The sequence below is a fragment of the Ranitomeya variabilis genome, chromosome 2 (assembly GCF_051348905.1).
Source record: "Ranitomeya variabilis isolate aRanVar5 chromosome 2, aRanVar5.hap1, whole genome shotgun sequence".
NCBI lineage: Eukaryota > Metazoa > Chordata > Amphibia > Anura > Dendrobatidae > Ranitomeya > Ranitomeya variabilis.
This window is the reverse complement of record NC_135233.1, coordinates 699,062,214-699,199,753: the sequence shown is the minus strand read 5'-3', so window position 1 is coordinate 699,199,753 and position 137,540 is coordinate 699,062,214. Positions and strand designations below refer to the sequence as shown.

Genomic DNA, 137,540 nt, shown 5'->3' with positions numbered 1-137,540 from the left:
TGGGACAGATATTCATTTGTAGACATTTCTGCAACAAAATATGCAGTATATGAATTCACCCTTTGGCTTTATTCACACATCAGTAACACAGACTTGAATCACATGCCAATATCACTAGAACTAAATTCACAAGGCAGGAATCGGTGACTGGTTAGCCACTATTTGGACATCCACTTCCTAAATGAAACAGGAACCCAGTGATTGTTAAAATAGCTTATGCTTGCCTGCCGGACCACCACCGTTCCAGTGATGTCAGAGCCATATCTCCAGACACGTGACATAAACTGCGGGTGCTAGTGGGCTGCAGTGCTCATATCTTACCCATACGTCTAAGTTTGGTAGGAGCGAAGCAGCCCATTAGCGGCCAATGATTGGCTGCAGCGTAGACTTTGCCAGACCGGCGCCTGTTCAGTAGACGAGTATAAGCTGGTTTTATTTTCAGTGGAGCCCCGTTTAATTTAAGATGTTTTCCAAGTAGTGGACAACCCCTTTGAAACCCAAATGATAGCTATTCAGCCTCCCTACGGTGACATGATTTTGGTTGAGTTTACTTGCGGTGATTTTTGAGTGATAGTTGATGCAGTTGTAATATAGACTAAGCCAAATTTACCTATCCACATTATACAAAGAGAATTGTGACCCACAAATGAACATTGGCCATGTAATAGCAAATTGGATGTTGGCGCAGTAGTAAGCTTGGTTTTTACCAGCAGATATAGTGGATTTTTTTCTGTTTTTGCAAGAAGTACAGCCCTATTGGTTGTTAATTTTGAATCTTTCTGAGAACCCGATGGCAGCTGTCACGTTGTCAGAAAGTCGTATCAATCACAAAGTGACATCGTTACCAGCAGTCTGAGAAGTTTATTCGGAAGTGACAACCACTACGGCCAACTGTATATTTTCCATTATCGCCCCTCTAAAGTAAACTGCATTTTTATTTATTCCACGTATAATCTAGTTAAGTAAAGAGCGCCTCACTTATTTTGAAGCCTCTCATTTGGTTTCTCAAAAAGTGATTAGTGTGTGTTTATTTTATATTTTTTATCTTTTTTGTTGTTTATTGTCTAATTTTGTTTTATGCTTAATAAAATCTTAGTGATTTTACTCTAATTGACAGTAGTTTTTGTAAAATACTGATGGTAGTTACAGCCCATTTATCCTTTTTATTGTGTAGGACGTTTCCATATCATTGTTAGCTCTGAAGCCGAAAAGCAAGATGTTTGCATAGTATATTAATTTTGTTCCTACAGGTTTTTCATGTCTGTTTCTGTATTTTAGCATTATGGGGTAAATGGGTTACTTTGTACTGTAATTTAATGATATTTATGTTTGGCATTACACGCACCATCGTTTTATTGTAACTTATTTAATGATAATGTACAAGCTGCACTTTAAGAAATAAGTTTTAATTGCACATAACTTAAACATGGCTTCTAGGTGGAGCAAACATTGGTTCCATAGGCTTCCATTTGGTGCTGTGTCAGAGTATGGATGTGTGTATATATACTGCTAGTATATGCATATACACAATGGTTGCATACTTGTTTCAATATACTTTAGTGCCTTATTTCTTGAATCAATTGTTTTCCTGTTATGTATGGCAGTGCCCAGAATGTTCCAGTTTTTCTGTTTGATATAGCAGTTTGATTAGACATTAGTGATGAGCGAATGTGCTGGGATAAGGTGTTATCAGAGCATGCTCGGGTGCTAACAGGGTATCTTCGGCGTGCTCTAAAAATATGTTCGAATCCCCGCGGCTACATGCCTCGTGGCTGTTCGGCAGCTGCAACACATGCAGGGATTGTCTAACAAACAGGCGGCCCCTGCACATGTGCATCTGCCTAACAAATAGGCGGCCCCTGCACGTGTGCATCTGTCTAACAAACAGGCGGCCCCTGCATGTGTGCATCTGCCTAACAAATAGGCGGCCCCTGCACGTGTGCATCTGTCTAACAAACAGGCGGCCCCTGCACGTGTGCATCTGCCTAACAAATAGGCGGCCCCTGCACGTGTGCATCTGTCTAACAAACAGGCGGCCCCTGCACGTGTGCATCTGCCTAACAAATAGGCGGCCCCTGCACGTGTGCAGCTGTCTAACAAACAGGCGGCCCCTGCACGTGTGCAGCTGTCTAACAAACAGGCGGCCCCTGCACGTGTGCAGCTGTCTAACAAACAGGCGGCCCCTGCACGTGTGCATCTGCCTAACAAATAGGCGGCCCCTGCACGTGTGCATCTGCCTAACAAATAGGCGGCCCCTGCACGTGTGCATCTGTCTAACAAACAGGCGGCCCCTGCACGTGTGCAGCTGTCTAACAAACAGGCGGCCCCTGCACGTGTGCAGCTGTCTAACAAACAGGCGGCCCCTGCACGTGTGCAGCTGTCTAACAAACAGGCGGCCCCTGCACGTGTGCAGCTGTCTAACAAACAGGCGGCCCCTGCACGTGTGCATCTGCCTAACAAATAGGCGGCCCCTGCACGTGTGCATCTGCCTAACAAACAGGCGGCCCCTGCACGTGTGCATCTGTCTAACAAACAGGCGGCCCCTGCATGTGTGCATCTGCCTAACAAATAGGCGGCCCCTGCACGTGTGCATCTGTCTAACAAACAGGCGGCCCCTGCACGTGTGCATCTGCCTAACAAATAGGCGGCCCCTGCACGTGTGCATCTGTCTAACAAACAGGCGGCCCCTGCACGTGTGCATCTGCCTAACAAATAGGCGGCCCCTGCACGTGTGCAGCTGTCTAACAAACAGGCGGCCCCTGCACGTGTGCAGCTGTCTAACAAACAGGCGGCCCCTGCACGTGTGCAGCTGTCTAACAAACAGGCGGCCCCTGCACGTGTGCATCTGCCTAACAAATAGGCGGCCCCTGCACGTGTGCATCTGCCTAACAAACAGGCGGCCCCTGCACGTGTGCAGCTGTCAAACAGGCGGCCCCTGCAGCTGTCGAAAGGCCATGAGACATGCAGTCGCAGGGACTCAAACATATTTTTCGAGCATGCCGAAGACACTCCACACACGAGCATAACACCTTAACCGAACACGTTCGCTCATCACTATTAGACATGATACAAATGTGCGGTAGGTGAAAATTAACATGCCATCTTGTTAATCGTTTTAAATGCTAAATGTACAGATAAGTGACTTGTCATTGGAATAAACAGATGGGCTGGGTAATGTTTCAGAAATAAAGATTTTTTTTATACTCTATTCTGTATGGTTTGTTCTGATTTTAATGCTTTTATTATGCCAGAAGTCAATCATTGCAATGTATGTACAGAAATTTTTATGCATAAATTCAGCCAATTACATTTTATTAACCCATATTCCTTGGCGGCTGATTGCTAATTTTACTATTAGTGCATCGCCCGCTGTAGCCAGTGCATGTCTGTATTTTTGAGAGCTATCACACGAGGTTTTGCATTGAGCAACAATTTCTCACACAAGTAGTTAGCATAGACAAGCGCATGAAGAAATGGTGAGTCCCTTGTTGCCCCTATTATTACTACAATACCTAGAAAAATCCCTCCGTTTGATATTGTGCAGTTTAAATGAACAGAACTGGCCACCAACAAGGTGAGTAGACCGTGTCTCCTCCTGAAGCACCTATGCGCTCTGAACGTACAGCTCCATAGGCCAACAGAACCAATACCAATGGGGGAACGCGTAGTCACATCTAGGAAGAATAATTCACAGGGAATCTGTCACCAGGATTGTGCTATGTAATCTGAAAGCAGCATAATGTAGGGACAGAGACCCTGAGTCCAGTGGCGTCACTCACTGGGCTGCATGTTGTAGTTTTCATAAAATCTTTGTTTTATCAGTTGGAGATTATCACTAGAGGCCTAGTAAGAATACCAAAGAAAAGGGGTTTACATACAAAACACAACTATGAACAACAAAAAATGCCTCGCACAGCTCCATTGATGGAAAAATAAAAAAATGCAAGTTTCAGAACGCGGTGACCCAAGCAAAAAAAAAATTGTCCATTTTTTGTAATATATTGTAGTAGTAGAAAAAAAAATTGTAAAGTTTGGCATTACCGTAATCTAAATTGCCTGAAGAATCATGTTGCAATGGCATTTTTCGGGTTAATGAACTCTGCAAAGTAAAACCTCCCCAAAAAACTAAATTGCTGTTTTTTCACAGTTTGAACCCACTTGGAATTTTTTCCCCATTTTTCAGTGAATGATACAGTAAGATGAATGGTGTTAGGGCTAGTTCTGCCAAAAACAAACCCTCACACGGCTATGTCGGCGGCGAAGTAAAAAAGTTATGGTTCTTGGGGCGGGGGGGGGGGGGGGTGTTTGGGGGAGCGAATAAATGAAAGCTGAAAACTGAATGAATCCTTTTCCTAATGGCTTCCTGTTCTATCGTCTAGAGAATCTCTGTGATGATGCATGGTGAAATGCAATTATCTAATCCAAGGTTAACAGGCGCGCTGGAGCGTTCTGATAACATGTGGGTTTAGAGAATTTCACATTTGTCAGCAGATTATAGGTGGCTAACTGTGCAAAACTCTAAAAAGGCCCAACATCCTCTAATCACAATGTTCTCCTGATGACTGGAAGTAAATAAGATCTTAGAGAATTGCTATTTCTTAAAGGTTTATTAAAATGGCTAGAAGGTGAACCTTTCCTTTAATTATGGGTCACTAGCTGAGAAGAGAGAAGCAGGTAAATAAGAAATTAAAGGTTAGCTCTAAGATGAGGTGATCTCATGGGTTCAGCTTGTCACGGACCAGAAGAACGTGATATTACCGGTATCTGATCGTATGTGGACAAGTGGCATCTATCATAGCAGAGTTACAATTAATGATATCTGTGACGAAATGTCCGTGCAGATAAGTGAGCGATGCGAGAGGACTACTAGGTCTGACTCATACTAAGGAACCATGGTTAAGTTTCTAGTTCATAACTCAATAGTACACATGAACACGTGTAATAGATCTCAGAGAAATCTGCTCCTTCTGGTAGGATTTTTCATTCTTAATTCAAGGGTTAAATCTGTCTTCAGTGAATTCAGCTTTTCCCATTAGGTGACAGTTGGTGCTGATAACATTCTATGGAAAGTGTAACTTGTCCACTACTTTTTTCATTGATGACCTATCCTCATAATAGGTCTTCAATGTCTGATCCGTCGGGGTCCGACACCCAGCACCCCCCGCCGATCAGCTGTTACTGGTGTTGGCAGCTGTCAGCCAGAAATAATCACTAGCGGAGCTGCTCAGTCTACTGATAGTGGCCGTGGCAGGGTTCTGCCCCTCCGCCTCCTATTCCAATCGATAGTCTGCGGTAGGGTTCTGCCCCTCCGCCTCCTATTCCAATCGATAGTCTGCGGTAGGGTTCTGCCCCTCCGCCTCCTATTCCAATCGATAGTCTGCGGCAGGGTTCTGCCCCTCCGCCTCCTATTCCAATAAATAGTCGGCCGCAGGGTACTGCCCCTCCGCCTCCTATTCCAATAAATAGTCGGCCGCAGGGTACTGCACCTCCGCCTCCTATTCCAATAAATAGTCTGCCGCAGGGTACTGCACCTCCGCCTCCTACTCCAAGCAATAGTCTGCCGCAGGGTACTGCACCTCCGCCTCCTATTACAATAAATAGTCTGCGGCAGGGTACTGCACCTCCGCCTCCTATTCCAATCGATAGTCTGCGGCAGGGTACTGCACCTCCGCCTCCTATTCCAATAAATAGTCTGCCGTGGGGTACTGCCCCTCCACCTCCTATTCCAATCGATAGTCTGCCACAGGGTACTGCACCTCCTCCCATTCCAAGCAATAGTCTGCCGCGGGGTACTGCACTTCCGCCTCCTATTCCAATAAATAGTCTGCCGCGGGGTTCTGTACCTCCGCCTCCTATTCCAATCGATAGTCTGCGGCGGGGTACTGCACCTCCGCCTCCTATTCCAGTCTGCGGCAGGGTACACTACCAGAAGACTGAGCAGCGCCACTAGTATTTTCCCTTCCCCATGACAGCACCAGTACGAGAGATGGTCCCGCCCCCAAGAACAGGAAACCTGCAGAGGAGATAAAAGATGGGGGCGGCACCTCTCTCCTCAGTTTGGTTTCCTGTTCTTGCGGGGAACCTGCGGTGCTGCATGGGGAGAGGTCTCCCTTGCTAGGCCGGTCACTGACCGAGGTCCGCGGTGGGAGCAGCGGCGGCGGCGTGCGCGCCTCGCCTCCATACCTGGCTGCATGTGCGTCCTTCCCCACTGCGGACTCCCCGGCATCCGCTCCTGGCCGGAGGCTGGGCCGGGGAGAAAGCGAAGGCGTGCCCATCACGACGCTGGCACCAAGTGAATGGGAGAACTTCCGGATTGTAACCGGAAGTGACGCTACACGCTGAAGGAGCGGTGTGCTGACACTCCCCGGGGGGGAGGAAGTTCAGGGACGCACACATCACTTCCTGCCCGCCCATACTTAAACTACAAGGCGGCAAGCAGGCGCTGGTAACTGCCTCCTGCAACATGGCAGATCCGGTGGAATCAGCGATCCCAGCAGAGAACCCACAGCCTGTCGTGGTATTGAGGGTCCGGTGGGTGAGTGCCTTTGTAAGGCAAAAAACATGTCAGTAACACTGTGTTTTCTGTATGTATATGCAGGGAAAGAAAGTTACCTCTAAGCAAAAGCATAAAGTGTGTGCACTCTGTGATAAAAGCCTTCCCAAGACATATGAGAAGCGTATATGCCGCTCATGTATAGAAAAGACTGTAACTGAAGAGTCATCATCATTGCTTCAGAATATAAAGGCTATTGTTAGAGACGAAGTGCAAAGCACAGTAAAGGAGCAATTAAGACATCATGGGTTGCAGAGCTCCGTAAACCCGCCTTCTACGTCTGCCCAAACATCTGATATAGAATCTGAGGGTGAACCGGGGGAGCTTCCGCCCGAGGAAGTTTCGGACCTGGACTCTTCAGATGAAGAAAGAGTGTGGCCGGCCATATGTGTTATCAGAAGATGTGGGGAAGTTGCTAAAACTGGTCAGGTCCACCCTGGGGGTTGAGACACTAAAAGAAAAACAAACGATTCAGGACTCCATGTTCAGCAATTTAGAAGAGAAGAAACGGAAAGTTTTTCCATTTCACGATAATATATTAAATCTTATTAAAAAGGAATGGAAAAAAACGAATAAAAGGATTTCAGTTCCCCAGGCCCTAAAACGTAAATATCCCTTTGATGAGGAAATTTGCGAAAAGTGGGAAAAGGCGCCTAAGTTGGACGCGGCTATCGCAAGTACCTTCAGGGGCATAGTGCTTCCTTTCGAGGATATGGGTGCCCTAAAGGACCCCCTAGATAAAAAGGCAGATGCCTTTCTAAAATCGGCCTGGGAAGCCTCAACTTGGGTGTTCAAACCTGGAGTAGCGGCTACATGCACTGCCCGTGCCATGGTTAAATGGCTAGATGAACTAAGCGACCAAATAAAAAAACAAGTGTCCAAGAGACAGACTTCTAGAAGTCATCCCTTCACTACAAAATGCAGCGGGGTTCCTGGCGGACGCTGCCATTGATTCTGTATGGTTTGCTGCCCGGGCAAGTGCCCTCTCTAATTCGGGCAGAAGAGCGTTATGGTTAAAAAACTGGAATGCTGATTTTCAGTCAAAAGTGAAGCTCTGTGCTGTACCCTGTGAGGGGCAATATTTATTTGGGAGAGCATTAGATGAAATTTTAGAAAAAGCGGCGGATAAGAAGAAACACTTCCCTCCACCTCCCTTCTTTAAACGACGTTGGTATGACAATCGTCGGTCCTTTCGAGGATCGGGTAGAGCAGTGCCAGGGCCGTCCAACGGATAGGGCCACGCGGGGAAAAACCTGGGGCGAAAGAAGAGAGAGAGGTTTCCTTTTCAGTAAACCTCCAAAACCAGATCCTAAACAATGACGCCATGTTCCAGGTGGGAGGAAGGTTACGTTTTTTTGTCCATCAGTGGGTAAGCTTACAGCCGTCTCAATGGATAATCAACCTGTTATCCGACGGCCTACGATTAAACTTTATCTCCCTGCCTCCTCACCGAATAAAAGTTACTCGTGTGGCCAAAAAGAACCAAATAGTACTCGAAAAAGAAGTTCTTCTTCTAGACAAAAAAGTCCTGGTAAGAGTACCTCCACAAGAAATAGGGAAGGGTTTTTACAGCACCCTATTCCTCACACCAAAACCGGATGGGTCATTAAGAACAATTTTCAACCTAAAAGAGTTAAACAAATTCATCCGAGTGGAAAAATTCTAAATGGAGTCTCTGAGAACGGCGGTAAAACTGCTGTATCCGGGATGTTACATGGCAGTGATAGACCTTACAGATGCCTACTATCATGTACCAATCAGCATGGAGCATCAACAATTTCTAAGGTTAGTAGTGCAGCTGGGACAGGTCTACACCCATCTACAATACCAATGTCTCCTCGTATCTTTACAAAAATAATTTCGGAAGTAGCATCCTTCGTGAGGAGAGAAAATATTCTACTAGTGCCCTATTTAGACGATTTCCTCCTTATAGCAGACAATCAAGAAGATTGCACAAAAGCAGTTACGAAAGTACGAGAGCTACTAACCAGGCTGGGGTGGATAATAAACTTAAAAAAATCAAGAATGATTCCGGTCCAGATACAGGAGTTCCTGGGAATTCAGTTAAATTCAATCAGACAAGACTGTGTCCTTCCAGACAGAAAGATCGAGGCCATAAAACAGCGAGTAAGACAAATACAGGCGGCCCAATCCGTCTCGGTGAGGGAAGCCATGTCCCTCCTAGGTATGCTAACTGCAACAATTCCGGCGGTCCAATGGGCACAACTGCATTCAAGGGACCTACAGTGGCAGATTCTGTCAGAACAAACAAAAATACCCTACAACTTAAATCGAAAAATCGTATTGTCACAACATGTACGGGACTCTCTAAGCTGGTGGCTAGATTCCGAAAATCTAAAAAAAGGGGTCCCATGGTCAATCCAGAATCCGGTGGTACTGACCACGGATGCGAGCCCGTTAGGTTGGGGGGCACACCTATCAGATCGGATCCTACAGGGTCTATGGGATCCACAGATGCAATTAGCCTCCTCAAACCTGAAGGAATTAACAGCGGTAAGGCAAGCGATTCTTCAAACGGAAGAGGACGTCAAAGGAAGACATCTAGTAGTGTTGTCCGACAACAGCACAACGGTATCGTATATAAATCGACAGGGAGGAACGAGATCAAGTCCCCTAATGGAAGAAGCAAGAAGGCTATTTCGTTGGGCCGAAAACCATCTCTTATCACTTACAAGTACACACTTAAAGGGGTCGGACAACCTTGTCGCAGACTTACTGAGTCGTCACGTCCTGCACCAGGGCGAGTGGTCGCTAAATCAAAATTTTTTTGGCGAAATCTGTGCCATCTGGGGGCTTCCTCAAGTGGATCTTTTCTCCACAAGGCAGAATCGAAAGGTAGAAAGATTCTACTCCCTGAACCCGAAAGAGAACCCGGAAGGAGTAGATGCGTTGCTGCACCAATGGAGATTCCAACTAGCCTACGCGTTTCCCCCAATCCCATTAATCCCTACAGTCCTGAAGAAGATCCGAGAAGAGAAATCGCGCATAATCTTAATCGCACCCTTCTGGCCAAAGAGAGTTTGGTTCACTTGGCTCAGACGTATGTCCATCTCGGACCCATGGATCCTTCCAGATGTTCCAAATCTTCTGCACCAGGGTCCAGTGACACATCCTCAAGTACACAGTCTACACCTCACTGCTTGGAACTTGAGAGGGGACTTCTGCTAGCGAAGGGATTCTCAGATCCGTTAGTTACTACTCTGCTGTCCAGTAGAAAGAAGATCACAGCTGATAAATATCAAAGAGTATGGGGAAAATTTTTAGAATTTTCAGGCCGAGGGATAACCGATACCGTTCAGAAAGTCCCTATATCAGAAATCTTAGAATTTCTCCAAAAGGGTCTGGAGAAAGGATTATCTACCAGCACCCTAAAAGTGCAAGTCTCGGCGCTTAGCGCCCTGTTTGACCAAAAATTGGCTGATCACCCCTGGGTGTGTAGGTTCATTCGGGCCTCCTTTACAGCCAGACCATTCATTCGTCCAAAGGTCGCTCCCTGGGATTTAAATTTAGTTTTAAATGCTTTAACCACCTCTCCCTTTGAGCCTCTTTCCTCCATATCGGTGAAAGCGCTAACTTTAAAAACGGTTCTCCTGATTGCCCTTACCTCAGCCAGACGCATTAGTGAGCTCCAGGCTATATCTATAGACCCTCCTTACACTACATTTCTAGAGGACAGGGTAATTATAAAATCTGATCCGGCCTTCTTACCAAAGGTCAACTCAAAATTCCACAGGGACCAGGAGATAGTCTTGCCCTCATTTTGTGCCAATCCAAAATCCCAAGGAGAAGAAACCTTCCATTGCTTGGACGTCAGACGTTGCCTACTTCAATATATAGAAGTGACAAATCCATGGCGACAGTCTTCAGCCCTTTTTGTCTCCTTTCAGGGGGCAAACGGGAAAAAAAGGCCACAAAATCAACCATTGCACGGTGGCTCCGTATGGCTATATCACTTTCTTATTCCTCTGCTGGGCAGGTCCCTCCACCTGGTGTTACGGCCCACTCTACTAGGGCTATTTCCACATCTTGGGCAGAGAGGGCAAATGCGTCTATAGAGCAAATCTGTAATGCAGCAGTATGGTCTTCACCCTCTACTTTCTTCCGCCATTATAGATTAAATCTGAGGCTATCAGATCTCGCCTTTGGGAGAAAAGTGCTATCTGCCGTTATCCCACCCTAGAGGTTCTTTCTATTTCTTCCTCTCATGTACCGGTGCTGTCATGGGGAAGGGAAAAAATGATAATTACTTACGGGTAATTTGATTTTCCAGATCCATGACCGCACCGCTCTAATTCCCGCCCTACCTTGGTGATGGTTGTGTGATTCCAAAAAAAAATAATAAAAAATATATATATATATATATATATATATATATATATATATATATATATATATATATATATATATATATATATATATATATATATATAAAAAAAACAGATACATACATAAGATGGGGCAATAACCACTTAATATAACTATAGATAAATAGTCTTTAGAGCTTAAAGGGCCACTGTCACCCCCCTCCAGCCGTTATAAACTAAAAGAGCCACCTTGTGCAGCAGTAATGCTGCAGTCTAACAAGGTGGCTCTTTTAGTTTTTGATTCATTTATTAGCTCAATAAAGCGTTTTATAAATTGGCCACACATACCAGATATTATACCTGGAGGCGGTCCGAAGCGTCCTGTATGAATCCCCCAACTGCCGTCACTCTTCTCTTCAGGGCCGATGGTACCCGCCCCCTTCGCGTTGTTGCTTCTTAAATCCGGCGCCTGCGCTGTGCGTGCCTGCCTGGGGCCTGCGCAGTCTTCATTATCAGTAGCAGCTCAGATGCAGGGTGCCTGACTGCGCAGGTGCGGGCAGTGCGGCCGCCCTGTTACTGAATCCCCGCCCCGCACTGTGTTATTCATTATGCACAGTGCGGGGCTGGCATTCCTGGGCATGCGCACTGCGCTTGTCAGACGCTCCCCCGGTCCCCCGCCTTCCAGCATTGCCCGAATATACAGGTTTCATTGCCGACGTTTGGAACAGCCACAAAGAACAACGCTGGAAGGCTGGGGACCGGGGGAGCGTCTGACAAGCGCAGTGCGCATGCCCAGGAATGCCAGCCCCGTACTGTGCATAATGAATAACACAGTGCGGGGCGGGGATTCAGGAACAGGGTGGCCGCACTTCCCGCACCTGCGCAGTCAGGCACCCTGCATCTGAGCGGCTACTGATAATGAAGACTGCGCAGGCCCCAGGCAGGCACGCACAGCGCAGGCGCCGGATTTAAGAAGCAACAACGCGAAGGGGGCGGGTACCATCGGCCCTGAAGAGAAGAGTGACGGCAGTTGGGGGATTCATACAGGACGCTTCGGACCGCCTCCTGGTACAATATCTGGTATTTGTGGCCAATTTATAAAACGCTTTATTGAGGTAATAAATGAATCAAAAACTAAAAGAGCCACCTTGTTAGACTGCAGCATTACTGCTGCACAAGGTGGCTCTTTTAGTTTATAACGGCTGGAGGGGGGTGACAGTGGCCCTTTAATATAATGTATATATGTCTAAGACTGACAAAGCGGTTACCTTACATTCTCTGTAAACAAACTGAGGAGAGAGGTGCCGCCCCCATCTTTTATCTCCTCTGCAGGTTTCCTGTTCTTGGGGGCGGGACCATCTCTCATGTACCGGTGCTGTCATGGATCTGGAAAATCAAATTACCCGTAAGTAATTATCATTTTTCTGGCTGACACAGAGAACAGCTGATTGTTGGGTATGTCGGGTGGCGGACCCTGTCCAATCGGACATCATGACCTATCCTGCAGATAGGCCAACCTTGAAAAAGTAGTGGACCTTTTTAAGAGTTGTCAGTCATTTTTACCTAGAAGCAGAGTCATCCATATTGGTTATTGACTTTGGTTCCCAGAAACTGATGGTAACGCTGTAATTTATGGGTACACTGCCCCTTTCCCTAACACAGGCATTTTCTGGTTGACCAATAATGGTAATCACTCTTAGAATACCTTTGTCTTTTTTGGGCATAAAAGTATTTACACCCTAAGGCTGGTTTCACACGTCAGTGGCTCCGGTACAGGTGGTGACCGTTTCCTCATGTACTGGAGACACTGACACACGTAGACACATTAAAATGAATGTGTCTCTGCAGATGTCAGCGTGTTTTCACGGACCGTGTGCAAAACACGGAGACATGTCAGTATTCGTGGGAGCGCACGGATCACACGGGCCCATTAAAGTCAATGGGTGCGTGTAAACATGTACCGCACACGGATGCCGTCCGTGTGCTTTTTTTAAAGTCATAGGGTTAAAATTGAAACAAATTGTTTCAAAACACTGACACGGACAGCATACGGATGACCTACGTGCACACCCGGACACAGATAGCTCCTGGACCGTTTCTTCATGTACTGGAAAAATCTGGACGTGTGAGACTGGACTTAAACAAAGGGGTAGGCGTGCTCGGGCCTTGTTCTCCTCGGATGGACTTGATTAGGTGAAAATGGGCTCATAGACTTTCTAGGCTTTGGCCCCTTCATTTAAGCAATTGGGGAGGATATGCCACTAATGGCTGAGGAACAGAGGCGTAGCTAGGGTTTTGGTCCAGGGAGAGCGAAGCTTCTGAGTGGGCCCCTAACCAGGTAACCTTGATTACAACTGAGTGACGCGCCCTAATAGTGGAGGAGAATCTCAGCAGATGACCGTGATGCTACTGAAGATAATCTCTATATAAAGACCAACATGGATATTACCGTCATATGGTCAGTGGTAGATACCACCCCTACGGAACATATAAGAAATCACAACACGGTTACAGATAGGCTATGTGCACACGATGCGGATTTGCTGCGGATCCGCAGCGGATTTTTCCGCGCAGAAACACTGCAGACCCGCACTGTGATGTACAGTACAATGTTCTTCAATGGGAAAAAAAAAAGCTGTGCGGAATTGCGGATTTCAAAGAAGTGCATGTCACTTCTTTTGTGCGGATCTGCAGCATTTCTGCACTCCTCCATGTTAAAAATCCACAGTGGCAAAATCTGCATAAATTCCGCATAAAAACCGTGGCAAATCTGCGGCTACGGATTTTGTGCAGAAAATTTTGCACCCTTTTCCTACGTGTGCATACCCATAATTTGCCACGGAATTGGTGCAGATTTTATGCAGTTTTTGCCACTGCGGATTTCTATCATGGAGGGGTGCAGAAACGCTGCAGATCCGCACAAAAGAAGCGACATGCACTTCTTTTAAATCCACAGCAATTCCGCACTGATTTTTCTGCACAACTTTTTTTTTTTACATTGAACTGTAGATCACAGTGCGCATCTGCAGTGTTTCTGCGTGGAAAAATCCGCTACGTATCCGCAGCAAATCCACATCGTGTGCACATTTATCGCTGACGTCTTTTCTGATGGGGAAAAATGAATGATTCCATCTCTTCCATCTGGCCCAGACCAACATGACAACTTCTTCCAACCAGGACTCGGCTGCAGAGAATACAACAAAGACACATTTCACTTCTCATATTCCAGCCCCATCATCATCTATTCCCAACCTGCACAAACTCCTGATCCTGCTGATACCCCAATACTGAGCCGCTGCTGCCATATATGTCCCTATTACTGCACCTGATATCCCAATACTGAGCCGCCGCTGCTGCTGTATGTGTCCCTATTACTGCACCTGATACCCCAATACTGAGCCGCTGCTGCCGTATGTGTACCTATTACTGCACCTGATACCCCAATACTGAGCCGCTGCTGCCATATGTCCCTATTACTGCACCTGATACCCCAATACTGAGCCGCTGCTGCCATATGTGTCCCTATTACTGCCCCTGATACCCCAATACTGAGCCACTGCTGCCGTATGTGTCCCTATTACTGCACCTGATACCCCAATACTGAGCCGCTGCTGCCATATGTCCCTATTACTGCACCTGATACCCCAATACTGAGCCGCTGCTGCCGTATGTGTCCCTATTACTGCCCCTGATACCCCAATACTGAGCCACTGCTGCCGTATGTGTCCCTATTACTGCCCCTGATACCCCAATACTGAGCCGCTGCTGCTGTATGTGTCCCTATTACTGCACCTGATATCCCAATACTGAGCCGCTGCTGCTGTATGTGTCCCTATTACTGCACCTGATACCTCAATAGTGAGCCGCGTGTCCCTATTACTACACCTGATACCCCAATACTGAGCCGCTGCTGCCATGTGTCCCTATTACTGCACCTGATACCCCAATACTGAGCCGCTGCTGCCGTATGTGTCCCTATTACTGCACCTGATACCCCAATACTGAGCCGCTGCTGCCGTATGTGTCCTTATTACTGCACCTGATACCCCAATACTGAGCCGCTGCTGCTGCGTGTCCCTATTATTGCACCTGATACCCCAATACTGAGCCGCTGCTGCCGCTTGTCCCTATTACTATACCTGATACCCCAATACTGAGCCGCTGCTGCCGTGTGTCCCTATTACTGCACCTGATACCCCAATACTGAGCCGCTGCTGCCCTGAGTCCCTATTACTGCACCTTATACCCCAATACTGAGCCGCTGCTGCCGTATGTGTCCCTATTACTGCACCTGATACCCCAATACTGAGCCGCCGCTGCTGCTGCGTGTCCCTATTACTGCACCTGATACCCCAATACTGAGCCGCTGCTGCCGCTTGTCCCTATTACTATACCTGATACCCCAATACTGAGCCGCTGCTGCCGTATGTGTCCCTATTACTGCACCTGATACCCCAATACTGAGCCGCTGCTGCCGTATGTGTCCCTATTACTGCACCTGATACCCCAATACTGAGCCGCTGCTGCCGTATGTGTCCCTATTACTGCACCTGATACCCCGATACTGAGCCGCTGCTGCCATATGTGTCCCTATTACTCCACCTGATACCCCGATACTGAGCCGCTGCTGCCGTATGTGTCCCTATTACTGCACCTGATACCCCAATACTGAGCCGCTGGCGCCGTATCTGTCCCTATTACTGCACCTGATACCCCAATACTGAGCTGCTGCTGCCGTTTGTGTACCTATTACTGCACCTGATACCCCAATACTGAGCCGCTGCTGCCGTATGTCCCTATTACTGCACCTGATACCCCAATACTGAGCCGCTGTTGCCGTATGTGTCCCTATTACTGCACCTGATACCCCAATACTGAGCCGCTGCTGCCGTATGTGTCCCTATTACTCCACCTGATACCCCGATACTGAGCCGCTGCTACCGTATGTGTCCCTATTACTGCACCTGATACCCAAATACTGAGCCGCTGCTGCCGTATGTGTCCCTATTCCTGCCCCTGATACACCAATACTGAGCCGCTGCTGCCGTATGTGTACCTATTACTGCACCTGATACACCAGTACTGAGCCGCTGCTGCCGTATGTGTCCCTATTACTGCCCCTGATACCCCAATACTGAGCCTCTGCTGCCGTATGTGTACCTATTACTGCCCCTGACACCCCAATACTGAGCCACTGCTGCCGTATGTGTCCCTATTCCTGCCCCTGATACACCAATACTGAGCCGCTGCTGCCGTATGTGTACCTATTACTGCACCTGATACCCCAATACTGAGCCGCTGCTGCCGTATGTGTCCCTATTACTGCACCTGATACCCCAATACTGAGCCGCTGCTGCCGTATGTGTCCCTATTACTGCACCTGATACCCCAATACTGAGCCACTGCTGCCGTATGTGTCCCTATTACTCCACCTGATACCCCGATACTGAGCCGCTGCTGCCGTATGTGTCCCTATTACTCCACCTGATACCCCGATACTGAGCCGCTGCTACCGTATGTGTCCCTATTACTGCACCTGATACCCAAATACTGAGCCGCTGCTGCCGTATGTGTCCCTATTCCTGCCCCTGATACACCAATACTGAGCCGCTGCTGCCGTATGTGTACCTATTACTGCACCTGATACACCAGTACTGAGCCGCTGCTGCCGTATGTGTCCCTATTCCTGCCCCTGATACACCAATACTGAGCCGCTGCTGCCGTATGTGTACCTATTACTGCACCTGATACACCAGTACTGAGCCGCTGCTGCCGTATGTGTCCCTATTCCTGCCCCTGATACACCAATACTGAGCCGCTGCTGCCGTATGTGTACCTATTACTGCACCTGATACCCCAATACTGAGCCGCTGCTGCCGTATGTGTCCCTATTACTGCACCTGATACCCTAATACTGAGCCGCTGCTGCCGTATGTGTCCCTATTACTGCACCTGATACCCCAATACTGAGCCACTGCTGCCGTATGTGTCCCTATTACTCCACCTGATACCCCGATACTGAGCCGCTGCTGCCGTATGTGTCCCTATTACTGCACCTGATACCCCAATACTGAGCCGCTGCTGCCGTATGTGTCCCTATTACTGCCCGATACCCCAATACTGAGCCGCTGCTGCCGTATGTGTCCCTATTACTGCACCTGATACCCCAATACTGAGCAGCTGCTGCCGTATGTGTCCCTATTACTGCACCTGTGTGCGCCGATACAGTTACAGTAGCGTAGCTCCGGGTGGGCCCCCTCAGAGAACCGGGACCGGGGTGATGGCCCCCTCTGCCCCCCGGTAGCTACGCTACTGCTGAGGACACGTGGCCCGCCTGCCCGACTTTGGCCATTCATTTCTCTTAAGGTTCTGAAGACAGCAGAGAAAAGTGCATGGAAAGAGCGGCAATGTGCGGCCATGTCTCTATGTACAGCATTAGTTGGGGTATGCCATTAGTTTGTGAGGGGGAGAACCCCTGCTCCAAGTCTGATTCGCTAAATAAAATGTCTCCCCATTCCCTAGGAGTACAGGGTGACAGGCGTGCACTGGGGACACTGTGTGACGTGACTGTCACAAAGGGAACAAACCCTGGAAGGTGGGGGATGAGGCATGGCACATGGCTGACAAAGCAGCGGCTCATTACAGGACACAACTGCAGTGTCTGAAGCATCCACAAGGGGGCGCTCACGGGACACATTTTTACCACGGACACAGAAGTCTATGGAGCGGGTAAGACTACATTATGCCTTATAACGTGACGAAGCGCTGTAGTGGGGCAGCGGCCGCGACCGGAGACTTAGCAGTGTGAGTCATGTATGGAAACGGAAGCCTGGGCCCAGAATGTCATGACGACAAGAAACTTGTGTAGTCTGCAGCCAGCTACCCTTCTCTGTCCGCCTCCATCACACCGGAAGTAGCTGCAGCCATGGCAACCGGCGCCGCGTCCTCCCTCATACAGGAAGTGTGAGTGACTGCACAGCGAGGAAAGGCCGCCGGGTTCTGGTAGTGTACACGTCTGCTAATACAGGGGGCAAACTGCTAGTTCCTAAAATGTCACCCCGACACTGCTGCTACGGAGAACAGGATGCACAGGCGCCTGGCAGTGTCAGCGGAGGTGGAATGCATTGTAGGGCACCTAGCCGCCACTAGATGGCAGTGCAGCAGTGTCAGCGGAGGTGGAATGCATTGTAGGGCACCTAGCCGCCACTAGATGGCAGTGCAGCAGTGTCAGCGGAGGTGGAATGCATTGTAGGGCACCTAGCCGCCACTAGATGGCAGTGCAGCAGTGTCAGCGGAGGTGGAATGCATTGTAGGGCACCTAGCCGCCACTAGATGGCAGTGCAGCAGTGTCAGCGGAGGTGGAATGCATTGTAGGGCACCTAGCCGCCACTAGATGGCAGTGCAGCAGTGTCAGCGGAGGTGGAATGCATTGTAGGGCACCTAGCCGCCACTAGACGGCAGTGCAGCAGTGTCAGCGGAGGTGGAATGCATGGTAGGGCACCTAGCCGCCACTAGATGGCAGTGCAGCAGTGTCAGCGGAGGTGGAATGCATTGTAGGGCACCTAGCCGCCACTAGATGGCAGTGCAGCAGTGTCAGCGGAGGTGGAATGCATTGTAGGGCACCTAGCCGCCACTAGACGGCAGTGCAAGCAGTGTCAGCGGAGGTGGAATGCATTGTAGGGCACCTAGCCGCCACTAGATGGCAGTGCAAGCAGTGTCAGCGGAGGTGGAATGCATTGTAGGGCACCTAGCCGCCACTAGACGGCAGTGCAGCAGTGTCAGCGGAGGTGGAATGCATTGTAGGGCACCTAGCCGCCATTAGATGGCAGTGCAAGCAGTGCTCCTAGTACTCTAGGCATGGGAATAAAGGAGATCTGCATATACATGGATGTGGCTGTAATTATAGATGATCTATATACATACATATAATAACCACGAATATAGTCTACCCATCCTCCGCTACAGGCCAGCACTATACAAGACGCAGGCTCCTAGTAATGTAATCACGAAGGTGATTGGGTGTTCTGATGATAAACATAACTATGTGCAATTAATGTGAAGCACCTATATACAGTGGGGAAAAAAGTATTTAATGAGCCACTAATTGTGCAAGTTCTCCCACTTAAAAAGATGAGAGAGGCCTGTAATTGACATCATAGGTAGACCACAACTGTGAGAGTCAAAATGAGAAAACCAAGCCACAAAACCCACTGTACAGTCATGGCTAAAAGTTTTGAGAATGACACCAAAATTATATTTTCACATGATCTGCTGCCCTCTGGTTTTTATTAGTGTTTTTCTGATGTTTATATCACATACAGAAATATAATTGCAATCATATTATGAGTACCAATAGGTTATATTGACAGTTAGAATGAGTTAATGCAGCAAGTCAATATTTGCAGTGTTGACCCTTCTTCTTCAAGACCTCTGCAATTCTCCCTGGCATGCTCTCAATCAACTTCTGGACCAAATCCTGACTGATAGCAGTCCATTCTTGCATAATCAATGCTTGCATTTTGCCAGAATTTGTTGGTTTGTTTGTCCACCCGTCTCTTGATGAATGACCACAAGTTCTCAATGGGATTAAGATCTGGGGAGTTTCCAGGCCATGGACCCAAATTCTCTATGTTTTGTTCCATGAGCCATTTAGTTATCACCTTTGCTTTATGGCAAGGTGCTCCATCATGCTGGAAAAGGCATTGTTGGGCGCCAAACTGCTCTTGGATGGTTGGGAGAAGTTGCTCTTGGAGGACATTCTGGTACCATTCTTTATTCATGGCTGTGTTTTTAGGCAAGACTGTGAGTGAGCCGATTCCCTTGGCTGAGAAGCAACCCCACACATGAATGGTTTCAGGATGCTTTACAGTTGGCATGAGACAAGACTGGTGGTAGCGCTCACCTCTTCTTCTCCGAATAAGCTGTTTTCCAGATGTCCCAAACTATCGAAAAGGGGATTCATCAGAGAAAGTGACTTTGCCCCAGTCCTCAGCAGTCCACTCCCTGTACCTTTTGCAGACTATCAGTCGGTCCCTGATGTTTTTTCTGGAGAGAAGTGGCTTCTTTGCTGCCCTCCTTGAAAGCAGGCCTTGCCCAAAGTGTCTCCGCCTCACAGTGCGTGCAGAAGCACTCACACCAGCCTGCTGCCATTCCTGAGCAAGCTCGGCACTGCTGGTAGTCCGATCCCGCAGCTGAAACAGTTTTAAGATACGGTCCTGGCGCTTGCTGGTCTTTCTTGGGCGCCCTGGAGCCTTATTGACAACAATGGAAGCTCTCTCCTTGAAGTTCTTGATGATGCGATAGATTGTTGACTGAGGTGCAATCTTTGTAGCTGCGATACTCTTCCCTGTTAGGCCATTTTTGTGCAGTGCAATGATGGCTGCACGTGTTTCTTTAGAGATAACCATGGTTAACTGAAGAGAAACAATGATACCAAGCACCAGCCTCCTTTTAAAGTGTCCAGTGATGTCATTCTTACTTAATCATGACTGATTGATCGCCAGCCCTGTCCTCATCAACACCCACACCTGTGTTACTGGATCAATCACCTAAAACAATGATGTTGAAATGTGTTTTGGGGGTTAAAGTTCATTTTCTTGGCAAATATTGACTTTGCAAGTACAGTAATTGCTGTTAAGCTGATCACTCTGACATTCAGGAGTATATGCAAATTGCCATTAGAAAAAATGAAGCAGTAGACTTTGGAAAAATTAATATTTGTCTCATTCTCAAAATTTTTGTCCATGACTGTATGTATATATAGAGAGAGAACAAGGGAAAAAAGCAGCACCAGTAACATCAAGTAGTGCAAATTATAGGAGTTTAGTGGCCCATGTGGTGCCATCTGGGCCTTTAAAGTCCTATGATTTGCACTATTTTGGGAGTGTCGCTTCCATTTTGTGTGTGTGTATATGTTTATCATTAGATTAAATATACACATATGTATCAAGATATGTATAGATGTATTCTGTGTGTGCATATATATATATATAATGTAAAATGTATATTTTTATATAAAAAAATAAAGCAACACTAGCCTAAAAATAGGTGAGAGGTGCCGCCCTACAGGCTGTGACCCAACAATGAAATTATAGAAAAATCAAAAACCGTAGGCAGCACTAAAAGGCATAAAGGGGAAAAAAAATGTAATTAACCCATGAGTACAGAGGCAGGCTGCTCCTGTGTGACACAAAGTGACAGCCCTTCTCTTATTGCAGAGCGAGTGCAGGTTGCCTAACAGACATAAGTGGGACCACATCTCACACACTAAGAAATCTGAGCTATGGTGGGGGCATGTTCTTCTTTCCTTTGAGTGTTGCTGCCTACTTCTGATTGGTCAGTATCATACAGGGGGAAGAAGTACACGCCCCCAGTGAAAGCTATCTGATGGCACCTACTTGGACTTAAAAAAAAGTTAGCTCCTTAAATGACAAATACTTTGTTTGCTAATATTTCTGCAACAGAGAGGCAAACTAGAAAAAATAGTTTTATTTCACTTTGCAGTCACTATTACATCTTGTGTGCAGTTCAACATGAAAAGTTTAGTGAAAGGTCGTCTTTAAAAAAGGCTGCCATACTATAGCTCAAGAATTGGAGTATGCACAATAAGGAACTAAGGTCTGTGAGCACCCTCTACTCTGTAACCAAATAAAGGAAAGTCAGTAGGGCAAAGCTAGAAAAGTGACGGACAAAGAAAAGAATTAGACCAAATTAACACATTTTGATGGAAAAATTACAGGTAAGTATATCAGTAACAGAGACTGAAAAAAACTTTTAGGCCACGTTCAATATTTTGTAAGTTTTTTACCTCGATATTTGTAAGCCAAAAAAAGGACAGGGTGATAAATGCAGAAGTGGTGCATATGTTTCTATTATGCTTTCCTCTGATTGTTCCACTCCTGGTTTTGCTTACAAATACTTACCTAATACTGAACATGTGAACATGGCCTTAGGGTTATAAATCCACAATGTGTCCTCAAGGGCCCTGCTCACAAGCTTACAACCTATGAATAAATAGGGGAGGCATGAAAGGTAAATGGTAAAAAGTGCTTGTATTGTATGGTCCAGCCATAATATACAATCATGGCTTCAAAGTTTTAGAACCCTTGAAATTGCTCCAGAAAATGAAGTATAGTGTCATGTAAAAGTTTGGGCTCCCTGGTCAAGATTGTTGATATTGTGAAAAGTTAATTTTTTACATTTTACAAATTATAAAAAGGAAATTGGGCCGATACAAAAGTTTGGACACTCTGAATGGTTAGTATCTAGTGGCACCCCCTTTTGCAAGTATCACAGCTTGCATGCACTACTCTTTTCAGGTCCATCCACAGATTTTCAAAGATGTTGCTATCAGGGGACTGTAAGGGCCATTGTAAATCTTCAGCTTGCGCATTTTTAGGTAGTCTATTGTGGATTTTGATGTACGCTCAGTCTTGATTTGTGGTGGCTTTGGAAACTCCAGCTCTATACTCCCAGATTGGTGACCTGACTACTCTATTTTTTCTCTTCTTAACGTATAATTGGGGTCATTGTCCTGCTGGAAGACCCATGACCTAGGATGCAAACACAGCTTTCTGACACTGGGTACCACATTGTGACCCAAATTGTGATACCACATTGTGATCTTTTGGTAATCTTCAAATTTCATGATGCCTTGCACACAGGCAAGGCGCCAGTGCCAGAGATGGCAAAACAACCCCAAAACATCTTTGAACGTCTAACATATTTGATAGTAGGTACTGTGTTATTTTCTGTGTAGGCCGTATTCTTTTTTTTTAATAAACAGTAGAATGATTTGCTTTACCAAAAAGGTCTGGCTGGATCTCCTCTGTCTGCAAAACTTAACCTTGAGATTTTTGATATTTTTCAACAATTGTGGACCTCAAGTCCTCAGACAGTTCTCTTCTCCTCTTTCTGTTCTCCATGCTTAGTGTAGCACACACAGACACGCAATGCAAAGATTGAATCAACTTCTCCCCTTTTTATCTGGTTTCAGATGTGAGTTTCATATTACACACACCTGTTACTTGCCACAGGTGAGTTTGAACATGCATCACATGCTTGAAACATAGTTGTTTACCCACATTTTTAGAAAGGTTCCAACAGTTTTATCCTGCCCATTTTGGGGGGTTTGTGTGAAATTATGTCCAATTTGCATTGTGTATCATTTTTTTGTGTTGTTCCAATACACACAAAGGAATTCAACATGTACATAACAAAGCATGGCTAATTGCAATAATTTTCTGGAATCCTTCGTTTTCTGGAACAGTTTCAAGGGTGCCAACACTTTCAGACATAACTGTAATAAATAGGGTATTCAAATAACCCTGCATGACCCGGTCACCAGCCAGTATCTGTACAGTACAGGTACAGAGTCCTATTAAGTGCATGGAGGGTGTGTAAATATGCTACTAGGGACAATATTTGGAAGAAGATTTTGGAAGGGCAAAACTGGAATAATTACATAAGTGAGGTAATCCAATTGAGTTGGATTAAAAATCGATACCACAAACCACTCATGATTTTTCATATGGAGATACAGAATAATACAGGGGCCAAAATAAGGGAGAAAAACATCACATAAAGATGGACACAGACGTATACCCCGTATACACAATGGACTTATTGGCTATAGTTACACAACCTGGACATGAATATATATATGGAACTGGGGTTAGATGGCTACAAATCATCAAATTGATGATGAGCTTTGGTGTTTCGGTATGCCAGAAATTTCACACCAGGAGTGTCTGACTCCGCCATGCCCCCTCATCAAGATCGTTATGAAAATTGCTGGTCTTGATGAATCGGGCCTTGAGTGCTCAATCTTTTGAATTGTGTGTCTGTGTGTGCCACACTAAGCATGGAAAACAGAAATTCTTGTGGACAGATAAGACCAAGATAGAGCTTTTTGGTAAAGAACATCATACTACCGTTTACTGACAACGGAATGAGGCCTACAAAGAAAAGAACAAAGTACCTACAGTCAAAAATGGTGGAGGTTCAAAGATGTTTGGGGATTGTTTTGCTACCCTTGGCACTGGTGCCTTGACTGTGCAAGGCATCACAAAATCTTTAGATTACCAAAGGATTTTGTTTCACAATGTAGTGCCCGAGGTTAGACAACTGGGTTTGCATCATGGGTCTTCCAACAGGACAATGACTCCAAACATACTACAAGAGGCAACCAGAAATGGATGGAAACAAAGTGTTGGAGAGTTAGGAAGTAAGTGGCCAGCAATGGGTCTAGATCTAAATCTCATTGAACAACTGTGGAGAAATCTTAAAATTACTGTTGGGAAAATACACCAATCAAATGCGAGAGACCTGGAGCAGTTTGCAAAAGAAGAGTGCTGCAAAATTCCAGTTGAGAGGTGTTAGAAGCTTGTTGATGATTATAGGAAGCGATTGATTGCAGTTATTTATGCCAAAGGATGTGCAACTATACATTTTATACAAACGCGTCAACACTGTACATATATGCTTATATACAACTTTTTAAGCACTTATTCATGCTTTTTTCTTGTTTTAGCTAGAAAATATGGAGTCTGTAAAATTTGAAGTGGAAGGAGAATATATCAGGAACCTGCAACAACAGATATACTTTCTTGAACTTGAGGCTAACTTCCTATATCCTTTACCAGTGGTGAATAATGGGAAGAGTGCATAGAGTACAGTAGCTTTCCCTGAGTGAAATAGTTGTGCAATACCTACAGATGTAATAAATTCAGTATTGCGTTATGTCATTTACTATATTACAATTTACATAAGACACTCAAATATTATAGATTTAATTTATTCGTTTATTTTAGACCTGGTTTTTGGAGGAATGAAAATAACATCTAGAATAAGGCATAACTGTCTGCTGGTTTTACAGTACAATGGACCTCATTTATATGATCATTACATAGATCCTTAATTGAAGATCCTCACTCGTGAGCAGACTAAAAAGGCTACAGACCTTCAGCCTCAGCTCACACTAGAAGCGGATCATCTGTACAGGAAGCTCCAGGTAAGAGACCAATTATCTCCCAATCTGACCAAATGCTAATTGGTGAATCTACAGACACCTAGGGTAACCTACCATGAATGTAGCCCATGGAACACACACCATATTCGAGGGTATACTTGCATTGTCCTCATGCTGCAGAATAACGTTTGATGATATTTAAAGGGAACCTGTCAGCAGGATTGTGCTCAGTAACCTAAAGAAAGTGTCAGGCCGGCGCCGTTATACTGATTAAAATGATACCTGGGGTGATGAAATCAGTCTTGTGGTTCTTGTCTAATCTTTATTTGTAGTTTTCAGTTAATGAGATTCTCGTACTTTGCGGTGGCAAAATAATAGCATTATTTTTCACAAAGGGCAGAAAATGCATCCTTATTGTCAGTATACAGACTAAGCCCAATATAATGTTTCTTTATTGTACCTTTTTTTTTATCTCTTTCTGCTCCTCGGTGCGTTCATCTTCTCATGTCATGGTGGGTGGCCCTATTCTTATAGCCTCATCTTGTTGTTTATCTCACCTCTTCGCTCCCTGTATACAGAGCCCCATCTTGCCGTACATCACTCCTCTCAGTATATCACATCTTTCAGCCCTGTGTACACAGCCTGTCCTGCAGTATATCACTCCTTTTCAGCCTTCAGTATACATCACATCCTGAGGTGCATCACTTCTTTTAGTTTCCAGTACACAGGTACATTGCTTCCTCTTGGTGTGAGCTGTAGAGATGGGCGGACCCCTTGATGTTCGAGTTTGGCCGAACAGTTAAAAAAAAATTCAGGTTTGGGTACCCGGACCTGAGCCCGGACCCCATTCACTTGAATGCGGGGCCCGAACATCCAGTGTTTGCTATGTTGTCATGCGCAGCATCAGTGACCAGAGGTGACATCAACAAGGTTACCGACGGTCACTGAGGCTGCGTATCTTGTGGGGCAAATGAACTGCAGTGACCTCATTGAGATCACCGCTAGCACAGTGAGAAAGTCTCACGGTGCAGCGCTGAGCTCAGAGAGTTCACTGCAATTCACTGTGCGAAATTTCTCACAGGGAACTGCAGTGAACTTTCTGAGCTCAGAGCTGCACCGTGAGACTTTAAATAAATAAATAATTGTAAGAAATGACGTGGGTTTTCCTGTTTTTTTTTTTTAAACCAGCCAGGCATAACTCACAACTGGGGGCTGTAACCCGTAGCTGTCAACATTAACAAGGCTTGTTATCAAGAATAGAGGGGTCCCCACAACGTTTTTAAATTATTTAAAAAAATTATTTAAAAAAACTACGTGGGGTCACCCCCACTTTTGCTAACCAGCCAAGCTAAAGTAGACAGCTGGGGGCTGGTATTCTCAGACTGGCAAGGAGCCATCAATATTGCCCCTCCCCCGCCTAAAAATAGCAGCCAGCAGCCACCAGAAAAGGCGCATCTATTAAACATGCCAATTCTGCCGCTTTTCCAGGCTCTTCCCTCTTGCCCTGCAGCGGGGGCAAGTGGTATTCATATTTGTGGGGTTGATGTTACCTTTGTATTGTCCGGTGATATCAAGCCCACGGCTTAGTAATGGAGAGGCGTCTATAAGACACCTATCCACTACTAATCCTATAGTTATGTTGTAAATAACCATACAGAATAAAGTATTTTATTTGAAAGAATCACACAGACTCCTTAAATTATTCTAAATTAAACCATACTCACGTTAACGCCCATTCCATTGAATCCTGCGTCTCTTGCAATAAAACAAAAATAAAAAGCAACAATATCCCTCACCTGTCCTTCATTGTCCCACACCGTAATCCATGTCTGGGGATAAACCGTTTTCAACCTGGACGGTTCCAAGATGCGACTGTCCAGGCTGAGAACCGCTGAGTAATAAGCTGCTGCGAGCGTAGCCTCAGTGATTAGCGGTGACCACATCGAGCTTACCGCCGGTCATTGAGGCTGTGTTCCCAACTGGGACCAAGAACTGCAGTCATCATCGCTAGTGCAATGAGAAAAAGACTCACGGTGTAGCGGTGATGAGGCTTTTTCACACTGTGCGAGTGGTGATCTCACCACAGTTCATTGGCCCAACTGGGAACGCAGCCTCAGTGACCTTCGGTAACCTCAATGCTGTCACCTCTGGTAACTGATGCTGCACTCGCAGCAGCTCATTCCCCAGTGGTTTTCAGCCTGGACGGTCACATCTTGGCACCTTCCAGATTAAAAGCTGTTTATCCCCAGACATGGATTACGTCGTGAGACAGAACGACAGACAGGTGAGGGATATGGTTGTTTTTTATTTTATTACATGAGACAAAGTAGTAAATAGAATTAGGCGTTAGGTGAGTATAACTGTTTGTTATTTTTAAATAAAATTTTATTTTTATTTTATTACATGAGACGAGGTAGTCACTGGAATTAGGCATTAGGTTTGTTATTTTTAAATAAAAAAGTAAAAGTGTGTTTCATTTTATTTCAAATAAAAGACTTTATACTAGCTGTGTGTTTATTTACCATATAACTATAGGATAAGTAATGGATAGGTGTCTTTATAGACGCTTCTCCATTAGTAATCCTTGGGCTTGATGTCACTGGACAATGCAAAGGTGACATCAACCCCACAAATATGAACACCACATGCCACCGCTACAAGGCAAGTGGGAAGAGCCGGGCAAAGCGCCAGAATTGGTGCATCTAATACATGCACATTTTCTGGGCGGCTGGGCTAGGGGGCCAATGTCCTTGGCCCCTTACAAGCCTGAGAATAACATCTCCTACCTGTCTGCTTTAGCTTGGTTCGTTGTCAAAAATGAAGGGACACCACTCAATTTTTTAAATTATTTGTTTAAACAATTCGGAGTGGGGATCCCTCTCTTCTTGGTAACCAACCTTGCTAATGCTGACAGCTGATGGTTGCAGCCACCAACTGTGAGTTTTGCGTGGCTGGTTAGGAAAAATACAGAGTAACCCATGCCGTGTTTTTTTTTAAATTATTTATTTACAGCTCAGGCGCTGGCTAATGAATACTCCCATCAGCCGCCGCCTGCTCGTGCTGTTATTAGCGCCAGCAAGCGTAGGCTGATGGGACCTGTAGTCCCACCTGCCGACTCCAGTGACCGTAGGTAAACTTTTTACCTCCGATCACAGCTGCAGGCTCCCACTGTCATTTGACTGCATGGAAACCGCAGCTGTGTGACTGGCGGTAATGATTTTACCGCCGATCAGAAGCAGTGTTTGCCACGATCTCATGCACATGACAGCGTGACAAACACCCAGTGTTCTGGGGGCCAAACCCAAATAGTAACACGGACTTCCTGATGAAGTCTGTGTTCGGTGTCCGTGCCCTAACAGTAGCTGTTCGGTACAGACATCGAACTTTACTGTTCGGGTTCGACCATCTCTAATGAGCTGTGATAAAGGAGGCTCTTCCCCTTTCAGATACATCATCTCACAGTGAAAGCTCCTTCTAGACACAGCATATTGGTCCAAATGAATAAATATGTGTGTGTATTATTATAAGACCATATTGTGATTTTAGGAATATCCCTTTACACCATGCTGAAAATGATAGCCCAGTTCAGTGGTGGTGAACCTATGGCACATGTGCTAGAGGGGGTATGCAGATCCCTCTCTGTGGGCACTCATGCCAGGCCCACTGACGCACGCACACATGCACACCTCTCCCTTCTTATGTTCAATTGTATTTGCAGCTTTTTTACACTAATACATTTAAACAGTGCTGCGCCGGGACAGTGTGTGTTCAGTTAAAACCAGAAGTTTACATACACTATATAAAAAGACACATCTGCAGGTTTTTCTCATTATCTGACATGAAATCAGAATGCACCTTTCCTGTTTTGGGTCGGTTAGGATTACCATAATTATTAATATTTGCCAAATGCCAGAATAGTGAGAGAGAATATTTTAAGGCATTTTTATTACTAACTTCATTTTCAAAAGTTCACATACATTTCATTAGTATTTGGTACCATTGCCCTTAATCTGAATGACTTGGGTCATACGTTTGGGAGTGTATGTACAGTACAGACCAAAAGTTTGGACACACCTTCTCATTCAAAGATTTTTCTGTATTTTCATGACTATGAAAATTGTACATTCACACTGAAGGCATCAAAACTATGAATTAACACATGTGGAATTATATACTTAACAAAAAAGTGTGAAACAACTGAAAATATGTCTTATATTCCAGGTTCTTCAAAGTAGCCACCTTTTGCTTTGATGACTGCTTTGCACACTCTTGGCATTCTCTTGTACTGTCTTGGGCATCTGTTAGGCACTTTTAGGGGTAGTTATAGTTTTGGGGACAACAGCTAAAGGATGGGAAATAGGTAAGAAAGCAAAAATCCAAAGATTCCTGGGCAGTAAACTCTGCAGATAAATTATGGCTTGGAAGAGTCATGATAAAGGTCAAGGGTGATTGAAGTAAAAAAGGTAAAGTGGATGACTGCAATCAGAGAAGATGTCATCTCAGAGGCTTTAGATGTTCCTGTACTGTAGTCTCTTATATGGACTGTAGAGCACCTGTGTAGTACTAGTCTAAACCACTATATAGCCAGTGTGTGGTGGTAATATTGGTCTTTCTATAGTGCACTTTATTCAGGACTAGTATGGTAATGTTATTGAGTCACTGATTGATGGAGGTACGATTTGGTAATAATAGTTTAATATTCAAACATTACATGGCAGTAGTATGTGGCCATTGAGTGGCAGTATTATTTGGTCCTTGTGTTACATGGTAAATGTAATACTGTTCTTTAACTTCTTTAACGTCTATATGGTACAACAGACGGCAATTCGCTGCAGGTGTTTGATGCAAGGTTCTGTTCTCCCAATAACTTATGGTCCTGTCTTCTGCTGCAGAAGGAAATAAGGGAATGGAGAAAGGAGTTTGCACAAAACATCGAGACCAGGAAAAACTTTTACAAATATATATATTTGAAAACGTCATGTATATACCTCCACCGACTAGTACGTGTTTTGTGTTCCTCAGGATCTACGCTCTGAATGTGAGGGTCTGAAGGTGGAAGGGAAGCGCAAAGATGCTCATATGCTCATGGTCCAGCGAGATCACGAATCTCTCAGAGGACAGATCAGAGAAGCTGAAGGTTTTAGCTACATAGAAATTCATCTTTACTCTTTATTTTTCCATTTTAAAGTGCCAACAATGAATGAAAACGAGTTAACAATAGAAGTATGTTCACATGTGTAAGTTTTGTTGCAGAAAGTTCTGCATCTGTTCCATTTTGTAGAAATACATGCGCTTGCAGCCAAAACAATAATTTTGAAATGAAAGGAGTGGATTATCAGACAGAAATTTCTGCCACAAGTTTAACGCTTGTGAATATACCCTCACAGAGACCCTAAAAGTTTTTCCTTTGGCTGTCTTTATACACCACAAACCATTGCATGGTTTTTTGCTATGAATTTCTAAATCTGAATGTTGGAAACTATCAAAAGCACACAGCAGTTTGCAACACATAATCCCCGTCTTGGGGACCATAATTCTGCACACTTTATTCATGGTACCTCCAAATTGACACTGTCTTTCCATTAAAATATCAAAGTGTAAGATGCAACTTATTTATGAGTGTATGACTTAAAGGGGATATCCTGGATTTTGTAAAAAAAAAGTGTCTGAATGCTAACAGACAGGTAGTTTCTACCTACCTGCCTGTTGTGCTGGCCGCCATTCTTCGCTGACAGAGAGATCAGACCGTTCCTGCTTGCGACTCTGCTGACGTCACGTCGACAGATGGCTTTTTTCCGCCATGCTCTGTTGACTGGATGTGACTGCCGACGTCATGCTGATTGACAGCTGGCTCCCCCTTGTTAGGCTGCAGGGATCCAGCTGTCAATAAAAATGAATCTCTGGCCGGAGCGGTCTGTGATCGCTCTGTGCCGGGGAGAACGGCGTCAAGCACAACAGGCAGGTAGGTAGCAATTACCTGCTTGTTAGTGTTAGGCTGAAAGACTTTTACTGTTAGGCTAAGAAGAGACTTAATAGCTGTCTACAGATATCTGAAGGGATGTCACAGTGTTGAGGGATCATAATTATTCTCACTGGCACATGGAAACATGAGAAGCAATGGAATGTCACTCAAAGGGAAAAGATACATATTAGATATTAGATAAAACATTTTGACAGTGATGGTGATCAATGGGTGGAACAGGCTGCCACGAGAGGTGGTGAGTTCTCCTTCACTGGAAGTCTTCAACAGAGGCTGGCCAGATTTAGGTTTAGTGAATCCTCTATTATTGAGCAGGGGGTTGGACCAGATGACCCAGGAGGTCCCCTTCAACTTTAACATTCTATGACTCTAGTGTTTAGGCACTTTTATTTACAAATTCTCAGATATCCCTTTTAAGTATGAAATACCTTTTCAGGTGTTCTGAGATCACAAATTTTAATAACTCAACCATGATGGTGCATTCTACACTGAAGTGACATGTTAGCGTTTCTGCAATGTTGCAGTGTTTTTTCTTGTTCCAAAAAAAGTCCTAAGTAACTTATTGACCTTATATATTTACTGTAGAGTCCCATTCCAAAGAAAAGCAACAACTAATTGAAGATATTGTTCGGCTGAAGAAAGGGAAGGAGCTCACTGACAGAAGGATGTCTCAGAAGGAGATGGAGATACTTCTAAGCAAGCAGGAGTTAGAGCGTGAGACGACCAATGTAACCAACAGTGGACAAAGAATATCTACTTTTCAGACACAGGTACAGTATCTAACAGATATAAAGGCCCAAGTGTGGAAGTCACCTCTCATCTCGTTTGCCACTCACTGTGTAGCATTGGCAACAGTATTACATCAGCAGAGGTGGAGTGTTATGGACCTGGTGGTTAGGAGCACCTGGAATGACCTGATAGTCAAAACTGCAAAATAGAGCGAGCTCTGGGAAGTGGGAGCTCTGCTGACCGCAGCCCTAATCCTATTATCACACACACTAGAATCAGCCGTGGATCGTGCCTGACTCTGCCTAGACGACTCTTCACAGCCTGGGAGGTAACTACCCCTAAAGAGAAATATAGCCTCACCTTGCCTCAGAGAAATTCCCCAAAGGAAAAGGGCAGCCCCCCACATATATTGACTGTGAGTTAAGAGGAAGGCACAAACACAGGAATGAGACAGGTTTCAGCAAAGGAGGCCAGACTTACTAAATAGACAGAAGATAGATAAAGGGATCTTTGCGGTCAGCACAAAAAACTACAAAAAGCCACGCAGAGTGAGCAAAAAAACCCCTGCACCGACTCACGGTGCGGTAGGTGCCACTCTGCAACCCAGAGCTTCCAGCTAGCGAGACAATATCATGATAGCCAGCTGGACAAAACTTAGCAGGTACACAGAAATATATTCAGCACACAAATGAACAACAAATGAGCTTAGCAGGGACTTAGCTTCTGCTGAAGTAGACAGGTCTTCAGGAGATCCAAGTGAGATCTGAACCAGTACTGATACATTGACAGCTGGCATCAAGTAACGATCTGAGCAGAGTTAAATAGAGGAACCAGCCCAGTCCTAAACGATGCAGCTGAGGAAGCCACTTCAAGACCAGCAGCTCCACTTTCAGCCACCAGAGGGAACCCACGGACAGAACTCACAGAAATACCATTCCTGACCACAGGAGGGAGTCCGAGAACAGAGTTCACAACAGTGGAGGCCTTTCCCCATCAAGTGGTCATAGTCTCTTGTTAGTTGGGTGACATGGTATGTGGGAGAATCGGCCATGACTGTAGGCTACTTTCTAGGGTTTTCTAATGAAGAATAGGCCTGATGTTACGTGACTCTGTGACATTGAGGCTCACACTTATTTCTCCAAAGGTTACAGCAGCGACATTGGTGACATAGAATTTGAGAACTGACACTATGCTGAGTGCTCTTCACTCATCCCCTTTCCATAGGTTATAATATGGCTCTACGAAGAGGGGAGCTCATCTTGTAGTTCCTTTTGCTTTGATCAGTAAGGATTTGGAGCTGACTACGTGATGAGTTCAGGAGGTGCGAACAGTAGAAAAAGTGGTGTATGAGCGAAGAAAGAAGCAATTTTTCCTTTGATAAGATATAATTCAATGTTTCTTTATTTGCTTGTAATAATGATTCATGGAAAGTTGGTTGGCAGTGACCATTTAACCTTCTTGTGCACAGAAGAGAAGCTGAATCAATGCTCTTTATCTGTACGTCCATAGCCATGCATGTTTTTCCATACAAAGTATAAGAGCAGCGTCATGAGTGCTGACATACCAGTACTTTGTCACTTGTGTATACGTTTCTCAAGTTTGTCATTTTTGCTATTTTGAACAGCTGAAGCAAAGAATGGAGCAACAAAAAGAGATGGAAAAACAATTGTCACAGAAGAGAATGGAGCTGCTGAAAGTGAATTCAGCCAGGCATGAAATGGAGGAAAAACTGATCAAACACACCACTGGGACCCAGAATGAGCTGACGCTTGATTTAAGGTGCCCAGATCTGTTTCCTCTGACAGCTCATTAGTACGTTGGAGTAAGGCTACGTTCACATTTGCGTTGTGCGCCGCAGCGTCGGCGCCGCAACGCATAACGCAAACAAAAACGCAGCAAAACGCACAACGCTGCGTTTTGCGCCGCATGCGTCCTTTTTTTCATTGATTTTGGACGCAGCAAAAATGCAACTTGCTGCGTCCTCTGCGCCCGGACGCGGGCGCCGCAGTGACGCATGCGGCGCAAAACGCAAGTGTGTCCATGTGCCCCCATGTTAAATATAGGGGCGCATGACGCATGCGGCGACGCTGCGGCGCCCGACGCTGCGGCGCTGACCGCAAATGTGAACGTAGCCTTAGAGCATTATCTGACTAAGGCCGGTTTCACACATCCAACATTTAAAGTCCAAGTGAAAACCGACCTCAGGTCTCCTGACATTGCGGTCGACAATCGGATTGCAACTGACAGGTTCGTGAAATGGGTCTAACTGCGTTCTAAAAGCCAGATGTAGCTAACATTCAGGACGCCTTATTGTGCTACAGTTCCTAGCCTCACCCCTCCAAATCCAGCTGTGATTGCAGTGTCAATATGGTGTCTTCTAAATGCTGAAAGCCCTAATGATCAATATCAATGACCTTCATCCATCCAAGGAAAACATGCTGCAGTGTTGCCACCTCCGTATATTCTTCATTGTAATGTCCACATAGTAGGATAAAAAAGCAATCTGCTAGCTAATTAATAAGATGAATAAAGAATAGATTATACCATTGTGTTCACCACATACTGAACTGTATGTCAAATTCTAGCCCAGATAAGGGGTGACTAAAATGTAATCACATAAAAGTAGTAGGCCTAAGGTCATGAATGTTCTTCCTGAACTTTTAAAGAAGACCTGGTTTGGCTTTTATCCTAATTTAGGAAGGGTTGATATTGATTATTAAGATTACTGTTTCCAGTAGGTGGCACTAGAGTGCAAGTCCTTTTCCTCTTTGAAGAGACAATTTGCATATTTTATTTCCCAGAAGAGCATGCATGGCCAAAAATCTCCTTACATTGGCATGTCGCTCTCTAGGAGCAGAGATGATACTCCTTACATCCCACCAAGACCTACTAGATGAGATATATAAAGGACCCTTAAAGGGGTTAACCCATGAACAAAGTTCATTTTAATCAACAGATCTTAGAAAAATAATAATTTCCACAATTGGATGTGTAAATTATGTGTACTGTGTAATGGTTGTTTCTGACCGTTCAGGAACATGATCTGTTCGTACCACAGCTTCTGGGCTGGGAGGGAAGCAAAAAAGTAAAACATTTTTTAAAAACAGGCAGTGATAGGTTTTATCTCACAAAAAGAATCCGCTGTGATCCCATGCTGTAATGTCTGTATACTCTTTTTCTTCCTCCCCTGCCCAGGAGCTGTGGTATGATCAGACCATGTCCCTGTACGGTCAGACACAGCCATTATACAGTACACAGCAGGGGCACATTAATAAGATTAACTCAGCAGAGGAACATTATATTTAAACACATCCAGTTGTGGAAATTATTATTATTCCAAGATGTATTGATTAAAATTGGTCTTTAATATTTACTTTATTTGTGGGAAAAACCCCTTTAACACCTTCATGACCTTCGGCGTATCCATACGTCCTGATCTGTAAGTACTTACCGACCTTGACGTATGGATACCTCCAGGAGATTTTTCGCACACAGAAGCTGTGGGTGCGTGATCACCGCCGAGTATTCAGTGATTCTGACAGCTGACACCCGGCACTAACTGCCAGGAGTAGTTCCCGCACCACTCCTGTTATGACCTGGTGGTTACGAAGAAGCACTGATATGACCTGGTGGGTAAAATGAATCATGGGACAAGCTCTGAGGAGTTGGTAGCTTTACTGACCACAGTTCCTAATCCTAACACCAACACTAAAGATGGAAACAGAAAACTATCTTGCCTCAGAGAAATTTCCAAAAGGAAAGATAGCCCCCCACAAATATTAACTGTGAGTAGAGAGGGAAATGACATACACAGAAATGAAAACAGATTTTAGCAAAGGAGGCCAATTCTAATCTAGATAGACAGAAATAGAAAAGGATACTGTGCGGTCAGTATTAAAAAACTAAAAATCCACGCAGAGTTTACAAAAATGATCTCCACACCGACTCACGGTGTGGAGGGGCAAATCTGCTTCCCCAGAGCTTCCAGCTAGCCTGAATATTTCATAATGACAAGCTGGACAAAAAGAAACATAAGTTAAACTGAGCAGTAAAGTCCAAAGCAAATGGACAACCAAAGAACTAGCAAGAACTTATCTTATGCTGAAATGGACAGGCCATCAGAGAAATCCAAGGAGAGATCTGAATTCAACCCAGAGAACATTGACAGCTGGCATGGACTACAGACCAGAGCCAAGTTAAATAGCAAGGCCAGGGGAGCCGATTAGTGAAAGCAGCTGCCCCGAAGAAAAACGAGGATGAAAACCGAAGTTACAAAAGAAAGGCGAAACCAAGGTAGCCGAACTAGCCCGATTATTAAGGGCAAAGTCGGCCAACGGCAAGAAGGTCACCCAATCATCCTGATCAGCAGAAACAAAGCATCTCAAATAGGTTTCCAAGGTCTGATTGGTTCGCTCCGTTTGGCCATTTGTCTGAGGATGAAATGCTGACGAAAAAGACAAATCAATGCCCATTCTAGCACAAAAGGACCGCCAAAACCTAGAAACAAACTGGGAACCTCTGTCAGACACAATATTCTCCGGAATGCCATGCAAACGAACCACATGCTGAAAGAATAATGGAACCAAATCAGAGGAGGAAGGCAACTTAGGCAAAGGTACCAAATGGACCATCTTAGAAAACCGGTCACAAACCACCCAGATGACAGACATCTTCTGAGAAACCGGAAGATCAGAAATAAAATCCATGGAAATATGCGTCCAGGGCCTCCCAGGGACCGGCAAAGGCAAAAGCAACCCACTAGCACCGGAACAGCAGGGCTTGGCCCGGGCACAGGTCCCACAGGACTGCACGAAAGAACGCACATCCCGCGACAAGGAAGGCCACCAAAAGGACCTGGCAACCAAATCTCTGGTACCGAAAATCCCAGGATGACCAGCCAATACAGAACAATGAATCTCAGAAATTACCTTATTAGTCCATCTATCAGGAACAAACAGTTTCCCCACTGGACAGCGGTCAGGTTTATCAGCCTGAAACTCCTGAAGCACCCGCCGCAAATCAGGGGAGATGGCAGAAAGAATCACCCCCTCCTTGAGAATACCAACCGGCTCAAGGACTCCCGGAGAATCAGGCAAAAAACTCCTAGAAAGGGCATCAGCCTTCACATTCTTAGATCCCGGAAGATACGAGACCACAAAATCAAAACGGGAGAAAAACAGAGACCATCGAGCTTGTCTAGGATTCAACCGCTTGGCAGACTCGAGGTAAATCAGATTGTTATGGTCGGTCAAGACCACAACGCGATGCTTAGCTCCCTCAAGCCAATGTCGCCACTCCTCAAATGCCCACTTCATAGCCAACAATTCCCGATTGCCGACATCATAATTACGCTCAGCAGGCGAAAACTTTCTGGAGAAGAAAGCACACTGTTTCATCAAAGAGCCATCAGAACTTCTCTGAGACAAAACGGCCCCCGCCCCAATCTCAGAAGCGTCATCCTCAACCTGAAAAGGGAGAGAAACATCTGGCTGACGCAGCACAGGGGCAGAAGTAAAGCGACGTTTAAGCTCCTGAAAGGCCTCCACAGCCGCAGAGGACCAATTCACCACATCAGCACCTTTCTTCGTCAAATCGGTCAGAGGTTTAACCACACTAGAAAAATTAGCAATGAAGCGGCGATAAAAATTAGCAAAGCCCAAAAATTTCTGAAGGCTCTTCACAGATGTGGGTTGAGTCCAATCATGAATGGCCTGGACCTTAACAGGGTCCATTTCAATAGCCGAGGGAGAACAAATGAAACCCAAAAAAGAAACCTGAACTCCAAAAAGGCACTTAGACCCCTTTACAAACAATGCATTAGCACGAAGGATCTGAAATACCATCCTGACCTGCTTCACATGAGACTCCCAATCATCGGAAAAAAACAAAATATCATCCAAATATACAATCATGAATTTATCCAGATAATCCCGGAAAATATCATGCATAAAGGACTGAAACACAGATGGAGCATTAGAGAGCCCGAAAGGCATCACAAGATATTCAAAATGGCCTTCGGGCCTTCAGAAAACTATCTTGCCTCAGAGAAATTTCCAAAAGGAAAGATAGCCCCCCACAAATATTAACTGTGAGTAGAGAGGGAAATGACATACACAGAAATGAAAACAGATTTTAGCAAAGGAGGCCAATTCTAATCTAGATAGACAGAAATAGAAAAGGATACTGTGCGGTCAGTATTAAAAAACTAAAAATCCACGCAGAGTTTACAAAAATGATCTCCACACCGACTCATGGTGTGGAGGGGCAAATCTGCTTCCCCAGAGCTTCCAGCTAGCCTGAATATTTCATAATGACAAGCTGGACAAAAAGAAACATAACTTAAACTGAGCAGTAAAGTCCAAAGCAAATGGACAACCAAAGAACTAGCAAGAACTTATCTTATGCTGAAATGGACAGGCCATCAGAGAAATCCAAGGAGAGATCTGAATTCAACCCAGAGAACATTGACAGCTGGCATGGACTACAGACCAGAGCCAAGTTAAATAGCAAGGCCAGGGGAGCCGATTAGTGAAAGCAGCTGCTGCGGCTAAACTCAAGGAGCAGCAGTTCCACTCGAAACCACCAGAGGGAGCCCAAGGGCAGAACTCACAAAAGTACCATTCATAACCACAGGAGGGAGCCCAAAAACGGAATTCACAACACACTCCCATCAGATTAACACCGTAAATGCTGCGATTAATATCATTCGCCGCTTTTACAAGGCAGAAGTAGGGAGCCTGCTCTGCCCTCCGATAGGGGCCATGCTCTTGCATTGTTATGCTTCATAACTGCGATCAGAGCGCTGAAAGTCAAAGTCTCATAGTAGGACTAAGTAAAAAAAAAGTTTAAAAAAACAACATATATATATATATACTGTATATGTATATGGTGGACCGATTCTAACGCATTGGGTATTCTAGAATATATATGCATGTATGTATATAGCAGCCACATAGTATATAGCACAGCCCACATAACACAGACAGCCACGTAGTATATAGCAGCCACATAGTATATAACACAGCCCACATAGTGTATATATCACAGCCACTTAGTATATAGCACAGCCACGTAGTATATAACACAGCCCACGTAGTATATTGCACAGCCACGTAGTATATAGCAGCCACATAGTATATAACACAGCCCACGTAATATATAGCAGCCACATAGTATATAACACAGCCATGTAGTATATAGGAGCCACATAGTATATAACACAGCCAACACAGTATATAGCACAGCCCACGAAGTATATAACACAGCCCACGTAACACAGACAGCCAGGTAGTATATAACACTGCCCACGTAGTTTATAGCAGCCATGCAGTATATAACACAGCTCAAGTACTATATAGCAGTGTGGGTACCATATCCCCATTAAAAAAAAATAGTTATATACTCACCCTCCGGTGGCCCCTGGATCCAGGCGAGGCGCTTAGCGATGCTCTTCGCGATGCTCCGGTCCCAAGAATGCACTGCGGTCTAATTGTCTAAGGGTCACTTCCGTCTTTCTGTCTGTCACGGACATCCCAAGTCGCTGATTGGTCGCGGCCAGCTCTCGCGAGACCGCTACGTCATCATCTCGCGAGAGCTGGCCGCGACCAATCAGATATATATATATAGAGTTGTGCTCAAAACTTTTTCTCCATTCATGGTTAGTGGTTGGGTGAAGCCATTTATTGTCAAACTACTGTGTTTTCTCTTTTTAAATCATAATGACAGCCTAAAACATCCAAATTACCCTGTTCAAAAGTTCACATACCCTGGTGATTCTAGCCCGATAACATGCAGAGAAGTTGACACAAATGGGTTTGAATGGCTACTAACGATAACATCCTCACCTGTGACCTGTTTGCTTGTAATCAGTGTGTGTGCATAAAAGCTGAGTGAGTTTCTAGGATCCAGACAGACTTTTTCATCTTTCATCCAGCCACTGACGTTTCTGGGTGGTGAGTCATGGGGAAAGCAAAAGAATTGTCAATGGATCTCCGGGAAAAGGTAGTTGAACTGTATAAAACAGGAAAGGGATACAAATAGATATCCAAGGAATTGATAATGCCAGTCAGCAGCGTTCAAACTGTGATTAACAAATGGAAAATCAGGGGCTCAGTAAAATTAAAACCAGGTAGACCAACAAAAATGTTGCCCACAACTGCCAGGAAAATTGTTTGTGATGCAAAGAAAAACCCACAAATAACATCAGCTGAAATACTGGACTCTCTGAAAACTAGCAGAGTGGCTGTTTCAAGATGCACAATAAGGAGGCACTGGAAGAAAAATGGGCTGCATGATCGCGTCGCCAGTAGAAAGTCATTACTGCGCAAATGCCACAAAGTATCTCGCTTACAATATGCAAAACAGCAGAGAGACAAGCCTCAAAACTTCTGGAACAAGGTAGTTCGGAGCGATGAAGCCAAAATTGAACTTATTGGCCACAACCATAAACGTTACATTTGGAGAGAGGTCAACAAGACCTGTGATGACAAGAACACCATTCCTACTGTAAAGCATGGAGGTGGATCACTGATGTTTTGTGGATGTGCGAGTTACAAAGGCACAGGAAACTTGGTCAAAGTTGAAGGAAATATTAATGCAGCATGTTATCAGCAAATACTGGAGGCAAATTTGCAATCCTCAGCCCGGAAGCTACGCATGGGACGTACTTGGACGTTCCAACATGGCAGCGATCCAAAACACAAGGCCAAGTCGACCTGTCATTGTCTACAACAGAACAAAGTGAAGGTTCTGGAGTGGCCATCTTTGTCTCCTGACCTCAATATCATTGAGCCACTCTTGGGAGATATCAAGTGCGCAGTTCATGCAAGACAGCCCAAGAATTTACAGGAACTGGAGGCTTTTTGCCATCTGAGAAAATAAAGAACCTCATCCACAACTACCACAAAAGACCTCAAGCTGTCATTGGTGTTAAAGGGGCAATACACAGTATTAAGAAATGGAGTATGTGAACTTTTGATCAGCGTCATTTGGATGTTTTGTCATTATGATTTAAAAAGAGAAAACACAGTAGTTTGACAATCAATGGCTTCACCCAACCATGAGTAGAGAAAACGTTTTGGTGTTATCATTCATATTTTCTGTAATAAGGCCAAGAAAGTAAAAATTCTGCCGGGGTACATAAACTTTTGAGCACAACTGTATATTGTAAAAATAAATAATTTTTTTTTTTTTTTTAATGAAAAAAAAAATTAAGAAGAAAAAAATGTACACATATTTGGTATCACAGAGTCCAGAATGACTCGCCCTGTAAAATTGTCACACTAGTTAACCCCTTCAGTGAACATCGTAAAAAAAATAAAAAACGAGGCAAAAATATGATGCTATATCATCATACCGCCGAGCAAAAAAGTTATACAGCTCCATCAGCGGAAAAATCAAAAACTTATAGCTCTCAGAATAAAATGATTAAAAAATATATATATATTCTATAAAATAGTTTTATTTGTGTAAAAAAAGCCAAATCATAAAAAAAAAAACAATAAAAATATGGTATCGCTGCAATCGTACTGACCCGAAGAATAAAGCTGTCATATCGCTTTTACCACACGCGGATCGACATTAAAGAACTCCCCCCAAAAAAAACAAATTCCTCAATTGCTGGTTTTTGCTCACTTTGTCTCTCAAAAATTGGAATAGAAAACGATCAAAAAATGTCATGAGACCAAAAATGGTACCAATAAAACGACAACTCATCCCGCAAAAACAAGCCCTTAAATGACTCTGCCAACAGAAATATTACAAAATCATAGCTATCAAAATTTGGTGATGCAAAAACTAGTTAAAAAATAGCAATTTTTTTGTGTGTAATAGCAGCCAAACATAACACCCAATATACAGTGCCTACAAGTAGTATTCAACCCCCTGCAGATTTAGCAGGTTTACACATTTGGAATTAACTTGGCATTGTGACATTTGGACTGTAGATCAGCCTGGAAGTGTGAAATGCACTGCAGCAAAAAAGAATGTTATTTCTTTGTTTATTTTTTAAAAAAAATTGTGAAAAGTTTTTTCAGAGGATCATTTATTATTCAACCCCTCAACCCACCAGAATTCTGTTTGGTTCCCCTAAAGTATTAAGAAGTAGTTCAGGCACAAAGAACAATGAGCTTCACATGTTTGGATTAATTATCTCTTTTTCCAGCCTTTTCTGACTATTTAAGACCCTCCCCAAACTTGTGAACAGCACTCATACATGGTCAACATGGGAAAGACAAACGAGCATTCCAAGGCCATCAGAGACGAGACCGTGGAAGGTCACAAGGCTGGCAAGGGCTACAAAACCCTTTCCAAGGAGTTGGGCCTACCTGTCTCCACTGTTGGGAGCATCATCCGGAAGTGGAAGGCTTATGGAACTACTGTTAGCCTTCCACGGCCTGGACAGCCTTTGAAAGTTTCCTCCCGTGCCGAGGCCAGGCTTGTCCGAAGAGTCAAGGCTAACCCAAGGACAACAAGGAAGGAGCTCCGGGAAGATCTCATGGCAGTGGGGACATTGGTTTCAGTCAATACCATAAGTAACGTACTCCACCGCAATGGTCTCCGTTCCAGACGAGCCCGTAAGGTACCTTTACTTTCAAAGCGTCATGTCAAGGCTCGTCTACAGTTTGCTCATGATCACTTGGAGGACTCTGAGACTGACTGTTTCAAGGTTCTCTGGTCTGATGAGACTAAGATCGAGATCTTTGGTGCCAACCACACACGTGACGTTTGGAGACTGGATGGCACTGCATACGACCCCAAGAATACCATCCCTACAGTCAAGCATGGTGGTGGCAGCATCATGCTGTGGGGCTGTTTCTCAGCCAAGGGGCCTGGCCATCTGGTCCGCATCCATGGGAAGATGGATAGCACGGCCTACCTGGAGATTTTGGCCAAGAACCTCCGCTCCTCCATCAAGGATCTTAAGATGGGTCGTCATTTCATTTTCCAACAAGACAACGACCCAAAGCACACAGCCAAGAAAACCAAGGCCTGGTTCAAGAGGCAAAAAATCAAGGTGTTGCAGTGGCCTAGTCAGTCTCCTGACCTTAACCCAATTGAAAACTTGTGGAAGGAGCTCAAGATTAAAGTCCACATGAGACACCCAAAGAACCTAGATAACTTGGAGAAGATCTGCATGGAGGAGTGGGCCAAGATAACTCCAGAGACCTGTGCCGGCCTGATCAGGTCTTATAAAAGACGATTATTAGCTGTAATTGCAAACAAAGGTTATTCCACAAAATATTAAACCTAGGGGTTGAATAATAATTGACCCACACTTTTATGTTTAAAATTTATAAAAATTTAACTGAGCAACAAAACTTTTTGGTTTGTAAGATTTATGCATCTGTTAATAAATCCTGCTCTTGTTTGAAGTTTGAAGGCTCTAACTTATTTGCATCTTATTAAACCTGCTAAATCTGCAGGGGGTTGAATACTACTTGTAGGCATTGTAAATCTGGTATCGCACCGATCCGAACAATAAAGTTGTTTTATCACTTATACTGTACGAGGAACGGTGTAAAAATAAATAAAAACAATTGTTCACCTTCTGTTGATTTGTTAATTTTGTCTCCTAAAAATTCCAGTAAAGCTCGGCTCACATTTATCTTGCGCTCTATGCTGAGCACTTAAAACAGGGTTTCTGTGTAAATCTCTGAAATATGTAATTCAGACGGAACCCCCAATGGAAAATTTCCTATCATGGGGAAGATGGAGGCACTGTGGATGCCGTCTGACATGTGATCCGGCGGTGTCTGTCTTTTTAGGCATGCATAAAAGTGCCGTTAGCCACAGTTTTCTGCATTTCTGAAAAGAAGAATACTGCTGAACAGATGCCAGACGTAGTCCAGAGTAACACTGCTGGCATATTATAGTGAATGGATCACGTCAGTCAGAGGTTTAGATGAAAAAAAAACCAATATACTGTAAGTGCACAGCGTAGAGCGCAGGATTAATGTGATCCCAAATGTTATATAAAATGTTCCTAACAAAAGCTTCCCACTAGATCTGTCAATGGAAAAATAGGGGGCTTCCACGTTACTGGTAGCAGAAAGGCTATGAAGAAGTGAAATGGCTCCTCGCCCCCCCTCAAATAGAAATGCAAAGAAGTCTGCACTCCCAAATCCAAATACCCCTCTCCCTTCTGAGCCCCAATGTGCCTAAACCACATTTAGCGTTCACATGTTTGGCATTTCTGTAGCTATGACAACCTACCTAATTTATGGGTGTATGTCTCCAGAAGCATGAGCTGGGTACTACAACGTACTGGGCACTACAATGGCAGTTTCCAATTTTTACTCAGCAACATCCACTACTGCTTGTTTCTGGAAAACACTCATGGAGTCCGCAAAGTATTCTGGGAAAATCTGTGCTTGAGGAGTCAAATATCGCTCCGTCCCTCCCATGCCTCACCGTATGGTTAATGGCTAAGCAGGACTGTACAGCCACATATTGGGTATTTCCTCTTTCAGCAAAAATTAGGGAACACATTTTGATGCCATTTTTACCTACTTTCCCATGTAAAAATGTAAAATCTGGGGCTAGAACTAAATTTTCGTGGTAAAATGTAATTATTTTTTCTTCACTGCCCAATGGTATAAAATTCTGTGACACACCTGTGGTGTCAATGTGATCACTGCACCCCTAGATGAATTCACTGAGAGGTGTAGTTTGTAAAAGGGTTCACTAATGAGGGTTTCTGCTGTTCTGACACCTCAGGCCAGTGGGTCATGGCACCCGCAAACCTTAACAGGAAAATATGCACTATAGTATGGCACTCTTTCCCTTCTTAGCTTTGCATAGTGCCTGAAAAGTATTTCCCGATTAAATGTAGGGTATTGGCCCAGTCAGGAGAAATTTTTACAACAAACTGAGGTACATGTTTTCCCATTAGCCCTTAGAAAAATTAAAAGAATGGGGGCTAAAACAACATTTTAGTGGTAAAAATGTAATTATTCTTTCTTCACTGCCCAATGGTATAAAATTATGTGAGGCACATGTGTCAATATGATCACTGCAGCCCTAGAAGAATCCATTGGGGCTGTAGTTTGGAAAATGAGGTCACAGATTGGAGGTTTCTCCCATTGTGTCACCTCAGGGGCTCTGCCAATGTGACATGGCACTCTCAAAGCATTCCAGCAAAATTTGAACTTCAATATCATGCTTCCCTTCTGAGCTTTGTACTGTGCCTCAAAATTAGTTTTCGACCACACATGGGGTATCGGTGTACTCAGGAGAAATGGCACAACAAATTTTGAGGTCCATTTTCTCCTGCTATCTTTACGAAAATGAAAAAACTGGGGCTAAAACAACATTTTCACAGATCAACTTTATAAAATTCTGTGAAGCACCTAGGAGTTCAAAGTGCTCACCACACATTTAGATAAATTCCTTGAGGGGACTAGTTTTCAAAAGGGGATCACTTGTGGGACGGTTCCAATGTTTAGGCCCATCAGAGGCTCTCCAAACATTACATAACATGCACAGACCATTTAATCAAAGTCTGCGTTCCAAAACGTCACTCCTTCCTTTCTGAGCCCTGCCGTGCGCCCAAACAGTAGTTTTCCCCCACATATAGGATATATGTGTACTTTGGAGAAATTGCACAGCAAATTTTGTGTTCTGTTTTTTTCCTGTTACCTTTATGAAAATGCAAAATTTGGGGCTAAAAAAAATTTTTTGTGGGAAAAATTAGATTTCTTTAATTTTATGGCTCAATGTTATAAACTTCTGAGAAGCACCTGGTGGGGGTTCCATGTGCTCACCACACATCTAGATAGGTTCCCTGAGGGTCTAGTTTTCAAAATGGTGTCACTTGTGGGGGGGGGGGGTTCCACTGTTTAGATACATCAGTGTAACTCCAACATGGCACCCGCTAATTATTGCAGCAAATTTTATATTCAAAAAGTCAAATGTCAGTCCTTTCCTTCCGAGCCATGCCAAGTGCACAAACAGCAGTTTTCCTCCACATATGAGGTATTGACGTATTTAGGAGTAATTGCACAACAAATTGTAAGGTGCAATTTCTCTTGTTACCCTTGTGGAAAAAAAATTTAGACTAAAAAACATTTTTATGAGAAAAATGTGTTTATTTGTTTGTTTTTTATTTTCACTGCTCGATGTTATAAACCTCTGTGAAAAACCTGGGGTTTCAAGGTGCTCACCACACATCTAAATACATTCCTTGAGGGGTCTAGTTTCCAAAATGGGTCACTTGAGGGGGTTTCCACTGTTTAGGTAAATCAGGGGGTCTCCAAACATGACGTGCCATCCTCTAATTATTTTTCTGTTTCACACTTGTGAAAATAAAAAAAATTTGATCTAAAGTAAAATTTTTGTGAAAAAAAGTCAAATGTTCGTTTTTTCCTCCCATGTTCTAAAAATTCCTGTGAAGCACCTGAATGGTTAATATGCTTCTTAAATCTCATTTTGAGCACCTTGAGGGATTCAGGTTTTAGAATGGTGTCACTTTTCTGTCATACAGACCCCTCAAATGTAATGTGTTCCCTAAAAACAAAGGGTTTTGTAAATTTTGTTGAAAAAATTATAAATCGCTCGTCAGCTTTTAACCCTTATACAGCTTAGAAAAAAAGTTTCAAAAATTGTGCTGATGTAAAATAGACATGTGGGAAATGTTATTTATTATGACAGTAACTATTTTATGTGACATAAGTTTCTGATTTAACCCCTTCCCGACATGCGCCGTACTAGTACTGCGCTGCCGGCACTGCATTACTGACAGCCGCAATACTAGTACGGCGGCTTGATCACCGCGGTCTCGCGCTGAGCGCCGCGGTGATCGGGTGCGGGTGTCAGCTGTATATGACAGCTGACACCCCGCAGCAATGCCCACGATCAGCGCTATCGCCGATCGCGGGCATTTAACCCCTCTGATGCCGCTGTCAATAGTGACAGCGGCATAGAGGGGGATCGCGCAGGGACGGGGGCTCCCTGCGCTCTCCCACCGGAGCAACGCGATGAGATCGCGCTGCTCCGGTGACCTGGAAGGAGTCCCCGGATCCAAGATGGCCGCGGGACTCCTTCCAGGTCATGAGATGACCCTGCTTGCCGGCGTCTGCTGAGAATCCTCATAGCAGGCGCCGGCAAGCCTGTGGAACGTGCCTGTCACATCGGTGATCAGACAGAGTGCTGTGCACACTGTCTGATCACCGATCTGTGATGTCCCCTCCTGGGACAAAGTAAAAAAGTTAAAAAAAAATTTTTCCACATGTGTAAAAAAAAAAATAAAAAAAAATTCCTAAATAAAGAAAAAAAAAATTCCCATAAATACATTTCTTTATCTAAATAAAAAAAAAATCACACAATTAAAGTACACATATTCGGTATCGCCGCGTCCGTAACGACCCCACCTATAAAACTATATCACTAGTTAACCCCTTCAGTGAACACCGTAAAAAAAAAAAAAAAAAACGAGGCAAAAAACAACGCTTTATTCTCATACCGCCAAACAAAAAGTGGAATAACACGCGATCAAAAAGATGGATATAAATAAGCATGGTACCGCTGAAAACGTCATCTTGTCCCGCAAAAAAAAAGCCGCCATACAGCATCATCAGCAGAAAAATAAAAAAGTTATAGCTCTCAGAATAAAGCGATGCAAAAACAATTATTTTTTTATATAAAATAGTTTTTATTGTGTAAAAGCGCCAAAACATAAAAAAATTACATAAATGAGGTATCGCTGTAATCGTACTGACCCGAAGATTAAAACTTTATCCTTTTTACCAAACGCGGAACGGTATAAACGCCCCCCTAAAAGAATTTCAGGAATTGCTGATTTTTGTTCATTCCGCCTCCCAAAAATCGGAATAAAAAGCGATCAAAAAATGTCATGTACCCAAAAATGGTACCAATAAAAACGTCAACTCGTCCCGCAAAAAACAAGATCTCACATGACTCTGTGGACCAAAATCTGGAAAAATTATAGCTCTCAAAATGTGGTGATGCAAAAACTATTTTTTGCAATAAAAAGCGTCTTTTAGTGTGTGACGGCTGCCAATCATAAAAATCCGCTAATAAACCCGCTATAAAAGTAAATCAAATCCCCCTTCATCACCCCCTTAGTTAGGGAAAAATAATACAATTTAAAAAAATATATTTATTTCCATTTTCCCGTTAGGCTACTTTCACACTAGCGTCAGTACGGGGCCCTCGCGCTGCGTCGGCCCGACATACCGACGCATACTGTGCAAGCGCCTCACAACGGGGGCAGCGGATGCTGTTTTTCCACGCATCCGCTGCCCCATTGTGAGGTGCGGGGAGGTGGGGGCGGAGTTCCAGCCGCGCATGCGCGGTCGGAAATGGTGGACCGTCGGCACAAAAAAGTTACATGTAACGTTTGTTGCTGCCGGCGGTCCGCCACAACACGACGCAACCATCGCACGACGCTTGCGACGTGTGTCAATATGTCGCTAATGTTAGTCTATGGGGAAAAAACGCATCCTGCAGATGACTTTGCAGGATGCGTTTTTTCGCCAAAACGACGCATTGCGACGTATGCAAAAAAACGCTAGTGTGAAAGTAGCGCTAGGGTTAGGACTAGGGTTAGGGCTAGGGTTAGGGTTGGGGTTAGGGCTAGGGTTAGGGCTGGGGTTAGGGTTGGGGTTTCAGTTAGAATTGGGGAGTTTTCACTGTTTAGGCACATCAGGGGCTCTCCAAACGCGACATGGCGTCCGATCTCAACGCGTTTGTTTGCGTTAAAAACGCATGCGTTTTTATAGAAAAAAAAACAGAATACACACTGAAAAGTCACCCACCACCATCAAGGTGATAAAGGGATCCAAACCCTAACCCTACCCCTAAACTCACCCCTAACCGTTTAATGAACATTTTCTGACAGTCATAGTGCCACGTATTTCAGTGCCACGATATTTCAGTGCCACGATATTTCAGTGCCACGATATTTCAGTGCCACGTATTTCAGTGCCACGATATTTCAGTGCCACGTCTTTCAGTGCCACGATATTTCAGTGCCACGTATTTAAGTGCCACGATGTTTCAGTGAAATACGTGGCACTGAAATATCGTGGCATTTACGTGAAATACGTGGCACTTATATACGTGGCACTTATATACGTGGCACTTATATACGTGGCACTTATATACGTGGCACTTATATACGTGGCCACTGAAATATCGTGGCACTTATATACGTATATATGTATATAAACGTATTTCAGTGCCACGTATTTCAGTGCCACGTATTTCAGGTTAGGGTTAGGGGTAGGGTTAGGGTTTTTTGGTTTTTTCTCGTTTTCTTGTGTTTTTCTATAAAAACGCATGCGTTTTACCGCGTTTACATGCGTTTTTTCACACATGCGTTTTTTAAAAAAACGCATTTAGATAAAACGCAAGTGTGAAACCAGCCTTACCCTTGGGAAAATAAAAACGTGGGGGCTAAAATATAATTTTCGTGGAAAAAAATATATTTTTTATTTTCGCGGCTTTGCGTTATAAACTGTAGTGAAACACTTGGGGGTTCAAAGTTCTCACAAAACATCTAGATAAGTTCCGTGGGGGGTCTAGTTTCCAATATGGGGTCACTTGTGGGGGGTTTCTACTGTTTAGGTACATCACGGGCTCTGCAAATGCAACAAGACACCTGCAGACCAATCCATCTAAGTCTGCATTTTAAACGGCGCTCCTTCCCTTCAGAGCTCTGCCGTGCGCACAAACAGTGGTTCCCCCCCACATATGGGGTATCAGCGTACTCAGGACAAATTGGACAACAACTTTTGTTGTCCAATTTCTCCTGTTACCCTTGGGAAAATAAAAACGTGGGGGCTAAAATATAATTTTCGTGGAAAAAGAAATATTTTTTATTTTCACGGCTCTGCGTGATAAACTGTAGTGAAACACTTGTTGGTTCAAAGTTCTCACAACACATCTAGATAAGTTCCGTGGGGGGTCTAGTTTCCAATATGGGGTCACTTGTGGGGGGTTTCTACTGCTTAGGTACATCAGGGGCTCTGCAAATGCAACATGACACCTGCAGACCAATCCATCTAAGTCTGCATTTCAAATGGCGCTCCTTCCCTTCCGAGCTCTGCCGTGCGCCCAAACAGTGGTTCCCCCCAATGTATGGGGTATCAGCGTACTCAGGACAAATTGGACAATAACTTTTGTGGTCCAATTTCTCCTGTTACCCTTGGGGAAAAAAAATTGCGGGCTAAAACATCATTTAGTGGAAAGAAAAAAATATTTTTTAATTTTCATAGCGCTACATTCTAAACTTTAGTGAAACAATTGGGGGTTAAAAGTGCTCACCACACATCTAGATAAGTTCCTTAGGGGGTCTTCTTTCCAAAATGGTGTCACTTGTGGGGGTTTCCACTGTTTAGGCACGTCAGGGGCTCTCCAAACACGACATGGGTTCCGATCTCAATTCCAGCCAATTTTGCATTGAAAAGTCAAATGGCGCTCCTTCCCTTCCGAGCTCTGCCATGCGCCCAAACAGTGGTTTATCCCCATATATGAAGTATCAGCGTACTCAGGACAAATTGCACAACAACTTTTGGGGTCCAATTTATCCTGCTACCCTTGGGAAAATAAAAAATTTGGGGCAAAAAGATCATTTTTTGTGAAAATTAATATTAATTTTTTTTTACGGCTCTACATTATAAACTTCTGTGAAGCACTTGGAGGTTCAAAGTGCTCACCACACATCTAGATTAGTTCCTTAGAGGCTCTACTTTCCAAAATGGTGTCACTTGTGGGGGTTTCCACTGTTTAGGCACGTCAGGGGCTCTCCAAACACGACATGGGTTCCGATCTCAATTCCAGACAATTTTGCATTGAAAAGTCAAATGGCGCTCCTTCCCTTCCGAGCTCTGCCATGCGCCCAAACAGTGGTTTATCCCCATATATGAAGTATCAGCGTACTCAGGACAAATTGCACAACAACTTTTGGGGTCCAATTTATCCTGCTACCCTTGGGAAAATAAAAAATTTGGGGCAAAAAGATCATTTTTTGTGAAAATTAATATTAATTTTTTTTTACGGCTCTACATTATAAACTTCTGTGAAGCACTTGGAGGTTCAAAGTGCTCACCACACATCTAGATTAGTTCCTTAGAGGCTCTACTTTCCAAAATGGTGTCACTTGTGGGGGTTTCCACTGTTTAGGCACGTCAGGGGCTCTCCAAACACGACATGGGTTCCGATCTCAATTCCAGACAATTTTGCATTGAAAAGTCAAATGGCGCTCCTTCCCTTCCGAGCTCTGCCATGTGCCCAATCAATGGTTTACCCCAATATGTGGGGTATCGGCGTACTCAGGACAAATTGTACAACGACTTTTTTGGTCCAATTTCTCCTGTTACCCTTGGTAAAATAAAACAAATTGGATCTGAAGTAAAAATTTTGTGAAAAAAAAGTTAAATGTTCAATTTTTTTTAAACATTCCAAAAATTCCTGTGAAGCACCTGAAGGGCTAATAAACTTTTTTAATGTGGTTTTGAGTACCTTGTGGGGTGCAGTTTTTAGAATGGTGTCACTTTTGGGCATTTTCTGTCATATAGACCCCTCAAAGTCACTTCAAGTGTGAGGTGGTCCGTAAAAAAAATGGTTTTGCAAATTTTGTTGCAAAAATGAGAAATCGCTTTTCAACTTTTAACCCTTATAACTCCCTAACAAAAAAAAATTATGTTTCCAAATTTGTGCTGATGTAAAGCAGACATGTGGGAAATGTTGTTTATTAACTATATTATGTGATATAACTCTCTAATATAAGAGCATAAAAACGAAAAATTTGAAAATTGCGAAATTTTCATAATTTTCGACAAATTTCTGTTTTTTCCACAAATAAATGCAAGTCATATCGAAGAAGTTTTACCACTATCATAAAGTACAATATGTCACGAGAAAACAATCTCAGAATCACCAAGATCCGTTGAAGCGTTTCAGAGTTATGACCTCATAAAGTGACAGTGGTCAGAATTGTAAAAATTGGCCGTGTCAGTTAGGTGAAAACAGGCTTCGGGGTGAAGGGGTTAAGGGCAGAACAATAAAATTTAAAAATTTTCTTAAAATTTCCATTTTTTCCCCAAATAAATGCATGTCATATGGAATAAATTTTACCAGTAACATGAAGTACAATATGTCACAAGAAGACAATGTCAGAATCACCGGGATCCATGCAAGCGCTCCAGAGTTATAACCTCATAAATGGACAGTGGTCAGAATTGTAAAAATTGGCCCGGTCATTAACATGTAAAACACCCTTGGTGGTTAAGTGGTTAACTCTTTCACGGCGGTCATCTTCAAAAGTGTGATCACTGTCTGCACACACGACTTTGGGATCCCGCTAACTGCGCCAAATGTAACAAGGTGGCACGGGGTGGTAGTCATGGGCAAGTCCACTAAGGCACAGGCAGTGAGCACCCCAGCCCCTGGTCAGAATTGTAAAATTTGGCCTGCTCATGAAGGTGCTAACAGGCTTGGGGGCTAAAGGGGTTAAGAATAATGTGGATTACCTTGAAATAAGACTTCAGGTCATAGATATCAAAGTATAACTTTATTTATCTATCTAGGACCAGATAGACAGCTTAGTAAGGTTGATCATACTGACGGGGCACTTTTACAGGTTTAAAGATGGACATTTTTCACATATATAGAATGGAAGTGAAATAGGTGTAAAAACTCATAATATTTGGTTTTGCAGGAATGAAATAAGTTTCCTCCATCAGCAAATTCGTGAAAATGAACTATTTTCTGAACAGGAACGTGTGCTGAGACAGAAAATGATGAGCGACTGTGCAGATCTGACCAATGAGAACAATACCTTACAAGCTCAACTACTGGAACTTACCAAACAGCTGGAAATAGTAAGAATGATTGCTCATCTAAATGTCATCACATTAACAGAACAGTGGGTTTCACACCTAACAGATAATCATATTTGGCCACATTTTAAATGGAATTTGTCACCAGGTTTTTGCTACCCCGTCTAGGAGCAGAACAATGTAGGAGCAGGGGCCCTGTGAGGACTCACTTAAAGGGAACCTGTCACCCCCAGAATGCTGTAGATAAGCCCGTGATGCCGGTGGGCTTAGCTCACCTTCAATTTTGGGGGAGACAGGTTCCCTTTAATAAGTTGCTTGCTTTCATTTGATTTCAGAAGTGTGATTGACTTGGAGTTACATTGTGATATTTAAGTGTTCCCTTTATTTTTTGAGCAGTGTGTATTGGTTTGACAAGTGAAAAAATTAAAAAAACACGTTCTATTTTTTATATTAATATTATACATATTTAGGAGCTGTGACGCGCTTTTTGGACAGTCATAATGGAGATATAAAAAATATTTTTTACTTTTTTGGCATTGAAAAAGTTGCATTGCCAGCCGTAGGGGCAACTGTCTAAAGCAAATTAGAAAATAAAATCTAACTTTTACTAAAAAGTCACAAAATGTCAATAAATCTCATAGTGCAATTAGTGAAAAGTGAATATTGGTCATAACGAAATTATCCTTCTCCCATTGGCATATACTTTATATCTAACCAAGGTATTTGGTTATCCGCTGAAACGTAGGGTGCCAACCTCCGCTGGCAGGTAGGATTGAATCCAGCAGGGAACAGCTTAGGGAGGCACTATCTAAGCCATTATTTGTTATCTATTTAGGATTTAATTCGGTGCTGAGCAGTTCACGTTCCTCTGCTTATTTTTCTGATACTTGCTTGTCTATATCTCATTCCTACCAAGCGCACCCTTTGTTCCCTGCACCCAGAGAGCTTGCGGCTTGCCTGACTCACCAGTGCAGGGATATCCAGGACATTCAGGGACAGTCATCGAGGAGCGGGGGCGCCATCACTCGCTTATCCGTTTAGGGTGCCGACCTCCACAGACAGGCAGGTGCATTTTTAAGGGTCCTGCGTAGAGTGGACGTAGAGAGCACGGTATATGTGCACGGTGATTTTAGTTTGTCTTTTAATGATATGTATTAAAAGTTTTATTATTCAAAAACTTTGGGTTTTTCTTAGTTAGTGTAGATAATATAATACAATACAATATAATATAATTTACGTCTTATGCTCAGACGGAGCTTGCTGCGGCAAGAAGTCTATTCACCTGCCATTTTAAATAATCCCATGCTGTAGCGCTTACTCAACTTCCGGTAGACCGCCGGGTATGACGTGAGCCTTCCTGGCGGTGGAATGCAGGCAGCCTCCTTGGGTCGCAAACATCTCAATCGGCCCGCGACACAATGAGATAGCCGCGATACCCATTCCAGTTAGTAAAGTAAATGCCAATGGGAGAAGGATAATTTCGTTATGACCAATATTTACTTTGCACTAATTGCACTATGAGATTTATTGATGATTTGTGACTTTTTAATAGGCTTATAAACATTTATTTTATTTCCCAATTTGCTTTACACATTATTTGTTTTTGGGATACCCCTATTCTATTTTGGAGGGGTAACTGGCAGAGAAAACTTTTATAAGGGAAGCTTTCTGTATTACAAAGCAAGATACTGAACAGCCAAAAGGCAGAAATTACAGGATTGACACAATGTTCAGTTATTAAAAAGGTTTTTTTCTTCCCAGAGTCCATATTATTATATAGTACGTGTAATAATGATCTAAATATCTTTCAGATGACGTATTATGGTTTTTTATTTCTAATTGTAATTATTGTCTCCATATGATTGGGGAAGGTTTGTTGTATAAGGTATTTTTCTACAAGGTATTAGCATACTGTATGACTGAGGGTCTTTTCATAGTGCGTTCTGTGTCCCCATCGTGGCGTAGGTCCTAATTACCCCGCAAAACAGGGTCTGGACGCATGTGCCGACGGGGCCATCCTGGACTTTTTTCGGGAGTGTATGCCTACAGGAGGCAGACAATCAGATGTAATAGACTGTGTCTGAGTGTCCGCCTTCTGTAGGTGTACGCTCCCGAAAAAAGTGCACAGCAGAGTTCACGTCCACTCTGCCGTCACCATTACAGTCTATAGCCCCGTTGTTGCATACGTCCGGACCCGCTTTTGCAGGGTATTTCGGATGTATGCCCCGACGGGGACACAGAACGCAATGTGAGAGCACCCTAAAGGCGAACACAGCGTCAAAAGTGCGTAATAGTGTTTTTTCTATCACCAACGTGGATTTTAATTCTTTGACATATATGGAATAAAATTTGAAGATTTTATCTATTTTTTGGATGTGACAATCAACTTTGTTTTTCTTAGATATTAATACATATAAGGGAAAAATCCAAAATACTTGAAATCATCTATGCTGCTGATTTTCTGCAATATGGCTCTAAAGGAAGATACTCTGTAAAGTCCTTACTGACAAAGTTACGTGTATAGTCATCCACATTTATTTCACCTTGTTCGAGAGCTGTTTAATGGAAAGCTGTTTTTCTCCTGTCCCCATTGTCCCGGCACATAATTTTATAGAAGGGGCAGAGGTACATAGGTATTCCTGGTTTTCTCGCTTTTTTGACACCCACTCATACTGACCTCACAAGTTGCCAAGCAACAAATGCAGATTTAGATTCTGAAACATATAGTGATGTAACGTTGGCTGACTCACGTCTGCGTCGTGTTGTACTGCTCTCTGGAAGGTATGGAATTGCAAGCTTTCAGGATTTTATATGGCTTAGTGCCTGCGGTTCTGAATCTCGGCTTGTGTAAGTGAAAGAAAGTTACACAGAGACTGATTTTTGGTTAATTGATGTCTGATCATCTATGTGCACGTATTAAGATTTCTATAAATATGGACACATCATACATTTCTTATTAGATGAAAGATGATTCATGATAAAGAAATTCTGGTGTTAAATATAGTTAGGGCTTGGTATAACAAACCTTGCCCTTCCTAGGATTCATCGTATTAATACAAGAAAGGCTGTCATTTATTTACAGCACGTTACTCTACTTTTTAGTTGCAGTCCTTAAAGATTAATTAAACTTGTTTTTTTTATCATTTTGTCCAGCATGGAAAGTTATGAAACTTAAAAAAAAACACTTTATTAGAGGATTTGACCTTACTACTGTAAAGAAAAAAATTAACCGATGCTTTTGTCCAGCAGCCTTTACGTGAATTTTTTTTTAGAATTTACTAATTTAGAGTACACATGATGGCAGTGATGGGTCAGCAGCACCTATGCCTCACTAACTCTGGGGATAACTCTGGGCACAATACTCAGAGGAAGAGACAAGTGCTGCCCCATCACTGCCATCAGCTGTACTCCAAGTGATTGTTTTCTGATATCAGTACAGCTAAAGGCAGGCAAATAGACTGGGGAAGAACAGGGGTTTGGAAGCCACTTGCATGCACAAGAATGAAGACAAAACTTCTAATAAAGTGATTTTCAAAGTTTCATAACTTTCCATGTTTGACAAAATCATCATCAAAACAAATAACAGTTTAGTTACTCTTTCATCTATTCTCTTTTGACAGAGCACAATGAATGGCCATATGTTTCAGAGCATATGAACATTATTCCTGCCAATGTTTACGTAGTTAAAACATAAAAGTCTACAATTGCATACTTTCTATTATTAATATTGTTTAAATTGGTTTAAGTTCCGCCTGAGATCACCCCCGCCCACACCCAAGAACACCCCCAACAGCCACGCTCTTCCCACTCTTGGGTGGGTTTACACAAACTCCTCCTCTATTTGGTCTGGGGCAGCCCCAATTCTGCTGGGATTATAATGATAAAATCAGAACAGTCTCAGTTATGACAATGTGCACGTGAAGCTACTTTATTGTATAACAGACATTTTACTGCCATGTGTGACTTACCAGACAATCTGTGCCTACAGCCTCCTGAGATCAAATCCATTACTATTTGTGATTTTATTAGTATTGTATATTAAATTAAAAGGACTATATTTTATTATTCCAGCAGAAAGCACTTAAGGAAGACAACTATACCCACAGTTCTGCTAGTGTCGCCCAACTTCTAATTGTCAAAGAAAAAGAAGAGCAGCTTATCAAGCAGGTGCAACTACAGGAGGCGTTTCTGGAAAAGGAGAAGGAGCATTTCAAGGATTTGATGGGACAGGTAAGGTTAACATCAGTGGTGTTATGTGTTTCTTATCAGACCGGTGTTTCCAAATCCAGTCTTTACGGCCCCCCAACAGATAATGTGTTCTGGATTTCCTTAGTATAGTACAGGTGATGTCCAGATAATAATTCCACATATGTGCAATACTAAAGGGATGCTGAAGACATGATCTGTTGGGGGGCCGTGACGACTGGAGTTTGAGAAACACTGTAATAGACCAATGACAACTGACAACCCTATTCCTTCCAAGTGTTTCTCTGTTTGGAGTTAAATACCTTTAATGGCCAGAAGGTTGCTAACGAGTTCTAGCAATTATACAGGCCGAACGCACAGATACTTCATAAACCCTGGAGTGACAAAATATTCCAAATTCTTAATAGAGAAATAAAGAAAAAAACCTTTATGTGATACAGAATTAGGAAGCACTACCAAGAAAACATAGGAAACCATACAACTCGAAAAAGAATCTTCATAGTGCGTATATAGTGGCGCTATAACTACTAGAGCAGCATCGTTCTTTCTCTTTTTACAATGTGTACAAACATCCGTTTCATGAGAGATGTTAGAAAAAATGTATAGTTGAGAGCTGTGCTTGTGTAGGCACTTCTTCTTTCACAGCTTCCACAAGATGGGAGCTGGGACACGGATCTTTCAAACATTTCTGACATATCTAGTGAATATGACTTCGCTATCTTAAGATGGAAATAATGTATGCGATTAAGAAAAAATCTTCCAAATTTGAAACAATGTATTTGTAACTGCTGTTATTTTGTCTGTGTTTTGATGCTTTTGGACCAGTTGCCAAGAGCCCAACCATCAAGTCACAAAATAATATGCATTAATTTTCCAGGTTCCTTTAACCCTTTAACAACAGGAGCCACATTTACTGCTCTTAGTTGTAGATGAATAGAGCGGGTTCAAGAGCTGAGCCTGCTCCTTTCCTGGCAGATTACGGCTGTGTCATTCATCCATCATCTGCCTTTAACAGCCGTGAGTTAAACCGCATCTGTTAACCTGTTGAATGCCCTTGAATGTTTTAAACGCTCATTCGACCCGCAACACTATAACAGGGTGCCAATGGGTTTCTGACAGCCAGGGGCCTGCTGCAGCCCCCCGTGATTTTCATGGCTGTGTTCCTAAGACTGCCAGCCTGTGACTGGTGTTTATACAAGACAGAGATCTGTGCTACAGTGGGGCAAAAAAGTATTTAGTCAGTCAACAATAGTGCAAGTTCCACCACTTAAAAAGATGAGAGGCGTCTGTAATTTACATCATAGGTAGACCTCAACTATGGGAGACAAACTGAGAAAAAAAAATCCAGAAAATCACATTGTCTGTTTTTTTATTATTTTATTTGCATATTATGGTGGAAAATAAGTATTTGGTCAGAAACAAAATTTCATCTCAATACTTTGTAAAATATCCTTTGTTGGCAATGACAGAGGTCAAACGTTTTCTGTAAGTCTTCACAAGGTTGCCACACACTGTTGTTGGTATGTTGGCCCATTCCTCCATGCAGATCTCCTCTAGAGCAGTGATGTTTTTGGCTTTTCGCTTGGCAACACGGACTTTCAACTCCCTCCAAAGGTTTTCTATAGGGTTGAGATCTGGAGACTGGCTAGGCCACTCCAGGACCTTGAAATGCTTCTTACGAAGCCACTCCTTCGTTGCCCTGGCGGTGTGCTTTGGATCATTGTCATGTTGAAAGACCCAGCCACGTTTCATCTTCAATGCCCTTGCTGATGGAAGGAGGTTTGCACTCAAAATCTCACGATACATGGCCCCATTCATTCTTTCATGTACCCGAATCAGTCGTCCTGGCCCCTTTGCAGAGAAACAGCCCCAAAGCATGATGTTTCCATCACCATGCTTTACAGTAGGTATGGTGTTTGATGGATGCAACTCAGTATTCTTTTTCCTCCAAACACGACAAGTTGTGTTTCTACCAAACAGTTCCAGTTTGGTTTCATCAGACCATAGGACATTCTCCCAAAACTCCTTTGGATCATCCAAATGCTCTCTAGCAAACTTCAGACGGGCCCGGACATGTACTGGCTTAAGCAGTGGGACACGTCTGGCACTGCAGGATCTGAGTCCATGGTGGTGTAGTGTATTACTTATGGTAGGCCTTGTTACATTGGTCCCAGCTCTCTGCAGTTCATTCACTAGGTCCCCCCGCGTGGTTCTGGGATTTTTGCTCACTGTTCTTGTGATCATTCTGACCCCACGGGGTGGGATTTTGCGTGGAGCCCCAGATCGAGGGAGATTATCAGTGGTCTTGAATGTCTTCCATTTTCTAATTATTGCTCCCACTGTTGATTTCTTCACGCCAAGCTGGTTGGCTATTGCAGATTCAGTCTTCCCAGCCTGGTGCAGGGCTACAATTTTGTTTCTGGTGTCCTTTCACAGCTCTTTGGTCTTCACCATAGTGGAGTTTGGAGTCAGACTGTTTGAGGGTGTGCACAGGTGTCTTTTTATACTGATAACAAGTTTAAACAGGTGCCATTACTACAGGTAATGAGTGGAGGAAAGAGGAGACTCTTAAAGAAGAAGTTACAGGTCTGTGAGAGCCAGAAATCTTGATTGTTTGTTTCTGACCAAATACTTATTTTCCACCATAATATGCAAATGAAATGATAAAAAAACAGACAATGTGATTTTCTGGATTTTTTTCCCTCAGTTTGTCTCCCATAGTTGAGGTCTACCTATGATGTAAATTACAGACGCCTCTCATCTTTTTAAGTGGTGGAACTTGCACTATTGCTGACTGACTAAATACTTTTTTGCCCCACTGTATATACAGCAATCAGACGATCACAGGCTCAAGTCCCTTAAGGGACAATATACCATAAAAAAATGTTTTAAAAAATATTCAAATAATTAAAAAATAAATCTCTCCCCTTTTAAAATAAAGATATTAAAACAAAAAACATGCACCAGGGGTATTGATGCGTCTATAAATGTCCAACCTATCAAAATCTAATATTATACTCGATTGATAAAATGGTTAAAAGAAAAAAATTGAAACGCCAGTATTGTTTATTTTTATCCCTACAGCTATTAATTCTCTAGTGCTTACAACAAGAAAACCAGAGAAGAAGCTACAGCGATAAAAGTTACATACTAAAAAAACACCGGACAGATTCCCTGTAAGTAGCAAATTTTCCCTTCCACCAACTGGGCATATACCACAGATCTTCTCTGTGGGTGTTTGCTTTTTTTGCTTAATGACACCGGAAAATTAAAAATAAGGAGAAGAAGCAAGTGTCCTCAGAGAAGTCATGGATGCAGACTGGTTTAGCATGTTCTCCTGAGATTTGTCTCTCGTGAACATGCTGAGTACTTTGCAATTGCCGTGCCCATTTCTTCTATTGGAGCGCCTGAGCACAGGAGAGCAGTGCTGAAGAGCCAGTGCTCCAATATGGCCACTGCGGAGTTCCCAGTGTGGTCATGTGAGACAAATCTTATCTCTGAAGAACAGACTGAACCAGGCTGCAGCTGTGACCCTCTCTGCCAGTGTTTGCTTTTTCCCCTCTGTGACCTGGTTTGATTGGCCAGCATCAGAAGAGAAAACTCAAACGTTCAGAGAGAGGTTCTGTGGTAGACGCCCAGTTGGTTGAAGGGAAAGTTAACATCATTATTACCGGGGTGCATAACTTTGGAACGGACAGGCACAGAAGAAAAAGAAAACCTGTTCTAGAATTTGTGGAACAACACCAAGTGGAGGAGGACATTAATTTAAATAAAAAAATCCAGTGAAAAGTCCTGTTTAAATAACTCTGCTGCTAGTTTGCCGTGCATATTTGTATTTACTGAACATGCATCATATATCCACATCTATTTATCTTTATTCCAAGTCTGAAACAGCACAATATATAGCTAATTTTACAATTAAAATAGAGCACAAATAGAGAACTTAAGTGAGAGCTTGTAATTTGGAAAAGATGGTATCCTGGTAAACTTAGTTTTGTTTCATAAATCCACTATAGGCATGTGTAAGTCCAACACCCATACCCTGAGTATAGGTACAGAGTACATGGTACACATTGTGTTAATGTCTTTTTATTTACTAGGTTGACCTGCTTCTTAGTGGGAATGGTCTACAAGATTTAAGAGCCACTACATTAAGCAGTCAGATTGCTGAGATACAAGCTATATTAATCAAGGAAGAGCAAATCAACACAGAATTAAGAAGAGACAAGGCACTGTTGGTCGACCATATTTCCTCCTTGCAAACACAGGTAATGAACCAAGAACTCATTGACCATTTTGGTTCTCAATGTGATTGTATTGGTCACTTTTAGTGATGAGCGAGTATACTCGTTACTCGAGTTTTCCAAGCATGCTCGGGTGTCCTCCGAGTATCTTGGGCGTGCTCGTAGATTATGTTTGTGTCCCCGCAGCTGCTAGACAACCTGAACACATGCAGGGGATCACCTGTTTGTTAGGGAATCCCCACATATATTCAGGCTGTCTAGCAGCCGCAAATCATGCAGCTGCGGGGACTCAAACATAATATACGAGCACGCCCAAGATACTCGGAGAACACCCAAGCATGCTCAGAAAGCTCGAGTAAAGAGCACACTCTCTCATCACTAGTCACTTTGCAATTTTGCACTATGGTTAGTCAGTAAATGTCTGTATCAATTTAACGAGTTAACTTCTAATAGAATAGACAAAACTTCTGTCACCACTTTTCTCAAACTCGTTGTACTTGCCAACTATTTGGAACTCTCCCAGGAAAAGGAGGCCTCCTGGACTCCCCAAAGAGTTGGCAAATTTCCCAGGTGCTGACGAAACCTCTCAGAAATTAGCAATTCCGGGAGGTTTCTGGTACGTTAAGCTGGTATGCTCCATGATCGTATGAAGCACTGGCATCTATTTGTTCATTTAGGAGAGGGGAAATGGGTCTGAAAGGGAAATAAAAGCATGTGGTCTGTGAAAAGTCCATGGTTTGGGGGAATTTGTGGTGACATACTTTGCTTACCTCTGTAAAACGCATTCTCATAGTTCTATAAATATTTTGGTAATGAGAGAAAGAAAATTTTATCAACTTGTTCTCTCTGCTAACTCAGAATCTGCAAACTGTTTAGGTTGCTCAGAATCCTAAATGTAGGGTGGTTGAATAATTTGGTTATATTTTCAGATCTGATCCTTCATGTTGTGATTCTTTTTTTGGTGGAGCTTAGTATATTGTCCCTATTTTTAGATATCATTGAATACTAAGGTTCCAATATGTATGGAGTAGCTGGAGAATGTAATTCACTGTACAATAGGGAAGTGAAATATTCACAACTTTGAGACTATATATGTTCAAGATTCACTGTAGGCTGATACACGGTCATATTCCTTCCATCTACACCCTAATTCTTGATGAGAAAATTATTTAGCATAATGCAGGACACAAATGGATAACCGACATTGATTTAATATCTTGATCTAATACCTTCAGGCCTTTCCTGAAGATCCCTCAAAGTAATTTTACTATTATGTAGCAGTACATGACGTTGTGCCTGCACTTGCAGACACCAGTGGCTAGGGCTAGTAGAGATCTATTTTACCCTATTGAGGCTTAACACAGATGGATCCACTGCCTAAATGTATTTAGATCTATGGTATGCATAATAGCACTTTATGGCTAACTATATCCATCCTTTATCTGACCCATCAGTAACTTAAGAGATCAGCATTTACTCTCTATTGACTATATAAAATTAGCTTCAATTTGTCTTACTTTGCACAACAGCACTTTATTATTAATATATCCTGCATGAATATCATTAACATCTAACATTGGGATGATCGTGTGTGCTGTCCCTATGTTTATAGATTTAAGAGTGGTATATCTCCAAATACAGTGCCTTGAAGTATTCGGCTCCCTGGAACTTTTCAACCTTTTCCCACATATCATGCTTCAAACATAAAGATACCAAATGTAAATTTTTGGTGAAAAATCAACAACAAGTGGAACACGATTGTGAAGTTATTTTAAATTTTTGTGGAAATTGAAAAACTGAAAAGTGGGGCATGCAATATTATTCTGCCCCTTTAACTTAATACTTTGTTGCACCACCTTTTACTGCAATTACAGCTGCAAGTCGCTTGGGGTATGTCTCTATCAGTTTTGTACATCTAGAGACTGAAATTCTTGCCCATTCTTCCTTGGCAAACAGCTCGAGCTCAGTGAGGTTTGATGGAGATCGTTTGTGAACAGCCGTTTTCAGCTCTTTCCACAGATTCTCTATTGGATCTTCCCTGTCCCTGCTGAAGAAAAGCAGGCCCAAACCATGATGCTGCCACCACCATGTTTGACAGTGGGGATGGTGCGTTCAGGGTGATGAGCTGTGTTGCCTTTGCACCAAACATATCGTTTGGCATTGTTGCCAAAAAGTTCGATTTTGGTTTCATCTGACCAGATCACCTTCTTCCACATGTTTGGTGTGTCTCCCAGGTGGCTTGTTGCAAAGTTTAAATGACACTTTTTATGGATATTTTTGAGAAATGGCTTTCTTCCTGCCACTCTTCAATAAAGGCCATATTTGTGCAGTGTACGACTGATTGTTGTCCAATGGACAGACTGTCCCACCTCAACTGTAGATCTCTGCAGTTCATCCAGAGTGATCATGGGCCTCTTCGCTGCATCTCTGATCAGTCTTCTCCTTGTTTGAGATGAAAGTTAGAGGGACGGCAGGGTCTTGGTAGATTTTCAGCGGTATGATACTCCTTCCATTTCAATATGATCGCTTGCACAGTGCTCCTTGGGATGTTTAAAGTTTTGGAAATCATTTTGTATCCAAATCCGGCTTTAATCTTCTCCACAACAGTATCACGGACCTGCCTGTTGTGTTCCTTGGTTTTCATGATGCTCTCTGTGCTTCAAACAGAACCCTGAGACTATCACAGAGCAGATGCATTTATACGGAGACGATTACACACAGGTGGATTATATTTATAATCATTAGGCATTTAGGACAACATTGGATCATTCAGAGATCCACAATGAACTTCTGGAGTGAGTTCGCTGCACTGAAAGTAAAGGGGCCGAATAATATTTAACGCCCCACTTTTCAGTTTTTGAATTTCCAAAAAAATTTTAAATAACCAATAAATTTCGTTCAACTTCACAATTGTGTTCCACTTGTTGTTGATTCTTCACCAAAAATTTATATTTGGCATCTTTATGTTTGAAGCATGATATGTGGGAAAAGGTTGAAAAGTCCCAGGGAGCCGAATACTTTCGCAAGGCACTGTATGTGGTTAGTACTTATAATGATGCAAAGGGAACAACTGACTGCTGCAGGCTTTCTATTAAGGACATTGAACTTCTTTTGAGATATGACAAGTACCTACATTTCAGTAATAGCTGATATATTCACTACCTTATTTTGATTTAATTTTGAGTCAAGAGATAGAGATATACCCCCCAAGTGGTCTTTACAGTGGGTGATTAAGTATGATTATCATCTATAGCGCAATTGGAAATATATTAACTATATAGAAATAACCAAAACGAGACTCACAGATTTACTTGATCCATAAATTGGGTCTAAGTGAATCTGTTAAATATTTATTGTGTGTATGTATGTGTATATATATATATATATATATATATATATATATATATATATATATATATACAGTACAGACCAAAAGTTTGGACACACCTTCTCATTTAAAGATTTTTCTGTATTTTCATGACTATGAAATTTGTAAATTCACACTGAAGGCATCAAAACTATGAATTAACACATGTGGAATTACATACTTAACAAAATAGTGTGAAACAACTGAAAATATGTCTTATATTCTAGGTTCTTCAAAGTAGCCACCTTTTGCTTTGATGACTGCTTTGCACACTCTTGGCATTCTCTTGATGAGCTTCAAGAGGTAGTCACCGGAAATGGTTTTCACTTCACAGGTGTACCCTGTCAGGTTTAATAAGTGGGATTTCTTGCCTTATAAATGGGGTTGGGACCATCAGTTTTGTTGTGCAGAAGTCTGGTGGATACGCAGCTGATAGTCCTACTAAATAGACTGTTAGAATTTGTATTATGGCAAGAAAAAAGCAGCTAAGTAAAGAAAAACGAGTGGCCATCCTTACTTTAAGTATATACTCGTGTATAAGCCAAACTGAGTATAAGCCGAGGTACCTAATTTTGCCACGAAAAACTGGGAAAAGTTGACTCGAGTATAAGCCGGATATGCATTGTCCCCTCATCCCTATTATGGTATGCATGGTTTCTCATCTCCATCCTTGTATGCATGGCTCCTCATCCCCATCCTTGTCTGCATGGCTCCTCATCCCTGTCGTGGTATGCATGGTTCCTCATCCCTATCCTTGTATTCATGGTTCCTCATCCCTATTCTTGTATGCATGGCCCCCATGAGAAAAGCATAAAAAAAAAAACATCCTACTTACCTTTCTTGCGCACTCTCGCTGCATCTTGTTCTGGTGACCGCAGCTCCAGGTGCGAGGCGATCACGGGTCCCCGCTCATTAAGGGAACGAATATTCATTCCACTCCACACCTATGGGAGTGGAAAGAGGTGAATATGCATAACTGTTAAGTAGCGCACACCCGTGATAGCCCAGCAGCTGCTTGAATCCGGTGGCTGTGGCTGACACTGTGCGCGCTATAACAGAAATGAATATTCACTGCCAGTGCAGTGAATATTCATTTCTCTTTAGCACTGGGCACAGTCTTTAGCCTCAGCCGCCGCATCCTGCCTCCTATGACCCGCTGCTTCGTGGCTTCCGCACCTCTGCCGTCTTCTGGGATAATGACTCGTGTATTAGCTGAGGGGGTCGTTTTCAGAACAAAAAATGTGCTGAAAAACTGGGCTTATACTCGAATATATTCGGTAATTATTAATGAATATATCTTTTTAGGGGTATTTGTTTGTTTTTTTGGTCTATTTGACCCCTTGTTAGCACATTCTTAGTTTGGTTGGTTTTCAATAGTTCCCAAGCAGCTATGTGAAGATCCCTACACATTAGATTGAATTCAGATGAACCTGCCATTTTCTGTGAGACCAGCTAACCATATAATGTATATGAGGGCTTTACAACATCATGACAGGAGGTTCAGGCAGGTTGAATCCATACACCCCATCCTTTTGCAGAAGATACCGTAAGCTGTCACTACACTTATCTGGCAGCGGCTTTCTCCTCTCTTTCTATTGCAGGCAGATGGATATTCAGTCATGCTAAATGTTCCTGTGCACGAGGAAGTCAAGACTAATAGCTAAATACCAAAAAACATCAGTATAAACTATTTTGTAATTACATTTCTTTCCACTAGATGGCAAAAGGACTTTACCTTATTTAAGAAAACCCAAAATATCCCAAATGATGTGCTATTTGTTCTACTGAATTAAAGGTAACCTGTCACCAGTTTTTCATGTCTGAACTAAGACTAGCACCTTAATCAGCACCTGTGCTGCATTCCATGAAAGGGTATTTAACCCCCTGACTTCCCCTGAATACCCCCAAAAACCTTTTCAGACTCTCCAATGCTCTATGTAAATCCTGCCGGTCTGGTCTGATAGGCGTCCTTGTCTATCCCTCATCTCGGCTTCTGATCACCGTCCTCTAGCTCTGATTGACGGCGATGACAACTACTGCATCATCTCACGCCTGCCCACTTTGCTCCTCCCTACTGTGGGCTAAGCCTAAAACATAAATGCGCATGCGCCCTACTGCAGGCACTACCTAAAACATAAATGCGCATGCGCCCTACTGCAGGCACAGCCTAAAGCATTAAATGCACATGCGCCGTACTGCGGGCACTACCTAAAACATAAATGCGCATGCGCCCTACTGCAGGCACAGCCTAAAACATAAATGCACATGCGCCCTACTGCGGGCACTACCTAAAACATAAATGCACATGCGCAATTATGTTTTAGGTTTTGTGCCCGTCGTAGGGCAGAGTAAAGTGCACAGATGCGAGTCAGCGATGTCTCTGTGCAGGCGTGAGATTTTGTCCCGCTATGTGGATGATGCAGGTGGCTTCATCAACGTCAATCAGAGGAGGAGGACGGCAATCAGAAGCCGGGAGGAGGGATAGACGCCTCAGCATGGACGGCTATTGGACCGGGCCGACAGGATTTACATAGAGCGGTGGAGAATTTCAAAATGTTTTTGAGGGGTTTACAGGGGAAGTCAGGGGGTTACCGTATATACCCCTTTATGGAATGCTGCACAGGTGCTGATTAAGGTGCTAGTCTTAGTTCAGACATGAAAAAACTGGTGACCGATTCCCTTTAAGTGGTGAAGCTTCATGTAGCTTGTAATTGTATAATTAATGACTCATCATCTCTTTTTTATGTATTTGTGTGTAGCATGTCAACATTTTTTAAGCTTAATTATAAAAGCAGCACTTTTTATTAATTTTCAAGAATGTGAAATCTTTTAAATTGCAGTCAGCTTAGCTATGACGTCAATGAGCTGAAGTCTGTGATTCTCAAATCATTTCGAGTACATGGCTGCTTCTAGATGACTGATGGCTGGTGATGACTCATTTTCTGTTCTGTTAAATGTAAACCAAATATATAGATACTAAGTATAAATACAGGAGCTGAAAAAGAACAAAGGCCCAACAAGCTCAGCCAGTATAACTCAAAGACAGAAACTTCTGGTGAAGTGATGGGAAAAAAAATAAAGTCTGATAGCATCTTCCGGTTTGTAGAGTGCAGGGGTAGTATAACTTTAGTCATCTCGAGTCGCCATGCTTCGACTGCCTGTGTTATCAGATACCACTGTTCTTACTTGCTACCAAAGCTGATAGCAGAAGAGAAGAGGGCACGGAGTTTGTCACCTAAGCAAAGTCACCATCCTATTATGCTGCCCAATTGAGTCCCTTCCCCTGTCTTCTCCTAATGAATGATATGAAGACTGCACAGTTCCGTAGTCTTAATAAATGTGCAATGTATTTCAGTCCCCTTCCTAAATCCTTATGTGTCACTATACCAGTGCCAGTTATTGTGTTCATGTTTGCTTCTGATGCGGCTAGTCCTAATTACTTTTCTGATACCTGACTGTTTATAGGAACTTTGCTGCTTAACCCCTCAGATTATTATTTGGACTTAACCCTGGGCTGGGAGAGCCTTATATTGCCTCTTAATAATGTCATGGGCTTTGTAATTCGATTTGTGTGTGATGCATCAGCACTACATAGTCTAAGCTGGTGAAGTAAGAAACATATAGGCATAAATTAAATTTATGGGATCAAATAACTAAAAATTGGCATGTGCATATGTATTCATCCCTTTTGCTATGAAGTCCCTAAAAATTTCCGGTGTAAGCAATTACCTTCGTAAGTCACATGTTTAGTGAAAGGAAGTTAACCTGTGTGTAATATAAGTGTCACATGGTCTGTCAGAAAATATACAAACCTTTTCTGAAAGGCCACAGATGCTACAACACCATTAAGAAAGCGACACTACTAACCAAACAACATCTTGAAGATCAAGGAGATCTCCAAACAAGCCAGGGACTAAGGGTACTGTCACACAGTACCATTTTGATCGCTACGACGGTACGATTCGTGACGTTCTAGCGATATCGTTACGATATCGCAGTGTCTGACACGCAGCAGCGATCAGGGATCCTGCTGAGAATCGTACGTCGTAGCAGATCGTGTGGAACTTTCTTTCGTCGCTTGATCACCCGCTGACATCGCTGGATCGTTGTGTGTGACAGCGATCCAGCGATGTGTTCGCTTGTAACCAGGGTAAACATCGGGTAACTAAGCGCAGGGCCGCGCTTAGTAACCCGATGTTTACCGTGGTTACCAGCGTAAACGTAAAAAAACAAACAGTACATACTCACATTCCGGTGTCTGTCCTCCAGCGTCTCAGCTTCTCTCCACTGTGTGAGCGCCTGCCGGCCGGAAAGCGAGCACAGTGGTGACGTCTGACGTCACCGCTGTGCTTGCCGGCTATGGTGCTTACACAGTGGAGAGAAGCAGAACGCCGGGGACAGACACCGGAATGTAAGTATGTACTGTTTGTTTTTTTACGTTTACGCTGGTAACCACGGTAAACATCGGGTTACTAAGCGCGGCCCTGCGCTTAGTTACCCGATGTTTACCCTGGTTACCGGGGACTTCGGCATCGCTCCAGCGCCGTGATTGCAACGTGTGACCGCAGTTTACGACGCTGGAGCGATAATCATACGATCGCTGCGACGTCACGGATCGTGCCGTCGTAGCGATCAAAATGGTACTGTGTGACAGTACCCTAAGTTGTTAAGAAGTACAAGTCAGTGTTGGGTTGTAAAAAATATCCCAATCTCTGATGATCACCCAGAGAACTATCAAGTCCACTATCAAATGGAAAGAAAATGGTACCACAGCACACCTGCCAAGAGAGGGCTGCCCACCAAAACTCTCCGCCCGGGCAAGGAGGGCATTAATCAGAGAGGCAGCATAGAGACCAGAGGTAACCCTGAAGGAGCTGCAGAGTTCCACAGCAGAGACTAAAGTATCTGTCCATGTGACCACAATAAGCCATACATTCCATAGAGGTGGGCAGAAAATAGCCTTTACTAAGACATAAAACTTGTATTTCTCATTTTGAGCTTGCCAAAAGATGTGGGAGACTCGCCAAATGTATGGAGGAAGGTGCTGTGGTCAGATGAGACCAGAACTGAACTTCTTGGCCTCCAAGGTAAATGCTACGTCTGGTGCCAAACCAGCACAGCTCATAACCCCAAGAACACCATTCCCACAGTGAAACATTCTTCGGCAGCAGGGACAGGGAAAATGATCCAAGTCGAGAGTAAGATGGATGGTGAAAAATACCGGGATATTCTTGAGCAGAACCTGTTTCAGTTTGTCAGTGATTTGAGACTGGGATGGAGTTTCACATTCCAACAAGACAATGACCCAAAGCATACTGCTAAAGCAACACTTGAGTGGTCTAAGGGGAACCTCTAAATGTTTTGAAGAGGCCTAGTCAAAGCTCAGACCTTAATTCATTTGAGAATTTATGGTCAGACTTGAAAATTGCTGTTCACCAGAGGAAACCATCTAACTTGAAAGAGCTGGAGCAATTTTGTCTTGAGGAATGGGCAAAAATCTCAAGCGACTTCTAGCTGTAATTGCTGCAAAATGAGGCTCTAAAAGTACTCATTTTAGAGGGGTGAAAAGTTATGCACATTGAAGTCTTCAGTTAATTTGTCCTATTTGTTGTTCGCTACACAAAAAATAAAACCAATTGTTCACAGTTGTAGGCATGTTCTTTACATGAACTGATACAAACCCTCAAAAAAACTGAAATTCCAGGTTGTGAGGTAATAAAACATGAAAAATGCCAAAGAAGGTGAATACTTTCGCAAGCCGCTGTACATGGACACCATCCAAGAGGACTTTGAAGCGAAGGACTGATATCTTATAGTCCTCACCTTGTCTCTTATATTCGTCAATGGTTTTTCTCTCCAAATACTCTCAGAAACTCTGTGAATTCTTTAGCGCATAAAAGATTTAGATTTTAATATAAAAAGTGCAGTTCTTATAAGAAAAATTACTGAAAAGAGATAAAAGTGACATACAAATATGCAAAACAGTTATAAAATCAAAGTAAAAATTGCAGAAAATAACAAAAAGGTTTAAAACTATAGATGCGTTTCTGTTTTCCTAATGGTAGGAGATAATGGAACACACTCAGACTTGACTGACCCCCATCATGTGAACTCCTTTCGGATGTTTAAACAATAATAACAATAATAATTTTATTAATATAGCTCCAATATATTCTGCAGCACTCTACAGTTAAGGCTACTTTCACACTAGCGTCGGATGACGCACGACGAATTGCGTCGTTGCGACATACCGACGCTAGCAGTGAATGCGCCGCACAATGGGGGCAGCGGATGCATAATTTTATTAATATAGCTCCAATATATTCTGCAGCACTCTACAGTTAAGCAGCCACATGTACAAATATAAAAACAATAAAAAGCAACATATAGCTCAGCTGCTACAGGAGGAGTGAGGGTGCTGCTCGCAAGCTTACAATCTATAAGGAAGTAGGGGGGACACAATAGGTAAAAAATGCTTGTCATGTAGGGACCATCCATCATTATAATAAATAGGGGTTATGATATAAAGCTGCATGAACCAGTCATCAGCCAGTATGTATCTAAGTACATATTAACCCCTTTCTGACCTCGGACGTGACAGTACGTCCGAGGTCAGATCCCCTGCTTTGATGTGGGCTTCGGTGGTGAGTTCACATCAAAGCCGCGACATGTCAGCTGTTTTGAATAGCTGACATGTGCACGCAATAGCGGCGAGTAGAATCGCGATCCACCCGCCGCTATGAACTAGTTAAATGCCGCTGTCAAACGCTGACAGCGGCATTTAACTACCGCTTCCGGCCGCGCGGCCGGAAAGGCGCGCATCGCCGACCCCCGTCACGTGATCGGGGGTCAGCGATGCGTCAGTATAGTAACCATAGAGGTCCTTGAGACCTCTATGGTTACTGATGCTGGTTTGCTGTGAGCGCTCATAGCAAACCTGTACTTCAGCTGCATAGGAGCGATCTGATGATTGCTCCTATGTAGCAGAGCCGATCCAGTTGTGCCAGCTTCTAGCCTCCCATGGAGGCTATTGAAGCATGGCAAAAGTTAAAAAAAATGTTTAAAAAAATATAAAATAAATTAAAAAAATATATAAAAGTTTAAATCACCCCCCTTTGGCCCATTCAAAATAAAACAATAAAAATAAAATCAAATATACACATATTTGGTATCGCCACGTTCAGAATCGCCCGATCTATCAATAAAAAAAAGGATTAACCTGATCGCTAAACGGCGTAGCGAGAAAAAAATTTGAAACGCCAAAATTACTTTTTTTGGTCGCTGCAACATTGCATTAAAATGCAATAACGGGTGATCAAAAGAACGTATCTGCACCAAAATCACTAAAAACGGCAGCTCGGCACGCAAGAAATAAGCCCTCACCCGACCCCAGATCACAAAAAATGGAGACGCTACAAGTATCGGAAAATGGCGCAATTTTTTTTTTTTTTTTTTTTAAAGAAAGTTTGGAATTTTTTTTCACCACTTAGATATAAAAAAACCTAGACATGTTTAGTGTCTATGAACTCGTACTGACCTGGAGAATCATAATGGCAGGTCAGTTTTAGCATTTAGTGAAGCTAGCAAAAAAGCCAAACAAAAAACACGCATGGGATTGCACTTTTTTTTACAGTTTCACCGCACTTGGAATTTTTTTCCCATTTTCTAGTACACATCATGGTAAAATCAATGATGTCGTTCAAAAGTACAACTCGTCCCGCAAAAAATAAGCCCTCACATGGCCATATTGACAGAAAAATAAAAAAGCTATGGCTCTGGGAAGGAGGGGAGTGAAAAACGAACATGGAAAAACGGAAAATCCCAAGGTCATGAAGGGGTTAAGTACAGTTACCGGGTGCTATTTTTATATCCCCAGTTCTTAATTTAGGTTTCCAGAACCATCTGTCAGTTGTTTCAGGTCTATATAACTGGACAATCATTTAATATAAGGGCAAGTAAATTGAATATTAAAGGGAACCTGTCATGTAAAAAAATGCTATTAACCTGCAGCGCCAGCTGTCAGTCAGTGCCTGGGACACAGTTACAGCCGCTTCTCATTATACACTGAGCGGTGATTGAAAGCACGCCGGCTCACCCCAGCAGCAGGGCTCTCAGAGTGGACATTGGGCGTATTAACCCCATATCTGCAAGTTAATAGCGTTGTTTTACATGGCAGGTTCCCTCCCTGTAACTAGTTCATTTTCATGCATCACGTCCTACTATAGGGAATGAGTGATGTTCAGTTTGGATAACATATGTCCATCTGCCCATTCGGTACAACTTGTACTGACTAGGCCTATGTGTCAGGAATCACTCTCTCTCTACTCCAACATATTACCCACCTCAAATTTAGCTCCTGCTATATCAACATGGCCTAACCTGCTATCAAAGGGTTTTATGGTGCTTTGTACAAAGTTAACCATGTTAATGTCAGAATTGTATCCTCATATTACAGTTTCTCTTACACCTCCCTCTTTTTGATTGTGGATGGGTGAGAGGCTTACTCTCCAAAGCACAACTCTCCCAGTATGTTCCTCATGACCTGTCAAACCATCCACATTCCGATGATTAATATTCAGTGCCCCAGTCCCTATAACAGGTCACTCTCCACAGGCATCCTGCTGACAAGAAGGATATATTTTCCTCCGTTATGATGAACTTTCATCATATTAAAATGAAAAATCTTCTAATTCTTTGTATGTTCATGCACGATCACAGCATAGGTAACATCAATTCAGATGCTTGCAGATGGTGTAGGTAACACCCCATGCAGCCCGTAACTTGTTCTGCAACATAGAAACCCACACTCAAACCTTCTACCTCTTTTCATAGATCCTCCATCTCAATACCCCCAAGCTATATGGTCATACTATAGTTTCTGGTTGATTTGGGCCTAGGTCACATTCTCATGATTCAGATTGGTTAGTTTCTGCATTCTCTCCCTGAGACTCCTAGAGGCCCCACTGCTATTCTCCCATAAACAAGTTCCAAGGGGAAGAACCCTGTGGAAGCCTGCAGTACCTCTCTGTAAGCAAACAAAATATGTGGAAGGTAACGTTCCCCGTCTCTTCCATCAGTCTCCACAATCATCTGTTTTAGAGACCCATTAAAAAGTTCACATAGCCCGTTAGTCTGAGAATGATAGGGACTGATTAGAAGATATTGCACCTGTATATTTTTGCATAGGCTTTGCATTAGATTAGATTTGAATTGGGTCCCTTGATCTTTCTACACCTCTCTGGAAAACCCCACACAAAAAAATACAAGTCCGTAAAGCATAGGCAATCTTATTGGCTCGTATGTAAGACAATGCCACAGTTTCTGGCAATCGCCCACTATGATAATAGTCACCACTGTGAGAATAAAACATTTTCCGGAACTGCTAGGTGTCACGATTCGTTTTTGGAGTCATGACAGCTGTGTTTCTGGTTTAATTTAAAAGTTGTTTTTACTTTTGAGCCAGCAAGGGTTAATGTCAGTTTCCATGCTGTCAGCTACTTTGTTTCTGGTCAGCTGATGTGGGTGGTGACCACTCCCATCATCCTTTAAATAGTCACATGATGCATCAGCTGTCTGTTAGTAATAGAGTTTGTCTCTGAAGACCAGCATAGGAGTTTGGAGCTCTCTGGTGCCAGCGGTGTATCAGCTGCTTCGGTGGGGTTCAGGGTCTTGGTTCCGTATCCTCTGCTGTGTGGAACTTTGCAGCAGAGGCTGGAGTTAAGTTTTGTTGTTCTTTTCCTTGTCTGTATCGTGCTTGTTACTACCCCCAGTGTTGATACCAGCTGCAGTGGTGAGGCTAGCGTCTTTGCCGGCCAGTGCACTAGCCAGGGCATAGTGAGGTGACAGCTAGGGGCTAGGCACGTGGCAGCAGCGGGGGTGAAGACCTGCATAGGGTGTTAGGGGAGCTGAGGGATAGGCACAGATCGTTGTTAGGAGGTGCCCCATTCCTCGCTCCCTATTGTTAGGGCCTTCTCCCTTTTTCCATCTCATTGTGTGTGTTGTGCCATCTGCTGGACTCTCCTTTCCTGAGCATGACACTGGGTATAGCAAGTGGCTCTATAATATCAATAGACATTCGCTGGAAAGGCTTATTAATCACTGGTAGTGGAACCACCAGGGTCTTATGGATATTCCCAGACTTTCCAACTCTTTGATAAATAGCGCAAGATGAACAGTAATTGGCTATGTCAGTCCCCATGTTGGGTTAGTAAAAGTTGTGAGCCAAACAGCTTTCACTCTTGATATTCTCAGATGCCTTGCATCAGAAATTTCATGAGCAATTCTCAATAATTGTTACCTGAATGAATAAGAAACAACCAGACACTTCTATCAGTTATGACTCTTGTGTGTCTATCGGGATAATCTTCTTTTCCAGTTTTCCCCAGAACCAAGTACTTTTTCTCTTTATCATGCTCAGCAAAGGGTTTGTCTCTCAGGCATCAAAGCTTCTCCAGGCTAGCATCTGTAAGCAAGTTGTTTTGGAAGCCCTTAATGTTGTCACACTGTGACGGTCTTAAGTAAGTGAGAGGGGCCTTAAACTGTCCCTGGAACTGGGACCCTAACTATCACTGTCCCAGGGGTACTCTTGAAGGTAAAGAGGCCCTGGTCTCCGACCTTACTATACTCCTGTTAAACCCTAATCTGTCTCCTCCCCACCTCATGGGGATGGGACAGAAATGTAAGATAAACAAAACACAGAGACAAAACAGGTATAACAGAAAACCACTATCATAAAAAATCACTCGCTAAAAATTGGGAAGAGGAGAGGGACAGAGAGAAATTAACTAAATAGGAATAGGGACAAGGAGATACAATTTCATACTACAGCAAATAACAGATCACTACTACTACGTCTCCAACTACTCAGCTTTAGCACAGGAAGACAAATCTTTCACCAGCAAGGACCAAACTCCCAGAACCAGTATATATAGATGGAGAAAATGATTAGCAGTTGCAGCTGCTGTATGCTATATGGTCTCAGCCAGCATGGAAATAGTCCTTAACCCTTTCAGCACTGAAGGAAAGGAAATCCATTTAAAATAGGACATGAATCACACCATCTCTAAAGAAGACCTGTGATTCATTACCTAATGAGACCTTCTAAGTCCAGGTCCAGGGGGACTTGACACGCTCATGACTGTACTCCCCTTTCAACAAGGGGCCACCGGACCCTCGGGGTCTGGGTTTTTCTAGATGGGCTCCATGGAAGAACCAAATTAGTTTACTAGCATTAACCTCAGATTCTGGTTCCCACATCCTCTCCCCAGGACCATACCCCTTTCAGTGCACCAAGTATTGTAAACAGCGGCAAAACCACATTTCTCGCCACCTTCAAACTCCAAATTACCATCAACAATAACTGGTGGTGAAGGCGAGGGTGACCGTTCCACAGGCGCTACATGTTTTTTGAGCAATGGCATGTGGAAAATGTTGTGGATTTTGAGAGTTAGAGGAAGCTCAAGACGAAAAGCCACACAGTTAATTACAGCAACCACCTTGTAAGGCCCAATAAAGCTAGGATCTAATTTCCCGGAGGGAACTTTCAGTTTATTATTTCTGATGGACAGTCATACCAAATCATTCTCACCCAGGTCCGGACCTGACAACCGTTTCTTATCCGCCATGCATTTGTATCTGTCCCCTTTTCAACACCTTGCCATACAGATGAGGGTGATGAAGAAAAATGTTCCTCCCTAGGAACCCATGAAAACCCCTCTTTACTAAAGGTACAGAATTGCAAATGGAAGCCCTATGCACCAAAAAATGGCGACTTTAACTTACCTGTGGACCCACTGTGACAATTGTTCAAAGCAAACTCAGCTCATAGTAAAAAAGATGACCAATTTCCCTGATTATATGACATAAAACACCTGAAGTATTTCTAACTCTGGTTTAAACGTTCAGATTGACCCTTAGTTTGAGGACGGAATGCCGAAGAAAAGGATAGATGCATCCTTAGACGAGAAGAAAATACAATTATAGAAACTTGATTCCAGTTCACCCAATTGCTCTATGCTCATCCACCTGGGGCTCAGACACCGGCCTCGCCCTGGCCTCACATCAAGGAAAATAGAAAAAATTGGAGTCCAGCTCAACATGAGTAAGACTGCCTAGTGCAGTCGAAACGCGTCGACTGGGTTATGTCGACCATGTAAATTTTTCTTTTGTATGCACCATATTTTCTTTTGAAAAAGAAAAGGAAAATCCAGTCCTGTTGAGCCGGACTCCAATTTTTTCTATTTTCCGAGAAGAAAATACCCTCCAGAATTTAGAAACAATTGGGTCCCCCAATCTGACACCACATTGGAGGGAACCCCGTGAAGCTTAATGATCTCAGTGACACCTGATCTACACCTGAAATACAGCTGCTGCAGGACACTGGTCGCAAATAGACCCAGTCAAAGTAGAGAGCAGGATGGAGGGTGTCGTTCAATACGCTGCTGATAAAAGCTCGATGACGGGATAAAATCAAGAGAGTTTTATTGTATAGGTTTATAGGTCAACGCGTTTCAAGACAAAACTCTTCATAAAGACAAAAACCTCTCTTCAAGGCCTGAATTTATGTTTAAACGGACCAAATTTTTTAAATCTGACCAGTGACACTTTATGTGGTAATAACTCTTCAACATATCCCACTGATTCTTTGATTGTTTTTTTGTGGCACATAATATTTTATGATAATGGTAAATTTAAGTTGATAAGTTTTGTGTTTACTTACAAAAATATCACAAATTTGACAGAAATTAAAAAAATTTTGAATGTTCAAACTTTGACGATTTTCTCTTTATTCCAGACAGCCACACCACACAAAAACTTTAATAAATAACATTTCCCTCATGTCTTCTTTACATCAGCACCATTTCTAAAATGTTCTTTTATTTTGTTAGCTTTTTAGAAGGTTTAAAAATGTAGCAGTAATTTTTCATGTTATCAAGGAAATTTACAAAATTTATTTTTTCAGGGACCTATTCAGTTTTGAAGGGACTTTTGGGGACATGTACAGCTCTGGCAAAAATTAAGAGGCCACTACAAAACGTTCAGTTTGTCTGATTTTTCTCTTTATAGGTATATTTTTGAGTAAAATGTAAATTGTTAATTTATTCTATAAACTTCTGACAACATGTCTCCGAATTTCCAAGCAATAAATTTTATATTTTTTTTCTGAAAAAGAAAAATGGTCAAATTCTTTTTTAAAAAACCCAGTGCTTTCAGACCTCAAATAATGCATAGAAAACAAGTTCATAATCATTTAGAAACAACAATACTAATGTTTTAACTCAGGAAGAGTTCAGAAATCAATATTATGTGGAGTAATCATGATTTTTAATCACAGCTTTCATTTGTCTTGGCATGCTTTCCACCAGTCTATCACACTGCTTCTGGCGCAAAAATGTAAGCAGTTCTTCTTTGTTTGATGGCTTGTGACTATCCATCATCCTCTTGATTACATTCCAGAGTTTTCCAATGGGGTTCAGGTCTGGAGATTGGGCTGCCCATGACAGGGTTTTGATGTGGTGGTCTCTTAATTTTTGCCAGAGCTGTATATTGAAAAACCCCAAAAAGAGACCATTTTAAATACATCATCAGTCAACATGTTCAAAATTGCTATGAGGTAGTTTATTAACCCTTCAGGTGCATTTCAGGAATTAATGCAATGTGGCATAACATGATCCAAAAAGGTAATTTTCGTCACCTAAATGATGCTAACTTAACAGGCCAATATAGCCGGTAGACTCTATGACTATTATTTGGCCATGAATTGCCGTGGCAAACATCAGAACCACACAATCATAATCCCAGGGTGCTGATGGGGTTCAAGAGGGAGCCCCCACACTCTCGTAACCATTTAGATGTTGTAGTCACTATTGACAGCAGCATCCAAGGGGCTAAGTGGCATGGTCAATGCCAACAATGATGGTGGCTGATGCAGTGTATAGCTGACATGCTTTATTGTCACCTGTCTTTTGATGCTATTCTCTTTTGTCTCAAGTCTGTAAAAAGACATATTGGTGGTCATTAAGGGGCTAAAACAGCGACGTTAAGAATTAAAATGGCCTTGTCGATTCTATATCAACGGAATCCAGTAGAGTACTAGACTAAAAGATCTTTTCTGTTTGTGTTATATAGATAATTATCCTGAGATTAATTGTTTAATTAAAATGCCTAATTACTAAAGAACAGTTGTTTAATTTATTCACTGTTTCATACATTTCAGAGTTCTTATAGTAATTTGTAATTAATTTGTTTGTTCGGGACACGATACAGATTTCAGCTCAACAATGTCGTTTTCACACATACCGTAATTGTTTTATATTAAATTGGGGAAAACACTATTGTTAACCATCAGTGGTATGATTTGGACTATAACTCCTAGTAATGTTATGACATCCCATATGACTAGTGCAATACTATCTGCAACTACCAACAGCTGGATAGCATGTCATTTATTGTTTGGGGAACTCTGGCTTGTGGCTTCAACATTAGGGCTGCGTTGGGTACATGACATAAAATCCGCTGTAAGACAAAGAAGTGTTTAACCTTCAGCTATCTAAAATGCAAATGCTATTATTATTATTATCTATTAATGAAGATAAATTAACACTATAACAAAAAGGGTAATACCCAGCTCACTCACAGTAAATATTGCGATTCATCAAGTACATATGAAACTTCTCTGCAGCAAGCAATAGTCTTAATTGGAAAAAAATCCAAGAAACGTCAAAGCGTTTCAAATGGCCACACCGTCCTTATTCGTGACATAAAATACAAACTTCACTGTTAGGCTAAGTTTGCACTGCCAGTAAAAAGAAATCGTCCGCTTTTCATCCATTAAAAGAACAATTTTTCATCTGTATTGTCATCCATTTGACTTTCGTTTATATACATGAGACGTTGATAACATTTGCTAGACCAGAAACAGTTTACTATGCTAAGAATTGCAATGTATCTGTAAAAAATGGATGCTACACTGTTGATCCGGATGGCATCTGATGTTTTTGCCAACACCTAGACCTGAATAGGTGAGTCTCAGCCAAAACATGCAAGACACTGGTGTATGCTGCGAGTCTTTTCACACAGACATTCAGTCATCTAGACATTCTAATTAAATAACATTGGTCCAAATTCTGTCTGCTTGAGGACAGCACTCAGACTGAGAATTACGGTTGCTTGGACGCACCTTTAGGCCATGTTCCGAAGGTAGTATGAAAAAACTCGGACCATTTTCATCCAATTGTCATCTATAGTCAATTAATTTGTGTGTCCATATTTTATGCCCATACATAGCTGTGAGGATTCTACAGTGCCAGCAGCTGGCGCGTAAGCGTAAGTATGTGATTTGCATACATTCAGTCATGTGCCGACTAGATGAGCACCGCCTCTCTTAATACAAGTGTATTGAGCGATCCTGTCACAATCTAGTTGGAGTGCAGCATATCGTATAATTGCGGTCACATGATCGCCTTCTGCCAACACTGGAGAATCCTCACAGTGTACAGTGCATGCAATCAGAGGATTCACAAGTCTGCAGTCACGTAGAGTGATTGCAGACTTGTAGCTTAAAGGGAACCTGTCACCCCCCCCCCAGGCGTTTGTAACTAAAGGCCCCGTCTCACTAAGCGATTTACCAACGATCACGACCAGCGATACGACCTGGCCGTGATCGTTGGTAAGTCGCTGTGTGGTCGCTGGGGAGCTGTCACACAGACAGCTCTCTCCAGCGACCAACGATCAGGGGAACGACTTCGGCATCGTTGAAACTGTCTTCAACGATGCCGAAGTCCCCCTGCAGCACCCGGGTAACCAGGGTAAACATCGGGTTACTAAGCGCAGGGCCGCGCTTAGTAACCCGATGTTTACCCTGGTTACCAAAAAAAACAAACAGTACATACTCGCCTTTCGGTGTCCAGGTCCCTTGCCGTCTGCTTCCTGCTCTGACTGAGATCCGGCCGTACAGTGAGAGCAGAGCGCAGCGGTGACGTCACCGCTGTGCTCTCACTTCTCACTGTACGGCGGCAGTCAGTGAGAGCAGGAAGCAGACGGCAAGGGACCTGGACACCGAAAGGCGAGTATGTACTGTTTGTTTTTTTTGGTAACCAGGGTAAACATCGGGTTACTAAGCGCGGCCCTGCGCTTAGTAACCCGATGTTTACCCTGGTTACCAGTGAAGACATCGCTGGATCGGTGTCACACACACCGATTCAGCGATGTCAGCGGGGCCTCAACGAACAAAAAAAGGTCCAGGCCATTCCGACACGACCAGCGATCTCGCAGCAGGGGCCTGATCGCTGGTACGTGTCACACATAGCGAGATCGCTACTGAGGTCGCTGTTGCGTCACAAAACTTGTGACTCAGCAGCGATCTCGCTAGCGATCTCGCTATGTGAGACAGGGCCTTAAAAGAGCCATCTTGTGCAGCACTAATGCTGCATTCTGACAAGGTGGCTCTTTTAGTTCTTGTTGCTGTAACCGCTGAAATAATCGTTTATGAAATCTGTCCTTCATACCTTGAAATCGTCCTTGGGCAGGTCTTTCCCCCCTTATCCAGACGCACCGCAGCCGTCACTCATGGCCTCTGCGCACCGGGCGCCGCCTCCTCAGCGTTATTCAATTGTCCCGGCGCCTGCGCTGTCTTATTAGGCCTTGGGCATGCGCAGTTAGCGCTGCCCATCCACTGACATTACTTGATGTCTTGCTCACTGCGCCTGCGTGCACGCGCAGCCCAAGAATCCCAGCCCCGCAGTGTGAATAAATCATAAGAGACCGCGGGGCGGGATCTCGGGCCGCGCATGCACGCAGGCGCAGTAGGCAAGTAGTTCCAATTCTCCTTGTTTGTTGCCCATGCTTTGTGCAACATTTTAGTTTGTGACTGTTTTCTCCAATATTTTTATTATCTAGATTTTTTTTTTTTGTTCTTCCCTTCCACTTCTAATAGCAGAGTTCTCAATACTATTTGTCATGTGTGTGGCTTTTTCTGGCCTTTTGCTTCCCTTCCCACATTGTACTAGTTTAAAGCTCTCCTGATGAGTGAAGCAAGGCGACTTCCAAATACATGTTTTCCAGTCTTCATAAGGTGCACCCCATCTCTACACTGTGTTCCAAATTATTATGCACAAAGAATTTAGGAGTGATAAGGTTAGAATTTTTTTGTTTGTCATTTAAACTCATTGATGGTAATGTGTGTCAGGGCTCTTTATATCACTGAAAGCAATTGCAGATACCTGTGCAAATTAGTTTGGCCGGTGTGTCCAAATAAAGGCAAGACTACTTAAGAAGGCTGTTCCACATTATTAAGCAGCCTACATTTTTTGCCAAAATGGGAAAGAAAAAGGATATGTCGGCTGCTGAGAAGCAACAAATTGTGGAGTATTTAGGTCAAGGCATGACTACAATCAACATTGCCAAGACACTTTATCGTGATCATCGCACAATCAAGAAGCATGTAGCTGATTCCCAGCACACACGTGTGCGTGCTGATAAGGAAAAATTGAGGACTCTTTCCAACAGGCAATTGCGTAAGGTTAAAAGAGCAGCTGCAAAAATGCCTTGTCATAGCAGCAGACAAGTTTTTGAAGCTGCTGGTGCCTCCAACGTCCCCAGAACAACAAGATGCAGGGTCCTTCAGAGGTTTGCAGCTGTGCGTAAGCCATCCTGTCGACCACTTCTATCCACTGCACACAAGCAGAAACTGCTCCAGAGGGCCAAACGATACATGAAGACTGACTTCCAAACTGTTTTGTTCACCGATGAGTGCCGTGCAACGCTCGATGGTCCAGATGAATGGAGTGGAGGATGGCTGGTTGATGGACACCCCATGAAAACACGGCTAAGGCGCCAACAAGGAGGAGGTGGAGTAATGTTTTGGGCTGGAATCATGGGGAGAGAGATTGTCGGCCCCTTTATGATCCCTGTAAGGGGTAAAGATGAACTCCATAATCTATGTGGAGTTTCTAAAACAACACTTCCTGCCATGGTTCAAGAGGAAGAACCGTGCTTTCCGCAGCAAGATCATTTTCATGCATGATAATGCACCGTCTCATGCTGCAAAAAAACACATCTGCATCTCTGGCTGCTATGGGCTTAAAAGAGGACAAACTTATGGTGTGGCCACCATCTTCCCCTGAACTCAACCCCATTGAGAACCTCTGGAGCATCATCAAAAGGAGAGTCTATGATGGCGGGAGGCAGTTCACACCTAAGCAACAGCTCTGGGAGGGTATTCTGTCCACATGCAAAACAATTGAAGCAGAAACCATCCAAAAACTGACAAATTCTATGGACAAGAGAGTTCAGAAGCTTCTTTCGAACAAAGGGTCCTATGTGCAAATGTAACATCACCTAGAATAAAGTTTTCACTTGAAAACTGTTTGATTTCATTTTGTAATAAGCTGATAATGCTTATAACTTCACAATTGACCATTTTTTGTTCAAAATAAAAAAAAAAGGTTGAAAACTCTGCTGTGCATAATAATTTGGAACATGCATTTTGAGTGTTTATTTTTTTTTTTAAAGATGCTGTTTTCATAGGCAGTTTGTTCCAAAACATTGCAATTATAATAGAATAATAACAAAATCAGGCAACATATTAGATATACACGGAGAGGGGAAGAGGCGACAAGCACTAAATAGTGCAAAGTGACCCCCCACCGAGGAGAAAAACCAACTCCATAACAGTCAATGGAAAAAGGAGAAAACTGGGAGCATACGGATATTTAAGTAATAAAAAAGGCTTTATTAAATAGTATATAGTTAACAAGCTTAGTAGCAAAATACAAAAAACACAAAGCATACATGAATATATACACTATACAAGGATGTTTTTAAAAGAGAAGTGGGTAACCCCCGGTGTGCGCTTGCCAGGAAACCATTATACATGGCTATGTTACGTAAAGGCAACTGCTACAAACACCTATGTCGCTATAATAGCAATACACATGCCATGTGGCGTGTGGTAGAAAGTTGAAGAGCTGGAGGAGCAGCGCTTACCCGTAGAAGGCACCAAGCAGAGCACACCGGTTGGGGTCCACACAAAGCGACCCCCACAAAAACATATAAAAAGAGAGACCTCAAATGGGTATCCACTCACAGGGGGAGAAGTTAGATATAGAGGGCAGAAAGATGGACAGGAGCAAAAAGCATAATATAACTAAAATACAAGAGGATTTTTATGTATATAGGAACGATAAGATTGTTCATAAGGAGGATAAAACAACCAGGGAGGAACACCTGCCAGGTGCTAGATAGCATCACAGTGATATATCCATACGAAAAAAGAATTTTTTAAGAGAAAGGGGGAGAAACTCAGGTACTCATTAAGTCCCTTTGGTACCATGGAATCTACACGGACAATCCAGCCCGCTTCACGCTGGGCAAGAACCTTTTTATAGTTGCCGCCTCGTACCCCAAGGTGGATACTCTCAATGCCTCTGACCTGAAGAGTCCCAGCGTCACAACCATGGAACATTTTAAAATGACGTGGAATTGTCTTCAGGTCAGAGGCATCTTCTATGGTTTTGGCAGCACATATGTCCCTGACATGTTCACGGGCACGTACGCGCAGCTCCCTAGATGTCAACCCAATGTAAATTAGGGAGCAACCACATGTGGCATAATATACAACATTAGATGTGCCACATGTGATGCGCTGTCTGATGGAGAATTCTTTTGTACCATCCGAAGATTTAAAATTGGTAGCCCGTATAATATTATCACATGCCATGCAATGGCCACATTGTTAAGAGCCAAGTAAAGGACCCCTGGTGCTAAAAGGGTTGGTAATAGATGGAACATAATGGCTACGGACGAGGAGGCTGCTCAAGTTGGGGGATCTCTTAGCCGTCATCGATGGAAATTTCCCCAAAGCTTGAGCTAATGAGGGTTCAGTCATCAAGACTGGCCAGTGCTTTTTCAATATATCCCTCATATTGGACCATTCGTGATTGTAGGTCGTGATGAACCTAACCTCTCCATCTATCCTCCTCCTCCGATCATTATTACCAGAATGTAAGAGATCCCTGCGGGGTGTCCTCCTCGCTCTATCAAGCCCCGCCTAATACTTCTACGACTGTATCCACGATCTCTAAAGCGCCCCTCAAGGTCAACCGCCTGTGCAAAGAATTTTTCATCAGTAGAGCAAATCCGCCTCACCCTTAGGAACTGTCCAACCGGGACGGCCCCAATGGTGGTGGGATTGTGAGCGGAGTCAGCATGCAGTAAAGCATTAACAGCTGTAGACTTTCTGAAGACGTCAGTCTGGACCCGACGTGTACTGTCGACCTCCAGTCTGACATCCAGAAAGTCAATATGCTCCGAGTCACAATTATATGTCAACCTGATGTTAAGCAAGTTGTCATTTAGTTGGCCCATGAAATCCCCGAGCTGCTGCGCCGTCCCCTCCCACAAAAAGAGGACATCGTCTGTATATCTTAGCCAGCACAGCACATGGTCCACGCCCCGCACCCCCCGTCACCAAAAATCTGTCTCTCCCATGAGCCAAGGAAAAGATTGGCGTACGAGGGAGCACAGGCCGCGCCCATGGCTGTGCCGCGTCTTTGCAGAAAAAAACTGTCCTTAAATGTAAAGAAATTGTGGGTAAGGACGAAGCGCAGCAGCTCGAGGATTAACTCATACATGGGGCCGCCCAGGTCGGAGGTCCCCAAGAAGAGGCGGACTGCAGCAAGACCATCCTCATGGTCAGTACACGTATATAGTGTTTGGGGGTCGCGTTGTGTGGACCCCAACCGGTGTGCTCTGCTTGGTGCCTTCTACGGGTAAGCGCTGCTCCTCCAGCTCTTCAACTTTCTACCACACGCCACATGGCATGTGTATTGCTATTATAGCGACATAGGTGTTTGTAGCAGTTGCCTTTACATAACATAGCCATGTATAATGGTTTCCTGGCAAGCGCACACCGGGGGTTACCCACTTCTCTTTTAAAAACATCCTTGTATAGTGTATATATTCATGTATGCTTTGTGTTTTTTGTATTTTGCTACTAAGCTTGCTAACTATATACTATTTAATAAAGCCTTTTTTATTACTTAAATATCCGTATGCTCCCAGTTTTCTCCTTTTTCCAATTATAATAGAATAGTATATGACTGGAAAATAACAATGACTGCAATTCAGATAGGTAATTTAGAGAAAATATGAGGAAATATTATTTGCATAATAATTTGAAACACAGTGTAGCAAGTAGTCAATCGCATAAGTAATTCACTCCGTGATCCAGAAATCCAAATCCTTGCTGACGGCACCATCGACGTAGCCAGATTTCCCTTTGCCTTTAGTCACTCCTTTCTTTCAGCAGGTGTTTTCCATTTGCTATGTGGCCTATCATATCACTCTGCAGGTCCTTCTTTTTAAAACTCACTGCTTCCTCTGTTCCTTGCTGGTGATGGATTGCAACTACCCATTTTGGTGGTGAAGGAGTAGTCATTATTTGTGACAGTTGGTGTTTTCTCTAGGAGTTTTCTGCATGGTTTTTGTAGTATGTGTATTACATTATCCCCTTCCATTTGATTGGTCGCTACTAGTGTTGCCTTGTTTTCCACTTCCTTGAGAGTTTTTGTATTATTGCGGTTTCCTTTCATCCCAGTCTATTTCCCCTGTCTGTCTGGTTTGTGCTATCTGTTTCTCATGAGTCCCATACCTCCCTGGGTAGAGGAGGAATTAGTTCAGTGTGCATTCAGGAGCATGGTAAGGTGGGAGACCCAGGCATCTCTACCTTCAAGAGTACCCCTGGGACAAGGATAGTAAGGGCCCCAGCTCCAAGGACAGTTGCAGGCCCTCCAACTTACTTGAGACCGGCACATCGTGACATTTGGTTATTGAAATTGCTTCTTGGAATATCATAATTTTTTTTCAATTCCCGTTCCTAAATCTGCCAATCCCTTCTGTCCTAGATTGTAATGGATAAAAAAAATGGGTAAGGCTACTTTCACACATCAGTTTTTTGCCTTCAGGCATAATGTGGCTATTTTTTTAAAAAAACGGATCCAGTGCAAATTGTGAAAAACTGATGCGCCGGATCTGTTTGGACTTTCTATTCCGGGAAAAGGAGAGAGAGAGTGAGCTATTTCATATTTAATTCAACCAGATTTTTCACTGCAGTTTGCTGCAGAAACATCAGTCCTGTGAATTCATTTCGTGTAACCATTACATTTATAAATCCCATTTCCCCTGATTCTTCATTATAAAAATATCTTTTCATAGTAATACTTATCAATGTCTAATAATGTGATAAAAGGTCAAAGTAACGAGTAGGCACAACATTTATTCCCAATGTCAGTACTGCGTTTTTTTCAGGTGCCTGTTCCACAGATGACAAATTCAGCACATCAAAGTTTTTTCTTTTATTCTGCTTGGCTCCTCAAACGATGCTTGAAAGTTTTCAGATTTTCTGTTGTTTTTCCTCCCATTTCTCCTTATGTTTTTTTGACCATTGATTTCTAATAACATAAGGGATACACTTTTGATTGTATTGTGGTGCATCCATTTTCAGAACTATCCCCCTAGAGATCTGAAGGGTCATGTTCAGATGAGCTGAAGTTAACCCTTGTTTTAAAGAACATCTGCACCGTATCTTCTTGTAAAATTAAATACATCTAAAAGGGCACACTAGTGTGAACACACCTCTATGTCCTCTAGTTTTAGCAAACAGATTAGTAGAAGTTAAATTGTGTGCTGCAATCACAAGTTACACCCATTGCATGTAGGATACTTCATAAATAGTTTTCAGTGTTTTAGCATAAAAGTGAAGTTTGCATCATTGTTTTTATGTTAGAATTAAGTACAGTTTCGCCACTTGAAACGGGTTGATATTTTACATATTTGTGGAGTTACAGGACGACTTTACATATGTATCAACAAAGAAATGGAAAGGTTTTACAGAAATGCTAAAGCACCTGTGTGTTTTTACCTGGGAGATTAACTCATTGTTTCTCATAGTATTAACACCCAGACTGTTTTTTGTGAGTAATCATGCTCTAGATCAGTGTTCCCCAACTCCGGTCCTCAAGAGCCACCAACAGGTCATATTTTTAGTATTTCCTTAGTATTGCACAGGTGATAATTGCATCACCTGTGCAATACTAAGGAAATCCAAAAAACATGACCTGTTGGTGGCTCTTGAGGACCGGAGTTGGGGAACATTGCTCTAGATTAAGGTTTGGTCTGTTATCCGCAGTGTTCTTGGCTTCATTTTCCAGTTTCTGTACTAGTCTGTAGTGACTTGTGACCTTGCCTGTGTTGTGTGCTTTGTTATCCCTTTTTCCTACCCTTGTCATCAGTACATTTGTTCCTATTTATTCTAGCGCTTGTAAACCTTTTATTGGATAGTTACAGAACACTGAAGGACAATTCGGAAAGCTGATCATAGAAATTGTCAGCAGTTTGCACTGACAATCTAATGTGGATTGTCATTCTCGTGGGGAACTGATTTTGTTGTTTGCTCTAGATACTTGTATGCCAGCCTGTCATCATAGTCCATCTGTTGCAGAATATCATCATATGTTGCATAACCAATATTGAAATCATTTCAGTTTCATAAGATAAGGCCCCTCTTACTGTAAACAATAGGCATGAACATAAAACATTTAAAGAGAACCTGACAGGCGACTCATGCTGCCCAAAGCGCAGGCAGCACGAATCACAGACTTGTGTAATTGCAGTCAGGTAAATTATTCTCTGGACAAAAATATACTTTTACGTTCCCTGTAAGGAGTTCCATGGTAAGATAAAGCCACAGACTGCAGGCTTTGATGTATATCATTTTCATGTTTTAGGACAACGTATTACACTACAGCTCTGGCAAAAATTAAGAGACCACCACATCAAAACCCTGTCATGGGCAGCCCAATCTCCAGACCTGAACCCCATTGAAATCCTCTGGAATGTAATCAAAAGGATGATGGATAGTCACAAGCCATCAAACAAGGAAGAACTTCTTACATTTTTGGCCAGAAGCAGTGTGAAAGACCGGTGGAAAGCATGCCAAGACGCATGAAAGCTGTGATTAAAAATCATGGTTATTCCACAAAATATTGAATTCTGAATTAGTATTGTTGTTTCTAAATGAGGGGTGGGCAATTAATTTTCCCAAGGGGCCACATCAGAAACTGGCACTGCTGTGGAGGGCCGAACCAATCGGCTGAACTTAAAGGGGCGGTCCGAAACCAAAGGTGAATTTCATATTAAATGTATATCTATTCAGTGTAATAATCTAATCTTGTTTTCTAATATACTTCAATGAATAATTCCCTGACCTACCCTTTACATTCTGACTTCCTGTCTTTTAATGTCCCATGACATTTTGTTTGAGATTCACCAGTGCATTCTGGGATGCTCAAATTAGCCGTCATCAGGGGGCAGAAGCTGCGGTCACTGCCACAAGCTCTGCACCCTCTCTGAATTTAGGCGCCATCAGTGAGGTCTGTTTTGGAGGCTCGGCTAGTCCTCACCTGATAATGCTTCGGCTGTAAATTCTGATGCATACTTGGTCTGAGTTTTCTGTGCTATATTCCTTTGAATGCACAGTGTCTGTGCGCTCCCTTGCTGGCTCTAAGGAGAAGAGATGGCCCGGCAGAGGCCAGTCCAGTCCCTGAAACAGATGACGCTATTTTCATGGTGGGGAAAGCAGCTGTGGCAGTGACTGCAGCCTCTGCCCCCTAATGATGTCCCATGTGAGTATCCCAAAATGCACTGGGATTCTAAAAAAAATGTCATTGGAAGTAAAAGAAAAAAAACAAAAAAACACAAGCAGTCAGGAAGTTACATTAGAGAGGGAAAGGTAGAAATTTTTTAACTGAAATATATTAGTAAAGTGATTAGATTATTGAATTAAATTTAGTATGAAAGTCACCTCTGGTTTCGGATCACCCTTTAATTCTGCTTAATATTAATTTTATTACTTTTTAAAAAGCAGTTGCTTATGTGATGAAGTTTACATGAGCATATAAAAAAATCATGATTTTTGTCCAGAAAAAGACGATTTTCCATCTGTATTGTCATCTGTATGGCATCCATTTTTATAGAGCAGAAGTGAATAAAATTTGAAAGAGGAAATACAGTGTCCTGTGTTAGTAATGGAAATGTATTCGTAAAAATCAGATGCTATATGGATGATTCATATGGGATCCAATTTTTTTTTATTTTTGCACACCCATAGACTTCAACAGGCTGAACAGTCGATGAGTGGATGTGATAAGCCACAGATCACAGGGGGGAGCACTATGGGGGACTTAACCCTTACCTCTCCTGCACAGGACATACCACAGTAGGGAGGTAAGGGTTAACCTTCACATACAGAGGTGAGGCGGCATACATGGTGGGGGCAGAAGAGCAGTTTGGGGAGCACATAGAATATGTATGTAGTGGGGGTGAGGGGGCACTTCACTGCTGGACCCCATATTCAGTGGGAATACTCAGCCCAAGTGTTTTATCTCCCTTCAGCTACCAGGAAGATCCAGGGAGATGCAGGGGCTACTAATAAGCTGCTCTCCCTGAACCTAAACTACAGCCCCACAACTTTCATTCCACAGTGTGAAAGGAGGCGACGCAGGTGCTGTGACCTCCTCAGCACAGCAGACACAGGATGCTGCCTCCCAGGTGGTATCTGGGCTCCTCTTAGAAGCTCCCTGCCCATTATCTGCAGCAGATGGGTGTTGTAGTCCATGCTTCCCTCCTCCGGTCCTGACCGCTCTGCCTCCTGACCTGCATAGGTTTCCGCAGCTCTGCAAGCAAGGAACTGAGCAGCCCGGCATCCACCAATGAGAGGACGGGGGCGGGGCAACAATCGCTTCTGCGAAAGATCAGACTCATAGATCAGTCCCTCTCCGGCCCGCTGGCTGTGAGTGTCAGCGGGCCGCACAGAAACACTCAGGGGGCCGGATGTGGCCCGCGGGACGCAGTTTGCCCAGGCCTGTCCTAAATGATTATGAACTTGTTTTCTTTGCATTATTTGAGGTCTGAAAGCACTGTTTTTTTTTTTTAATTTTGACCATTTTTCTTTGTAAAAAAAATAAAAATACAAAATTTGTTGCTTGGAAATTCGGAGACTTGTTGTCAGAAGTTTATAGAATAAAAGAACCATTTACATTTTACTCAAAAATATACTTATAGGCTATGTGCACACGTTCAGGATTTCTTGCAGAAATTTCCTGAGCAAAATCGGACATTTTCTGCAAGAAATCCACATGCGTCTTTTCGTTGTTTTTTTTTGTGTTTTTGACGCATTTTTTTCCAGAGCTTCCCAATGCATTAAATAGCGGGAAAAATGCGAAAAATCCGCAAAATGAATGAACATGCTGCGTTTTTTACCGCGATTCGTGTTTTTTTTGCGGAAAAAAACGCATCATGTGCACAAAAATTGCGGAATGCATTCTAAATAATGGGATGCATAATGTATGCGTTTTTTATGCATTTTTATTACGAAAAAACGCAAAAAAAACGCCAAAAATCCGCAACATGTGCACACAGCCATAAAGAGAAAAATCAGACAAACTGAACATTTTTCATGGTCTCTTAATTTTTGCCAGAGCTGTGTATTAGGCAATCCCTCTTTTACAACACTGTTTTGGGTACAGTTGCTTTACAGACTGCTCCTGCTTTTCTATTCAAAAGAAGTATTTGTCACATTGGAGATCTTAATGAAGGACTGCACCTCTTTTCTTCACTTTTGCTTCCATTTTTTTTTTGCTACTGTGTCCTATTCTTCAGATTGACACACACTGAGAGAAAGAACTTTTAAATTGTGATATGACTACATGTAAGGTCCTGGGAGGTCTGTAGGGAAGCTACAGTCACTACAAATCTTAGGTGCTTGAACAGCCTCATTTAGATCCCATTACAAAAGACATGTTTGATGCAGGATGCACAATCAAATAAAGATGTTACTCTTATTACTTACAGTGTAGTTCATGTATCTTGTTTCTTGTCACAAAGTCTGATTTAAAGGGACTCTGTGAGCACAGAAAAACTGTTAAAACCAAGTATAGGTGCTTTGTACTTCACAGCAGGGCCAAACATCCCTTAAAAGAGAACCTGTCACCAGATTTTTCCAATATTAGGTAGGGCCAGCACCTGTAAGCCCTCATATATAGCATTGCCAAAGAAAGGCCAAAGAGTTCCGGCCCATGCACATTTTAGGTACTTTGCTCTTCCTTCAGGAGGGCAGTGAGAAGTATGACTGCTCAGGAGCATGATGTTGTGGACACTGTGTGTATGACGTAGAATGTGTCATCTAGACACAAGAAGGAGGACGGCGATCGCAACAAGAGAGGAGGTACCGGATCAAGGCCAGCGATGCCCATCAGAGCATCATAAAGATGCTGCAGCAGCTGGGGCATGTAGCACAATAATGGAGACCTTGGTGACTACCAGGAAGCCCGGTTGTGACAGTGCAGTCTCAGAGCAGGTGATGAGAAGTAGAGGGGGAAGTTAGTGTTGAAGTTGTTACCCTTAGCAATCAACTGTACCTTGTACAAATGCCCAGTACGTTTCCCCATACCACATTTTCATTTTTGAAGGATGTTACATTATGACTTGCCATCCACATGTTAAACAGAAGACAGACATTTTGATAAACCCTACGTATATGAAGCGTCTTGAGGACAGTTACAGCATCTCCACATACACTCTGCATTTAACAGACTTAATGGAGAAAACATATTCTCTGCCAACCTATAAAATTGACACTAATTAGAAATTGTGCTGTCAGCCGTTTCTTGTACCCTAGGTGTTTTTCATAGAGCATAACTTGTTTTCAAAGCTTGGATTTTGAGTGTAATTTATGTCTTTATTAAGCAATGTATTAATGTTAGAAGTGCAAGTTCATCTAATTGACATCTATGACTTCTAGTGCTGTATAGATAAAGGATTGAAGATGCAATACGCTAAAAAAGAGAATGGACTACCCCTCCAAAAAATCATGCATAGATCTAATGCCGCTAGGGTCCTAACTTCTTATCACCTTAAAGGAGCAGCATCGTGCGTTAACCACCGTCACAGCGATAATGCACCAGCAGGGCAGGTGGCCTGGTGCCTCATGGCGCCCATGCTGAAAGACCCCATGACTCCAGACCGCACTGCCCCACAAGCACAAAACCACAGCAACAATGGCCGCCACACAGCACCAGCACCAAATGAAAGGAGCTGAACCATGATGTACTGTATTACATAGTCACCCAGTGAGCATCATAAAATACTACATTTAGACATTCATCAAGGCTATTTTGCCTGTCGGTCTTGATGAACAATGCATTGGAGTAAGAGGTTTGTGCTTCTTAATGAATTTGACACTTCTTTCAGCTGTGGTGCGCTCCATAAAACTGGGTGTGCACATGCCCCAAGCTATTATAGATCTATTGTGCTGTATCTAGAGGTGTTATATAAGATGCAGTGCAATATTTTAGCCTTTAGTCTCTAGAAATAACTTTAAAGTGAAGCTGTCAGCTTATATATGCCCAATCCGTGGGCACCATGTATCGGCACTGCTTGTATTATTCTAGCCAGGCATGTTTGACTCTCAAACAATGTGGAGTTTAAGAGAAAAACATCAATTTAAAGCCTCTGGGGACCGAGCAGTGCTGTATCTGCTGAGGGCTTCTCCCCGCCTGCTACCCTTTATTGATGTATAGGCTGACACCTGTCAGTCCAGAGCGGCGGGCAGGGAGAAGCTTCCAGGGACCCGCGTGGCTGACTAGTCTATACGTGATCTCTGTCCCTGGCGGTCTTCAAAGTATGTTTTTCTCTGACACGCTGCAGCATTTCAATGTCGAATACCTGGTTGAGATAATACAGCCAGTGCCAAATACATGCTACAGCTATAAAGCTCTTGCCCACTTTACTTTTTTACGCTATGGAAAAAGACCTTTGGTACAGTTTTGAAATCTGCAGCACATCATTTTATTTTACAATTACCACATATACTCAAGTATTTGTCCGTTTTCAGCACTTTTGTTTGTGCTGAAAATGCCCCAACTCATAAACAGAAATTAATATAAAAGGGAATTAAATTAAATCTAGTGAACATGAACTCCCAATAAAACTAACTTTTATTTAAATATTTAAAAAAAATCACCTACCCAGTGTAGACAAAAACAGGTAAATACCATAAATATATTAATGACCACCAAATTTGCCTACAACTCCCTGCAATAGGCCTAACTGATAACCTACCTGCCTGTGGGGGTTGGCACCCTAAAGAGCGATTTGGCGCCCCCCCTCACCGTAGTCTATCCCTATCTTCCCTACCACAACCCTTACAATAAGGTTGGAAACAATGTGTGAACAGAATAGGGATGAAGAGAGTCTTTCAGATATACACGCTCGGTGGACCTAATTCAGCAGGGATATTGTGTAGCAAAAAAATATAGCAGCAAAGAAAAACATCCGTGATCAGACGTTTATAATACTCCCAACAACAGAAATACATGAGATGAAATAAATGCTGGATAAAACTGGGAGTACACTTATCTGATCCAGATACACCCCGACGCGTTTCCCCGCAATCTGCGGTTCATCAGGAGGTAAAGCAATGCCATAGATGCTGGCCAGGTCCGGATATGAAGGATAGAAAAAAAGACCCGTGCTGAAAATGCCCCCCAGGATAGGGATGAAGAGCCATGCATACAAGGATAGGGATTAGGAGCCATGCATACAAGGATGGGGATGAGGGGGCCATGCAGACCAGGATAGGGATGAGGGGACAATGCATACCTGGATAGGGATGAGGAGGTCATGCATACAAGGATAGGGATGAGGAGGCCATGCAGACCAGAATAGGGATGAGGTGGTCATGCATACCAGGATAGGGATGAGGAGCCATGCATACCAGGATAGGGATGAGGAGCCATGCATACCAGAATAGGGATGAGGTGGCAATGTATACCAGGATAGGGATGAGGAGCCATGCATACCAGGATAGGGATGAGGAGCCATGCACACCAGGATAGGGATGAGGGGGCCATGCAGACCAGGATCGGGATGAGGAGCCATGCATACCAAGATAGGGATGAGTGAGCCATGCATACAAGGATAAGGATGAGGAGGCCATGCAGACCAGGATAGGGATGTGGGGGCCATGCAGACCAGGATAGGGATGTGGGGGCCATGCAGACCAGGATAGGGATGTGGGGGCCATGCATACCAGGATAGGGATGTGGGGGCCATGCAGACCAGGATAGGGATGTGGGGGCCATGCATACCAGGATAGGGATGAGGAGACCATGCATACAAGGATAGGGATGAGGAGGCCATGCAGACCAGAATAGGGATGAGGTGGCAATGTATACCAGGATAGGGATGAGGAGCCATGCATACCAGGATAGGGATGAGGAGCCATGCACACCAGGATAGGGATGAGGGGGCCATGCAGACCAGGATAGGGATGAGGAGGCCATGCATACCAGGATAGGGATGAGGAGGCCATGCAGACCAGGATAGGTATGAGGAGGCCATGCAGACCAGGATCGGGATGAGGAGCCATGCATACCAAGATAGGGATGAGTGAGCCATGCATACAAGGATAAGGATGAGGAGGCCATGCAGACCAGGATAGGGATGTGGGGCCATGCAGACCAGGATAGGGATGTGGGGCCATGCAGACCAGCATAGGGATGTGGGGGCCATGCAGACCAGGATAGGGATGTGGGGGCCATGCAGACCAGGATAGGGATGTGGGGGCCATACATACCAGGATAGGGATGAGGAGACCATGCATACAGGATAGGGATGAGGAGACCATGCATACAGGATAGGGATGAGGAGGCCATGCAGACCAGGATAGGGATGAGGAGGCATGCATACCAGGATAGGGATGTGGGGGCCATGCATACCAGGATAGGGATGTGGGGGCCATGCATACAGGATAGGGATGAGGAGGCCATGCAGACCAGGATTGGGATGAGGAGCCATGCATAACAAGATAGGGATGAGTGAGCCATGCATACAAAGATAAGGATGAGGAGGCCATGCAGACCAGGATAGGGATGAGGTGGTCATGCATACAGGATAGGGATGAGGAGGCCATGCAGACCAGGATAGGGATGTGGGGGCCATGCATACCAGGATAGGGATGAGGAGGTCATGCATACAAGGATAGGGATGAGTGAGCCATGCATACAAGGATAGGGATGAGGAGGCCATGCAGACCAGGATAGGGATGTGGGGGCCATGCATACAGGATAGGGATGAGGAGGTCATGCATACAAGGATAGGGATGAGTGAGCCATGCATACAAGGATAGGGATGAGGAGGCCATGCAGACCAGGATAGGGATGTGGGGGCCATGCATACAGGATAGGGATGAGGAGGCCATGCAGACCAGGATAGGGATGTGGGGGCCATGCAGACCAGGATAGGGATGTGGGGGCCATGCATACAGGATAGGGATGAGGAGGCCATGCATACAGGATAGGGATGAGGAGGCCATGCAGACCAGGATAGGGATGTGGAGGCCATGCATACCAGGATAGGGATGAGGAGACCATACATACAGGATAGGGATGAGGAGGCCATGCAGACCAGGATGGAGATAAGGAGCCATGCATACCAGGATATGATAGGGATGAGGGGACAATGCAAGTTTTCCCAGTTTTTTTGTGGTAAAAGTAGGTGCCTCGGCTTATACTTAGGTCAGCTTATACTCGAGTATATACAGTAATATGCACTTGATTTTCACCATAAACTTGAATTAGGTGCAACAATTTCCCAAATGAAAAAAAATTAATTTGTAATCTGTACACAAGTTTAGCAATAAAGTTTCATGAATGCAAAGCTATTGAGCAAGAAACAAATTTCTAAAAAAAAAAAGTGGTTTTATTTTAAACTTTATCAGAATGACAAAAGACGTATGGAAAAAATATTGCATGAAAAAACTCAAGAAATTTAAATTAGCTAAATGGTGCAGAAATGTTGCTACAAATTCATGGGATCAAGAATGCCACCATGTGGCAGATAGTGGTTTCCCTATTAAGGTTAATATGTATTAGCTATCTGTCAAATTGCAGCCGTATGCGCTTTTGCCATATGACTCGCTGGTAGTAATTCCACCCTGTTACAACTTAATTTGTCATCTATCATTTGTTAGCCTGCAGCCGAATGCGCTCGTCATGATGCGCCGGTAGTAGCTCCACCCTGCTACAACTCCATTGGTCACTTTATAACATTGGTTAGATTGCATCTGTATGCGCCGTCATTATATGACGCGCCGGTATTATCCCCGCCCAGCCATAATCTTATTGGTCACTTTAGAATATAAAATCCTGTGTTGCCCAGCCATTGACACGCCCTCAGGAAGAAGCAATCGCGAAACGCGCGTCGGGGTTTCTGGAGGTACAGCGTGCCATGTGGCATCACATTTTGGGAAGCGGCATATAGAACCAGGTCATATGTGTTTATTAGGGGTTGCAATTCTGGATTCATGATAACTATATGATGCATACACTGTGGATAATGGGGCGGCGATTTGGGATTTTGTGAGCACTTCTCACTTGACTCAACTGCTAGTTACCTAGACTTATATGATATGCACCTGCTCCCATATTTGTCACTGTGGATTATCTTTTATAATTAACTATTTAGGTGAAAATGTGACTTGGATATTTGAGGCATTGATGCATTTGCACTTTAAAATCAGAATCTTACTCACCCAATAGGGAAATTCCCATATAAATTTTGAGGAGTTGGGCGAGAATATGATGTGAATGCTATTTGGAATACCCTAGTTAGCATTCCACATCTGTTTTGAGGAGCAAAAAGGGAGTTTGCAAATTTCATTTGTATTTGTTTGGATATCTATATGTATATGCTTCAGGTGGCCTCTTTGTTCTTGGTCTAGAGAGAGACACTATTTTTATTTTACTTGTGTGTGTATATTTTATGTATGTTTAAATAAAATTTTAACTTTTTATCCAAAAAACAAAGACACTTTTTTTGATTCAGCATAGTTTAATAACTATCTGGTCAGTATGTTTAAACCATGGGACCTTAGCCTAAAACATTATCTAACTAAAGATTAACACACTGTTTGCAAGTAATTGTAATTATCGAGAAGATAAGAGAAACGTAACAAATGGGTTTATAATACTGTTTGATTAGATGCTACCATTACATTTTATTTTCACAATTTTAGTTGATTTTGTGACATAAAGTGATTTCTTTCCAAGGTAATCCACATATTAGAGTTTTCAGTCTAACTTTATAAATTCTATTGATTACCGCTTTTTTTTTTTTTTTTTTTTAATTTTAAGATTGCCAAAAAGGAGGCTGAACTGCTGCACATTTCTTTAAAAATAGAGGAACTGGATAAGCGTCTTTCAACTGTTCAATCTGATCACTCTATGCAGCGGTCTCTGCAGTCAGTCAAGTGGAAGGAGATCTCTGACTTGGCGAGGTGCATGAAGAAACTCTCCAAAACATTGCCTGATCCACACCTTGACAAGCATTAATGTACGCGGCGTGTCTTACCATTCTAGTGACACGGTCAAGTAATAATTCTTCTTATACAATAAACCCCCAGACATTTATCACTTTTTAGAATTTTTATAAAATCTGAAAATTAATAATCAGCTATTACTTTATCACTTTGTAAAGGGTTTTGTGTTTTTTTTTTTTTTATAAATCTTTGTCGTTTCGTGTTCACTGATCCAATATAGTTTTAAATTGAGGCATGTAGTGGCTACCATGCTGGCAAGTGCCTATGTATATGTAACATGTTTGTAACCAAGTAATGGAATAGGTAGGAGATAGTTAGAAAAAAACAACTGAAAATGTTGTATCATGAATAAAGGAAACTGAAAAAAGTAATGCAATAGAGACTTTATAAAGAGGAAGACCACCCTCTATAAATCCATACCAGATCTCCAATGACAGATTTAGGCTATGTGTACACGTTGCGGATATTGATGCGGATCCGCAGTGTAATGCACAACCAATGTTATTCTATGTGAAATGAAGAATTGTTGTGCACATGCACAGATTTGCAGTGTTTTATTTTCTGCAGCATATCAATTCTTTTTGCGGATCTGCAGCGTTTCTGCACCCATTGACTTCCATTTAGTCAGGCACATCCGCAGCAAAACCGCAGATGTAAAAAAGATCTGCGGATTTGCTGCGGATGTGGTTGCGAGAAACGCTGCAGATCGGGAGGAGGGAAGTGTGTGAGTGGAGACTATGTGTGTGTCTGTGTGTATGTGTGTGTGCGGGTCTGTGTGTTTCTCTGTGTGTGTGCATGTGTCCCTGTGTGTTTGTGCGTGTCTGTGTAAGCAGCCATTGTCTGATGGGTCTACTGCTCCCATCCGGCTATGAATGCCCACAGTGACAGCATTGCCAATGATGGGAAAATAGTCCCATCAGACAATGCATGTGTTCAGTAGTTAAAAAAAACAAAAAACATACAGAACATATTTCTTAATGTCACCTTACAATCATAGGTGACGTTAACCCTTTATTACCCCATATGCCACTGCTACAGGGCAGTGGAAAGAGAGGCTAAGTGCCGGAATTACAGATGTGCCATTTCTGGGGTGGCTGTGTGCTGATCTTTGTAGCCGAGGGGGCAATATCCATGGTCCCTCTCTAGACTATGAATATCAGACCGCAGCTGTCTGCATAGCCTTTCTGGCTATTAAATATAGGTGGACCCCATGTCATTTTTTTAAAGGGTCCCCTATTTTAATAGCTACTAAGGGCTAAATATACAGCGGCGGGCTGAGATTCATAGCCTGGGAATGCTCGGACCTGACAAGATGGTGCACCACCACATTATGGGTGTCAGGTCCAAGCATTCCTACATGAACAGTTTCATGGAAAGTGGATTGTTCATCGTGGGCCAGTTGAATGGCCACCAAGGTCTCTGGATCTGACCCCCTTAGACTTTTATTTTTGGGGTCATCTGAAGGCAGTTGTCTATGCTGTGAAGATATGAGATGTGCAGTATCTGAAACAACGGATACTGGAAGCCTGTGCTAGCATTTCTTCTGCGGTGTTGCTATCAATGTGTCAAGAGTGGGAGAAGAGGATTGCATTGACAATCCAACACAATGGGCAGCACTTTGAACACATGACTTGTATTGTTTAAGATTATTGTACTTGTTTTTATTATGTATACCCCTCCTTACATGTAAAGTGCCATGGAATTAATGGTGCTATAACAATAAATAATAATAATAATAATAATTTTATGAGTGGTCATAATCTTGTAAATAACTAATGAAAGAATAAAGTTACGTTAAAGCCAAGCACACCATTGTTTTTTCTTGTGAAATTCTCAATAAGTTTGATGTGCCACATGACCCTCCTCCCATTGAAAAAATAAAGTTGGATCCAAACTGGCCAACTTCAAAATGGCCAGCACCCATCTTGAAAACTTTTCCCCCTCCCATATACTAATGCGCCACAAACAGGAAGTTGATATCACCAATAGTGTTGAGCATTCCAATACCGCAAGTATCGGGTATCGGCCGATATTTGCTGTATCGGAATTCCGATACCGAGATCCGATACTTTTGTGGTATCGGGTATCGGTATCGAAACAACATTAATGTAAAAATGTGTAAAAGAGAGAATTAAAATAAAAAATATTGCTATACTCACCTCTCCGACGCAGCCTGCACCTTACCGAGGGAAGCGGCAGCGTTCTTTGTTTAAAATTTGCGCTTTTCTTTCCTTACGTGAGGTCCCGGCTTGTGATTGGTCGCGTGCCGCCCATGTGACCGCAACGCAACCAATCACAGCAAGCCGTGACGTAATTTCAGGTCATTCAGTATTTTAAAATTACGCTCCGGCTTTGTGATTGGTTGCGTCGCAGTCACATGGGCGACGCAACCAATCACAGCAAGCCGTGACGTAATTTCAGGTCCTTAAGGATTTTAAAATTACGTCCCGGCTTTGTGATTGGTTGCGTCGCAGTCACATGGGCGACGCAACCAATCACAAGCCGTGACGTCACGGGAGGCTGGACACGCGCGCATTTTAAAATGCGCGCGTGTCCAGCCTCCCGTGACGTCCCGGCTTGTGATTGGTTGCGTCGCGGTCAACCAATCACAAGCCGGGAGGCTGGACACGCGCGCATTTTAAAATGGCTTCCCGGCTTGTGATTGGTTGACAGCGACGCAACCAATCACAAGCCGGGACGTCACGGGAGGCTGGACTCGCGCGCATTTTAAAATGCGCGCGTGTCCAGCCTCCCGTGACGTCATGGCTTGTGATTGGTTGCGTCGCCCATGTGACTGCGACGCAACCAATCACAAAGCCGGGACGTAATTTTAAAATCCTTAAGGACCTGAAATTACGTCACGGCTTGCTGTGATTGGTTGCGTCGCCCATGTGACTGCGACGCAACCAATCACAAAGCTGGAGCGTAATTTTAAAATACTGAATGACCTGAAATTACGTCACGGCTTGCTGTGATTGGTTGCGTTGCGGTCACATGGGCGGCACGCGACCAATCACAAGCCGGGACTTCACGTAAGGAAAGAAAAGCGCGAATTTTAAGCAAACAACGCTGCCGGTTCCCTCGCTGAGGTTCAGGCTGCGTCGGAGAGGTGAGTATAGCAATATTTTTTATTTTAATTCTTTATTTTACACATTAATATGGTTCCCAGGGCCTGAGGGAGAGTTTCCTCTCCTTCAGACCCTGAGAACCATCAGGAATACCGTCCGATACTTGAGTCCCATTGACTTGTATTGGTATCGGGTATCGGTATCGGATTGGATCCGATACTTTGCCGGTATCGGCCGATACTTTCCGATACCGATACTTTCAAGTATCGGACGGTATCGCTCAACACTAATCACCAACCATTCTCATTTTATTTAGGTGTATCCATATAAATGGCCCACCCTGTAGATCTTTATTTAGGTTACAAAAACACATACAAATCCGCATGAAAATCCGCATCAAAAACACATCTAATATACGTGGATTTTTACCTGCGTTTTCTGCCAAGAGATGCAGAATCTGCACAGAAAACTTCACAGGCAAATCTGCAACGTCTGCACATACCCTTACAGTTCTAAGCATACTAATCATGTTCTTTAAGAACATCATCTCTCCCCCCAGAAGACTACTTTTTTAACGCAAAGTAAAGTGATCCTCTCAACAAAGTTTCACTATGCAAAAGGTAAGAATGCTTACAAAAATTGAAGTATTAATTTGTTTATATCAATAAACAATGTGCAAAGGGAATGAACAAAAGCTAAATATAAATCAATCAATTTGGTGTGACCACCATTTGCCTTCAAAGCAGCATACATTTTTCTAGATACACTTGCACACAGGTTTTGAAGAAACTCAAAAGAGAGAACCACAGGTCTTCTCTGGATTTAGGCCTGCGCAAATCTTTCTTGCTTTAATGTAATCCCAGACAAACTCAATGATGATGAGATCAGGGCTCTATAGGCTTTAAAGTAGCCTTCATACTCTCATTATTGTACCGCTCTTGAGCACTTCAGTGAACAAACATCATTCTGTTACAGCCAAATATTTAAAATGTTGACTTATCAATCCAGAGCACCTGCTGCCATTTTCCTGAACCTCAATTCTTTTGTTTTTATGCATAACTGAGCCATTTAGGCTTTCTTTCTATTTCAAAGGTTTGGCTTTTGGGATGCATTTCTTTTATGAAGATCACTTCTGACCAGACTTCTCCATAAAGTAGATGGGTGGACAGGGTCCCACTGACTGTTTTTAGTTCTAAGTAGATGGCACTACTGGGCATTTTCTGATTTTGAAGGGAGGTTAGCATCTGTCCTTGATTTACTGCACAAAGTTTCCTTGGTTTCTATAATTCTTAATGATGCACATTTAATAGAGCTTCCTCAAAAGAGTTTGAACAGCAAATCTTGAAATCCCAGTCTACTTTGAAATTTTTACCTGGGAGAGATCTTGCTGATGCAGTATTATGCATTGCCTATATGGCGCTATCATATTCCTGAGCGCTTTCCATGTATTATCATCGCTGTCCCCGATAGGGCTCACAATCTAATTTCCCTATCAGGATGTCTTTGGAATGTGGGAGGAAACCGGGAAACCCGCGCAAACACTGGGAGAGCATACAAACTCCTTGCAGATGTTGTCCTTGGTGGGATTTGAACCCAGGACCCCCAGACCCCACTGGACCACCGTCGTGTCGTAAAACTATATTGTGTCTTGCTGCTGAGCTCAGTCTTGCCATGATGTATGATCTGTGACATGAAACTGTTTTCTCTAACCTAACCATTGTAGCAGATTTTGGCTGTTTCAACCATAACATATGAAAATGATGGTCACTATCACCTGTATACTTGGTTACCTGACTTTAATCCTACAGAATTCATTCCTGAATTTGTGCAAGGATACCTAAAAGAATTGAGGATGTTTTGAAGGCAGTGGTTGGTCACACCAAATAATGATTTTACTTACTTTTCTCACTTGTTCATTCACTTGCATTTTGTTAATTGATAAAGATAAACTATTAAAACTTCTATTTTTTAAAGCATTCTTTCTTACTTTGCAGAATTTTTTTCCACACCTGCTTAAAACGTTTGTGCAAATATATATAAATACAGTATGTGTGTATTTGCATTATGTACATTTCAAGCCTGGTCATTCGTATCCTACATGAATGTCATCAGTGTACTTGATGATTGAAGTCTTTCTTTTCATTGTGGTGATAAGCGATTGAAAAAAAGAAGAATATCTACACTACAATACATTCTGTGTTTTTATTGGTTGATACATATAATAATTACTGTGTATTTTCACAGACCAATTAAATTAGTCTGTCTATTGCCTTCTTAGGGTTTTTCTGTTTCAATTAAAAAGGAAATATACGGTACTTCCTAATGTGTCATGATTCACTGATTGATAGATCGTGATAAATCATGTGAAAACTTAACTTACTAAAAAGGCGCTCCATAGGGTAATAATGTTATGGCAAATGAAAGGTCTGTAACACAATAAAAATAGCTACTAACCTAATGTGGTTATCCAAATCTGCGCACAGCAATTTTGGGAGTGGAGGATAGTCACAAGTGGCTGCTGCAATCCTCCAGTCATCAAAGAAGAAATGCTCTCCCAGAAAAACATTTGTTTTTTTACTTACAAAAACGCATTGAAACATGTAGAGCCAATCAAAACCTTCTATTCTATCATGTTAAGAAAATTTTACTTCAGCAGCGCAGCCTATTTTAAACGTGTTTTGTCCACCTTGGCGAATTGAAGGATTAGCGCATATGAGAATATATAATGTAGGTATAGTGGAAAACTGCTGTCAGTCTGAAACCAGGTAGTAAAGAATGTACTGTAGCAGCTACGGTATATACCCTCTATCCTAACCTGTGCATATAACTACATTAATATATTTATTAGATCTTAAAAGAGCCAAGCCAATATAACCTACGGCCACCACCTTTCAGCCCCATGTGACAGCATTCTATAATGCAGCATATATCACTCCAATTCACCCTGCAAGGCCAAAAAAGATATTTCATTATAATCCCCTACGCTGCAGTCTGGTCCGATGGGCATCACTGGTCTTGGTCTGGTGCCTCTTCTCTTCTTGCAATGCCACCGTCCTGTGCTTCATGTGGATGACGCTTACTACATCATCCACACAGTGTTCCCCTTCCCCTGAGCATTACAATTTGTGTGTGTAAGTGAAGGATTTTTCTGCCCACGCTTCCATAAAGGCCACCTCTATGGAGTGCACAGCGTATTGTGGAACAGATACTCCAATCTCTGCTTAGCCATCTCTATGGAGTGCACAGTGTATTATGCAACAGATACTCCAATCTCTGCTTGGCCACCTCTATGGAGTGCATGGCGTATTGCGGAACAGATACTCCAATCTCTGCTTGGCCACCTCTGTGGAGTGCACGGCGTATTGTGGAACAGATACTCCAATCTCTGCTTGGCCACCTCTATGGAGTGCACAGCGTATTGTGGAACAGATACTCCAATCTCTGCTTGGCCACCTCTATAGAGTGCACGGTGTATTGTGGAACAGATACTCCAATCTCTGCTTGGCCTCCTCTATGGAGTGCACGGCGTATTGTGGAACAGATACTCCAATCTCTGCTTGGCCACCTCTATGGAGTGCACGGCGTATTGTGGAACAGATACTCCAATCTCTGCTTGGCCACCTCTATGGAGTGCATGGCGTATTGTGGAACAGATACTCCAATCTCTGCTTGGCCTCCAATCTCTGCTTGGCCACCTCTATGGAGTGCACGGCGTATTGTGGAGCAGATACTCCAATCTCTGCTTGGCCACCTCTATGGAGTGCGCGGCGTATTGTGGAACAGATACTCCAATCTCTGCTTGGCCACGTCTATGTAGTACACGGCGTATTGTGGAACAGATACTCCAATCTCTGCTTGGCCACCTCTACGGAGTGCACGGCGTATTGTGGAACAGATACTCCAATCTCTGCTTGGCCTCCAATCTCTGCTTGGCCACCTCTATGGAGTGCACGGCGTATTGTGGAACAGATACTCCAATCTCTGCTTGGCCACCTCTATGGAGTGCATGGCGTATTGTGGAACAGATACTCCAATCTCTGCTTGGCCACCTCTATGGAGTGCGCGGCGTATTGTGGAACAGATACTCCAATCTCTGCTTGGCCACCTCTATGGAGTGCACGGCGTATTGTGGAACAGATACTCCAATCTCTGCTTGGCCACCTCTATGGAGTGCACGGCGTATTGTTGGAACAGATACTCCAATCTCTGCTTGGCCACCTCTATGGAGTGCATGGCGTATTGTGGAACAGATATTCCAATCTCTGCTTGGCCACCTCTATGGAGTGCACGGCGTATTGTGGAACAGATACTCCAATCTCTGCTTGGCCACCTCTATGGAGTGCACGGCGTATTGTGGAACAGATACTCCAATCTCTGCTTGGCCACCTCTATGAAGTGCACGGTGTATTGTGGAACAGATACTCCAATCTCTGCTTGGCCACCTCTATGGAGTGCGCGGCGTATTGTGGAAGAGATACTCCAATCTCTGCTTGGCCACCTCTATGGAGTGCACGGCGTATTGTGGAACAGATACTCCAATCTCTGCTTGGCCACCTCTATGGAGTGCACGGCGTATTGTTGGAACAGATACTCCAATTTCTGCTTGGCCACCTCTATGGAGTGCATGGCGTATTGTGGAACAGATACTCCAATCTCTGCTTGGCCACCTCTATGGAGTGCACGGCGTATTGTGGAACAGATACTCCAATCTCTGCTTGGCCACCTCTATGGAGTGCACAGCGTATTGTGGAACAGATACTCCAATCTCTGCTTGGCCACCTCTATGGAGTGCACGGTGTATTGTGGAACAGATACTCCAATCTCTGCTTGGCCTCCAATCTCTGCTTGGCCACCTCTATGGAGTGCACGGCGTATTGTGGAACAGATACTCCAATCTCTGCTTGGCCACCTCTATGGAGTGCACGGTGTATTGTTGAACAGATACTCCAATCTCTGCTTGGCCACCTCTATGGAGTGCACGGCGTATTGTGGAACAGATACTCCAATCTCTGCTTGGCCACCTCTATGGAGTGCATGGCGTATTGTGGAACAGATACTCCAATCTCTGCTTGGCCACCTCTATGGAGTGCGCGGCGTATTGTGGAACAGATACTCCAATCTCTGCTTGGCCACCTCTATGGAGTGCACGGCGTATTGTGGGACAGATACTCCAATCTCTGCTTGGCCACCTCTATGGAGTGCACGGCGTATTGTTGGAACAGATACTCCAATCTCTGCTTGGCCACCTCTATGGAGTGCATGGCGTATTGTGGAACAGATACTCCAATCTCTGCTTGGCCACCTCTATGGAGTGCACGGCGTATTGTGGAACAGATACTCCAATCTCTGCTTGGCCACCTCTATGGAGTGCACGGCGTATTGTAGAACAGATACTCCAATCTCTGCTTGGCCACCTCTATGGAGTGCACGGCGTATTGTGGAGCAGATACTCCAATCTCTGCTTGGCCACCTCTATGGAGTGCACGGTGTATTGTGGTCATATGAACAGATACTCCAATCTCTGCTTTGTAATTCTACATCTCCTTTGGATTTACCTTTGGTCTCTGTGCTGCCTCCTTGATTTATGCCCCCAGACTGACAGTTTTGGTGGTCAGCCCTCTCTTGGCAGGTTTGTTGTGGTACCATGTCCTTTCCATTTGATGATAATGGAATTGATGTTGCTCCAGGGGATCATCAGAGATTGGAATATTTTTTTTAACCCAACCCTGACTTCTACTTCTCAACAACTTTAGCCCTGACTTGTGTCAGGAAAAGGTGTGTATATTCTGACAGGCCATGTGACACTTAGATTGCACACAGGTGAAATTTCTCTCACTAAGCATGTAACTTATGAAGGTAATTGCTTGCACCAGAAATTATTAGGAGCTTCATAGGAAAAGCGGTGAATACATATGCACTTGTCAATTTTTAGTTTTTTGATCCCATAAATTTAATTTATGACTATATTTTTCTAACTTCACTTCACCTACTTAGACTGTTTAGTGCTGATGCCATCACACACAAATCGGATACAAAAATATTTAAACACAGGTTGTAACTTAACTAAATAGGTGAAAAGCCAAGGGGCTGAATACTTTTGCAAGCCACTGTACATGTTTTGTTATACGTACAGCTCTGGCAAAAATTAAGAGACCAAAAATTAAGAGACCACTGCAAAATTTTCAGTTTGTCTGATTTTTCTCTTTATAGGTATATTTTTGAGTAAAATGTAAATTGTTCTTTTATTCTATAAACTTGTGACAACATGTCTCCGAATTTCCAAGCAATAAATTTTGGGTTTTTTTTCTGAAAAGAAGAAATGGTCAAAATTAAAAAAAAAACCAGTGCTTTCAGACTTCAAATAATGCAAAGAAAACAAGTTCATAATCATTTAGAAGCAACAATACTAATGTTTTAGCTTAGTTTAACTTTAGAAGCTTTCATTTGTCTTGGCATGCTTTCCACCAATCTTTCACACTGCTTCTGGAGCAAAAATGTAAGCAGTTCTTCTTTATTTGATGGCTTGTGACTATCCATCATCCTCTTGATTACATTCCAGAGGTTTTCAATGGGGTTCAGGTCTGGAGATTGGGCTGCCCATGACAGGGTTTTGTTGTGGTGGTCTCTACATTTTTGCCAGAGCTGTATGTTTATTTCCTATGTGATTCTTGTTCAGTCTCACCGGTGGCTAGTTACATGTGTGGGCAATATGAAAATCAGACCTGAAACCAGATGAAAGACATTAAGAAGTGTCACATGACCACAGGTTGCCAATGGGTTGGCATGACAACCTGGTGTCTGCAGCAGACCCCTGTGGTTGTCATTGCCATATTGCTATGAGCGCCACCCAGCAGTTAGCGCTCATAGCAAGTGAGCATTTCTACTACTCAGGGCAGGGCTGCAGCCCTAATCTATGTAGAACAAGCGATCGGATGATCTAGTCTCCCATGGAGAGTATTGAAGCAAGTGTAAAGCTAAAAAAAGTTTTAAAAAATATTAAAAAAATAAAAAATATATAAAAGCTCAAGTCACCCCCGCACAGGCTCGGACTGGCCCACCGGAGAACCGGAGGATTCTCCGGTGGGCCCAGGCACTGACACCTGCTGGCATACTGGCCAGCAGCTGCCTAGGGCCCCCACTGCTCCAGGGGCCCCTTGCTAGTGGCTATAGGGCCCCTGAGTCAAGGGGGCCCGCCCTGTGCCAGTAGCAGCAGCTGGAGACAGGATCCTGTCCCCGCTGCTAAATCCAAATGAATATTCACGCTTCCCCACGCCCCTATGGGCGTGGAAAGGCTTGAATACCATTTCTCTTTAATAGCGGGCAGCGATAGCCGCAGGGTGCAGCTAACACTGCCCACATGTAAAGCCGCACCATCCCCACACACACACACAGCACCGCACCGCACACATACACACACATATGCTGGAACAGACTCCGAGCAGCTCACCTCCCGGCGTCCTGCTTCCTGTCTGTCTGAGACAGCCCAGCTGGATGACGTCATCATCCAGAGCAGAGGTGTCAAACTGCATTCCTCGAGGGCCGCCAACAGGTCATGTTTTCAGGATTTCCTTAGCATTCCACAAGGTGCTGGAATCATTCTGTGCAGGTGATTAAATTATCACCTGTGCAATACAAGGAAATCCTGAAAACATGACCTGTTGGTGGCCCTCGAGGAATGCAGTTTGACACCTCTGATTCCAGCGTGCTGCTGTCTCAGAAAGCTTCCAGGAATCCAGCGAGGAAGAGGCTGCTGGAATGAGCTGCTGCTGCGGGGTCGGGGAGGTGAGCTGTGCTGTGTGCCTGCGTGTGTGTGTGTGAGTGTGTGTGAGAGTGTGTGTGTGTGTGTGTGTGTGTGTGTGTGGGTGTGTGTGTGAGTGTGTGTGTGTGAGAGTATGTGAGAGTGTGTGTGTGTGAGAGTGTGTGTGAGAGTGTATGTGTGTGTGTGTGAGAGTGTGTGTGAGAGAGTGTGTGAGTGTTTGTGTGTGAGAGTGTGAGTGTGTGTGTGAGTGTGTGTGAGTGTGTGGGAGTGTGTGTGAGTGTGTGTGAGTGTGTGTGTGAGTGAGTGTGTGAGTGTGTGTGTGTGAGAGAGTGTGTGTGTGAGTGTGAGAGTGTGTGAGTGAGTGTGTGTGAGAGAGAGTGTGTGTGAGTGTGTGAGAGTGTGTGTGTGAGAGTGTGTGTGTGAGAGTGTGTGTGCGTGAGTGTGTGTGAGAGTGTGTGTGAGAGTGTGTGTGAGAGTGTGTGTGAGAGTGTGAGTGTGTGTGTGAGAGTGTGTGAGTGTGTTTGTGAGAGTGTGTGTGTGAGTGTGTGTGAGTGTGATGAGCTGCTGCTGTGGTGAGCTGTGTGTGTGGTGAAGGACAATGATATTGGTGGGGGGAGACAATGATGGAGGTGATGGGCAATGATGGTGGTGGGGGAGACAATGATGGAGGTGATGGGCAATGATGGTGGGAGGGAAGACAATGATGGAGGTGATGGGAGGCAATGATGGAAGTGATGGGCAATGATGGAGGGGGAGACAATGATGGAGGCAATGGGCAATCATGATGAGGGAGGGAATGATGGAGGTGATAGGCAATGAGGGTGAGGGGAGGCAATGATGGTGGGGGAGGCAATGATGGAGGTGATAGGTAATGATGGTATGGGAGGCAATGATGGAGGTGATAGGCAATGATGGTGGGGAGGCAATGATGGAGGTGATGGGCAATGATGGTGGTGGGGAGAGGCAATTATGGAGGTGATGGGCAATGGTGGGAGGCAATGATGGAGGTGATGAAATGGGCAATGGTGGTGGGAGGCAATGATGGAGGTGATGGGCAATGATGGAGGTGATGGGCAATGGTGGTGGTGGGAGGCAGTGATGGAGGTGATGAAATGGGCAATGATGGTGGTGGGAGGAGGCAATGATGGAAGTGATGGGCAATGATGGTGGGGGAGGCAATGATGGAGGTGAGGGGCAATGATGGTGGTGGGGGGAGGCAATGATGGAGATGATGATGGAGGTGATGAATTGGACAATGATGGTGGGGAGGAGGCAATGATGCAGGTGGTGGAAAGGGCAGTGATGGAGGTGGTTGGGGAGAATGATAGTGGTGGTGGGGAGAAGGCAATGATGGAGGTGGTGATGAGGACAATTATGGGGGTGGAGAGGGGCTGCATTATACTTTATGAGGGGGCTACATTATATTCTGTGGGGTGACTGCATTATTCTCAGGGGACTGCATTATATTATGGGGGGCTACATCATACTATGTGAGGGGGCTACAGTATATTCTGTGGTGGGGCTGCATTCTCACAGTTGACTACATTATATTCTGTGGTGGCTGCATTATAGTATATGAGGGGGCTGTATTATACCCTATGAGGGTGCTGCATTATATTCTATGGTAGGGACTGCGTCCAGAATTGCCCGATCTATCAATAAAAAAAAAGAATTAACCTGATCGCTAAATAGTGTATGGAGAAATAAGTCCAAACAACAGAATTACTTTTTTTGGTCACCGCATCATTGTATTAAAATGCAATAACGGGCGATCAAAAGAACGTAACTGCACCAAAATGGTATCATTAAAAACGTCAGCTCGGCACATAAAAAATAAGCCCTCATCTTTCAATTCTTGTTTGAGGGATTTTCATCCATTCTTCCTTGGAAAATTCTTCCAGTTTTGTGAGATTCCTGGGTCTTCTTGCATGCACTGCTATTTTGAGGTCTAGTCACAGATTTGCAATGATGTTCAGATCAGGGGACTGTGAGGGCCATTGTAAAACCTTCAGCTTGTGCCTTTTGAGGAAATCTATTGTGGATTTTGATTTGTGCTTAAGATCATTATTCTTTTGTAGAAGTCATCCTCTTTACAGCATCAGCTTTTTACAGATGATGTTATGTTTGCATCAAGAATTTGTTGAAATTTCAATGAATCCATTCTTCCTCCTACCAGTGAAATGTTCCCCTTGCCATTGACTGCAACACAACCCTAAAGCATGATTGACCCACCCTCATGCTTAATAGTTGGCGAGATGTACTCTTTCTAAAATTCTGTGCCCTTTTTTCTCCACACATACCTTTAATCATTATGGCCAAATAATTATTTTTTTACCTTATTAGTCCACAGGGCTTGTTTTCAAAATGCATCAGGCTTGTTTAGATGTTCTTTTGCATACGTCTGACTCTGAATTTTATGGTGCGGACGCAGGAGAGGTTTTCTTCTGATGACTGTTCCATGAAAGCCATAGATGTGCGGGTTTTTTGGCACAAGGTTAGAGGAGGCTGTTTTTTTTATAAAGATGGGAAGTTTGCATCACAAGTAAATTAGACAACTTTAACTGCCTACTGTATATGATACAAAATCAATGCCTGCCTTGTATTCATATTGATATGTATTAGTATGTATATATACACTGTGTTCCAAATTATTATGCAAATAATATTTCCTCCTATTTTCTCTAAATTACCTATCTGAATTGCAGTCATTGTTATTTTCCAGTCATCTACTATTCTAGTATAATTGCAATGTTTTGGAACAAACTGCCTATGAAAACAGTATCTTTTTAAAAAAAATAAACACTCAAAATGCATGTTCCAAATTATTATGCACAGCAGAGTTTTCAACCTTTTTTTTTTATTTTGAACAAAACAATGGTCAATTGTGAAGTTATAAGCATTATCAGCTTATTACAAAATGAAATCAAACAGTTTTCAAGTGAAAACTTTATTCTAGGTGATGTTACATTTGCACATAGGACCCTTGTTCGAAAGAAGCTTCTGAACTTTCTCGTCCATAGAATTTGTCAGTTTTTGGATGGTTTCTGCTTCAATTGTTTTGCATGTGGACAGAATACCCTCCCAGAGCTGTTGCTTAGATGTGAACTGCCTCCCGCCATCATAGACACTCCTTTTGATGATGCTCCAGAGGTTCTCAATGGGGTTGAGGCCAGGGGAAGATGGTGGCCACACCATAAGTTTGTCCTCTTTTATGCCCATAGCAGCCAGAGATGCAGATGTGTTTTTTGCAGCATGAGACAGTGCATTATCATGCATGAAAATGATCTTGCTGCGGAAAGCATGGTTCTTCCTCTTGAACCATGGCACAAAGTGTTGTTTTAGAAACTCCACATAAATTATGGAGTTCATCTTTACCCCTTCAGGGATCATAGACGGGCCGATAATCTCTCTCCCCATGATTCCAGCCCAAAACATTACTCCACCTCCTCCTTGTTGGCGCCTTAGCCATGTTTTCATGGGGTGTCCATCAACCAGCCATCCTCCACTCCATCCATCTGGACCATCGAGCGTTGCACGGCACTCATCGGTGAACAAAACAGTTTGGAAGTCAGTCTTCATGTATCGTTTGGCCCACTGGAACTGTTTCTGCTTGTTTGCAGTGGATAGAGGTGGTCGACAGGATGGCTTACGCACCTCTGAAGTACCCCTGCATCTTGTTGATCTGGGGACGTTGGAGGCACCAGCAGCTTCAAAAACTTGTCTGCTGCTATGACAAGGCATTTTTGCAGCTGCTCTTAACCTTACGCAATTGCCTGTTGGAAAGAGTCCTCAATTTTTCCTTATCAGCACGCACACGTGTGTGCTGGGAATCAGCTACATACTTCTTGATTGTGCGATGATCACGATGAAGTGTCTTGGCAATGTTGATTGTAGTCATGCCTTGACCTAAATACTCCACAATTTGTTGCTTCTCAACAGCCGACATATCCTTTTTCTTTCCCATTTTGGCAAAAAAATGTAGGCTGCTTAATAATGTGGAACAGCCTTCTTAAGTAGTCTTGCCTTTATTTGGACACACCTGCCAAACTAATGTGCACAGGTATCTGCAATTGCGTTCAGTGATATAAAGAGCCCTGACACACATCACCATCAATGAGTTTAAATGACAAACAAAAAAATTCTAACTTCATCACTCCTAAACTCTTTGTGCATAATAATTTGGAACACAGTGTATATCTATATGTATAAGAGGCATCGTGATTACTCGCTAATCCCGCCCCCTGCACAGTAGCTCTGCCCCCCACATCACCACACATAATCCCGCCCCCACATTACCACACACAATCCCGCCCCCACCACATTCCCACACACAATGCCGCCCCCACCACATTACCACACACAATCCCGCCCCCCCACCACATTACCACACACAATCCCGCCCTCCCACCACATTACCACACAATCCCGCCCCCCACATTACCACACACAATCCCGCCCCCCCCACCACATTACCACACACAATCCCGCCCCCCCACCACATTACCACACAATCCCGCCCCCCACCACATTACCACACACAATCCCGCCCCCCACCACATAACCACACACAATACCGCCCCCCCACCACATTACCACACACAATCCCGCCCCCACCACATTACCACACACAATTCCGCCCCCCCACCACATTACCACACATAATCCCACCCCCCCACATTACCACACAATCCCGCCCCCACCACATTACCACACACAATCCCGCCCCCCCACCACATTACCACACATAATCCCACCCCCCCCACATTACCACACACAATCCCGCCCCCCCACCACATCACCACACACAATCCCGCCACCACATTACCACACACAATCCCGCCCCCCATCACATTACCACACACAATCCCGCCCCCCACCACATCACCACACACAATCCCACCCCCCACCACATCACCACACACAATCCTGCCCCCCACCACATTACCACATAATCCCGCCCCCCACCATATTACCACACATAATCCCACCCCCCCACCACATTATCACACATAATTCCGCCCTCCACCACATTACCACACATAATCCCACCCCCCCACCACATTATCACACATAATCCCGCCCCCCACCACATTACCACACATAATCCTGCCCCCCACTACATATAATCCCGCCCCCACCACATTACCACACATAATCCTGCCCCCACCACATTACCACACATAATCCTGCCCCCCACCACATTACCACACATAATCCCGCCCCCCACCACATTACCACACATAATCCCGCCCCCCACCACATTACCACACATAATCCCGCCCCCACCACATTACCACACATAATTCCGCCCCCCACCATATTACCACACACAATCCCACCCCCCACCACATTACCACACATAATCCCGCCCCCCACCATATTACTACACATAATCCCGCCCCTCAACATTACCACACGAGGCTCCGTCCCCACACATTACCACACGAGGCTCCGTCCGCACAAATTACCACACGAGGCTCTGTCCCCACACATTACCACACGAATCCAGTTTGCTTTTTATTTTACACTGTGAATAAAATGTATTAGTATTATTCTGATTTTTAATTATTATTATTGTTATTAACTTAATTTTAAGTTAATTTACCACCTGCGTAAGCGCTATTGAATGTTGTCCTTATTTACTTTAGTTTAATCACTAGCAGCGTTAATTAGATAGCAATGAGCATGCCGAGCGTTAGCTGGCTGGAAACAGTTAGTATATATATAGATATGTACTGTATATCATGCAGCATTATTTTGCTTTATAGTGTTCAATGCAAGTCACTGGTGCCCTTGAACCCTTCTATAGCTGAAAAGGGAATTATTTATGCATACTAATGATATTAGTATATGTGTAGGCAGATCGAGTAGCAAATGAGTATAATGGAGAGGACATGTTTCCATGGTTACCAAAATGCATATGCCTTTCCTAGAAGTGCAGCAGTCTTAATCCTCCGTACTGTCAGAATGCATGATTTTCATCTTGTATCCAAAAAAAAGATTTTGGCAGCAAGAAATACAACGAAAGATACTCAAACTGAAAAAAACAGCATTGTACTTTAGTGAATAAAATTAGTATAATGTTCCTAGGTCCATTGTAAATTCCTGGCATAGTCTGCAACATGTAGCTGGATGGATTCACTAAAAATAGATCTTGTTTTATCATGACCTCTTCTAAAATTATTGCAGTTAGATTACACGTCAGCTTTCCTGAAGGAAATGACAAGTACTGAAGATCGCGCTCAAAGGAGCGATCCTTTTCCTGAAGGAAATGTCTGCATCATATTCATCTTACCCACCAATCGTGCAGTTACTGATATTTGGTGTAACTCCTATATGGATCACATATGGACATGACTAGAAGGAATCATACAGTAGGTCAGGTCAAATGAATGTATTCACAGCACGTTATTTTCAGAACCTATGAGACATTGGTTCTCATTCAATACCCATGACTGTGTTTCAGTAACTGAATGTAATAGCAAGATGTCCTTTTTCTGACAAGCTTTTAGACTCATCGTTACTGTAGGAGTAATGCTTCTCCAGAATATCACGGCCCTTGTTTGGACCTTGACAATTCTGTAGTATCATATAGCAGGGGTGTACAACCTGCAGTCACGCACAGGAGATTACTGGCCGGTAGCTGAGGAGCAGACACTGGCAAGTACTAATGATGCAGTGTATAGACATCTCTGGATGCTTTATACTGTATGTAAGCATTCAGTAAGGACAGAGACAGCCTGCCATATATCTCTTGCGATGATCGCATTGCACTGCAGGGACTGGCCCGGCACCTCTCCTGTCCTGGACATGATAGTGTGATGTATTTCTATGCAGCTGTCAAGCTCAGGTCATGAGAGCAGCCAGTACAAGGTTAACAATGCGATCCTTGCAGGAGTTATACATCTCTCTGTCTCTGCCCTAAGTGTTAAAGTTCAATTTGAATAACAGAGAAATCACTTAAAGGATTATACTGGTGTCTCTTTGACAGGTGTGTTACACCCATTCTTTGGAGAGCTGCTAGCAGGGGTCACTGGGTTTTCCCGCTAGGCTGCAATTCCTCTTTACAAAGTTTATCATGGAACGCACTGCCTTGTATGCCCCAGCACCATTTCTGGAGCCGCTAAGGCATGGTTGTATTAGTCTGGGAGGGGGCCAATATCCATAGACCCTTCCCACCCTATTAATATTATTATTTATTTATATAGCACCATTAGTTCGATGGTGCTGTACATGAGAAGGGGTTACATACAAAGTTACAGATATCGTTTACAGTAAACAAATTTTACAAAAACAGACTGGTACAGAGGGGAGAGGACCCTGTCCTTGCAGACTAATATCAGCCCGCAACCGTCTTTTTTTTAGCTTTTGCTGATTATTAAAAATAGGGGGACACAGTGTTATTTTTTTGGGTGTCCCCCCTTTCTAATAATCAGTAAAGGCTACGCAGACAGCTGTGAGGCTGAAGGCTGCTATCAAAGCAACCTGGGCTTCCATAACACCTCAGCAGTGCCACATGCCACGCCACATTGATGCAGTAATTGATGCAAAAGAGCCCCGACTAAGTATTGAGTGCATTTACTGAACATACATTTCAGTAGGCCAACATATTGGATTTTAACATCGTTTTTCAAGCTGATGTTATAAAGTATTCTAATTTACTGAAATAATGACTTTTGGGTTTTCATTAGCTGTAAGCCATAATCATCAACATTAACAGAAATAAACACTTTAAATAGATCACTCTGTTTGTAATGACTCTATATAATATACGAGTTTCACTTTTTGTATTGAAAAAATGAAGTAAATTAACCTTTTTAACTTTTTGATGATATTCTAATTTAGTGAAATGCACTTGTATATCTCACTGACATATTTCTATCTATCTATCTACAGTTGTGCTCAAAAGTTTACATACCCCGGCTGAATTTTTGCTTTCTTGGCCTTTTTTCAGAGAATATGAATGATAACACCAAAACTTTTTCTCCATTCATGGTTAGTGGTTGGGTGAAGCCATTTATTGTCAAACTACTGTGTTTTCTCTTTTTAAATCATAACGACAACCCAAAACATCCAAATGACCCTGATCAAAAGTTTACATACCCCATTCTTAATACCATGTATTGCCCCCTCTAACATCAATGACAGCTTGAAGTCTTTTGTGGTAGTTGTGGATGAGTTTCTTTATTTTCTCAGATGGTAAAGCTGCCCACTCTCCTTGGCAAAAAGCCTCCAGTTCCTGTAAATAAGCTTTCTGTCTTGCATGAACTGTGCGCTCGAGATCTCCCCACAGTGGCTCAATGATATTGAGATCAGGAGACTGAGATGGCCACCCCAGAACCTTCACTTTGTTCGGCTGTAGCCAATGACACAGTAGGAATGGGGTTCCTTTCATCATAGGCCTTGTTGACCTCTCTCCAAATGTAACGTTTATGGTTGTGGCCAGAAAGTTCAATTTTGATCTCATCACTCCAAATTACATTGTTCCAGAAGTTGTGAGGCTTTTCTCTGTGCTGTTTTGTGTATTGTAGGCGAGATACTTTGTCATTTGCACAGTTATGGCTTTCTTCTGGTGACTCGACCGTGCAGCCAATTTTTCTTCAAGTGCCTCCTTATTGTGCATCTTGAAACAGCCACACTGCTAGTTTTCAGAGAGTCCAGTATTTCAGCTGATGTTATATGTGGGTTTTTCTTTGCATCACAAAGTTCCTAGCAGTTGTGGACAAAATTGTTGCTGGTCTACCTGACCGTGGTTTTGGTTTTCCGTTTGTTAATCACAGTTTGAATGCTGCTGAATGGCATTATCAATTCCTTGGATATCTTTTTGTATCCTTTTCCTATTTTATACAGTTCAACTACCTTTTTCCGAAGATCCATTGACAATTCTTTTAATTTCCCCATGACTCACAATCCAGAAACGTCAGTGGCTGGATGAAAGATGCAAGAGCCTGTCTGGATCCCAGAAACTTACTAAGCGTTTATGCACACACACTGATTACAAGCAAACAGGTCACAGTTGAGGATGTTACCTTTAGTATCCAGTCAAACCCATTTGTGTCAACTTCTGTGCATGTTATCAGGCCAAAATCACCAGGGTATGTAAACTTTTGATAAGGGTCATTTGGATGTTTTGGGTTGTTATTATGATTTAAAAGGAGAAAACAGTAGTTTGACAATAAATGGCTTCACCCAACCACTAACCATGAGTGGAGAAAAAACTTTTTGTGTTATCACTCATATTCTCTGAAAAAAAGGCCAAGCAAGCAAAAATTCTGATGGGGTATGTAAACTTTTGAGCACAACTCTATCTATCTATCTATCTATCTATCTATCTATCTATCTATCTATCTATCTATCTATCTATCTATCTATAAATCATCTTTCTCTATCTTTGCAAATCTAACACCTAAACATCTGTCGTTTGTATACTTCTTTCTATTCCAGTATTTGTCACACTGATGGTGCACACAGATGACACACATATGGTACACGCAGACACAGATATGCATATCCCACACGGATGGTGTCATAATGGCACACGGACACAGTTCACAGACTTCACCGATACTGGTTTTTCCACTACCGGAAATATCAATAGGTGTGAAGGAGGACTTAAGATAAGTTCCCACAATATGTTTTTGGTGAGTTTTTGATGCTTCATATTTTTGAAAAAAAATGCAACTAACCTATTTTACTTAACGGGTACAGAAATGTTGTCAAAAATCTGCAACATCAAAAACTCACCAAAAAGCTCATTGTGGGAACGTAGCCTTAGAGTGTTGATTGGTGGACGTAAGAGTCCTGTAAGTAGTATTTGTATCTATCAGACAATTATGGTATATACTTGCGATATGCCACAGATGTCACAGAAGGTAATACCCCTTAATTTCTTAGGGCAGCCCCCTTATTGCTTCAGAATGAAAAAGTGTCTCTTGGACCAAGAAAGGTTGTGAGCTCTTGCCATATAACGATGTTCTGTTGTATCCTTATAGTTGCGATTCATTATATTACTGTATTGCCTCTAAATATTATTAGAATAGCTGAATGATTTTTGACTTCTCTAATGTCATCTCTGTTCCATCAGTTGCTGATATGATAATCTAAATGTTACAGAAAGAATAGTGCCGCATACTTTGTTATTCTATTCTTCAAGAAGCAACTGAAACCTAACAGAACGCACACTGAGGATCCTTTTATAGAGACAGATACATTGCATGTAAGAAGCAGTGTTTAATAATGTAGGAAGTCAATCATTGCCCCTTTACTTTACATATAAATCGCGTGCCTTTTCGCAAACGCTGTCATTTGTGTAATTGTTTGTCCTTCCCTAATACACTTCGCATTCGAAACTGCAGGCAGATGACTGTGTGGTGTGCTCACAACAAATGATCATTTCTATATCGGCATCAAAACTAGTATCAATGACAAACAAGCAGTGAGTTAACAAACAAGGCATGTTAACAATGGGCTAACTGAACAATCAGGTGATTATTACCCATGTAAAAGGTAATTAAAACAGTAACCTGTCCGAGAATATTACCCATGAACCTGTGCAGTAAACAGCTCTGCTCCGTCATTTCATGTGTACGAAAATGTGTTCAATAGGGGCGTCACTAGTGTCTAAGATCCAGGGCTATGGCGTTGATCTTGCCCGAACCCCCAGATCACCTCTGCGACTGCCACATTGAACTGTTTCATGATGCCAATACAGTTCACTCCCGTGATAAAGCCCCCCATGCTGTATCCTAATCCACAGACCGCTATCCATGCTGTGTCCTAAAGCTACTTTCACACTAGCGTCGGTACAGGGCCGTCGCCATGCGTCGGCCCGACGTACCGACGCATGCTGTGAAATAAATGCACAACGGGGGCAGCGGATGCAGTTTTTCAACGCATCCGCTGCCCCATTGTAAGGTCCGAGGAGGAGGGAGCGGAGTTTTGGCCGTGCATGCGCAGTCGAAAATGGTGGACACGACGCACAAAAAAACGTTACATGGAACTTTTTTTGTGCCGACGGTCCGTCAAAACACGACGCATCCGTCGCACGACGGGTGCGACGTGTGGCAATCCGTCGCAATGCATCGCTAATGCAAGTCTATGGAGAAAAAATGCATCCTGCGGGCAACTTTGCAGGATGCGTTTTTTCTCCAAAACGACGCATTGCAACGTGCATCACACGACGCTAGTGTGAAAATAGCCTAAGCAGTAGACAGCTATAGGCCTGCAGCTTATGAGACATCAGAGTACCCACACATGCGATTACGTCATTGTGATGTCGGGTGTCAGTATTAGTTGAGTTCAATCTTTATTGTTTTTTATATTATCGGGTTATGGGGGCCATCATACTTTATATAATCAGCTGTTGGTGGCATAGTGCAGCATATAAGGGTCTGGGAGACTATAATAAAGTATATAAGGGGCAGTGGGGGCATAATACAGGCTATAGGGAGCCGTAGGGCCATAATACAGTATGTAGGGGTGCCTCATACTGCATATAGGGAGCTGTGGGGACATCATACTAAATATAAGGGGCCCGTGGGGTCCTCATTATATTGTATGTAGAGGCCTGTGTGGGGCTTCATAATGTATACAGAAAGCTATGTTGACATCATATTGTCTATTGGGGGCTCTGGGGGCTTCAAACTGTATATACGGAGCTGTGTGAGCCATCATAGTATATCTAGGATGCTGTGGGGGTCTCATAATATTGTATATAGGGCCTGTGTGGGCTTCATAGTTTACATAAAAAGTTGTGGGGACATCAAACTTAATATATGGGGCTCTGGGAGCTTCATACTATACAGTCATGGCCAAAAGTATTGACACCCCTGCAATTCTGTCAGATAATACTCAGTTTCTTCCTGAAAATGATTGCAAACACAAATTCTTTGTTATTATTATCATCATTTAATTTGTCTTAAATGAAAAAACACAAAAGAGAATGAAGCAAAAAGCAAAACATTGATCATTTCACACAAAACTCCAAAAATGGGCCAGACAAAAGTATTGGCACCCCCAGCCTAATACTTGGTTGCACAACCTTTAGCCAAAATAACTGCGACCAACCGCTTCCGGTAACCATCAATGAGTTTCTTACAATGCTCTGCTGGAATTTTAGACCATTCTTCTTTGGCAAACTGCTCCAGGTCCCTGATATTTGAAGGGTGCCTTCTCCAAACTGCCATTTTTAGATCTCTCCACAGGTGTTCTATGGGATTCAGGTCTTGACTCATTGCTGGCCACCTTAGAAGTCTCCAGTGCTTTATCTCAAACCATTTTCTAGTGTTTTTTGAAGTGTGTTTTGGGTCATTGTCCTGCTGGAAGACCCATGACCTCTGAGGGAGACCCAGCTTTCTCACACTGGGCCCTACATTATGCTGCAAAATTTGTTGGTAGTCTTCAGACTTCATAATGCCATGCACCCAGTCAAGCAGTCCAGTGCCAGAGGCAGTACAGCAACCCCAAAACATCAGGGAACCTCCGCCATGTTTGACTGTAGGGACCGTGTTCTTTTCTTTGAATGCCTCTTTATTTCTCCTGTAAACTCTATGTCGATGCCTTTGCCCAAAAAGCTCTACTTTTGTCTCATCTGACAGAGAACATTCTTCCAAAACGTTTTAGGCTTTTTCATGTAAGTTTTGGCAAACTCCAGCCTGGCTTTTTTATGTCTCGGGGCAAGAAGTGGGGTCTTCCTGGGTCTCCTACCATACAATGCCTTTTAATTCAGATGCCGACGGATAGTACGGGTTGACACTGTTGTACCCTCGGACTGCAGGGCATCTTGAACTTGTTTGGATGTTAGTCGAGGTTCTTTATCCAACATCTGCACAATCTTGCATTGAAATCTCTTGTCAATTTTTCTTTTCCGTCCACATCTAGGCAGGTTAGCCACAGTGCCATGGGCTTTAAACTTCTTGATGACACTGCACACAGTAGACACAGGAACATTCATGTCTTTGGAGATGGACTTGTAGCCCTGAGATTGCTCATGCTTCCTCACAATGTGGTTTCTCAAGTCCTCCGACAGTTCTTTGGTCTTCTTTCTTTTCTCCATGCTCAATGTGGTACACACAAGGACACAGGACAGAGGTTGAGTCAACTTTAATCCATGTCAACTGGCTGCAAGCGTGATTTAGTTATTGCCAACACCTGTTAGGTGCCACAGGTAAGTTACAGGTGCTGTTAATTACGCAAATTAGAGAAGAATCACATGATTTTTCAAACGGTGCCAATACTTTTGTCCACCCCTTTTTATGTTTGGTGTGGAATGATATCAAAAAGTATAATCAAAAACCAAAATTTCACACTATCTTTATTTAAATCAAAAAACTAGGAATAAAAACTGACACAACACCCAAAACCCCTCTTGGTGGGAGTGGGTCAATAAAAACTGGCCCGATGTTACAAGGGCAATAAATGGGAGCACCCTGTTAGATTGTAAACTCTACGCGTCCCTAAAGTGCTCCCTACCTGTCTGCGGAGGTTGGCACCCTCTTGGACGCAATGTGGCGCCCCCGCTCCTCGACGGCTAGCCCTAAAAGCCCTATGAGTCCCTCAAATAATTTTGAGATGTTTGTACTTTGTAGATATACTCAAATTACCCACACCACAGGGCCCAAAAAATAATAATGCACACCAATCGATGCCAGATGGAAATTCACCAGAAAATTACAAGAGGAGACTTGGTTTGACCATATACAACCCCTGACAATGTGTGCTAAGCCTATTCTAGTGGCTATAACGCCCTATGAAATCCCTACTCAAACAACCCTACCTATCAGCGGAGGTTGGCACCCTCTTGAGCGCAAATTGGCGCCCCCGCTCCTCGGCGGCTGCCCCTTCCTGACCGAATCCCTGTTAATTATAGGGATATTCTAGAGGGGGTGGTGCCTATGGGGTCCAACCATGCGGGATCGTGTCCGGGCTCTAAGAGTCTCCGGCTGTGTATACTGACCGCCGCCATATTCCTATACATCCATCGGCGTCTTACTCGTGCGCTTGCGCCGTTTCCAGACCCTAGAGGTCTATCTTCCTCTTTGCAAGAGTGGATATTTAGAATGGAGTCGGTGGTCCCTAGAGGACTTAATGAGCGGTTAACTTACAGTTGTTTCATGTAAACTGTTTTCGCTAGTTTCTGTTTTTGCTCCCCGGTTTCCCTGACATGATTAGCAGTGCCGTGCAGACCTAGTAGAGGGTTTGCAGTATATAATGTAGGTACATTGGAGCCTGACTATAAAATATAATTCCAAGTAGCCATTGCATATAGGCTTTAGGATATTATGATTGTGGGTGTAGGGTTGGGATGTCTAACAGAGTATATCATTGGTAAACTATCATTTGTGGGCATGTTTACGCCCACTCACAATGTTAATGAATCTCGGATAAATTTGCATTAGGGGGGATACTGTACGCATTAATTTGAATTCATAATTTTTGAATATACGGCTAGGACATGGTATGGAAATCTGTATAATGTGGCTCTATTAGGGTCCGGAATGGTACACTAACGATAACAGAATATATTTGTAATGGAGCCCATGAACTATGAAGTATAACTTATGAACATTAATTAGGTGGGCAGTATGGGTGCTTCGAAACAGTACCCTTAAAATAAAGCATAGTGCATAAAGGTTCATGTGAAACTGACCTGCTTCACTGACAGATAGCACTAGAATGTCCGCGCTGTTTTTATTGGTACGGCGTTAGCAGGATTGCAGGGACCAATTGATGTGTAAAAGTGTCCACAATAAAATGGTGACCTGGAGCATTTATGTCGCTGTAGTAATAACAATAGACCTCTAGGGCCTTGAAACGGCGCATGGGCAGTGAAAGGACATAGGAATAATGGCGGCAGCCATAACGCCCAGTTTGAGCTTCTGCAGCCCGCATGCGCGGCTGCAAAGAGGAAGATAGACCTCTAGGGTCTGGAAACGGCGCAAGCGCACGAGTAAGACGCCGATGGATGTATAGGAATATGGCGGCGGTCAGTATACACAGCCGGAGACTCTTAGAGCCCGGACACGATCCCGCATGGTTGGACGAAGTACTAATGATTACGTACAGGTATGAATCATTCCTCCTAATTTTGCCCTATGGGCGGGGGTTATTTAAGGACGTCCTTGACAGTGTAACCACTGCACCTGCAATCAGGCACAGCACATATCTCCGATGTGATTGAAGCACACGGAAGGTCTTTTTTTTTTTCCCATATGCCTCCTGAGGAACCACATCATGAGGGGGAAACGCGTAGAGGCTATACCTGAGCACAGATAAGTGTATCAGTGATTTTAAACTTTTTGTTGGTTATTCACCATTTGTATTTTTTGTAAAAAGGGCATGAAGCTGTACTAAGTTGCACTATATATATAGTTAAACCCGAATATAGTATTTGAATAGTTATCTAGGTTTGAATACTAATATGAATACACATTTACCTTTGTGGATTTATAAATAGGGTATGAAATATTATAAAGTTATACTATTTATATAGCAAAAATTAGCATACGAATTAGTATTTTTTCATCTATTGAGGCTGGAGTGCTAATATAAATACACCTGTATCTTGGTGTTATTTGGGGAGTAAGGCCATCATACCTTCCCTTTTGTGTTGGTCAACTTGTTGTAAGCAAAACTCTAGAGTTGTAAATATCTTGATAATGTTTCTGCTTGGGCTTTAGTGCTAGTTAGATCACGGTACATTCCCCTACCTCTGGGGTTCACCATTGTAGCCCCATAGGCACCACCCCCTCTAGAATATCCCTATAATTAACAGGGATTCGGTCAGGAAGGGGCAGCCGCCGAGGAGCGGGGGCGCCAATTTGCGCTCAAGAGGGTGCCAACCTCCGCTGATAGGTAGGGTTGTTTGAGTAGGGATTTCATAGGGCGTTATAGCCACTAGAATAGGCTTAGCACACATTGTCAGGGGTTGTATATGGTCAAACCAAGTCTCCTCTTGTAATTTTCTGGTGAATTTCCATCTGGCATCGATTGGTGTGCATTATTATTTTTTGGGCCCTGTGGTGTGGGTAATTTGAGTATATCTACAAAGTACAAACATCTCAAAATTATTTGAGGGACTCATAGGGCTTATAGGGCTAGCCGTCGAGGAGCGGGGGCGCCACATTGCGTCCAAGAGGGTGCCAACCTCCGCAGACAGGTAGGGAGCACTTTAGGGACGCGTAGAGTTTACAATCTAACAGGGTGCTCCCATTTATTGCCCTTGTAACATCGGGCCAGTTTTTATTGACCCACTCCCACCAAGAGGGGTTTTGGGTGTTGTGTCAGTTTTTATTCCTAGTTTTTTGATTTAAATAAAGATAGTGTGAAATTTTGGTTTTTGATTATACTTTTTGGTAAATACTAATTTCTGGGTTATCAGACATTATACTTCTTTCAAGTGGAATGATATCCAATTTGGCTTTAGAACAATTCTTTTTGTGTTTTTTCATTTAAGACAAATTAAATGAAGGTAATAATACCAAAGAATTTGTGTTTGCAATAATTTTCAGGAAGAAACTGAGTATTATCTGACAGAATTGCAGGGGTGTCAATACTTTTGGCCATGACTGTATATAGGGGCTGTGGAGGACCATCATAGTGTGTATATTGGGAACTGTAGGGGCAATCATTCTATATAGAGGGTTTTGAGCATTTTGTATGCATGGAACCTCATAATGTACATAGGGAGCTGTAGGGACATAATATTATATACAGCTCAGGCAAAAATTAAGAGACCACCACAACAAAACCCTGTCATGGGCAGCCCAATCTCCAGACCTGAGCCCCATTGAAAACCTCTGGAATGTAATCAAGAGGATGATGGATAGTCACAAGCCAGCAAACAAGGAAGAACTGCTTAAATTTTTGCTCCAGAAGCAGTGTGAAAGACTGGTGGAAAGCATGCCAAGACAAATGAAAGCTGTGATTAAAAATTCCACAAAATATTTATTTCTGGACTCTTCCAGAGTTAAAGCATTAGTATTGTTGTTTTTAAATTATTATGAACTTGTTTTCTTTGCATTATTTGAGGTCTGAAAGTTTTTTTTTTAATGTTGACTATTTATCCTTTTCAGAAAAATAAAATACAAAATGTATTGCTTGGAAATTCGGAGACTTGTTGTCAGAAGTTTATAGATTAAATGAACAATTTACATTTTACTCAAAAATATACCTGTAAAGAGAAAAATCAGACAAACTGAACATTTTGAAGTGGTCTCTTAATTTTTGCCAGAGCTGTATAAGGGAGCTTTGAGGGTCCTCATAATATATTTATGAAGCTATGGGGACCATCATGCCATGTATAGGGGGCCTCACATTGTCTTTAGGGATTCTTTGTTAGCACTCAGAACATTATTTGTTTTAAATTGGTGTATTATTAGTTTTGATTGTTGGGAGCATTACTTTAAGGGTATTTGTTGCTTGAATAGGGCACTTTGGATATAACCTTCAATTGAGCATATCAGGAATTACTACTTTCTAGGTAGCACAGTGGGGGCATTACTACTTTCTATGGGACACTATTATTTTTAGAGGTACCCTCTATTTGACATACTGTCTGTGTAGCATTATTTGGTGCAGGGAAAATCACAGTAGTAATCACAGTAATGACACAATTTTTTAAGTATTAGGCTCACTGTTCCACGCTGGAAGAGCAGGCAAGAAAGGGAGTTTTTGTAGGTTGGCAATGGATGAGAACAGTGCTGGAAGTGTGAGAAGCTAAATATGTTGTTGTTATGGAAAAATTATGGAATCACTGGCCTTGGAGGATGTTCATTCAGTTGTTTAATTTTGTAGAAAAAAGCGTATCACAGACATGGCACAAAACTAAAGTGATTTAAAATGACAACTTTCTGGCTTTAAGAAACACTAAAAGAAATCAAGAGCAAAAAATGTGGTAGTCAGTAATGGTTACTTTTTGTAACCAAGCATAGAGAAAAATTATGGAATCACTCAATTATGAGGAAAAAAATATGGAATCATGAAAAACAAACAAACAAAAAAAACTCCAAAGCATCACTAGTATTTTGTTGCACCACCTCTGGCTTTTATATCAGCTTGCAGTCTCTGAGGCATGGACTTAATGAGTGTCAAACAGTACTCTTCATCAATCCTTCTCCAGCTTTCTCTGATTGCTGTTGCCAGATCAGCTTTGCAGGTTGGAGCCTGGTCATGGACCATTTTCTTCAACTTCCACCAAAGATTTTCAATTGGATTGAGACCCGGACTATTTGCAGGCCATGACATTGACCTTATGTGTATTTTTTCAAGGAATGTTTTCACAGTTTTTGCTCTATGTCAGGATGCATAATCATCTTGAAAAAAGATTTCATCATCCCAAAACATTCTTTCAATTGATGGGACAAGAAAAGTGTCCAAAATATCAACGTAAACTTGTGCATTTATTGAAGATGTAATGACAGCCATCTCCCCAGTGCCTTTACCTGACCTGCAGTCCCATATCATCAATGACTGTGGAAATTTGCATGTTCTCTTCAGGCAGTCATCTTTATAAATATCATTGGAACTGCACCAAGCAAAAGTTCCAGCATCATCACCTTGCCCAATGCAGATTCATGATTCATCACTGAATATGATTTTCATCCAGTCCACGATTGCTTTTCCTTAGCCCATTGTAACTTTGTTTTTTTCTGTTTAGGTGTTAATGATGGCTTTTGTTTAGCTTTTCTGTATGTAAATCCCATTTCCTTTAGGCGGTTTCTTACAGTTCGGTCACCGACGTTGACTCCAGTTTCCACCCATTCGTTCCTCATTTGTTTTGTTGTGCTTTTCCTGTTTTGGAGACATATTGCTTTAAGTTTCTGGTCTTGACGCTTTGATGTCTTCCTTGGTCTACCAGTATGTTTGCCTTTAACAATCTTACCATGTTGTTTGTATTTGGTCCAGATTTTAGAAACAGCTGTCTGTGTGCAACCAACATCTTTTGCAGCATTGCGTGATGATTTACCCTTTTTTAAGAGTTTGATAATCCTCTCCTTTGTTTCAATTGACATCTCTTCTGTTGGAGCCATGATTCATGTCAGTCCACTTGGTGCTTCAGCTCTCCAAGGTGTGATCACTCCTTATTAGATGCAGACTAATGAGCAGATCTAATTTGATGCAGGTGTTATTTTTGGGTATGAAAATTTACAGGGTGATTCCATAATTTTTTCCTAATAATTGTGTGATTCCATAATTTTTTCCCTATGCTTGGTTAACAAAAGTAACCATTACTGTGACTACCACATTTTTTGTTCTTGATTTCTTTTAGTGTTTCTTAAAGCCAGAAAGTTGCCATTTGAAATGACTTTCGTCTTGTGCCATGTCTGTGATCTGCTTTTTTTCTACAAAATTAAACAACTGAATGAACATCCTCCAAGGCCCGTGATTCCATAATTTTTGCCAGGGGTTGTAACCTCTGCAGATGAGTTGTTGCTGGAAAAAGTTGTTATGTCAATTTGGACCAGATGAGAAAGATGAGAAAAGTGAATGACTAAATCAGAAAGAACGTTAGCTGTAAGTCACTATAGTCAGGGGTGGGATTCAAATTTTTAACAACAGGTTCTGTGTTTGTGTGTAGGAAAACCACACCCATTTTTAAGCCACACCCATTTACACACACCTTTTCCTCAAACATATACACGTAGGGGCGCAGTCAAACCATACCTCCCAACTTTTGAAGAAGGGATAGAGGGACAAAGTTTGCAACGCTCACAGTGCGCTGCGGCACATTTTAGGACACGTCTCTGACCACACCCATTTCTGTTGTGATTCGGTTCGTGGGCTCCCCCGGTGGTCTCTTGTGGTACTGGTGTCCTGCAAGCTTTGCCTTCTCAGTTCACCTGTTCCTATCAGGATGTGGGAGTATCCTATTTAACCTTGCTCCTCAGTCATTCTAATGCTGGCCATCAATGTATCCAGAGTGATTCTGTTGCATGTTCCTGCTCCCAGTTTTCTGCTCAGCTAAGTTGGACACTTTAATCCTTAAGTCTATTTTTGTATGTTTTGTCCAGTTTGCACTTATGTGAATCTCTGCAGCTGGAAGCTCTTGTTGGGCTGAAATTACCACTCCAGTGGCATGAGTTGTCACATGAGTTAAGGTAATTTCAGGATGGTGTTTTGAAGGGTTTTGCAGCTGACCGCGAAGTCCTCTGTTGTATCTTTCTGCTATTTAGTTAGCGGGCCTCTCTGTGCTAAATCTGCTTTCATACTACGTGTGTCTTTTCATCTGCTCTCACCGTTATTATATGTGGGGGGCTGCTATCTCCTGTGGGGACATTCTCTGGAGGCAAGCCAGGACTGTGTTTTCTTCTACCAGGGGTAGTTAGTTCTCCGGCTGGCGCGCGGCATCTAGAGACAACGCAGGAATGCCCCCTGGCTACTTCTAGTGTGGTGTGTAGGTTTAGCATCGCGGTCAGCTCTAGTTTCCATCACCCGAGAGCTTGTCCGTTTATTCTATGCTTCTGATGTTTCCTTGCCATTGGAAACCATAACACATTTCACAGCTAGTCACACCCATATCCACGTCCAAACCACACCCATTTAGCACTGCTTATCACACTGTTTCATAAACAATAATTATAAACAAAAAAATATGGCCACACATGATGCTCCATACTGTATAATGGCCCCACATGATGCTCAATACTGTATAATGGCCTCACATGATGCTCCACACTGTATAATGGCCACACATGATGCCCAATACTGTATAATGGCCACACACGATGCTCCATACTGTATAATGGCCACACAGTGCTCCATACTGTATAATGGCCCCACATGATGCTGCGTACAGCATAATAGCCACACACTATGCTCCATACTGTATAATGGCCACACATGATGCTCTATACTGTATAATGGCCCCACATGATGCTCAATACTGTATAATGGCCGCACAGTGCTCCATACTTTATAATGGCCCCACATGATGCTCAATACTGTACAATGGCCACACATGATGCTCAATACTGTATAATGGCCACACATGATGCTGCGTACAGTATAATAGCCACACACTATGCTCCATACTGTATAATGGCCACACATGATGCTCAATACTGTATAATGGCCACACAGTGCTCCATACTGTATATTGGCCACACATGATGCTCAATACTGTATAACGGCCACACATGATGCTCAATACTGTATAATGGCCACACATGATATTGCATAGAGTATAATGGCCACACATAGTTACTCCTATACACAAGGCTCCACTCCGTACACCTCATACACGGCTCAACCTGTACACCTCGTACACACCCGGCTCCGCTCCGTGCACCCATACACACCCGTCTCCGCTCCATACATCTCGTACACAACCGGCTCTGCTCCGTACACCTCATACACACATGGCTCCGCTCCATACACCTCATACACACACGACTCCACTCTGTACACCTCGTACACTCCCGGCTTTGCTACATTCACACTGTAAAGCCCTCCTGACCTCACACATAAGCTTACCATCATCCAGCACCATGACAACCAGCATAGTTCTGCAATACATGGAGGCCCTTGATCATGTGACTCCTGACTCCTCCCCTCCTCTGACCTCATTACATGTCCTGTGCGCACAGAGCAGCGGCAGCCATATATGTGGTGTGCGGCTCTCTGCGGGTGGAGGTATGCGGCTCTGCAGTGCGTGACTGTGGGGCACTCTCAAAATCGGGAATTCCCCGCGGGATACCGGACGGTTGGGAGGTGTGGTACCAGATCGCGGCTCTGAATCTCCCTGGTTCAGGGAACCGGCTACTTTTTTACATCGGTTACATCGAACTGGGGACAACCGGCCGAATCCCATTCCTGACTATAGTGTATATATCTGTACAGAAAAATGTTTAGAATTGAGAGTCCTCAGTGGTTGATACCTTTTAATGGCTAACTGAAAAGATGGTAACAAATTGCAAGCTTTCGAGACTACACAGGTCTCTTCATCAGGCATAGACTAATGACTTTGATCATAGACTGATGAAGAGACCTGTGTAGTCTCGAAAGCTTGCAATTTGTTACCATCTTTTCAGTTAGCCATTAAAAGGTATCAACCACTGAGGACTCTCAATTCTAAACATTTTTCTATCTACTGGTTAACACGGTACCAAGATATATATCTTTCCTGTATATTTGTACAATAATCTCTATAATATGGTTGGCAGGACTGGTATCTACCACTATATGGTCACTGTATGGTGATAATATTGTTTTTTTTTTATTTAATTATTTATTTTTTTTAAATGTAATAACCACTTAATAAATTTCAGTCATTATGTCGTAGACGATATATGGTGGTATCGTTCTTTCCATAGCGTGTTTTGTTATATAGAGGTAATGGTTATATTATATTATGTATCCACTATGTAGAGGTAATGGTAGTGGATGCTGTGTAGCCATATTATTTTGTCCTTTTACAGTAGTAATTTGGGTGTTATTAGTGTTTGCATAAAGTTTTTAAGGGTTAACAACAGTGCCATACCGTAATTATATATGTACAGATCATATTTTAAGTGGAGTGGGGGCAGTAATTTGGGGAGGCTTGTGCTTTAAAGCTTGGGCTCCTGATATTTTAGGATCCTATCAACTCCCCTGTTGCTTGCAGTGGATCTTCTGATCTAATACTGGAAATACCAAAGTGCTGAGATAAGAAGAGACTGCTCACACTGCTGTTCACTGTGTGTTTCTGATATGATACTAAAGATACCATAAGTGCTGAGGTAAGATGAGGCTCCTCACACTGCTGTCCACCCTTTCTGATCTAGTACAGGAGATATTGTGTGCTGAGGTAAAAAGAGGCAGCTCACACTACTGTCTTACAGCCATCAGGAGTACTCAGGTAAGAAGGGGCCACTCACAGTACTGTAATCCTTGTCTCTCTGATCTAATAATGGAGATACCAGGGATGCTGCGGCAAGGAGAGGCTGCACACACTGATTTGTGGTATGTCTTTGTGATCTAATAACTGGAGATACCAGGGCTACTGAGTTAAGAAGCACCTACTCACACTGTTGTCCACCTAGTATTCCTGATTAGGGTTGAGCGACTTTTATTTTTATAGGATCGGGTCGGGTTTCACGAAACCCGACTTTCTCAAAAGTCGGGTCGAGTGAAATCGGCCGATCCTATAAAAAAGTCGGGGTAGGGGTCGGCCGAAACGCGAAACCCAATGCAGTGCAATGGGATACTATGGTTCCCAGGGTCTGAAGGAGAGGAAACTCTCCTTCAGGCCCTGGGATCCATATTTAAGTGTAAAATAAAGAATTAAAATTAAAAATATTGATATACTCACCCTCTGACGAGCCCTGGTAGTAATCGGCATCTTCCGTTCCTAATAATGAGCGCGTTCAGGGCCCTAGATGACGTCACGGCTTTGTGATTGGTCGCGGCGGCCCACGTGACCGCTCAGCGACCAATCACAAGCTGTGACGTAATTCTCTCAGGTCCTAAATTCCTCATTCTAGGAATTTAGGCCATGAGAATTACGTCACGGCTTGTGATTGGTCGCTGAGCAGTCACGTGGGCCGCCGCGACCAATCACAAAGCAGTGACGTCATCTAAGGCCCTGAACACGCTCATTCTTAAGAAGGAAGGCTGCCGGAAAGAAGCAGGGCACGTACGAGGGTGAGTATATACCTAATAGGAATATACTCACCCTCGGCTTCTTTCCGGCAGCCTTTCTTCTTAAGAATGAGCGTGTTCAGGGCCTTAGATGACGTCACGGCTTTGTGATTGGTCGCGGCGGCCCACGTGACCGCTCAGCGACCAATCACAAGCCGTGACGTAATTCTCATGGCCTAAATTCCTAGAATGAGGAATTTAGGACCTGAGAGAATTACGTCACGGCTTGTGATTGGTCGCTGAGCGGTCACGTGGGCCGCCGCGACCAATCACAAAGCCGTGACGTCTTCTAAGGCCCTGAACGCGCTCATTCTTAGGAACGGAAGATGCCGATTACTACCAGGGCTCGTCGGAGAGGTGAGTATATCAATATTTTTTATTTTAATTCTTTATTTTACACTTAAATGTGGATTCCGATACCGATTTCCGATATCGCAAACATATCGGAACTCGGTATCGGAATTCCGATACCAGATTCAGAAGATCGCCGACCTCATGGCCAACCCCACACAGGGGTCGGGTCGGGTTTCATGAAACCCGACTTTGCCAAAAGTCGTCGACTTCTGAAAATGGTCGACCCGTTTCGCTCAACCCTATTCCTGATCTAATACTCTAGATACAAGGGATGCTGAGGTAAGAAGGGCTGCTCACACTGTTATCCACCTTGTCTTTCTGATCCAATGCTTAGGTACCAGGGGTACTGAGGCAAGAAGAAGCTGCTATCACTGTACTCTACTGTCGCTTTCTGCTTTGATTCTGGTGGTTTCAGGAGTGCAAATGTAAGAAGAGGCTGCTCATACTGCTTTCGACCCTGTCCCTACCCTAAACCTGCTGTCAGTAGCAGTTCCCTTTCCAAACCCTGCTGTGTTTGAATCTGTACTTACTTCCAAGCTTGCTGTGTTAGGGTATGTGCACACGTCAGGATTTCTTGCAGAAATTTCCTGAAGAAAAACGTCTTGGTACCGTGTTAGCCAGTAGATAGAAAAATATTTAGAATTGAGAGTCCTCAGTGGTTGATACCTTTTAATGGCTAACTGAAAAGATGGTAACAAATTGCAAGCTTTCGAGACTACATACGTCTCTTCATCAGGCAAAGACTAAAACAAATTCTGAAGAATCACATATTTATGCACAACATAGTATAGAGAAAAAAAAAAAGAGGGGAAAAAAAACCATGGATAAGCTAGGTGACATGAAGCAGAATTACCATGGGTGATAAACAGTTACGTCCATAAATATTGGGCCAATTCTTAGATAAGGATTGTTTTATTGTCCTGTGATTAGGGTCTCGTTCTGTTGTGATGACCCCACATGGTCTGAGGGGCAAGTTCATTAGTTGATGTAAAAAGACATAAATCCGTGTGACACATTCATTCCTGCATTTAGAGTGTCAAAGGTCGTCATCAGTTTATACTCCCAGACTCTTCTGTCTCTCTGAGTTTTGAAGTTACTTTTCAATACAAGTAATTTCATGTCCATAATCATAGCATTATGGACATGAAATTACTTGTATTGAAAAGTAACTTCAAAACTCAGAGAGACAGAAGAGTCTGGGAGTATAAACTGATGACGACCTTTGACACTCTAAATGCAGGAATGAATGTGTCACACGGATTTATGTCTTTTTACATCAACTAATGAACTTGCCCCTCAGACCATGTGGGGTCATCACAACAGAACGAGACCCTAATCACAGGACAATAAAACAATCCTTATCTAAGAATTGGCCCAATATTTATGGACGTAACTGTTTATCACCCATGGTAATTCTGCTTCATGTCACCTAGCTTATCCATGGTTTTTTTTCCCCTCTTTTTTTTTTTCTCTATACTATGTTGTGCATAAATATGTGATTCTTCAGAATTTGTTTTAGTCTTTGCCTGATGAAGAGACGTATGTAGTCTCGAAAGCTTGCAATTTGTTACCATCTTTTCAGTTAGCCATTAAAAGGTATCAACCACTGAGGACTCTCAATTCTAAATATTTTTCTGAAGAAAAACGGAAATTTTCTGCAAGAAATCCGCATTTTTTTTTTTGCGTTTTTTTCCTGTTTTTTTTCGCGTTTTTCTTAGCATTTTGCAAGCGTAATTAGCTTGCAGAATGCTAAAGTTTTCCAAGCGATCTGTAGCATCGCTTGGAAAACTGATTGACAGGTTGGTCACACTTGTCAAACATAGTGTTTGACAAGTGTGACCAACTTTTTACTATAGATGCAGCCTATGCAGCATCAATAGTAAAAGATAGAATGTTTAAAAAAAATAAAAAAATGGTTATACTCACCTGCAGGCGTCCGTTCCTATAGATGCTGTGTGTGTTCAGGACCTTCGATGACGTTGCGGCTTGTGATTGGTCGCTGAGCGGTCACATGAGCGGTCACATGAGCGGTCACGCGACCAATCACAAGGCCACGACGTCATCGCAGGTCCTGAACACAGACCATCTAAAGGAACGGAAGCGGCAGCATGCCTCCGGGGCCATCAGAGGGTGAGTATATCACTATTTTTTATTTTAATTCTTTTTTTTAACCAATTATATGGTGCCCAATCCGTGGAGGAGAGTCTCCTCTCCTCCACCCTGGGTACCAACCGCACATAATCTGCTTACTTCCCGCATGGTGTGCACAGCCCCATGCGGGAAGTAAGCAGATCAATGCACTCCTAGGTGTGCGGAATCCCCGCAATTCCGCATTTTTAATGAACATGTTGCTTTTTTTTCCGCGATGCGATTTTTTTGCTGAAAAAAATGCAACATTTGCACAAGAAATGCGGAATACACTGTAAATAACAGGAGGCATATGTAAGCGTTTTTTTCGCGTTTTTATCACGTTTTTATAGCGAAAAAACGCGAAAAATACTGAACGTGTGCACATGGCCTTAGATTCAATATATTTTCCTATATCAGCTGTCTGAATCAGTACCTACAGTATCTGTAATCTGTTGTCGCTGTGCAATATTAGTGATTGGTGTGAACACTTGCTAATTCACCCTGTGTGAATCTGGCTCTGTGTAACTTGTGTGCACCTGTCCTTGTATTTGTCCTGTGTGAACTTGGCTCTGTCTGATCTGAGTGTACGTGTCCAGGCATTTGTAGTGTGGGTATCTTATCCTGTCTGTACCGTGTGAACCGGGTCCAGTCTGTCCTGTGAGAACCTACAGTTCGCCGCCTGTCCGTAACTGTGGTTTCGTTCCATGCCTGAACGCTCATGCAGTTTCGTGCCTGTTCGCTCATGCGATTCCGTGCCTGTCTGCACCTGCAGTTACCTGCCTGACCGCACCTGTGCTTCCCTCCCTTTCCACACCTGCGCTTCCGTGCCTTTTCACACTTGTGGTTCACTGCCTGTTCACACTTGCGGTTCCCTGCCTGTCCACACTTGCAGTTCCCTGTCTGTCCACACCTGCGGTTCGCCGCCTGTCCGAACCTGTGGTTCCCTGCCTGTTCGCACTTGCAGTTCCCTGACTGTCCACACCTGCGGTTCGCCGCCTGTCCGAACCTGTGGTTCCATGCCTTTCCGCACCTGCGGTTCCCTACCTGTTCCCACCTGTGGTTGCCTTTCTGTCTGCCCCTGCAGTACAGTACTTCTCCTGCTAATGCCTCAGTTCTTCCTGAAGCTGTTCCTGTCCATCCAGTCTAAACTGGGTCCTATCCTATTCCTGTATTCCAGTTGCACTAGCCAGTATCTGCGGTGCCCGCCAGCACCTTCCTGTATTTCAGCCATGCCCGCGAGCACCTGCCTGTATATCAGCAATGCCCGCCAGCACCTGCCTGCCTGTATACCAGCTGTGCCTCCCAGTACCTGCCTGTCATAACACATACACACCTTTACTTATGCAATCATGCAATCTCTTCCCACTTATCGAAAAATTGCTGTTTAGTTCATGTGCATGTAACTTCTATGGCAGTCGTCTATGGCGCCCCTGTGCTCTGAGGGGGCCCACCCGGAGCTACGCTACTGCAACTGTATCGGCGCGCCCAGTGTGCCGATACAGTTACATTCTGTGGCAAAGCCGCTATGGGGCCCCTGAGCAGGCAGGGGGGCCCCGGTGCTAGCAGTGGGCCCCACGCCCATCATCAGAAAGTCTGCTGTACCAGCATTTAGCCGATACAGCTGATCGCATTGATGGGAGGAGCGCTACGCTCCTCCCCCTCTCAGTGTCTGACATCACAGACGCTGTCAGGAGATGAGCGGGCGCTCAGAGCTGCGGAGGAAGAGAGGTGAGTATTTATTTATTAATTTTTTATGGGTGCTGCCTTATACTGCAGAGTCTGCCTATAGGGGTGCTGTCTTATATTACAGAATCTGCCTATGGGGTGCTGCCTTATATTATAGGGTCTGCCTATAGGGGTACTGACTTATACTACAGGGTCTGCCTATAGGGGTGCTGCCTTATACTACAGGATCTGCCTATGGGGGTGCTGCCTTATATTACAGGGTCTGCCTATAGGGGTGCTGCCTCATATTACAGGGTTTGCCTATAGGGGTGCTGCCTTAGATTACAGGATCTGCCTCTGGGGGAGCTGTCTTATACTACAGGATCTGCCTATAGGGGTGCTGCCTTATACTACCTGGTCTACCTATAGGGGTGCTGCCTTATACTACAGGGTCTGCCTATAGGGGTTCTGCCTTATACTACAGGATCTGCCTATGGGGGTTCTGCCTTATACTACAGGCTCTGCCTATAGGGGTGCTGCCTTATATTACAGGGTCTGCCTATAGGGGTGCTGCCTTATATTACAGGGTCTGCCTATAGGGGTGCTGCCTTATACTACAGGGTCTGCCAATGGGGTGCTGCCTTAGATTACAGGATCTGCCTAAGGGGAGCTGTCTTATGCTACGGGGTCTGCCTATAGGGGTGCTGCCTTATACTAAAGGGTCTGCCTATGGGGGTACTGTCTTATACTACAGGGTCTGCCTATGGGGTGCTGCCTGATATATCAGGGTCTGCCTATGGGGGTGTTGTCTTATACTTCAGGGTCTGCCTATGGGGGTGCTGCTTTATACTACAGGGTCTGCCTATGGGGTGCTGCCTGATACTACAGAGTCTGCCTGTCTGGCTGCCTTGTGCTTTAGAGTCTGTCTATGAGGGGTGCATTTTAAAAATATATACTAGGCCTATGGGGAGTGCATTATACTACAGTATATGGAGGCTTATGGGGAGTGCATTATACTACATTTAGGACTATCTGGTGCATTATACTATATGAAGGCCATCTAGGGGGCCATTATACAGTGTGGGGATTACAGTGAAGGGGCCATCATACAGTGTTGGAGCCATAAAACAGTTTGGAGGCTACTAAGGGGTCAGTATACTGTGTGGGTGGTACTATACAGTGAGGGGTATTATACTGTGTATAAGAGAGCATCATGCTGTGTATAGGAGAGCTGTACAGGGGGAGAGACTCGGGACATTATTAAATGTAAAATGGGCACTTATTGTTATAAGGGAACTCAGGTTACTGTTACTATCAAAGGGGCACACACAGGACATTATT

At 43.3% G+C, this 137,540-nt stretch overlaps 1 protein-coding gene across 3 annotated transcripts; it reads left to right on the top strand.

The window, feature by feature from the left end:
• Positions 1-17,569: 17,569 nt before the first annotated feature.
• Positions 17,570-99,409, top strand: LOC143807643 (uncharacterized). 3 transcript variants are annotated; one of them, XM_077289442.1, is made up of 10 exons: positions 17,570-17,607; positions 24,410-24,507; positions 24,811-24,889; positions 29,870-29,984; positions 31,413-31,597; positions 33,181-33,335; positions 52,237-52,399; positions 56,429-56,587; positions 60,664-60,831; positions 97,423-99,401. In XM_077289442.1, the coding sequence occupies exons 1-10, from the start codon at positions 17,599-17,601 to the stop codon at positions 97,618-97,620; spliced, it is 1,329 nt and encodes a 442-aa protein (XP_077145557.1). In that variant the 5' UTR covers positions 17,570-17,598; the 3' UTR covers positions 97,621-99,401. The 3 variants fall into 3 exon arrangements, with proteins under 3 accessions (XP_077145557.1, XP_077145559.1, XP_077145558.1); XM_077289444.1 differs by lacking the exon at positions 17,570-17,607 and adding an exon at positions 17,691-17,841; XM_077289443.1 differs by lacking the exon at positions 17,570-17,607 and adding an exon at positions 17,769-17,880 and having other exon boundaries at positions 97,423-99,409.
• Positions 99,410-137,540: the final 38,131 nt, after the last annotated feature.

Coding starts and splice junctions, on each gene's coding strand:
- LOC143807643 (XM_077289442.1), top strand. Junction 24,890..29,869: donor ATCTGTACAGGAAGCTCCAG/GTAAGAGACCAA, acceptor TGTGTTCCTCAG/GATCTACGCTCTGAATGTGA. Junction 60,832..97,422: donor TTTCCTCCTTGCAAACACAG/GTAATGAACCAA, acceptor TTTAATTTTAAG/ATTGCCAAAAAGGAGGCTGA.